The 127,822-nt window shown below is 43.9% G+C and overlaps 1 protein-coding gene across 3 annotated transcripts; it reads right to left on the bottom strand.

The window, feature by feature from the left end:
• Nucleotides 1-26,346: 26,346 nt before the first annotated feature.
• Nucleotides 26,347-90,324, bottom strand: MTAP (methylthioadenosine phosphorylase). 3 transcript variants are annotated; one of them, XM_050943235.1, is made up of 8 exons: nucleotides 90,212-90,324; nucleotides 80,843-80,929; nucleotides 62,456-62,514; nucleotides 57,444-57,611; nucleotides 42,108-42,210; nucleotides 36,920-37,159; nucleotides 32,439-32,561; nucleotides 26,347-27,746 (listed from the first exon to the last, which is right to left on the bottom strand). In XM_050943235.1, exons 1-8 carry the CDS (start codon nucleotides 90,242-90,244, stop codon nucleotides 27,708-27,710), a joined length of 852 nt encoding a protein of 283 aa, XP_050799192.1. In that variant the 5' UTR covers nucleotides 90,245-90,324; the 3' UTR covers nucleotides 26,347-27,707. The 3 variants fall into 3 exon arrangements, with proteins under 3 accessions (XP_050799192.1, XP_050799189.1, XP_050799190.1); XM_050943232.1 differs by lacking the exon at nucleotides 62,456-62,514 and having other exon boundaries at nucleotides 90,212-90,321; XM_050943233.1 differs by lacking the exons at nucleotides 62,456-62,514; nucleotides 90,212-90,324 and adding an exon at nucleotides 87,963-88,086.
• Between the last annotated feature and the right edge of the window lie 37,498 nt (nucleotides 90,325-127,822).

The raw sequence follows: 127,822 nt of genomic DNA, 5'->3' as shown, positions 1-127,822 counted from the left end.
ACTTTATTTCAGTTTTCCGACAACTCAAAAAGAAAAAAAACCACACACAACAAAATTAGAAAAATCCCCATTAGCAACTACAGATCTTATTCTGCAGTCGACATGTTACGGAACTCCACCAGACAGGGCATCACGCGTGCAGCTTCCTCAATTCTAACTCCGGCATGACTTTCATGGTCATCCTTTGCTCCAAGTTTTCACACCAAGAAAATCCTGGGAGCATTTTGGATACTCGAGCGCTACTTAACTCATTCAGGTCCTTCCTTTCCCGCTGTCCAGCGGCAGGTTAAACAGCGGAACCTTACGGAGAAAACCTCCAGTCCTGGGTTTGTTACTTAGGGGAGAGTGGGGGAAAAAAAAGAAAGAAAAGAAAAAGAGGCTCAGCTGGAAGGGGCTGATCTCGCACAGCGCTCGCCCGCTACCATTCCAGTTCCTCGGTATGGGAGATGAGAGCACTGTTCAGAATCAATCGTCCCCCCAATCTTGCAAGGTGATGAGCGCCCGCAACTCCTCTTAAAGTTAACGGTGTTGGAGGTGCTCAGCACCTTGTAGGACCGGACTCTGCTCTCGTTTCCTCGCATGCTGCAAAAAGAGCTATTAAGTGTGCAGGTGTAAGGGAGCATCAGGTGCAATCCTGAAACGCCGTTGCCCTGAAGTAACGTTGTCCCAACCCTCCCTCGGAGGATACCAAAGTCAGCACAAGCGTTTGTCTTGCTATGAATGTGCTGCAGTGTGAACTCCCCATCGATGCAAGAGTCACCAAAGGATGTAAAAGCCCTGTAGGGATGGGGTATTCATATGGATCTCACAGAGCTGTGGGTTGCGGTGCCTAGGGATGATTACACAGTTTTGGCAAAAGGAGAGGTCGCATGCGTGTATTATGCGTGCGTATTATGGGTGCCTTTATTACCTGGGGGGAGAGAAGGGGGAGACCTCAATACTTTTCCAGATTGAACGCACTAGATTCTATGAATGGCGCAGAATGTAGATCAAATGCGCCTCTACAAGCGGTTGCAGGTGTAATCCTGGCCTCATCGGAATCAAGGGGGAGGGACAGCTCAGTGGTTTGAGCAGTGGTTCCCTAAACCTAGGGTTGTAAATCCAGTCCTTGAGGAGGCCACTTAGGGATCTGAGGCAAAATCAGTACTTGTTCCTGCTTGTGAAGGCAGGGGGCTGGACTCGATGACCTTTCCAGGTCCCTTCCCGTTCTATGAGCTAGGTATCTCCCCTATTGACTTCAGTGGGGCCAGGACTTCGTCCGCCAGCTCCGTGGAAATTATACATGGGTTCTCCTGGGAGCACATCTGTCACACCACAGGTTTCATAAAATGTATATGGAAGTTAACTCTATGTAGATATACTTACACAGGACATTGGGGGGGGGGCATGATTTCCGAATTAAACAACTCGGGTAATCTTGGGGCTGGAGCTTGCCCCCACTGAAATGAATGGAATTTTTCCAATTGACTTCAGTGGGGCAGGAAGGATTATCCCTTTGAAAGTAACACGAAAGTAGCCAAATCTACTCTGGGGGAGGGGGGAGAGTACACAGGAGTGTGTCTAAGGGGAAATTTGCCTAGACCGTGTATTTGTAGACACTGATAGTGAAGATGGTCAAGGATACTGCTGAATCAGCTAGATTTAGTGTGTATATCCATATAGGTCAACTGGTTCCAGGTTATCGTGGAGGAGTTGGGAGGGGAGATACGCATATATGTGATTTTGCCCTGTGTCTAGATCACACTCTAGGCAAAATCACACCAGGCAAATCTGACTCCAGTTCCTATTTTCATAAGTCTGTGATGAGCAATAAAGACACGTTTGCTTGTCTTAGCAATTCTCTCCCTGGAGAATGGACTCAAACATTGCAGTATAACTCCCTGCTCGTGTTCCCAGTGAAAGCATGAATGATAAGCAGCATGTCTGCATGATGTTTTAGGATATCTTGCAAATATCTTTGTATACATCTGGCATGTCTGGGTGAAATCTTGGCTTTATTGAAGTCACTGGGAGTTTTGCCACTGGTTTCAAAAGGGCCAGGATTTCACCCCCATGCTCTTGTTGCCTCCACACAGAAACTGGAAAAGCAGGATCTGCATGGCCATTTGTCATCACCTTCAAGAAAGGTGTGTGTTACTTTAGTCTGAAAAGTTCCAGAAGAGAGTCAACGTGTATTTAAACATATTCCTCATTTAAAAACCAAAACCACTGATCACAGCTATTCTAAAGCAAATTCGTCTCCATTTTCCAGGCCCAGCTAGGCCCTGCTAACCCCTTTACATTCACAGCAGTGTGCACGCTAATACCGATTCAAGCCCCCCAAAGGCTCTTCTTTGGGTCTTTATTGCTCTCACGGTCTTAGGCTCCCATCTAGTTGACAGAGTGAATCAATGGCATTTAAGCTGATTCTTTCAAAGCCCTCCCACGTGGTTAGTTTGACGTTCAGTTTTAGATTTGGATGTAGAAATCAGCTACGGTCCCTTAGGGGGGAGGCGGAGAAAGACAGCCAGGGCCGCCCCGAAAGGGGGCGGAGAAGGCAGCCCGGTTGGCTGCCCCCTTATCACGGGACTGTCAGGACATCCAGGACCATCGGAGGGGCGGGGGGCAGCGGAGGAAGGAGTCGCTGTGCAGCCGAAGGGGGGTGGGGGAAGACGCAGTAAAGCGATTGTGCAATGGGCTATAGGGGAATAAAAGCGGAGTCGAGGCACTGTCGGGTCCCGGAGAAGAGGGGGAATCCCAGCCAGGAAGAGCGGGATGGGCCGAGCCTTCAGCCCTCCGTCGGGCAGAGCAGAGCTCTCGCTGGGGTCCAGGAGCGGTCGGTGCGACTTGGGACCGCGGAATCCAGCCCCGGATCCTCAGCTCTGCGCCCGCCCAGGGGCTGCCGGGTGGAGCCTGGCCCGCTGCTGCGCGCTGCCCGGTGCTTTACCGCCCCCTGCCCTAAGGAGTGAGCCAGCCCGCAGCGCTGCGTGGGTTAAACATCCGCCCGGCTCGGGGAAGGCCGGACAGCCGGTGTTGGGGCGGGGGCAGTGTAATATTAAATTAAATATTAAATTAAAGAATCGTAGTTGAACAGCAGCCCTGCCCTCCTGGCTACAGGAAAAGCCCCGAACACGTGATAACGCTGCCGTTATTTTAATTCCATTAAAAGAACATCCCCCCCTACACCGCAAGGGTCTTTCTACATCCATTTAGCGACCCCCGGCATCGCGTCTGTGGCTGAAATAGCGGCTGAGGTTTCTATATCATAAAAGCGATCCGCGTAACTTGTCCCCCCCCCCCGCCCCCTTGCCGCAGTTTTCCCTTGGTGCTTTTAGGCATTGCCTAGGTACAGCAAGTTCCACTGTCCGTCCCCTCTCCCCCGCGCCCCCCACGGGGCGCAACCGGAATTTTCCTAGGGTCGGGGCCGAGGGACGGGCCCCCTCTCCTGTAGGGCGCCTGTCCCGGCGCAGACGAGACGCAGGAGGCAGGGTGCTCCGGGGGCAGGGCTCGGCTTGGCTCTGCTGCCTGGCCTTGGGGGACTCGGGGAGCGCCCCCTCCTAGCGCTGGGACTCTGCAGGGGCTGCCCCTTTGGGCGGGCATGCGGAAGCCTCAGCCCAATAGCTCCTGTGCCGGATAGCGGGAGGGGGGAGGGTCGTCTCTAAGAGGCGCCTTGGTTCCCCTTGCTCGCTAGCCCGGGTCCCTTAGGTTGCAGGTGGGTTTTTCTACCCAGAGACAGAGATTAAAACATCTAACGCCCCATCGAGTACAGCCGCTCCCCGCACACATTGCAGGGGCTGACCAGGGGCTGACACTGCTGATCTCATCTGTAAACACGGGGAGTTCGCCTGGGCAGTGGAGTTCCTCGAGGCAGCGCTCAGGAGGTTTCAGATCATCTCTTCCCCGGGCACTCGCTTCCCACCGCCCGCAGAAGCCACCAAAATGTGCGCACTCGTTGGCATCAGCCCCACGTTCCGCGGCGAGGGCGGCGGATGACTCCCGAAGCAACCTGACCCCGGAGCAGCCTTTAAGGATAAGGATATACTCCACTGAAAGGGCGAATCCACGGCGCCGGTTCATTCAATGCAACTGAGTAGGGGGTCCCTGCGGACGTGAAGTCTCCAGTGTGCAGCATCCCGCAGTGAGTGATGACACAAGAAGGTAGGTCCAGTGTGTCGCAGGCTGGCTCAAGCCCAGGCCATAGAGCTCGCAGAATTAAAAGCTGTCCACTAGGAACCTAGGTCCAAATTTCTTACTCTTAGCAGCCCTAACCCTACAGTGGGAATCCCTACCCTTAGGAACACTAACCCTAGCTCCAAGTGCCCTACCACAGGAACCCTAACCTTGGCTGCAAGTGCCCTATGCTTAAAACCCTAATCCTTGTGCGAGAAGCCCTAACCATAGGAACCCTAACCCTAGCTCCAAGTGCCCTACCGATGGGAACCCTAACCCTAGCTCCAAGTGCCCTACCCACAGGAACCCTAAACCTAGGGCGGGAAGCCCCCTACCCATAGGAACCCTAAACCTAGCTTCAGTTGCCCTACCCATGGGAACCCTAACCCCAGTATGGCAAGCCGTACCCATAGGAAGCCTAACCTTAGCTCCAAGTGTCCTACCACAGGAACCCTAATCTTGGCTCCAGGTGCCCTACGCTTAAAACCCCAATACTTGTGCGAGAAACCCTAACCTTAGGAACCCTAACACTAGCTCAAACTGCCCTAACGATGGAAACCCTAACCCTAGCTCCAAGTGCCCCACTGATGGGAACCCAAACCCTAGGGTAGGAAGCCCCCTACCCATAGGAACCCTAAACCTAGCTCCAAGTGCCCTACTCTTAGGAACCCTAATCCTAACTCCAAGTGCCCTACCAAAGGAACCTTAACCCTGGCTCCAGGTGTTCTATGCTTAAAACCCTAATACTTATGCGAGACGCCGTACCCATATGAACCCTAACCCTCGCTCCAACTTCCCTACCCATAGGAACGCTAACCCTAGCTCCAAGTGACCTGCCCATCAGAACCCTAACCCTAACTCAAGTGCCCTGCTCATAGGAACCCTAACCCTAGGGTTAGATGCCCTACCATAGGTACCCTAACCCTGGCTCCAAGTACCCTACCAAAGGAACCCTAACCCTAGCTCCAAGTGCTCTACCCATTCGAAGCCTAACCTTAGCTCCAAATGCTCTACACACTGGAAGCCTAACCCTAGCTTCAAGTGCCCTACCCTTAGGAATCCTAACCCTAGGGCGGAAAGCTGTACCTATAGGAACCTTAACCCTCGGGCAGGAAGCCCTGCCCATAGGAATCCTAACACTAGCTCAAACTCCCCTATCCATAGGAACCCTAAGCCTAGCTCCAAGTGCCCTACCTATAAGAACCCTAACCCTAGGGCCGAGAGCCCTACCCATAGGAACCCTAACCCTAGCTCAAACACCCTATCCATAGGAACCCTAACCGTAGCTCCAAGCGCCCTACACGCAGGAACCCTAACCCTAGCTCCAAATGCCCTACCGATAAGAATCCTAACCCTAGGACGTGGGACCCTACCCATAGGAACCTTAATCCTAGCTTCAAGTGCCCTATCCTTTGGTACCCTAACACTAGCTCCAAGTGCCCTACCAAAGGAACCCTAACCCTGGCTCCAAGTCCTCTGCCCATAGAAACCCTCAGCCTATCTCCAAGTGCCCTGCTTGTAGGAACCCTAACCCTAGCTCCAAGTGTTCTACCTATACGAACCCTAACTGTAGTTCCAAGTGCCCTACCCATAGGAACCCGAACCCTGGCTACAAGTGGTCTACCCATAGGAACCCAAATACTTGAGCAGGGGATCCTACCCATAGGGACCCTAACCCTAGATCCAAGTGCCCTACTGTTAGGATCCCTAACCCTAGGATAGGAAGCCCTACCCATGAGAACCCTAACCCTAGCTCCAAGTGCCCCACCGATGGGAACCCTAACCCTAACTCCACGTGCCTTACCCATAGGAACTCTAGCCCTAGGGCAGGGTCCCTTCCCATAGGAGCCCTAACCCTAGCTCCAAGTGCTCTTCCCATAGGAACCCTAACCCTAGGGCGGAAATCCCTACCCATAGGAACCCTAAACTTAGCTCCAAGTGCCCTGCCCATAGGAACCCAAATGATAGCTCCAAGTACCCTACCCATAGGAACCCTAAACCTAGCTCCAAGTGCCCTGCCCATAGGAACCCTAACCCCTGCATGGCAAGCTGTACCCTTAGGGACCCTAACCCTAGCTCCAAGTACCCTACTCATAGGAACACTAACCCTAGTTCTAAGGTCCCTACCCGTAGGAACCCTAACTCTAAGGCGTGGGACCCTACCTATAGGAACCTTAATCCTAGCTTCAAGTGCCCTACCGTTTGGAACCCTAACCCTAGAGCGGGAAGCCGAACCTATAGGAACCTTAACCGTTGGGCAGGAAGCCCTACCCTTAAGAACCCTAACCCTAGCTCCAAGTGCCCTACCCATAGGAACCCTAACACTAGGGTGGGGGAACCTACCCATAGGAACCCTAACTCTAGCTCCAAGTACCCTGCCCATAGGAACCCTAACCCTACCTCCAACGGTCCTGCCCATAGGAACCCTAACCTCTGCATGGCAAGCCGTACCCATAGTAATCCTAACCCTAGCTCCAAGTGCCCTACCACAGGAACCCTAACCCTAGCTCCAAGTGCCCCACCAATGGGAACTCTAACTCTAGCCTCAAGTGCCCTACCCATAGGCACCTTAACCCTAGGGCGGAGGACCCTACCCATAAGAACCCTAACCCTGGCTCCAAATGCCTTACCCTTAGGAACCCTAACTATAGGGCGGGAATCCCTACCCATAGGAATCCTAACCCTTGCTTCAATTGCCCTACCCATGGGAACCCTAACCCTAGGATGGGAAGCTGGACCAATAGGAACCTTAACCCTAGCTCAAAGTGCCCTGCCCATAGGAACTCGAAACCTAGGGTAGGAAGCCCTACCCCTAAGAACTCTAACCCTAGCTGCCAGGTACCTACCCTTAGGAACCCGAACCGTAGGGCAGGAAGGCATACACATAGGAACCTTAACCCTAATTCCAAGTGCCCCACCCATAGGAACCCTAACCCTAGCTCCAAGTGCCGTACCCATAGGAATCCAAACTCTACCTCCAAGTGCCCTACATTTAGGAACTCTAACCCTAGGGTTAGAAGCCCTACCATAAGTATCCTAACCCTAGCTCCAAGTGCCTTACCAAAGGAACCCTAACCCTCGCTACAAGTGCCCCACCCATATAAACCCTATCTCTAGCTCCAAGTGCCCTACCCATAGGAAGCCTTACCCTAGCTCCAAGTGCCCCACCCATAGGAACCCTAACCCTAGGGCGGGAAGCCCTACCTATAGGAACTCAAACCCTGGGGCGGGATATCCTACACATAGGAACCCTAACCGTAGCTCTAAGGGTCCTACTTTTAGAAACTCTAATATTAGGGCCGGAAGACCTACCCATAGGAACCGTAACCCTAGCTCCAAGTGCCGTACACATAGGAACCCTAATCCTAGCTCCAAATGCCATACCCATAAGAACCCTAATCCTAGGGCTGGGAGCCCTACCCATAGAAACTCTAACCCTAGCTCCAAGTGCGCTACCCATAGGAACCCTAACTCTAGCTCCAAGTGTCCTACTAAAGGAACCCTAACCCTAGGGTGGGGGACCATACCTATTCAAACCCTAACCCTAGCTCCAATTGCCCTACCCATAGGAACCCTAACTTCAAATTCCCTATCCATAGGAACCCTAACCCCAGAGTGGGAAGCCATACCAATAGGAACCCTAACCCGAGCTCCAAGTACTCTACCCATAGGAACCTGAACCCGTAGGGTGGGAAACCGTTGCCATAGAAACCCTAACCCTAGCTCCAAGTGCCCTACCCATAGGAACCCTAGCCATGGCTACAAGTAGCCTACCCATAGGAACCCTAGCCATGGCTCCGAGTGCCCTACCATTAGAAACACCAACCCTAGCTCAAGGTGACCTACCCTTAGGAACCTTTACCCCAGGGCGGGAATTCTTACCCATAGGAACCCTAACTCTAGCACCAAGTGCCCTACCCTTAGGAACCTGAACTCTACGGTAGGAAGCCATACCCATAGGAACCCTAACCCTAGCTCCAACTGCCCTACCCATAGGAACCCTAACCATGGCTACAAGTACCCTACCCATAGGAACCCTAACCTTAGGATGGGGGACCCTACCCATAGGAACCCTAAGCCTAGCTCCAAGTGTCCTGTCCACAGGAACCCTAACCTTCGCTCCAAGTGCCCTGCCCATAGGAACCATAACCATGGCTACAAGTAGCCTACCCACAGGAACCCTACCCCTAGCCCCAAGTGCCTTACCCATTGGACCGCTAACCATAGCTCCAAGTACCCTGCCCATAGGGATTCCCGCACTAAGGTTAGGGATCCTACCTATAGGAACTCTACCTCTAGCTCCAATTGCCCTACCCATAGGAACCCGAACCCTAGGGCGGGAAGCCATACCCATAGGAACCCTAACTCCAGGTGCCCTACCTATAGGAACTCTAACCCTAGCTCCAAGTGCCATACCCACAATAACCCAAATCCTAGCGTGGGGAACCCTACGCATAGGAACCCTAACCTTAGCTCCAAGTGCCCTACCCATAGGCACCCACACGCTAGCTCCAAGTGCCCTACCCATAGGAAACCTATCCCTAGCTCCAACTACCCTACCCTTAGCAACCCTAACCCTAGCTCCCAGTGCCCTACCCATAGGAACCCACACCCTAGATCCAAGTGCCCTACCCATAATAACCCAAATCCTAGGGTGACGAACCCTACCCATAGGAACCCTAACTCCAAGTGCCCTACCCATAGGAACCCACACCCTAGATCCAAGTGCCCTACCCATAATAACCCAAATCCTAGGGTGGCGAACCCTACCCATAGGAACCCTAACTCCAAGTGCCCTACCCTTAGGAACCCTAACCCTAGGCTGGCATGCCCTACCTATAGCAACACTAACCTTGGGGCGGGAACCCCTACGCATAGAAACCCTGACCGTAGCCTCAACTACTCAAACCTTAGAAACTCTAACCTTAGTTCTAAGAGCTCAAGCCATAGGAACCCTAACCCTACCTCCAAGTACCCTACGCATAGAAACTCTAACCCTAGCTCAAACTGCCCTACCCGTAGGAACCCTAACCCTAGCTTCAAGTGCCCTACCCTTACTAACCCTAACCCTGGGATGGGAAGCCTTACCCATAGGAACCCTAACCCTAGCTCGAAGTGTCCTGCCTATAGGAAACCTAACCCTAGCTCCAAATCCCCTACCCTTAGGAACCCTAACATTAGGGTGGGAAGCTCTACCCATAGAAACCCTAACCCTAGCTCCAAGTACCCTGCCCATAGGAACCCTAACCCTAGCTCCAAATGCCCTACCCAGAGGAACCAAAACTGTAGGGTGGGGGACACCACCCATAGGAACCCTAGCCCTAGCTGCAAGTCACCTACCTTTAGGAACCCTAACCATAGGGCGAGAAGCTATACCCATAGGAACCCTAACCCTAGCTCCAAGTGCCCTGCCCATAGGAACCCTAACCCTTGCTCCAAGTTGTCTACCCATAGAATGCCTAATACTGCAGCGGGCCGCCCTACCCATAATAACCCTAACCTTAGCTCCAAGTTCCTTACCCTTAGGAACCTTAATCTTTCCTCCAAATGCTATAGCCAGAGGAACCTTAACCCTAGCTCCAAGTACCCTACCCTTAGGAAACCTAACCCTAGGGCGGGAAGCCCTACCTATTGGAACCCTAACCCTGGGGCAGGAAGCCCTACCCATAGGAACCCTAACCCTAAGGCAGGGGATCCTACCCATAGGAACCCTAACCTTAGCTCCAAGTGCCCTACCCTTAGGAACCCTAACCCTAAGGCGGGGGATCCTACCCATACAAACCGTAACCTTTCCTCCAAGTGCCCTACCCAGAGGAACCCTAACCCTAGCTTCAAGTGCCCTATCCTTTGAAAACCTAACCCTTTGGCTGGAAACGCTACTTATAGGAACCCTAACTCTGGGGCAGGAAGCCCTACCCATAGGAACCCTAACCCTAGCTCCAAATGCCCTACCCATGAGAACCCAAACCCTAGATCCAATTGTCCTACCCATAGGAACCCTAAACGTAGGGTGGGAATCCCTACCCCTAGGAACTCTAACCCTTAGGTCGGAAGCCCTACCTATAGGAACCCTAACCCTAGCTCCAAGTGCCCTACCCTTAGAAAGCCTAAACCTAGGGTGGGAAGCCCTACCCATAGGAACCCTAATGCTAGCTCCTACTGCCCTACCCATAGGAACCCTAACCCTAGCTCCAAGTGCCTTACCCGTAAGAACGCTAACCCTAGCTTCAAGCGACCTACGCTTAGGAAGCCTAACATTAGGGCGGGAAGCCCTACCCGTAGGAGCCCTAACCCTAGCTCCAAGTGCCCTGCCCATAGGAACCCTAACCCTGCCTCCAAGTGCCCTGCCCTTAGGAACCCTAACCCTGCCTCCAAGTGCCCTGCCCAGAGGAACTTTAACCCTAGCTCCACTTGCCTGCCCATAGGAACCCTAATCCTAGGCTGGCATGCCCTACCTATAGCAACCCTAACCCTGGGGCGGGAACCCCTACGCATAGAAACCCTAACCGTAGCCTCAACTACCCAAGCCTTAGAAGCCCTAACCTTAGTTCTAAGTGCTCTACCCATAGGACCCTAACCCTAGCTCCAACTGCCCTACCCATAGGAACCCTAACCCTAGCTTCAAGTGCCGTACCCATAGGAACCCGAAGCATTACCCATAGGAACCCTAACCCTAGCTCGAAGTGCCTTGCCTATAGGAAACCTAACCCTAGCTCCAAATCTCCTACCCTTAGGAACCCTAACATTAGGGCGGGAAGCCCTACCCATAGGAACCCTAACCCTAGCTCCAGGTGTCCTGCCCATAGGAACCCTAACCCTAGCTCCAAGTGCCCTACCTACAGGAACCCTAACCATAGATCCAATGCCTTTCCGTTAGGATCCCGACCCCTAGGCCGGGGGACCCTATCCATAGGAACCCTAACCCTGGCACCAAGTTCCCGACCTATAGGAACCCTAACCCTAGCTCCAAATGCCCTATCCAGAGGAACCAAAACCCTAGGGTGGAGGACACTACCCATAGGAACCCTAACCCTAGCTTCAAGTCACCTACCTACAGGAACTCTAACCCTGGATCCAATGCCCTACCATTAGGATCCCTACCCCTACAGTGGGGGACCCTGTCCATAGGAACCCTAATCCTAGCTCCAAGTGCCGTACCTTTAGGAACCCTAACCTTTGCTCCAAGTGCTCAACCCAGAGGAACCCTAACCCTGGGGCCGGAAGCCCTACCCATAGGAACCTTCACCCTAGCTCCAAGTGCGCTCCACATAGGAACCGTAACCCTAGCTCCAAGTGCCCTGCCCGTAATAACCCAAATCCTAGGGCAGGGGACCCTACCCATAGGAACCCTAACCCTAGCCCCAACTACCCTACCGATTGCAACCCTAACCCCAGGGTGGGAAGCCCTACCCATAGCACCAAGTGCCCTACCCATAGGAAGCCTAACCCTCCCTCCAAGTGTCCTACCGATAGGTGCTCTAGCCCTAGGGCGAGAAGCCCTACCCATAGGACCCCTAACCCCAGGATGGGAAGCTGTACCCATAGGAACCCTAACCCTAGCTCTAACTGCCCTACCCACAGAAACCCTAACCCTTGCTTCAAGTGCCCTACACATAGGAAGCCTAACACTACGGCGAACCACCCTACTCATACGAACCCTTACCTTAGCTGCAAGTGCCCTACCCTTAGAAAGCCTAACCTTTCCTCCAAGTGCTATACCCAGAGGAACCCTAACCCTAGCTTCAAGTGCCCTATCCTTTGAAAACCTAACCCTTCAGCTGGAAGCCCTAACTATAGGAACCCTAATCCTGGCTCAAACTCCCGTACCAATAGGAACCCTATCCCTAGCTCCAAGTGCCCTACACATAGGTACCCTAAACCTAGCTCCAAGTGCCCTACCCATAGGAAACCTAACCCTAGGGCGGGAAGCCCTACCTATAGGAACCCTAACCCTGGGGCAGGAAGCCCTACCAATAGGAACCCTAACCCTAGCTCCAAGTGTCCTACCCATAGGAACCCTAACTCCAAGTGCTTTACATATAGGAACCTAACCCTACCTGCAAGTGCCCTACCGTTAGGATCCCTACCCCTAGGGCAGGAAGACCTACCCATAGGAACCCTAACCCTAGCTGTCATGGTATAATCCCTCACTCTGAATCTTAGCATCCAAAAGATGGGGTACCAGCATGAATTCCTCTAAGCTTGATTACCAGCTTAGAACCTGTAGCGCTGCCACCAACCAGGAATTCCAGTGCCTTGTACACTCTGGTCCACCCAAGACCTTGCCCGGGGACCCCCAAGACCCAGACCCTCTGGATCTTACCACAAGGAAAGTAAACCCTTTCCCCCACCGTTGCCTCTCCTGGACTTCCCCTCCCTGAGTTACCCTGGAAGATCACTGTGATTCAAATGCCTTGAATCTTAAACAGAGAGGAAAATGCACCTTCCCCACTCCTTCTCTCTCCCCCTCCCAGACTCTCCCTGAGAGAGAAAGTAATCCTAACACAGAGAGAAATTAACCTCTCTCTCCCCCTTTCCTCATTTCTCCCCACCAATTCCCTGGTGGATCCAGACCCAGTCCCCTGGGGTCTCACCAGAATTAAAAAAAACAAACAATCAGATTCTTAAACAAGAAAAGCTTTTATTTAAAGAGGGAAAAACAGTAAAAATTATTTTTGTAAATTGAAGATGGAATATGTTACAGGGTCTTTCAGCTATAGACACTGGGAATACCCTCCCAGCCTAAGTACAAATTAAAATCCTTTTAGCAAAATACACATTTGAACTCCTCCCAGCCAAATACACATTTGCAAACAAAGAAAACAACCATAAGCCTAACTCGCCTTATCTACCTAATACTCACTATTCTGAACTTATAAGAGCCTGTATCGGAGAGATTGGAGAGAAACCTGGTTGCACGTCTAGTCCCTCTGAGCACCCAGAGTGAACAACCACCAAACACTAACAGCACACACAAAAGCTTCCCTCCCTCAAGATTTGAAAGTATCGTGTCCCGATTGGTCGTCTGGTCAGGTGACAACCAGGCTCACTGATCTTGTTAACCCTTTACAGGCAAAAGAGATATGAAGTACTTCTGTTCTATTAACTCTTACTTATCTGTTCATGACACTAGCTTCAAGTGCTCTACGCATAGGAACCCTAACCCTAGCTCCAAGTGCCCTACCCTTAGGAACCCTAAACGTAGGGCGGGAATCCCTACCCTTAGGATCCCTAACCCTAGCTCCAGGTGCCCTACCCATAGGAACCCAAACCCTAGCTCCAGGTGCCCTACCCATAGGATCCCTAACCATAGGGTGGGAAGCACTACCCATAGGAACCCTAACCCTAGATCCAAATGCCCTACCTATAGGAACCCTAACCCTGGCTGCAAGTGCCCTACCATTAGGAACCCTAACTGTAGGACGGGAAGCGCTAGCCATAGGAACCCTAACCCTAGCTCCAACTGCCCTACCCATTGGAACCCTAACCCCAGGGTGGGAAGCCGTACCCATAGGAATCCTATCCCTAGCTCCAAGTGCCCTACCCATAGGAACCCTAACCCTAGCTTCCAGTGACCTACCCTTAGGAACTCTAACCCCAGGGCAGAAAGTCCTTCATATAGGAACCCTAACCCTAGATCCATGTGCCCTACCCATTGGAACCCTGACCCTAGCTCCAAGTGCCCTATCCATCAGTACCGAAACCCTTCCTCCAAGTGCACTACCCATAGGAATCAAAACCCTAGGCCGGGAATCCCTACCCATAGATACCCTAACCCTAGCTCCAAGTGCCCCATTGATAGGAACCCTAACCCTAAGGTGGGGGACCCTACCCATAGGAACCGTAACTCTAGCTCCAAGTGCCCTACCCATAGGAACCCTAACATTAGGGCGGGAAGCCCTCTCCATAGGCAGGGTCCGCTTTATGCTAGTTCAACCAATTCCCCTGAATCCAGCCCCGCCTCCAAAAGGGTCGCGTGCCCAATCCCCCGTCTCTTCAAATTTCCCCCAGAGCCCCACTGCTGGAGCTCTGGGATAGGGCTGCGGGACTCTGGAGGCTGTTTAAGTAGTCCGGGGCTCCTGTTGTTTCTACTGCCCTGGCCCTTTAAATAGCCGCTGAAGCCCCCACCACTTCCCCAGGGCTCCTATGGCTATTTAAAAGGCCAGGGCCATAGAAGCAGGGGAGCCCTGAGACCTTTCCTTAGTCCCCAGAGCCCTGGGCTATCAGGGGGACTCCGGGGTCCATTTAAAGGGCCGGGGCTCCAGCTGCCTCTGCTGCCCCGGTCCTTTAAATAGCCGCCGGAGCCCTGCTGCTTCCCCAGGATTCCCTCAGCTATTTACAGGGCCGGGGCAGTGGAAGCAGGGGAGCCCTGAGCCCTTTTAATACCCCCAAGCCCCAGGCTGTTGCTGCTACCCCGGTGGGGGAGGGAGGCGGAGGGGGTAGTCATCATACAGGGCAGGCTGTACCCGCACCCCCTGCCCGCAGCCAGCCCCTGCTGCACCCCCTGCTTGTAGCCAGCCCCTGTCTGCAGCCAGCCCTGCACCCTCTGCCTGCAGCCAGTCTGTCTCCAGCCAGCCCCTGCCACACCCCCTGCCTTTTCCGCACCAGTCCGTCACCCCCTGTCCTGCCCTGTCTCCAGCCAACCCCTGCCGCATCCTCCTGCCTGAAGCCAGCCAGTCTTGCACTCCCCTGTCTCCAGCCCTGCCAACCCCTGCTGCACCCGCCCCGTGACCCTGCCTGAAGCCAGCCAGCCCACCCCACACACTCCTGTCTCCAGCCAGCCCCGCACCCCTTGCCCTGCCTGCAGCCAGATCATACCTCCAGTCAGCCCCTGCCCTGCCTCCAGCCAGCCCCATGTCCACTGGTGCCCTGCAGTTCCCAGGGCAGTAACCCTGCACATCTGCTACAATGAGGGGGGCAAAGGGCAGCTGGGACCCACACGTGCACACCCTAGGGTGACTTGACAGCAAGTGTGAAAAATCAGGACGAGGCTGGGAGGGGTAATAGGATCCTATATAAAAAACAAAGACCCAAAAATCAGGACTGTCCCTATAAAATCAGGACATCTGGTCACCCTAGCACACCCTCAGGGAGTGGCAGGGACCCACGCATGTGAAACGGAGCTCATTTCTAGTTCAGGCCCATCTTTTTTAAAAAAGAACTTTACATAGGGTTAACATACATCTGTATTTTCCTGGACATGTCAGGCTAAATTTGAAAAATTCCTCCTGGGAAAATACAGACGTATGGAAACGCTATTGGTACAAAAAATACATACTGTGGCACATCCCTTAAATCAGAACTTTTTTATAGGGAACTGGTTGCTAAGAAATGAAAGGCTTTTTTTTAACATTTTTTTTTTTAAGTCATCCCTGCCAGGGCCCCTCTGAAAATGTTCGAATTGGGCCCCGCACTTTCTAATGCCAGCCCTGCTGTCCGGTTTCTCCGCCAACATACTATAGGGTATGATGGAAATAAATGCTAACCAGTGTGCCATACGGCAGGATGGGTGTTAAAAAGTAGAATTACTATGATTGGCTCTGTTAATATTTTCATCCCTGTAGATTATTCCCCGTCTCACCTACCCTACACTGAAGGGTTTCAGTGGAAAGGGGGCAGGTGCGTTCAATCTCACTCTCTCTTGAACAGATCCCTTTCTAATAACCGATAGGCTGTGGTTTAAGAGATCCGCTGCTGTAGGTTTTGGAACGGCAGAGACCTGAACTATTTCCAGAAAGTTCATCCATGAACTGAAGGCTGAACAGAGTTTCTATGTTTTGCTATTAGATTGGGCAGGGGGGGAGGGGGCATGGAAGGGGAGAGATGCTAAGGTAATTTAGGAGCCGGCAGAAGTCTCAACACTAAGCCGCAATATTGATTGAGCCACAGTCTTTCCATTGCTAAATGTCATTTACAAGGATTAGGGATAATTGTTACAGGGAAAGGAATTGCAATATTTAGAAATGCCTGGGATAAATTCAGTTTGCTGTAATGCACTGACAGACGCATCTTTTAATGGGTCAATCTAGCTGTAGAGTTTATAAAAAGGTTTGCGTGAGCAGCCGCCCGCCATCGTGAAGATATAACAAAGCACTGAATTTACCATTTGTATAGTGATGTCTGCTGTCTGATCCGTCCCTGCCACACCCGAAATTATATATGGGAAAACTGAGTCCGGCGGAGTAACATGACTTGGTCCAAGTTGACTGACTGACTGACTGTGTCAAAGGCTGGAGAGGAATTCAGGGAGGTTCCTGGTTCCCAGGTCTGTACACTGAGTGCACAAGTCCGTGCAGAGTCCAGGTAGTGAGTAGCTAGAGTTCATACATGGGCAGCTGAAGGAAAGGAGTTCCCGCACGCCACGGCTGCTGTTTGCCATATACTAGGTTATAGTGTGTGTGCTTTCACCAGGAATGTCTCTTTAGAGGTGGCTTAGTTGTTGGAAAGAACCAGATAAGGGAAAGTGAAGCTCAGGGATGCATCAGTCCAGTTTGCAGAGCACAGGCCACACACCCACTGCAGTGTGCCAGGGTCTTTGAAGCCCGGTTGCAGCATTTGGAGCAGCAGTCTAGGATTAATACAGATGGGCTAGCGGGCAAACAAGAATCCAAAGCTTTCAGAGCTGGTTTTCCTTCTGCACTGGGCCCCTCCCCTTGGAGACCCAGGTTCAATTGCCCTAGTCCCACTTGGCTATTGGAAGGGGCTGTAGTTGTTCATGCCTTGGTTTTGACCAGAAATGCCATCCTCGATCTTTCCTAACATCTGTCAGAACAGATCGCTTATGCAAATAGGCTGGTGTCCACCACTGGGCATTTTCTGACTTGTTTCATCCAGATAAGTTCCCCAGCTGCTTTCTAGTGTATCCTAGCAGAGCTGCTGCACAGGTCCGTGTTTTCTGTGCTCTGCCCCTGAGCCAGCAGTCTCCGCTCTCCCTCAAACTGCCTGGATGAACCTTACCCACCAGAGTGGGCCTGGGGCCAGCAGTAGGAGGCTCACGTTGAGTTACTCTGCACTGTGCAGTGAAAAAATCAAGCCCCAGATGCCAGTAGTTGCTGCTAACCTGAAATGGATTCCACAGCACCCACCTGCAATTATTTCAGTGTGCAGAAGTTAGCTAGGGTGACCAGACAGCAAGTGTGAAAAACCAGGACAGAGGGTGGGGGTGCGGGTAATAGGAGCCTATGTAAGAAAGAGGCCCAAAGATCAGGACTGGCCCCATAAAAATCAGGACATCTGGTCACCATAAGGAAATCGCCCACTAAGCTTTTTTTCCTTTCTTTCTTTCCAATGCCACTGACCTGTGCTCTTGAAAAGAAGGTGCTGAGGGGGAATTCAGTGAGTTAAGCCACTTGGTTGAGCATTTAAATTAATAGGAGCCAGGAAACTCAGCTGCATCAGGTGTCAGCCTCAATTAATGCTTACTGGTGGGATCTGGCTGCTCCACGCCAAGTGGGTGAAATGCTGCTTTGACTTTGCTCCCTAAAGCGGTGCTGGCAAGCAGCCAAAGTGCCCGGCTAGCGTTACCTAGAATTACTAGCCCAGTAAGCAGCGTGAGGCTGCTTAAACAACCAACCACTCTGTCCAAACCTGCAGTAGCCGTGCTCCCCGTGGAAAGCCAGAGTGTAAGCAGCCGATGGAGATCAAGTGCCTGAACGAACCCTGTTCTACAGCCTGACTGCAGGTCTCCATTGGTCACACCCAAGGTAAGATGCTGAAAGGTTGAGGGGAAACCATTCAGATGTCCCTTCTTTCCTCATTCTCCCTGGTCAGTCTCTGCACTTGATTCTGGCCAGATCATGGCTGAGACAGCACTTCAGTCTAAAGAGGGGCCCGGTGTCCTGGCATTGGATTTAACTAGAACTGAACCATCTTGTCAAATAAAATTGTTCATGGGTTATTTCTATTTTGCATGGTTTGACTTGAGAGAAGGCCGGGCTTCGAACAAAGTTTACCAATGCTACTTCCTGTGATGCCTACACATTTGAATGCCTCAGGCATCGGGACACTGCAGGGCAGCAGTTCCAGACCTCTCCAAACAGATTATTTAGATATATACTGATGGGGGGGGGGGGGGGAAGAGGGACCCTGGTAGGGAGCAATCATTGAGGGGTGTCAGGCTGTCTCCTTTGGCACACCCTTAACAGCTGATTTTTGCTTTTCTAATATGCACATTCCTCAGAGGTAATGGACATTTTTTGTTGCCCCACGGAGATTAGTAGGACTCTCACAAATGCCGGCCTAAAAGAAGCATGAATTATAAACCCATTTTCTAGAAGGCAGCCACCATTAGGAGGATTGTATAGAGAAATCAAGTTACTAGGCAGTCACTCTTCCTAGCTTTAATAGGCTGAGCTCACTGCATATGCATTCCTCTTTTTCTCCCAACAAGCTCCTGGTTTACCACCCCTCCCATCCCCCTCCATTTCAGAGACTCTTCATCTCCCGGTAATCTCCCCCCAGCCGTGCATTCTGTCTGTCCTGCCATTTTCCCTGAATTGCTGCATTTTTTTTGCTCATTCCCACCTCCCCCATGCCCTCCATTCCCCCAGCCCAAGCAGCTCAGTGTGCCCCCTTTTCCCATTCTAGGGTCCCCAATCTTCCAACCAGAGGTTCTGTCTGCCTCTCATTCCCACCTTCCTCCATACAAGCCACCAGCAGAGGTATGCACACCCCCATTCCCCTATTATTTGCCTGGGAAATAAATCATTAGAGCATCAACATGTTAAATTATACTGGAGGATGAGCAGGGGTCTTTTTATGATGGAAAGCATTAATGGATATCATCAGCCAGTTACTTGATCATAGACATTTGCAGAGGTACTTGAGGCTTTGGCTATGCTAAACAAATGGTAGGCGCTCTTCCCTCCCCCCCCCCCCATTTGTTTTCCTTCAGATCAGTTGGGCCATTGATGCCTGGAACATTTCCTGAAATTTGGAATTGATTGGATGTACTGCCTAAGATATTGCATTGCATACAGAAGTGCTATCCAGTTAAGTATTAGGCCTTCAAAAGTTCAGCAAATCAGGGACAGGTCTACTTGAGAAAAATCCCCCCTTTCCCCTTCCCCAATAGCGATGAAGATCAACAGGGTTAGAAATGGCCTCCCTATCTCATGACAATCTGGAGAATACATCTAAGCACACACGAATGTGGAACTCTCTCCTCCTCACTTTGCATCTGCTCCTGCTCTCACTGAAGTCCATGGGATTCTTTCTATTGATTGCAATGGGAGCTGGATTGGATCCTAGAGGCATGGACACTGCTTCATCAAAGCACTCAACCAATGCAATTGGCTGTGTCAGAGGCATAGTGATGTACTGCACATACATCATTCTGCTAGTAGGTCTGTCTGACTGAGGTACAGAGTTGTAGACAGTGTGGTCGCTGAAAACGGAGCAAGATGAAGCTGGAACTTGAGTGATGTGGAAGCCTGTTTGTGGCTGTAGATATACCTGTTTTGTGGAATAAGCAGCTCATGACTGGTAGCATCCTTCAGGGCAGGACTTTTTGGATTTCTTTGCACAGAGGCTCTTGGGAATGGGCAGCAGTAAGTTAGATTCTTGATATAATAGTTACTGAACTATTCTGATGCAGAAATAAGGGATTAGCCAGAACCTGAGGGTACGTCTACACTACAGGATAAATTCGAATTAGCTAAAACCGATTTTATAAAACAGATATTATAAAGTCGATTGTGCGCGTCCACACTAGGCACATTAATTCAGTGGTGTGCGTCCGTGGTCCAAGGCTAGTGTCAATTTCTGGAGCGGTGCATTGTGGGTAGCTACTGTAAAAGAATGAGGCCAATAACGTCAATTTGCGTCCACACTAACCCTAAATCGATATAGTAATATCGATTTTAGCGTTACTCCTCTCGTTTTGTAGGAGTACAGAAATCGATTTAAAGAGCCCTTTAAATCGATATAAAGAGCAGTGTAGTGTGGACGGGTGCAGCATTAAAATCGGTTTAACAGCGTAGTGTGGACCAGGCCTAAGACAGGAAGTGCCAATGTGGTAGGGGTGAAGAGAAAAAACATACCCCATGCAAACAAAGAAGAGGGGAGGAACAAAGTAGAAAAGAGAGCATGGACCAGAACTGCAGGCAGCATGGGGGAGAAGAGGAAAAAAGGACCAGATATAGGATGTTGAGTAAAGTCAGTAATTCCATGAGATAACAAATTTACATTTAAAAAACTAGTTCTATTGGGGGTGATGGAATAGAGCCAATTCAGCCCTTCTCACAGACAAAGGAACAACCCCCCCCCCAAAACCTCTTGTTTTTCCTAATGAGACCAGCTAATTTTATTCTCAGGCAAGCAACAAAATATGTACTTTCACAAAAATTTTAAGTATTAGTCACAGTTCAGAAAGAAACAAACCAAAAGGTACATACATTATTGAAAGAACTCTCTCACTGCATGGACAGCTGATTTCACAGAACCTGACACTCTCTCTCCCCTGCTCTCCATCTCACCTTTTCTGGCTGCTTTCTATAAGGCTCTGCTAACAGAGTGCAACTTTTTACCTTTACCTCAGGGTTCAAACTTCCCAAAATTCCAGCAGACTTCATTTTGCTAGGGAAACTCTAGCAAGGGGAGACCAAAATCATGGGATCTTTATGTCCCAAAGCAGCTGTACCATCCAGCCCAGGTGCCATCCTCAATTATACCTGCCTGTGTAGGTGGGTCAAAGCTTGCTGTCTCTTTTCTATAGCAAGTTAAAGCCAGTACCTTAAAGGCTTTGTTAATTCATTGTTGCCCCATGTCCAGTGCTCTTTACATTACAAATCCCAAGATTTTCCCTATTAGAGTTTTAAAATTAGTTTCTCTTTAGAGCTGGAACATTCATAAAAACTGACCAGTCATATTTGTAAATGAAGTATTTAACCTGTATTTCCACCCCCTCCCTTTTGTATTCATTTTCTGTAAATAGTCTAGCAGTCACGTGCTGGCAGGAACAGATACTGATGCAACAAATGTGAACAGAAACTGACGTCATGTCATCTGGTCTGTGCATCCAGTCAGAACAGCTTGATTTAAAATATTCCTAATAAACTGTCAGAAGATATAGGAATTATTTTGCCAATTGGATGCAAATAAAGAATATTTTCAAGAAGACTGAAATCTATTCCCAAACAATTTGCAATCAGAGAAAGGTGAAAAAAAGTTTTGATTTTTTTCCCCTTCACATCACCCAGTTTTGCTCTACTAACTACAAAATGAAAAAAAAGTTCTAAGTGAGGCTAAATCTGGGGACCTTCGCTAGAAAAGTCTACATAAAGAATCATTTGAAAGTTTTATGGGTTAAGATTTTTATAATGTCATTTGACAGCTTTAGATTTTAAGGGGTTTATTTTGCACTGCCTCATCTCGTGCTTCTGTCATTTACATCTGTGCAAAATGAATGACAATGCTACTAAATTCAATTTTTTTTTTTTAGTGATTTACATTAATTTTGCACAGGGCCAAAGGTCTACATGAACTGCAAGGCAATGGAGATGAAGGACCAAGGATTCAGACTCTTTAGTTTTTGGTTTTTTTTTTTACCCTTGTGGGGTCTCAGCCTCTTTTTCTTCCCAGGCTGGTTTTCTCTTCCACGCTGACCCAGCCTTAGGGAGTCCAAAAAGGCCAAGTTCCTCAAAAGGTAGCTACACTCCTAATTGCCACTGAAATCAATTAAAGTTAGGAGTCTAAATACCTTTGAGGATCTGGTATCAAGTGTTTAGACATTTTAGGCTAACTAATTGTAAGTTAAGAATTAAGCCATTATCCACTGACCTTACTGTATATTAACAAACAAGGCTTAGCAGAGATTAAACGATCTAAGACATTTACTGATTTTGTTTGAGATACATTGCAAGCCAGGAAAAGGACTCTACCAGACATAAGTATGTTTTGATTCCCATATGTGATAGCCCTACCCCCATACCCTCTGTTGTCACCTCATACACACCGTGTTGGCCCAGAGGAGAGCAACAAAAGCATCCCTGCCTCAGTTTCCCCTAGTGGGCTTTCAGTTAGTTCAGTGATGCTGTTATGTAATGAACAGTGCCCCTTCAGGGGTCTAATTTATTTAACCAAAGACAAAACAAACAACTCTTCACTCCACATGTCCTAGTTAGGAGGGATCAAGTCAATATTAGTCTGTCCTACCTGAGTTCATCCATCTCCATCCAGGTCTATCACCATTAAGACCTTCTCAGACCAGGACCCTCTTCTTCCATCACCTGGATAAGGGGTCCATTGCAGGGTTCCTACGGAGGTCAAACTGCTGCAGCTCTTTTTTGGAACAGCATGTAGTACCTCAACAACCTTGACTTCTTGCAGCTGTCTAGTAAGTGCCATTCATGGGGACCAGGCTGTCACTACTGATAGCCCTCACAGAGCTTAGTCCCCTTTCTAATAAGCCCTCAAACCAGTTTCCCTGAGAATTTCCTCTTTTCACGTGTTAAGAGCTATCTGCCCAAGCCCTTAGAATCCTTTATGAGGCCCAGGTGTTCCCTAAGTAATTAACTGTCACCCAGCCATCTAGGTAATTAATTACTCACAGGCTCATTCTTCTTAGCAGAACCCATAGCAGGTAGATTGGCCCGATTCCCCTGAAAGGGCCAGCCTCTGTGATGAACTACTTTTGGGGTTATTACTAAGGGATCCTGGGTTATGGAAATACATTAGGGAGTCTTAGTTCAGATTCTAATGAACAAGTGTGTACGGAAGAACCTCAGAGTTAAGAACACCTCTGGAATGGAGGTTGGTTGTAACTCTGAAATGGTCGTAACTCTGAATAAAACATTCTAGTTCTTTCAAAAGTTTACAGCTGAACATTGACTTAATACAGGTTTGAAACTTTACTATGAAGAAGAAAAATGCGGCTTTCCCTTAATTTTTTTAGTAGTTTACATTTAACTTACTGTATTTGCTTTTGGGGGGAAGGGGACGGTGTGTATGTGTGTGTCTCTGCTGCTGCCAGATTGCCTACTTCCAGTTCCAAATGAGGTGTGTGGTTGACTGGTCAGTTCATAACTCTGAGGTTCTACTGTATTATAATTGAACCTCCTTGCTGGTAGCTTCAGGATGGAAAGGGTCTGGAGACTCCAAACCTGGCCCTTCTAGAAGGGAGTTGAGGGCTATTGATGTGATAAAGCCACTGTCAGCTTTTCTGCCCTGTCATGACTGTTAATGCAGCATTGCTGGTGAGTACAAACTCTTAAAATTCCTCTGAGAACAGCCCTCCTTAGTTTGCAGTTTGACTTTGAGAGCAGATGGTGAATTTCATGTTTGAATGAGTCAGGCTTCTTCAAGGCTGTAGCTAGAGAAAGTGCTGTCCAAAAAGCATGCAGAAATTAAAACCACATTTTCAAACTTGCCTAAATACAAAGACGGTTTACAACATAAGGCCAATTCCTTGTCCTGAGTAAATAATTACTTTTATAAGAATCAGAATAGGCTGTCACACACCCCTGGGTATTGCGAAATGTTAGGTTCCGTTCACTCATATTGTCCTGCTTCAGTCATTACCATAATGATGGTGAGAGGAAGCAACCGTTAGAACGGTTAGCCCACAGTTTCTGTCTTAAGGGCCTGATCCTGCCAAGTGCTGAGTGTCTCCTGAATGATGCGGATTGCTCCTAATGCTAATAAGCACCTATCTGCTTTGGGTAGGAAAAAAACCTTTCCCCAGCTAGGACCACCAGAACACCACAGTGTTATCAAAGCGGTTAAATTATCTTTAGTATTTATATCAATGCATGAGCTGTAATGTTTTCAGTATGCATCTGATATTTATGTCAAGTCTGGACCACCTTGCAGATGCTAAGAGGGACCTGGGTGTTATGGCAGACAGAAAATTGGATGTGAGTTAGTAATACATAGCTGCAAGCAAGACCAATCTTGGACTTCACAAGGGGACAGGGTAATAATCCCATCACAATGTGAGTGTGGTGCACCTGTATTTGCTTCTGGGCATCACATTCATTACCAGTCGGCTCCTGACAAAGGGGAGAGTGCCCAGGGAAGAGCAACAGAAATGATCAGGGCACTGGAGGGAACTGATGTATAGGGAAATATAAAATGAGCTAAATGTAGCTTGGCTAAGCAGTGGCTGGGAGACGGAGGGGGATAAGGTGGGACACATTACTAGTTTATAAATATCTGAAGGGTGTGAAGGAGAGGAATCATTTTGAGTGATGCAGAGGGGTATACGTAGGAGCACTGGGATGCAACTGAGACAACAGATGATCTAGGCTGAATGCTGATGAGTGAGATCCATTAGGCTTTGGAAATATATCCGAAGAGAAGTGGCAGAAGTCCCATCTCCTGAGACATTTAAATGTAGACTGAACAAAACAATAGAAACTGTACTGTAGGGGATGATCCCGCAGGAACTTCTGAGAGTGGGAGTATTTCTACCATTTTCACTTTATTATCTATTTACATTTTGATTTCTCTCTCCAGTGACTCTTCTGAACATAAGAACATTCATGGAGGATAGTCTCCCTAGTCTATGTGTGCCAGAGGCTGGGAAAGAATGGCAGGGGATGGATCACTTGATTACCTGTTCTGTTCATTCCTTTTGGTGCACCTGGCATTGGCCACTGTTGGAAGACAGGATACTGGGCTAGCTGGACCTTTGGTCTGACCCAGTATGGCCGTTTTTATGTTCTTCTTCTTCTTCCTGGTTTGTTTTCTTTAATACTGTGCTCTAAAGGTAATTGCTAATTTCCCTTAATTCACTCCTCAGGATATGTCTACGCAACAGCAACACAGCTACAGAGCTGCAAATCTGCCACTGCAGTGCCATAGTGTAGACCCTTCCTACATTGATGGAAGGGGTTTTTCCATTGCTGTAGTTAATCCAATTCTCTGAGCAGTGGTAGTTAGGTCAAAGGAAGAATTCTTCCATCAACCTAGTTGCATCTACACTGGGGGATTAGGTTTACCAAACTCTGTTGCATGGGGCCCAAAATTTTTTCCAGGCATGAGCAATGTAGCTAGGTCTATCTAATTTTTAAGTGTAGACCAGGCCTCAAAGCACATTGACAGTGAAACAAGTTGGGACAGGAGCAGGAAGCAAAGGAATTCCACATTCAATCTCACTCACACACCCCAAAAGGCTTCCGCCACCACAGTATGGCAGGCCACGTCTACACTGCCATCACTACAGTAGCACAGCTGCAGTGCTGCAGCTGTAACATTGTAGTGTGCAGATGTTTCTTGCGGCAGTGGCAGGGGGTTTTCCACTGACATAGTTAATCCACCTCTCAGAGAGGTGGTAGCTAGGTTAATGGAAGAATTCTTCCATCGACATAGCAGCATCTACACCAAGGATTATGTTAGCCCAACTATGGTGTTCAGGGTGCAAAATTTGTCATAGTCCAAAGCAACATGGCTAGATCGAGCTAATTTTTAAGTGTAGATCCACCTTTTACTACAATTATTTTCTACTGCTTCACCCATTTTAAATTCACGCCATATCTTTCCCACAACAATCAGGATTGTTTGTCTTAATATTTTATGGAGGACCTTTTAATGATGATTTAATTATTCACTTTTTCAAAGAACTCTGGTTGTAGTAATGATGACTGATGCAAAAAAGTTGAACTAAATTATCTTCTGACATCTAAATTTCGCTCTTAATCTTAGTGGTCTCGAGGGCCTTCAGTGAGACACACATGTAGCCAGACTGTAAGCCTCTTTAGGTAGCAGTGTCTTTTCACTCTGTGTTTATAAAGTGCCTAAAACAATGGAATCCTGGTCTATGCTTGGGATTCCTACATGCTACTTCAATACAATAACAACAACAATTAAAGTGTTTTTAAATACTTTATCTTTAGTTTTTCTTCACACAGGGCTTCATTTTTAGCTTAACAACTGGTGATAATTTGCCTTTTTCACTTCTAATCTTCTCACCTGGCATGGTTTGTGTTTTCATCTGTACTATTTTGGCAGGATTTCTACTTTCTGAAATATGTCTTTAAGATCTAAACTCATGTACTCTTCAGCTTAACCATGAAAAGTTTTGCTTAGGTGTACACAAAAGTAGTACAATGCTCTCAGATTTTCAACTCCAATTAACACTGTGTTGGTGAATTACTGTATAGACTAACTGCATGCTTATCCAGCATTTTTGCCATCCAAACAGCTAAACTCAGTTATCTGAATAATGTCCAGAAATAAAACAAAGCCATTCCCACACAATTTATAGAAGCAGGAGGTTACATTTGGTTCATTTATTAGACAAGCAGCAGTGAATTACTTTCCTGAAGGCAAATGGTATTCATTCTGCATATACAGTAGAAGATGCAGAGGTGTATGAATATATACATTGGATACAATCAACAGTAGATACATTCATCACTAACATAGTTGGAAATCAGAATAAAACTAAAGAAAAAGAATTCTATAGAAAAATGTAACAGACAATGCTACCCCTGGTGTACAGAACAGACAGTGGCATCAGGCCAAAATGGTGTGCTAAATTTGTCACTTCAGTTTTAGTTAATTAGGGCCAAAGCCAACTCCAATGAAGACAATGGAAGTCTTTCCAGTGACTACAGTGGGCTCTGGATCAGATCCGTGATGCACATTATTCCTTCCCAAACTCAAGCAGCTCAAGCTAAAATTGAGAAACATCATTTCACCTGGTTTCATGAGCCTCATTTTTTAAAGAGGTTCAAATCCAGACTCATTTTTGCAGGAATATTTATGTACCTGTAAATATCTGTGCCTGCAATCAATTGCACACACAGATCTAGGTGTTTGTCTCCTGACTTGTTCATGCAATCAAGTAAACATTTAAAATGGTGATACCTATACTCAAAATTACTGCTGCTGCAAAACAGTTGGCACAATTTCTTATGGTGAAACAGTGTGGCAGCAAAAGTGGACAAGCTTTTAAAATTTGGGCTTAAGATGTCCAAGTTACAAACCCCACAGCAAGCAATTTTTTCCATAAGAGAACAGTGAAAATCAATACAGGTAAAATATATATTAAAAAAAAATATAAAAATACTGCAGTGTATTTTCTTAAGTAACCTATAGTCCTTCAGTTATATTTTTGTGGTAAAAGATAGTTTGCCCTCAGAAGAAGGAGATAGCAAAGCAACTAATAGCTCTGTCATTTTAACTTTCTGAAGTCTCTATTTTTTTAAACAGATCAATAAGAGTACACAGTCTAACCCCTCCTCTTCTCTTGCCTTCATCCAGGCCAGGAATGATCAGCTATTACTGAGCAAAGGATGAACGAAGCACTGTTTCTCATCTGAAGTTTGTAAACAAGAAAAGAAGTACTAGGATCTTAACTATGATGATTTGTTATGGAATCCTTATCCCACTGCCCTACCAGTTCATACAATCAACACATTCCAAGGCTATTGGTTAGTTCTTCAACAGTCTTTAGCATGATACTTTACTAGCAGACAAGAAATAGACCAGTGCAACGTTTACTGTATTCTTTCATGCTAAACATCAAATTCCCAAAATATTGTAACTGTTCAGGTGTTCAAGACTGATCCTCTCCTTTCTTCTGAGCATCCAAACTTCAGAGTCCATCCATGCTTTTAATGTTTTGGTAACATGACTGAGCACTGCACAGTACACTGAAATACAAAATCAAAACAGTTGAATACACCCTATCCCAATATACACACACAAATAACTTTAAATTTTAAAGCATTCTCAACAGCAAACCATATTGATTGCATGCAGATTACAAATGGGTATGAATTCTCTTGATCCGTGCAGTAGCCCTGAAAAAAACTGAGGGTGAGACAGGGAGAACAGACCCTTTAACCTCCAGCAATTGTGAACCTAGTACCCGATAATTACAATTTTCCATACGTACTAACTGGTGATTGTTGTTACAAATCAGCTCCACAAAGTATTAGATTAAAATGAATACTTAGCTTTAAAAATTAAAGTTAAGTAAAGTCCCATATTTGGGTACGTGAACTGTTTTAAAAGTAGCATATTGGTCACACCCATTGGATTTACAGAAATCTATAAGTAAACTTAATCCTAAAATTCTGAAAATAACAAAAATGCTAAAAAAGAAAATGAGTTTTTGCATGTTCCTTTAACTTATGTAAAAAACCCCAAGCATCAGAAAACTGGAAGTAATGAGAAACGATTGTTTTCCTTAAGATAGAATGCAGTGAATACAATGCTCATGAAACTCAGGGATGGGACTGGCCTGGGCCAAGCTGAGCATCAGAGTCTGAGAGATGTTGAGCACTCAAAATTTCCACCGAGTTAAATGAGAGAAGCTTGGCCCTTTTGGACCCAACTCCCTGATCCTGTAGTAAACCCTGCTGGGAATCCCATTTCACACGAGTACTTTTAATTGCACAGACTTCATTGAGACTGCTCCCATGAATATAGTTACTCATGTACATAAACTTTTGTTGGATTGGGGCCTCACATGTGTAGTGAATACGCATGTCACTTAGGGTACAACTAAACACAGAAAAAAAAAACGTTAGCTAGGAAACACATTTTAAAGCCCTACTGTAGACAGGGGCAAGCTATATTTTAGCATGTGTTAACCGGTTAAGGAGAACCCTAAACTCTCACCTACTATCTACCATGATCTGCCAACATGTTAAAATACAATTTGCCCTATATATAATAGGCCTTTGAAATGAATTAGTTAAAACATCTAGGCAAGTGTGTGTGGGGGGTTTTGTTTTGTTTTTTTAAATGTACCCAAAACTCAGTGGGGCTCTGCATGGTGACTGGAGTCTATTTGTGTGGCACTCACTGCAGAATCAAGGCGTTTGTGTGAACAGACTTCCCTACATGTGCTCTAGAAGGCAGATCAGTCTTAACATGAAATTTCATTTCTATCCCAGTACTGAGCCTCTCTCAAGCCAAGACTGCTGGTTGTGTCACATTGTGTTAAACTGTATTGTGCTTTTGAGTTGAGTCCAAATGACACCACCATTGATTGTCACCTAACCCATGAGTTGAAACTCTGGTCAGCGAAGAGACTCTCTGTCCAATGTTTTCCCTAGACAAATGACTAACAAAAGATAGAAGATCATAGTAACAAACTCAGACTACCTCATGGATATGCTAAATAAGGAGCAAGTCTAAACATGTATCAAACAAAGGGCTATTCATGAAAATCAAAAGCTTCTCTCTCTCATCAAGTTGGTCCAATATTTCCACACCCACCTTGTCTCTCTGTAGATGAGCTGACAGTTAAAAAACAAAACAAAACACCCACATGAAACTGTTAAAAGCTCATTTTTATATCTTTGACCTCCAACCTAAGGTTCACTTTCTTTCTTACTGAGGAGAGGACAGGGAGGGTGCTCAGAGATATATCTGAGAGCAAAAGACAGGAGAACAGGCAAGAGATGACAGACAAGGTGAAAGATGCTATGCTGAAATCTTGTCACAGGAGTATGAGTATTTCACTCAACATCTCTGTTAAACACTGCAAAAACTTCTAACAGAGGAGGCTGGCCCATGCAAACTTCAGCTGCAAGATGCGGGGGCAGGGGAAGGAGAAAGAGGCAAATGCCTCCCTGAGTAAGTTTCCCCACCCACAGTAATGAGCAGAGTGAAGGAGAGTAGGTGAGGGGAGGTGTTCTTATCAGTAGGGGTTGAGGGCAAAGGCTCTGAACCCAATATCATGCTTCTGAGAATTACTGTTCATGGAAGCAGGCCTTTTACAGCAGTCCATAAGCACTCAGCTGCTGAAGCATGGAAGGGGTGGTTGTTCTTTCACCTGTGTAGCAGGGCCCCAGAATACCAGCTGGGAGCTGCCACTTTGTTTTTAGTTCAGGCAGGAAGAGAGGACAGGTGCAGAAAAACAAATCTAATCACAAAATAAACTGCTGACATTTAAAGGGGGCAAACAAGAATTTACATGGAAGAAAGCTTTGCCTCGCTCCAAGGTAGGGGAGGGGATTTTTTAAATGTATGGTTCAATTATAACACAGACCCAGCGTATCTCTGTCCCTACTCCATCCCATAATTGCTTCTCTCCCTATCTACAAACAATAAGGTCCAATCCCTAATGCTATTTACCACTAGTCAAGTGCCTCAAAAATCCTCATCCTCCTCAACCTGCAGACTTTCCGACCACTTTCCCAAAGTGCTCCTGGCCTGGCACAACTTCTAATCCTCCTAACTTCCTTCCAGGACTCCAACCCAGCAATTCCTCAATTATTCACATCAGGCAATTCCCTATTCCTGATCCCAGCCCCATTAGTAGCTTCCAAGCCCCTCACCCCAAATTCCAAAAGCTACTGCCAGTATCCTTTTCTCCACTCCTTAAACACTCAGACCTGACCACAATCAACAAGGGCAAGACTGGAGCTTCTTTGCTCAGGGCACAGGGAACCTCAGCATTCTCCAGCCAGCAGCATTGCCCCACCCTGATGTATGAACTGACAGGACAACCCCACATCTGACACTGAAGTACACACAGGGTACATCTACACTGCCATTAGACACCTGGGGCTGGTCCATATCCGCTGATTCGGGCTCACAGGATGCGGGATAAGGGGGTAGCCACCAATCAACCTTCTTCCCCCCATCCCAATCCACAAGAATCATCTTTAGGGGAATAGACTCCATGGCTCTGGGACCCTAGACATCTACACCACAATTAAACAGTCCCTTAGCCCAAGCCAGCTGACGTAGGCCAGCCATGGATGTTTAATTGCAATGCAGACATACCCACAGTGGCCAGGTGACGTGGCAAGACATGTGACTGTGAACTTGAAAATGTCTGTGGGTCAAACAGAGGTCACTGGATCATTTTTAATTAAAACAAAACAACCCAAAAAGCCTACAATTTAAAAAAAAAATGGAGTCAGTTTCCCTGAGGATGACTTCTCTGGATTGGGATGGAGGAAGACGGTTGACTTTGCTATTACCGCTTCCTCTACCTGCATCACAACATCCCAAAGACTGCAGGAGGGTGAAGCGATCCAGCTGGCCTCCTACAGAGGTGTTGGGAGGAGGGGACAGCATTACAGGAAACTAAACTCCCCTCCCAGATGACAGAAAAAGATAAAGCAATATTGGGGCTTATCAAGGCTGGAGCAGGGAAGAGGTGAGCCAGGGACCCATCCCATGGTGTTGGATTGTAGCCATGTGAACCTACCCTACGGTCAATTCAAAGCTTAAACTTGTTTAAGGGTTCATGCTTGAGTTTGCCTGAGACAGTGTGACTATGAATAGATCCAAAACATGAGGAAATGTGAGTCTTCATTAACTGGACCATATGAAAACACAGATTTTTAAAATAACATTTTTATTGGAACTTCACATTTCAAGTGCTAAGGGAGGAGCACAGGGGGACCCCTTAAAGTGCAGAGACATCAGCACTCAGAGACTGGTCTCATTTACTGTCCCCAAGCCTCCTTCCCTTACACAGCACCACTCTCCCTAACACAGCCTCCTTTCCCAATACACAGCCCTTCATTCCTTCAGATCACCACACACACCTGCTTCCCTCTGCTGCCTGCCCTTCACAGCCCCACGCAGCCCTCTGTCCCCCTCAGCTCCTCTGACACCAGAAAGTAAGGGAGTCAAGAGGAGTTGGGAAGTGCTTGTGCATAAGGAAGGCATGGGAAGAAGTAGGAAACAGATCAACATTTTAACATCTGAGACAAAGATTCTCTCCCCTAGGCAAAGGAATAAAGTGACTGGATGAAACTGAGATGCGGAATTTGCATAAGCCAACCCTGTATGTTTTTAAAGTGTTTGTCTGAAATTCTCTCTCCATAACACTTTGAAAAGATATTTCCTTTTCACCTTAGCAATCCTGCTTTTGTGCATCGACTGTCACAGTGCCAGGGTGAATAGAATTCTGAACAGCTACACTGTTATCCTCATGTTACCGAATGAACAACTTTCCTTTTGCAAACTCACAAGTGCAATTAGGTTTAATCCTTCCCATTTGGCTCAAAATTATTTTGAGCTCTCCACTGAATAGAGATGTAGGTCTGTAATGTGGAGACTCACACAGATTTGTACTTTTCCTTGCTATAGGAGTACCACAGCTTTAATACATGTACTGCAGATATCCCTCTACTTTTTGAAATACTTGCTGTAAAATTGAGGCAAGCTGTTTGCAATAAAGCTTGTCAAACTCTGTAAGGAACCTTTCTCCCCTGGTGACTTCATTGCATATTGCAACTTTGTTGAATCACAAAATTTTTAAAGGGTGTTTTGAATAGCAGTATCGCAGGCCATTCAATTACAAAGCACGTACTTCTTTCCTTCCCCTCTCCCCCATATTCCCCCCAAAACCTGTTCAATATTGTGCTTACTTTCATGTTATGCAGCGTTTCTGTCCAGTCCATGGAACCTATTTGAGGTATAGCAGTAAGAAGTATGCTTGTTGCCTTGTTCGCATTTTCTTTCAGAGTCTTTAAAACCTTATCCACTGAAACCTAGAAATACAATAAAAATGACTGATTTTCTCAAACTAGTGTGCAAAATAGATAATGTTCTGCAAAACTCAATTCCTAATTAAGCAACACCCTACATCCCCGGTACAACTGTTTTAGCTCAGAACAGAACACATGAATAAAAACAAAAAATCCTCTATGCATTTTAAATTGAGATGACAACATGCCACAGAGGAGATTTTTTAAAAGAATCAATAGTTTATTTTTTTGTTTTATTGTACAATGAGGGGAGGTGATTCTACAAAGTCCATACTCAAGGTACCTCAATGAAACTGTTCACCAGAGTAAGGATTGAAGGAATGGGCCATTGGTGTGGAAATGGTGACATATGTTGACTCTAGCCATCTTATGCTTCATAACTATAATACACCTGAGCTGACACATCTGAATAGAGTGAGACCTCTTGCCATAGAATGTTTGAAAATATAAAAAATGACTCTTTAGACAAAGACAACCTGAGAGAGCGGCTATTAAGTTTTAACTGCAGGAAAAATGTCAGTGCTATTCTCAGGATGGCATCAGCAGCTTTAAATAAATGCTGCAGTGTGGTGATTTTCACAGCATCAGTAAAAGCTTCAGTGTTCTCTGTGAGAGTATAACTTAGATTTTAATGGGCCATCACTGGCTGAAATCTTATTGTATAATAATGGACACTGTAGGCACATAAATATTTTCCATCTTCAAAAATGCAACTAAAGAATCTACAATATCCTGACAGTGTATCTCACAACATGCATTTTATGTGACTATCAAGGCAGAAAGCAAGTGAAGGTCTTAGGGATCCATATCCTCGCTAATGTTTGCCTGCATCTTTGTGACACATCTGTGCACAGACAGATCAATATTGCAGAAAACTGTTTCAATTTTGCACCAGATTTGTTCTTTCCAGATCAAAACTATGTTAAGAGAGAGATAAAGTTGAGAACGCATAAAAGTCATTTAGCATAAAATACACTACAGGGGTGTTGTAAATATCCCAAACACAAGCATTGCAAACCCAGAAAATTCAGAGTTAAGGTTAAACTTGAAAGAAATACAGATATATTAAAAGGTATGGAAATATACAGTTAAGGAACCAAAACAAACTTCTAATAATGGCATCCTCATGGAAAAAAGAACCCAAATCCATCTTTAAAAATCAGTTGCATTTAATCTGGGACCACCATTTTGCATTTATCATAATTGTATGGTTATCTCAGGGCATCACTACAGAACAGCAATAAGATATGTTGGCCATGTTGTAATTTTGTTAATGCTACACCGTACTCTTCATATATAGCAAAGATATTGAATTCCAACTTCAAATGCAATAAAACAAACACCATCCCTGCCCCCCGCAGAAACAAAAACTTCACTATTGAGCTTTAGCCAGCACCTCAATAAATGTAATAAGGACAAAATTTTGCTACTGATGCCCTCCCTGTGACTTAAGTGGCAGCTGCACACACACATCCAATAGAAGATCTGGTCCTAAATGTTGATTTTCTTTCATAGATTTAGAATCATCGGAGTAGAAGGGACTACAAGGATCATCTAGTCTAACCCCTGCCAAGATGCAGGATTTATTGTTTCTAAATCATCCAAGACAGATGTTTCAAGGCCAGATGGGACCACTGTGGTCATCTAGTCTGATTTCCTGTACAACACAGGCCACGGAAGTATTTTTGTATCAAGTCCAATAACTATTGGTTGAACAGGATGGTTCTTTTAAAAGATATTGAATCTCAAATTAAAGGCAAGTGATGGAGAATCTACCAATGTTTAATGACACATTTCCAGTTTGGAATTATCTAATTTTCTGTATAAATTATTTTTTAGATACACTTGCTTTCTGGTCAAAACTAAAATACCCCCCAAAAGCTAGGAAAGATTTAATATAAACATAAAAAATATAGAACCAGCAATTTAATGACTAAGGTTTAACTGGCAAGCACCGTAAGCATTTTTCTGGTTCTTGAATATATGACATGAGAAAAGAGGTATAAGAACTAAAAAGGATGTGTTTTTTTGTGGAGAGCTCAAGAGACTAAGGACAAGGTCAGTGTCCCTGCCTGCAGGTATATGGGATCTTGGGGAGCAATTACCACACAGGTGGGGTGCAAAATAAACTTTATTAAGAAAATGCAAAAACAGGGAAAATTTAATAGTGAGGGGTATGGGGTTTGTTAAGGTAGGCAATTGGGGAGGGAGTTCTTTTAGTATAGTATAGGGGGTTTCAATAGTGGGGTACAATACAGTGGGGTACAATACAGTTGGTAACCAACTAACACTGAAGTATAAATGTAACAGGTAGCTAACAATTTCTAGGTAAAGGGTGTGTCACAGCAGCATATAACCAACTAACAGTTATGGGTAAAATGTGTTAAATAACCAACAACTCTAGGTAAAAATGTGTCACAGTGGTGTAAATATAAAATGTGAGGTGTGTGAGAGAGAAAAAGGGTAACCAATGGGGTTTTATGCTAGACTTCAGTAATACAATCGAGGTTTGGCAGCAGTAGGAGCGGGGTGAACACGTGGGGGAAGGGATTAAAAGAGAGAGAGAGAGAGAGAGAGAGAAAGGCAGTGGTAGAGGAATGAGGTTAGGGGATGGGGGAAGAGGAGCACGTGGTGGAGCAGAAACCAAAGATAGAGGCACTACAGAGGGAGATTTAAACTCAGGGAGACACAGAGAGCAGACAGGCTGCAAGTTTAAACAGCAGAGAGACTGCAATGAGTGACTGGGGAGCTCGGGGGGGGGGGGGGTTGGGGCAGTGGGAAGACAAATTCAAATAGTAAAAACCTTATCTATCCCCTAACTTAATCAAACTTATATAAAATGACAAGCAGCTACAGAATACAACCAGGCAATGATTTTCTAAACTTATCTTAACCAACAATTAAGCAACACAACAAATATCACAGAAACTTACAAGCTCTACAATCTTAACAAACTATGACTTATTAAATTAAAAAAAAACAAGACCTATGGTGCACCTTATGCTATGGGGAGGTTACAGAGGGCAGAGTGGTATGTATCCAGGACCCAGCTCCCAAGGAAGCCAAGGGATGGTGGCTACAGCGGTGGATACAGCTGAAAGCAGAGAGCCCCAAGGCAAAGCCCACAGGAGCAGAGCTTAGCAGTGGCAAAGAGCCCTGTAGTTTAAGAGAGGTTTTAAGACACAGACCAAGGTTTAGCTTGAGTCTGTGTGCTGGGGAAACAGAGCCAGCAGCTAAAATAATAAAATAAAAGTATAGAAAGTTTTACAGAGGGATTCTTACCAGTCCCCAAGGCAGCAGCAAAGGCAGAAGCAGCAGCAACATCAGAAGAGGCAAGGAGGGTTCGGTACAGTCTCAATAATCAGGAGATCTCTCAGGTAGCAATTCGTTCTTCGTGGGGGGGGGGGGGGGGGTTTCAAAAACGGGGGTACGCTCAAAAATAAAACGAGAGCGGAGAAAGGACCCCCCAGAACCCCTGGCTGATCAGACCAGGCAGCAATGCAGGAACCTTTCTGAGGTGTGTTTCAAAAATGTCTGGTTTTAAAGGCAAACTTGGGCAGTTTCCCACCAGTAATCCTGATAGGCTCCCTCTGTCACAGGGGAGGGGGCACAGGGGAAAAACTGAAGGTAAGCCCAGAGACATGCCTGGACATAGTCCTGTGCAATAGGTGACTCAAGAGCACATGAGACTATGACTCATGCCCAGGATCTTAAAACCACAATAGGCCTTGCAGCTCTGGACATTGCCTACCCTACACCAAGCCCAGGTTCAACGAGGTGATAACAGGACTAACCCTTTGAAAAGGGCAGTGGTCCCACTTAGCATGCAGCACAAGTGGCCATCCCTTTGAGAAGGGCAATGGCTCTTGTTAAACAACTTAAGGGGCCCTCCCTTTGAGAAGGGCAGTGGCCCTGGTAAACAACTTAACAGCCAGGGAAGGGCGGCCACAGGAGAACAGAAAACAAAATGGAGTCTGGGGAAACAAAATGGAATAGGGGAATAGCTGTAACGGACAGTCAGTTACAGGAAAATGATGTCACAACTGGCTTTATACCCATACTCTGATTCACACAATAAGAGGTGAACTGTTTTATTCGTGATAAGAGAACTTTATGAAAGGAAAACGCAGGGATATTGGACTCAGTCCTGCTCTCACTAACACTTCAGTTATTTCAGAATAACTCCAATGACTTGGAGTGAATTAGGATATAAACTGGTGTAATTAAGAGCAGAATTTGTCTGGTATAAAAGGGCCTACTGTGATTTCTATCAAGAACTGTATAACTTTATGCACTTGCACTACATATAGTTTGCCATAATCTAAAACAAGAAGACCAAACAAAACAGAAGCTTCACTCACGGCTTCTTCATGCTCCTTCCAGCAGTCATAATCTGTTGCCATAGCAATACTTGCATAGCAGATTCCAGCTTCTCTTGCAAGAACCACCTCAGGAACTGTGGTCATGTTGACAACATCAGCCCCCCAGTTGCGAAACATTAAGCTTTCTGCCCGAGAACTGAAACGTGGCCCCTCAATGGTGATCATTGTCCCCTTTGAGTGGCACTTGATCCCATGCTTCTTGGCAATCTCCATAAGAACCTTCAAAAATATTATCACAGAAATAGCACATTATTAACCACTCATGTGAAGCCAGCTATTTCCTCATGCAAGAGAAGTAAGTAAAGAACAAATATCTCTGTCTAGCGTGACACTCTTGTCTCTCATCTGAATAACTTTCACGCAATAAGGCTGTCTTTAAACCAGTAGAGGCCAAACTTACGGACCCTTGGAGCTGCATACAATAATCTTTGGAAGTTCAAGAGCCACAAGACTCACAATCTGCCCCACGAGGTGGCACCTGCCAGGGCTCCGGGCTTTATCCTTTCAGCCCTGAGACCCCCTTCCCTAACACCACCACCCTGCTGCAGGGCAGAAGCCCTGAGCTCCCTCCCCCAGTTTAGTAGGGGGAGAATAGGTAGGGTGTGGGGGAAGGGAAAAGGAGGGGACACTCCGCTAACCGCACCGTGGCTGTAAAAGAGACGCATGTGGCTCGTGAGCCATGGTTTACTATGAATGTGAGCCTAATTTGACAACCAGTGTCAAACAAGGAAACCCACTCCCCCCTTCAGCTTCCTTTCCCAGGGCTGAAAACAAATAGTTCTGTTGATGAGGACAGGATCAACTGTGTTTTAACATCCATTGTTGGAAAAGGGGGCTAAATATCTGGATGCCTGCTCTGCATTGCTGCAGTGGGAGTTGAACTCAGATGATCCAGTTTACACCAGTGGGATTCTGTTTCTAGCATTGGGTGAGAAGGCCAGGAAGCAAGTGTGTTTGATATGCACTTGCTTCTAGTGAGACTTCTGGTCAGAACAAGTCTAAACAAGGTGATAGTGGAAATGCTGGTGACCAGTTTACACTACCATTACCACCATTGCTCCCAAAGGTGGAGCTGAACTGATGATAGCAAGGGTGGGAAATTTTAAGAAAAGTCTAGTGAAGACGAAGCTTAAGCACGTGGGGGAGGGAAGTCTGGTGGAAATTTGGAGAAAAATCTATTGATTTGGAGATATGAAGGTTATATCTCTGTCTTAATTCCCAAGCCAGTGGCTAAACTTTATGTTTTGACGTACATCAGATGTTGGTCATTAGTCTGTGCAATCCTCACCAGGAATGCTTTATCGGTTCACTTTTACTATTTGTAAATTGTTTCCAGTGAATTCCAATCTCTGAACTAGTATCAACAGTCAGAGAAAACGATCATTCCTTTCTCATTCTGTATTTCAGGGCAACGTCTCTTCATTTAATTTCTGGATTTCCAGTTCATAAAAATTTTGGAAAGTTTCTTTTTCTCTGATATTTTTGGTAAATTTAGCTGTTAAAGAATATCTATGAATTACATATCCCAGTTGTTCCATCCAGCCACCGCACATTTATAGTTCTGGATTTCTGTCTGGTTTTAATTATTACAATTGAGTTATGAGAATTATACTAATATAAACCTTTTGAGGGATTCTGATGACATGCTAAGCTCCAGGACATAGATCTAGCATATTATGATAAAATCAGAACTGGAAGAAAAATATCTGGATTGCAATAAAATTATCAATCTTTAACGTTATAATCTAGCGATTTAACTGCAAAGAGGCCTAGATTCATGATTTATCTATTTTTTTTGTTTTGTTTTGGAAACAATGATGTGGTTCCATCAGTGATGACTGTGTGTGTGTAGAACCTCCCTTTTGTTATTGCTGCTCTAAGTAGCAACTGTAGTCACTTAGAAATACTATTTTTGTTAATTATACAGAAACAATAACTATCTACAATGATGCAAAATGGTAAGAAGAGCTAACAGCTCAGTGTCATAAACAGATAGCTAAGGGTTAATGTCTCTTCCACCTGAAGCACCTGACCAGAGGACCAATCAGGAAACCGGATTTTTTCAACTCTGGGTGGAGGGAGTTTGTGTCTGAGTCTTTTGTCTGTCTTCCTGCTTTCTCTGAGCTTTGGAGAAGTAGTTTCTACTTTCTAGTCTTCTGTTTCTAAGTGTAAGGACAAAGAGATCAGATAGTAAGTTCTATGGTTTCTTTTCTTTGGTATTTGCATGAATATAAGTGCTGGAGTGCTTTGATTTGTATTCTTTTTAAATAAGGCTGTTTATTCAATATTCTTTTAAGCAATCGACCCTGTATTGTATCATCTTAATACAGAGAGAACAGTTGTATGTATTTTTCTTTCTTTTTATATAAAGCTTTCTTTTAAGACCTGTTGGAGTTTTTCTTTACTTCAGGGAAATTGAGTCTGTACTCACCAGGGAATTGGTGGGAGGAAGAAATCGGGGAGATCTGTGTGTTGGATTTGCTAGCCTGATTTTGCATTCCCTCTGGGGGAATAGGAAAGTTCTTTTTGTTCCAGGATTGGGAACGGAGAGGGGGAGTCACTCTGTGTAGTTTCACAGAGCTTGTGTCTGTGTATCTCTCCAGGAGCACCTGGAGGGGGGAAGGGAAAAAGGATTATTTCCCTTTGTTGTGAGACTCAAGGGATTTGGGTCTTGGGGTCCCCAGGGAAGGTTTTTCAGAGGGACCAGAGTGCCCCAAAACACTCTAATTTTTTGGGTGGTGGCAGCAGGTACCAGGTCCAAGCTGGTAACTAAGCTTGGAGGTTTTCATGCTAACCCCCATATTTTGGACGCTAAGGTCCAAATCTGGGACTAAGGTTATGATACTCAGCACTGATACTTGAATATATTAAATGCTCTGGACACACACCGAGTCACCAGCTCAGTACTTTATTGTTTCGTCTGCCTTGGAATGGTAACCGAGAGCGTGACGACTAAGGGGGTTGAAAGATTTTTAGAAGACTAATCTGACCATAACTTCCGTTAAGTGATTCTGTGCTCTCTGTGTATTTCAGTCCTCAGTGACTCTTAACATGTATCTCTTTCTTCATTTTCCCTCTGCTCAGATGGAAGAACATTCCGGCCCCACTGAAAAAAGACATTTTTAACCATAAACAAAGGTCTTCCCTAAAACAACAATACTGAAAAGAAAAGCAGCATTTTCTATTACTTGTTAAAATAGCACACCCTCCTCCAAACAGAAATCCCAACGTGCATACAATAAGAGCTGCAATATTTAAAAAAAATATAAGAATAGCCTAGTCTCCATCCTTAAAAGTATTCAATAAGTCTGTTGTAATAATTGAGTCTACAAATGTACCATGTCTGTGAGCTCAACTTTAAAAGTAAGTAAAAGTTCTTAAGACGTCACAATAATCTATAATGGCAAATGCTGATGGGAAAAGGTACAAAAGGGAGAAAGACTGAATCAGTCTAAACAAAGAGGCCTACTGATGTAACTCAAGGGCTGTGTTAAGATCATGCTTGGTGAAGAGGAGGAGCTGACGACCAAAAGTTTTGTTGTCCACCAGTTATATCTAGTATCCAACATACTAGGGGATGGGCAATTCCACCTATCACCCCCTTTTGGGATCCTTAAAGGAACGAACTTTGGGAGAGAAAAATTGACTCTTGGATCAATTTTTACCATCATGGCTGCCATGCTCACTGTCTCCTGGACCCCAGATCTTCTTCATCCTAATCCTGAGAAACGTCCTGAGCGAGGCAGATGACATTGCCACCTCCACCAGTTCCGACTGAATCCTGAACATCATCTCGAATGTGAGACCCTCCCCCGCCACAAAATGCATCCTTTTTCCTTCCCTGCCTTATTTCTCTGTCCTATCTCCTTCCTTTTTCCTTCTGTCTAATAAAAGTCTGGCTCAGCTAGCCAAGACGGCATATTTTACAACATTGCTATAAGCCTGTGACAGAAAGAGGCAGATAAAAGAAATGCTCTAAAGAGCATGATGCTGGTATGAATTTGCCAGGTCTCAGAGTGGCTAATACGACAATGTGCTGGGACTGTGTTTTTCCAGCAGGGAGGTACACGTGAAAGTCAACACCAGAGACAGAAGCTTCATTTCTATCTTGGCTGTTTTCTCTCTCTTTCCCCTGTGTGTTTGTCTTGGTTTGTCTTCTTAGGAACCCGGACTGGACTTAAACATCATGACCAATAACAACAGCTGCAGCCCATCTCAACTAGCTTCTCTTTTCTTCAAAAAGGACAATTATTGCCATCTTTAATATCATCTAAGAGACTGTCAAACACGGTGGCTTTTCCTTATACATACTCTCCAGTTAAAGGAAAAAGAAACAAGAAATGTTATAATGAAAGCCTTCTTCAACTACTTTACATTTCAAATGCTTTAACTGTTTTTCCTTCTTATCTTGAATAAAAGGTTATAAAGGATGTTTAATGGTGTGTTTGCCATGATACTAAGCAAGCTAAGGTTTCTGTATACCAAATGCTGAACCTTGTTTAAAACTGTTTAATGACTGGGTTATTAAACCTTTAATTCTTTGAGCCCATATATTCCATCAGATTAATACAACAAGCCTTCATCCTGCTATGCCACATGCTATACATGGGTAAAGCTGCTCAGACATTGTGTAAGGACACAAGTGCCACATTGGTACCTTCTGTGAATGTTATGTTGTTATTTTTAATTATTTGTATTGCAGTAGCACCTAGCAGCCCGAGTCATGGACCAGGACCCCACTGGGCTAGTGCAGAACATACACAGTACAAAGATGGTGCCTGCCTCAATTTTCTCAATTGCCCACAATGTCATTTCAATGGATTGGTACTCAATAACTTACATGCCTTTCACCACCATGAAAGTCCCTGGGGAAATCCAGGTTGCCAAACACTTTCTTAAACTAATGACTAAGCAATCGGCATTCTTTTTCCTGCAAGACAGAACCTAGCCTGACTTTTTCCATCATTAAACCACAACATTTTTCATTTTCATGCCTCGCAAATTCTAATTTTATTTTTAATTTGATCAAATGCCTGAGACGCAGGACTAGGGAGTCAGAGACTGCATCTGGATTACGGAACCACTTAGTCAGTCTATAGCATTATAAACCACAAGGGATGTCCAAACAACTTGCAAATATTTGATTTTTCTTATGAAATCCACTAACCTCTCTGGTTTTGGTGCAAAATGGCTCAGCCATTGGAATATGACATACTCCTGGAAGATTGGAATAGCACCCATCATAAAAAGTGTTATGTCTTTTGATAGTCCTGGAAAAAGAGAAGAGCATATTTAGAGATACAAGCAGCAGGAAATTCATGGATGCTGAACAATTAAGTTGTCAACTGATGGGGAAAGGGCATGAAAAATCATGTTAATAAAGATCTAACACTATTCTTTACCTGGTTTTCCCTGATATACATCTTTCGAAATTGTGGTGGAAGGGAATAGAGTAGTTCTAGCAGTATATTATCAGTTCATTATAGAACATTAAGTTCAGTCAAATGGAATCTCAGTATGAATTACTTCTATAAAGAGATGACAATCAATTTTCAGTTCCTAACAAATTACATTTTGAATTATTCATAAATGTATCAAAAAAAAAAAAAGCGCCAGTCACCTTACACTGAACGAATGGGGCACTTTGGGGAACAAAACATGCACAAATTCAACCACAGCAATAATGAAATTAAAAGTCATCCTCTCTTCTCAAAAGAATCATATCCATGTCCACAGCTTAGAACATAAGAACAGCCGTACCGGGTCAGACCAAAGGTCCATCTAGCCCAGTATCCTGTCTATTGACAGTGGCCAATGCCAGGTGCCCCAGAGGGAGTGGATCTAACAGGCAGTGATCAAGTGATCTCTCTCCTGCCATCCGTCTCCATCCTCTGACAAACAGAGGCTAGGGACACCATTCCTTACCCAGCTTGAAACTGAAAGAAGACTTTTCCCATTTGAAAAAGGTGATCCCTACCCCCTCACCCTCCAGATGGGAAACTGCTTCCCTGCACGAAAGCAGGGCCGGTGCAACCATTTAGGCGACTAGGCGGTTGCCTAGGGCGCCGAGATTTGGGGGCGCCAAAAAACGCCCCCAAATTTTTTTTTAAATGGTTGAGCAGCCGCTGCTGCTGGGACAGAGAGGGAGTCTGAGCTGCCAGCGGCAGCCGGCAGCCCAGGGTGTTCCTAGGGTCAGGGCGCCACCGCGGCAGCCCAGGGTGTTCCCTGGGTCAGGGCGCCGCTGCGGCAGCCCACAGCCCAGGGGGTCCCCCGGGTCAGGGCGCCACCGCAGCAGCCGTCAGCCCAGAGGGTCCCCTCGGTCAGGGCGCCGTCGCAGCAGCCAGCAGCCCAGGGAGTCCCCTGGGTCAGGGCGCCGTTGCCGGCAGCCCAGGGCTTCCTCTGGGTCAGCGTGCCAGCAGGGCCGCCCAGAGAGGGGGGCAAGAGGGGCAATTTGCCCCAGGCCCCACAGGGGCCCCCATGAGAGTTTCTCGAGGCCCCTGGAGCGGGGTCCTTCATTCGCTCCGGGAGCCCCGGAAAACTCTCGCGGGGCCCGGGCCCCTGGAGCTTCTTCTGCTCCCGGTCCTCGCTGGTGGGGGGTCCTTCCACTCCGGGGCGGAAGGACCCCCCGCCGGTGAATTACCGCCAAAGCGAGACCCGCTGCCGACATGCAGCCAGTCTTCGGCGGTAATTCGGCGGCGGGGGGCCCTTCTGCTCTGAGACCAGTTGCCGAAGTGCTCCGGAGACCCGCGGCAGGGGCCCTCCGCCACAGAATTACCGCTGAAGACCCAGCTGCACTTCTGCAGCTGGTCCCGCTTCGGTGGCAATTCGGCGGTGGGGGGGCCCCGCGGCGGGTCTCCGGGGAACTTCGACGGAGGGTCCCAGAGCAGAAGGGTCCCCCGCTGCCAAAGACCCCAGGCCCCCGGAATCCTCTGGACTGCCCTGGGGCGCCGCTGGCAACCCAGGGAGGTCCCCTGGGTCAGCACGCCGCTGCCAGCAGCCGCCAGCCCAGGGGTTCCACTGCGCAGTCCTGCTTGGAGAGGATGCAGAGCAGAGGTGAGCTGGGGTGGGGAGGTACCGCAGAGCTCCTCAGGCCAGAGGGTGGGAAGCTGCCATGGGGGCGGGCGGCACACTTCAGGGCGGGGGGGGGGAGGAGCTGCTGCAGGGCGGGGGGGGGCGCAAGGTGGAAGTTTCGCCTAGGGCGCGAAACTTCCTTGCACCGGCCCTGCACGAAAGTAACCAAACATGCAGCTCATCACAATGCAGAATTGTCCATCACTAACTACATATTCTTTCCATTTTGCCATCTGTCAGAATTGAGACTCGGACATCATTACACCCTCATTGTGCTGAGTCCCCACTGAACAGATACAGAAATGGAGGCACAGGTAGCTGAAGTGACTGCCCCATGTTCACACAGTGAATCAATGGAGAGCAAAGAATGGAACTCAGGTGCCTCAACTCTCTCTCACGTGTCATAAACACAAGACCATTTTTCTTTAACTTCTTCAATTCTCTCTGCCTTTTGAGTGGTTTAGCTGTACTCTTTCAAAACACATGGGGGAGGGAGAGAGAGGTAAAAGGAAGGGACAAGAGGATTTGTGTCCAAATCTCCTAGTAAGTTTTGAAAATCTGACTCACAGTTAAGGGTAAGATTTAGTCATGGAAGTCACAGATTCTGTGACTCTACTGGACTTCTGTGACTTCTTTGGCTTCAGCTGGGACTGTGCGCTCCTAACCCATGGCAGCAGCTGGAGCCCGGAATATATGTCCCTCTCTTCCCCTCCCGCCCCCGGGGCTGCAGCTGTTGCCATCCCCGCCCTGTGGCTTTGGCCGGGACTCTGCCCTCCCACCCCCTGGCAGTGGGGCTAGGGCTGCCAGTTCCTCTGCATGGGGCTCCAGCTGTCAGGCTTCCTCCACAGTTATTTTTAGTAACAGTCAGAGACAGGTCACAGGCTCCCGTTAATTTTTGTTTGTTGCCCACGACCTGTCCCTGACTTTTACTAAAAGTAAGTGAGAGAAAATCTTAACCTTACTCATAGTGCACAAATGGTGCAATAGATGCTTAACATACATGGAAAATAGGCAGGTCCCTGCCCAAAGAACTCAGATAGGACAAATTACAAATGAAGTCACATTACAGAGAAAATGTGTGTGTGGGGGGGGAAGGGATATAATACAAAAAGATAGTTTTTAATATTTAAATTTGACCCTCAGACCTAACATTTTACTATTTGTTGACTCTATGCTTGCCTAGTATATTTTTATATTACACATTTCCCCCCAGAAGACAGAACTCTTTTTATAATTAAACCACAATGTTTTTTACTTTTCATGCCTAATAAATTCTAAGTTTCTTTTTTAATTTGGTCAAATGCTGGTGACACAGGAGTAGAGAGGTGGAGATTGTATCTGTATTCTGGAAGCACTTAATCTATTATTGCATTATAAACAACCGGAGCTGGCCAAACAAGTTTGATTTCTGTTATGAAATCCTCCAGCCTACTCTTTTTTTAAATAATCATGGCCCTGATCCTGCAAACACCTAAGCGCATGCTGACATCTTTGCAGGATCAAGGCCAACACGATCACAAGTAGAAACTTTCCTGGAATTTCTGATGAATGGAGAGTTGGTATCTCTCCTTGCTGGACCTAGTTCAAATTTAATAAAATGTCTTATTTTGAAGGCAATGGGAGTATTCCACACTGAAAGTTATGCATGTGCACATTTACGTGATTGGGGTCTTTGTGGGTTGGGGAAAAAAGGGGGTATGTTTTGTTTTGCTTTGCTTTGTTTTTGTGACATTTCTCCACCTTCTGGAAGTAAAAAGAAAATGGGAAGAGAGCAAGAGAAAAAGGACAATATTTTTGATAATGCTATATTAATTAAAGTTTGTAAAGAAGGGGGCTTCCCTAACTGGGTTTTTAAATCAGATGTAGGAAATAATCCCTATTCAGGAAGGGTGCTTGCAACTTTAAACATGTGCTTAAATCCCACTGAAGTGATGGGATTTAAGCATATCTGGAGAGTTGAGTGTGTATGTTCCTAAATAGAGGACATATTTAGCCACATGTTGTGCTTTCCTGAGTTAGAGGAATAATTTTCGACCGTATTGTATTGACTCCCTACTGCTTCACCAATCCTATTTTAAAAATAATAAATAAATAATAATAATACACACACACACACACTTTTGAACGAAAGCACAACAAAAGACATATTTGTGAACAATATGGAAGATTTTCTGCATACACTTACAAAGCCTAAAGATTTAATTGAGAATGACAGATTCACACAAGATTTCTCCTCCCTCATAAATCCCTCGGTGCCTTGCCACCTCTTTTTAGTGGCACATCCAGTGGTACAAGTGTTTATTGTGTATATTGTCTGTTTTGCATAGTTTGATGGCTAGGCTTTTTGGTTTAAAGGGAAGAATTGCTGCTAACTGTGGGAAATCACTCATAAACACTCCCCCTGTGTAGCAGATAGAGGGCCACAGTCTGAAGTCCTTCCTCAATTGTTATTTGAGCAAAACTTCTTTTGCACAAGTAAGGTTTTAAAAAAATTAAATAAGGGCTTCAAGACTTGGCTCATATTGCTTGCTCAGCCATAATACAACTGATTCTTATCAGTTTTTCATTTATATTTTAGCACCAGGATTTTACTAAGTGGTGATGTCACTTAAGTTCTGGTTTATGTTAAGAGGGGAAATCAATATTTGAACAGCCAGTTTCCAGTTTTTCTACTTGTCTTTAAACACTTTCATGAACAATGATGTGTGCAGAAAACTTTGTATTATTAACATTGTTTAAAAAAGTCTCTCCTCCAAGTTACCAGTAAACACTTTTCTAAAAATATTTTAAGTATTAAATTCCAGTGGCATGGTTTATACTAAAGTAGGCTTGAAGAAAACATTTTAAAGTTTAAAAAGAAGTACTATTCTCTTCAATATGAAGCTATTCAACAGCAAGACAGGTTAGCAATTTAAATTGATAAGCAAAACTGTATACACTACATGAAATGTGTCAAAACAGTAACATAATTTTCTCTTTATGGAATAAAGGAGGGGGGCAACCAGCTAATTTAAGATCACATACTCATCTGTGATTTCCCTGTGTCAAGTGTCTGCTAATGAATTATTTAGAATGGGAGGAAATGGAAAACTAAGTAATCCTCTTCCTGTTTGATACTAGTTTAGACAGTATTAGCCAGTCACTTTCACTTGAAATGTTCCTGAGCAAATCCCAGACTGCAGTTTCTTGCTTAGCATATATGAACTCTATTTCTGCCCCTAGTTGTGGCTCATATGCCAAAGGTTATACAGAAACCTTACCACAGAGTTTCAATATAGATTCAAACATGTAGGAGCTGTTACCCCGGGGATAGATCATGACTGTATCTACTCTAAGCATGTTTTCGCACTGCGTGTCACAATCTCCCTCCCAGTTTCCCCATTGTTTCAAGGAAGGAATACATTGTGCTGAGTTTAATGTCTGATGTGCCAGTCACATGGGTGTGTGTGCGGAGGGTGAGCTGGGGAAGAAGAGCCAAGGTGCTACCCAGCTCCTCTCACCTACTTGTGCAGAGGGCAGGAGGAGGAAGGGGTGGGGGTGGGGAAAGAAAAGAAGTATCTCTACAGAGCCTCCTTCCGCACCTACTCTGCTACCTATGATGATGTGGGTAGCTGGTGAATGGGAATGCCTTATGGCCTCTTACTTACTCCCTTCTGCAGTCCCGATACCCAAGCCACAATTTGGCCTTTTTAGCATTATGGCTCTCATACACTTCGATCAGTGGTCCCTTACCTGTATTACAGCATTTAATTGTGTTCTCTTTAGGTGTCTGTCTCTTTGTGAAATATATATTATTGTTTCTTTTTTTCTGGCTGACTATTAACATATTTTTTAAGATTGAATCCTAAAGGAATAATTTTCCTTGTTATGTGGATGCAGTTAGTTAGCAGAAGCCGTTCGTTGAATTAAACGAATTATCCGAATAATTGCTAGTCAGCATTACTACCAAAGCACTTGTGACTGTTTCATAACTATGCTAATTTGATTTTTGGCATGCTCCTTTCTCCACCTTGAGTGATTACTACAAGGTGCACAGACAGATTTATAGGCACAACAGGATTTCAAGTTATGACTAGTTGTAACGGCTGCAGATATTGCCAGTCTGAAATTACCTGTAACCAAACAACAAACAGTTACGGCAAAAAAAGTTGCTATGCAACAGTGGCATCACATTACCTAAGAGAACTATGCCCTGTTTCTCTTTCCTCCAGAATTGTATCTACCAATTAGCTTTCTAATTTTTTGTTCTGGTTTTCCTGCAGAGCCAATGCAGCTATGGTAAGAGTGAGCTGGACTATATGCTGGTTTCTACCCCATCATAAGACAAATAGTCAATAACTATGTTCCTGTTGTGGAATCTTTGAACTTATGACGATGTAAGAACCAAGAAAGAACAAGGTTTGACTTTCAGGTCTAGGTCAAGTCCGCATTAAAAGGTTGAAATTAAACGAGTGAAATTCACTTCATGTGTATATAAGGCCCAAGTAACTGAGGTTTATGGGGGCGAAATCCATTCTCTCAAACTGTCTCCAGGGAAGGGAACAGCAATGTAAACCCCTCACCACCACTACTCCAGCCCTCCATTTCACTTGCACAGAGTAGGAAGGCTGAAGAATTCAGGTAATCATGGATCCATGGCCTCCTTTCCTGGCTTGCCCTCCAGGGTGTTAGGTGGGGCTGGTGCAGAGGCCCCGCCCATCTATGGACTAAGAGGGGGTGCAAACTTGCCCTGCTGGGCCACTCTGCCTGTGTCTCCCTTTACACAGCCCTATCATTTGATTTAAGCAGAGCAGCAGGCTGACCACAGGGTTAATGTACTCTGAGCGAATCTGATATGGAGTCACTGAGGCACAAGAAACATGGAGACTGACAATATTATTTTTACAGTCACTCTTCAAAGTGAAACTGTAAATCTGCAGACTGGCTGAAAGAAGTCGCCTTTGCTAAATGTTTTCATTTTGTATGGAAACTTACATTTTTCCATGTAGTGTTATATTACATCAGTAGGCCCAGGCCAGTAGTCAAAATCTGAGTAATCTAAAACCACTTCACTGTGCACCCAGTTCCATAAAGTCCACCTCACTTTCCCCTTTCTTCCTCTACAGAGCATGACCAGTAACAAAGTGGCAAAACTAAAATTCATTATGAAAGCTAATCCTGCTGCTCATTTTTTTTCTTTTTCGTGGCATCTTGGTTCTGGTTTTGGAGGCATTAAGGAAACCCCACCCCCACCCCGGTCAAGAAGCTCCTGCCTTGTCACAGTCTCAGTAGTTAATTTCAGTGGTACATGTAATACAGAGAGTTCGAGGAACAAAACTGACGAATGTAGAAGCCGCCTTTTAATGTGGTAACACCCCCTCTCACAAGCCTGCTTTGCATACCTTCCCCACGGAGCTTTCCAGTGCAAACAGACTGCAAGCTGCAGTCTCATCGCATTTTTACTAACAGCTTTCAGCAACAGGTGGGACAGAAACCTGCACAGCGCAGTGACTGAGGCTGTCACAAACGACAGCTTGTATCCTCAAAAGAACTCTGCCAGACTTCTGCCAAAGCCAATGTCTATGAAAAGGGGGAGGGTGGCGGTCACTGCCTACAAGGTGGTTTATGGCTTAGGTGGGATTTTTGGACAGAAGCAGGGAGAATATCAGGGAGTTATTTCATTACGTTTATAAACCAAAAATCTTTATTTTCTACAACTGCACACACAGAGAAATAATCAAAAGCAATAAAAACATTTTTAAAAGAACCGGCACTTTATTTATAAAATTACATACAAAAAGGCACTTTAAAAGAATGTTACTTAGGTTGCAAAGTCAAGCACTCAAAAGTTAAGAAAATACTAAATTTACAGTTGCCCATGCAACCTTAACTCTGCCCCCCTCTTGCACATGCAGCCTGGGCACTTCATAAAATGGGTCCTGTAGGAAATATAGTGTGTGATCATGTAGTTAAATAAGGGGTTTGAATTAAGGTTGTGCAGACAACAGCAAATTTAGCATTTCCTAGCTTTCGGTTGTTTGACTTTCTTTACAAACAGTCTTTTTGTATGTAATTTTTCTTTTCTGGAAATGAACAAAGATAAAAACAAAATTTGAATATGTCCAATTTAACAGCCACCTCCTTGAGTTACAGGATGAACTATATTAACTGCCAGCAGCAGAAGGCTGTTATCCAGGGGTGGGGGGAGGTGGGCTGCTGGCAACATGTGCTAGGTCCAGAGGATGCTTAGGTAGATGTCAGTCTGGTGTTCTCTCTTTCCTACTTTGGGGAGGGCGCTCCTGCCTCACGTGGTGCCCCCCACAAGATGGGGCAGGGAGGTGGTAGGGACTGCTGTTGCTGGGGCCAAGTCAGACATGCTTTCTGCTCTTTTGAGACCCAGATCATGATTGTACATGAGTCTCTGCAATCGTGTGTCTGAGCAAAAGGTCTTTACCCATGTAGTCATAGTGGGACCCTGTAAAGAGAAGCAAAGCAAGAAGCCTAGGAGGAAATGAGAAAATCCCTGTGCTGTTATTTGTCCCAGTAACTGAAAGCTAATTTATTATTTACACAGTGCCTAAAGTCTGGTAGGCACTTTACAAAGCAAGATAGACACAGCTCCTACCCTGAGGAGTTAATACTGTCTCACTTTTAGGCACCACAGAATAAGTAAGAACAATGAATAATAGGGGGGAGGAAAGGAGAAATAGCACTCGAGTTACAATTGTAAGATCACACGGTTACTTGGACTCATTAGGTGAATGTTTTGATGGTATTCACTTTTTTTTTTTTTAGGCAGGCATTCAAGAGGGAGGAAGAGCTGGGACTAAAATTAAAAAGACTAGAGAATGAGGGATAGTTAGGGATGTGGGGTTTGCCCGATGAGTTAGGACTAATACCGATGTCCCAGGTAGCTAACAGGAGGAAAATGGAGAGGTAACCGTGAAATGAAGATGTGTAAGAGTGGGAGAAAACGGACAAGAAAGAAAGAAGGTGGGAGGACAGGAAAAGGTTGAATACACAAGACCAGGAAGGGAGTGGCAGAAAGGGTAAATGATAAAGGGGATAGACAAAATGTGCAGGTGAAGACTGAAGAAATAGGTCTCCAAGGGAGCTGGGAACAGGGAGGGCTCGGGGCAGGGTGGGGAGTGGAGTGGGTAGAAGTTTTCTGCTGGGGCCAGGGAACAGCGAGGGGTGAGACAGCAGGAGAGAGAAGTGTGCACCCAGGGAAGCAGGTACTTGCAGAGGCCAGGGGAATGGGAGCTGTTGCAAGTGAGAGCGAGTGACTGCAGCAACCTGCTCCCAAATCCCCTGAAGGCAGGAGCAGGTGATAAAAAAATCACATGACTTGTGATAAATTTGTAAGAGTTGGCAACACTGCATTCTAAGCAAAATGTACATAAATGAGCTACAGCATGACCTGCAAATACAGGAAACAGTTGTTCAAAAAGGGCTCCTATCGGGTTCAGTCACTCAGACGCGCTATATTTAAAATCACACTGGTTTCAGTTTTCCAAGAAACAGCACATTGTACAAACAAAGGCACTTGGTAAGAGGTTCCAATTTAAAATGAATGGCACTGCAGAAAACAAGCCTAGACATGCAAGCATTCAGGCTTAACAGGCAATGTAAAACTGCCAGAAGCTAGGCTAAAAGAACAACCACCTTTCCCACAGATGACTCTTAAGTTGCTAGAGGATGAAAAGCACAAACAAAAAGTTACACATGCAGTATGTTTACAAAATGTTGGCATTAAATACACTGTTTTTTAACCCCTCCATATGCCAAAACAGTCTCAGTTTTTTGTTTTTGTTAGAAGCTGGAATGGCTAATCAAAGAAGCAGTCTGCAATGAAGGGGACTCTTTGGGAAGCAAAGCATTGTACACACTACATCTTCATTAGGATTCCTGTGAAACCAGAAATGTTATTAGCAACCCTTCTTTTTTTTTTAAAACACTCCCTGGATTTGTTCCACTCTCTTTCTTTGACCTTTGTCTCCACTTCCCTGCCTGTGCTCCTATCACTTGACTGTACTGCTCTCCACTTGGTCCCTCTGCTGCACAGTCTCACCACCGTTCTGCTTCTGCAAGAGAGTCTTTTCCTACACAGCTCCTATCTACCGCAGTTTTCCTGCATCTACCCATCTTAACTCAAATCTCTGCTGATTTTTTTCTTTTGCAGATGCTCGAGTTTTGTGTGTGTGGCGGAATACACTCCTGTATTCACACCCTACTGTAAATAATATTTATACAAAATATGCCTTGTAAGATATCATTTGAAAACTCATAATTCAATGGTCAATAATATCATGGTAAAATGTAAGCAACTACATTATATTCAAAATTATGAACAGAAGCCGAAATCATAACTGAAATGTGTTTGCCGATACGCTGCTGGAGTCAGACGTGCTGGACCAGGATTGTGGCTATACACAGACTCTCAGGGTGTGACCTGCATGCTGTTAGACTATTTGTGAGTGGCCCAGGTGCGAACTACAGTAGCAAAGCATTATAAGGCACCCAATGTTGCAGGGACAGGGTGACACAGTCCCTCACTGGTGTGGATTGCACCCCAAAATGTCATAAACTACTCATTTGCTGTTGAAAAAAATACACAATAATTTCACAGCCATTATCCACTAATATCAGAGTAAAATCAGCATCCTGCAGCAAACCGAATTTTAGTGGCTCCTAAACACACCATAGAAATGTTTTCGGTCAGCATCAAGAATAAAAATCCATCCATTCATCAGCACACCTCTATTGGTGTCTAATTAACTGAACAGAGACAAAAACAGATACATGGTGAAAATACACTGCCTTTGACCCCTGAATCACTATAAACAATGGCTTGAGTAGCCAACATTTCTTCAAGCAAATGCGCTCCTTGTCAGAAAATAATATGCATATAGATATAACTAAAAATAATAATGCCCAATAAGAATCAAATGTCAAAAACAGAAATGTCAAAGTGTGTGTGTGTGTGTCTCTCTCTCTCTCTCTCTCTCGCGTCTCTGCTTGAGGAAAAAGCCAATAAAGAAACCTCAGTGAACCTTGCACAGGTGGGTCATAGTAAATAAGGCACCCGGCTTAACAGACAGAGGGATACAAAATATCCCTCAAAGATTCAAAACTCTAACTCTATAAAACAGTCTTCAAATACCTTTCCTGTAGCATAAGTCATATACAGAATATATGACAGTTTGAGATGACCAAAATGAATCATTTCTGACCTCACCACTTGTAGGAATTACACAACCCAAAAGTCATCACACAGAATCCTAAAGCTGCATACCCCTGAAGGAGGAACTTGCTGTACAACATAAAAAACAACTGCTTTGTGTGTATGGGCTTTTTTTTTTTCGGGGGGGGGGGTTGGGGGAAAGGGGAGAATTGGGGGGAAATGTGTTAAATTGAGACAATCATATTTTCTTTTGTGTCAGCCAACCAAAATTTACAGATCCAGATTGCCCTTGAAGAAGATAACATTAAAAAATCCCTGGCTTTGTCTCAACAGACCCTTGTTCAATCACAAGTAAAGCAGAATTTTGAGGCCTTATTCTTGAGTACAACCAAAGCAGCTGGACAAAACTGGCAGTCTATCTCCAGCAATGCCTAGCACTAAAAAAAAACTTGCCAAAATTCTTTCCACCTTTAAAGCGTTTAGAATTTTATAGACAATTCAAATAGGCCTAGTTTCTGTCCCAATTCATAATTTAACAAAGCTAAGACATTTGTCAAGTTAAAAACAGTTTATAAAGATGAAATCATTATTGCTTTTGCTTTAATTATTTTAGAGATAAGCCAAGTCTGCTACCCCCAAAAATAATTCTAAAGATTTTCTTAAAGAATTTGCTAGAGCTACTAGCACAGCAAGTTCACATTCATATGCACAATTACTATGGATTCTTCTGTGTAGGCTTGTGAACGACACCCACAGAAGTCAGTAAGAGCCATAGATGCAAAGTGCCTCTGAAAATCAGGCCTCTTTTATTTAGGTGCCTAAATATGATATGGGTGCCTAAATGTAGGCACCTGAATTTGAAAACGATGGCCCTGGTTGCTTACTTTTCTGCCTCAATAAGATCTGCTAACTTGGTTATCAGTGTATGCATGTTTAACAAACATGCACTTAGGACAGATGTAGATATCCAAAGTAAAACCCTGGATCCATTTACCTGCACGTTTTGGGTTCAGAACATTGTGATTTGGGAGCATCTCTAATACAGATAATGCTCTCCAAGATCAGGGCTGGTGTTATAGAGACAGGGACTGGTATCAGAAATGGGTTAACGTCATCTGTTACAGCCTGTGACATTGCTCCTTTTACACATGATGGAGCATCCAGAATGAGAAAAAAAACCCTACAAATGAGGCCTAGGAAAGAAAAGAAGTGATAAAGAACGGCTGTATGGAAATGCTCTCAAATTATGATGTCAAGTATCAGAGGGTTAACTGTGTTAGTCTGGATCTGTAAAAGCAGCAAAGAGTCCTGTGGCACCTTATAAACTAAAGACGTATTGGAGCATGAGCTTTCGTGGGTGAATACCCACTTCGTTAGATGACATGCATATAAGGTGCTACAGGACTCTTTGCTCAAATTATGTTTGCTTCAACATTCAACATTCAGCACCTTGTAGCAAAGTTGGCTAGTTTTACGGGTGAGGGAGAAAACTCACTCTTTATTTTAGATTTTAAAAAAGTCACTATTCCAAACGCTTGATTTCCTTGCAGCTTAGCTCTATAGCCTGTGCTTTGTACTCTTTGTAGTAGATACTGTCAAGGCTTTTTCCCCCACTTTGAACTTTAGGGTACAAATGTGGGGGAGCTGCATGGACCCTTCTAAGCTTAATTACTAGCTTAGATCTGGTAACGCTGGCACCAGCCAGAAATTCAGTGTCTGGCACACTCCCTGTCCCCCGCCCCAGACTTTCCCCTCCCTGGGTTGCCTTGAGAGGCTTCACACGGATCCAAACTCCTTGGATCTTAAAACAAGGAGGAATTAACCATCCCCCCTCCTTTTCCCCCCACCAATCCCTGGTGAGTTCCGATCCAATCCCCCTGGATCTTAAAACAAGGAAAAATCAATCAGGTTCTTAAAAAGAAAGCTTTTAATTAAAGAAAGAAAAGGTAAAAATTATCTCTGTAAAATCAGGATGGAAAATGCTTTACAGGGTACTTAGATTAATATAGCCCAGAGGAAACCCCCTCTAGCCTCAGGTTCAAAGTTACAGGAAACAGAGGTAAAAATCCTTCCAGCAAAAAGAAACATTTACAAGTTGAGAAAACAAAAATAAGACTAATCCGCCTTGCCTGGCTATTACTTACAATTTTGAAACATGAAAGACTGATTCAGAAAGATTTGGAGAGCCTGGATGGATATCTGGTCCCTCTTAGTCCCAAGAGCGAACAACCCCCAAAACAAAAAGCACAAACAAAGACTTCCCTCCACCAAGATCTGAACGTATCTTGTCCCCCTATTGGTCCTCTGGTCGGAGTCAGCCAGGTTTACTGAGCTTCTTAACCTTTTACAGGTAAAAGAGACATTAACCCTTAACTATCTGTTTATGACAGATACATTCAGCATTGGGTAGGCTGGCACTTGAAATGCCAACTGTGTAATTCTCCCATACATTTATAAAAACACTTGGCATAAAACTTGACTACATTCACCCACAATGATCAAAACCACACCCTCACCACTGTCTTGAAGATCCTCTATTATTCACACAGGGTGTGACTGTAGCTCATGTAGATATGCCTGAGCTAGCTTTCATCTAGCTACTATGGCTACAAATAGCAGTGAGGACACAGCAGCACTGGCTGCAGCACAAGGAATTACCCAGGGTTCTGGGCAGGCCTGTACAGCCCGCTCCGGAGTCTGTGATGTCGCAGCTTCATCAACAGCGGTACTCAAGCTAGCTAGATCAAAGCTTTCTTGGGTATGCGTACACAAGCTACAATCACACCCTGTGACAGATCTTCAGTCAGGCACTAGACTTTAGTTTTACACGGTGCAATGGAGCACAAAGTTGGAGGCTTTAAATGAAAATAAAGGTTTCATAACAGTGCCTTTTAAGTAAGCCATAACTTGTAATAGAGCACAAGTCACCCTTGCAGCCCACAGTCCTAGTGCAGCCTCACTGTTTATTACTGTAAATGTCGTATTTCCTCCCCTTAAATAAGTTTGTGTTGTCCCTGATTTTTGGGCACATACTTTGAAAGGCAGTGTCACATAGCTGGGCACAGAGAGGCCGAGAGCTGAAGGGTAAACATTTAAAGTTTCCTTTCATACAAACTGACACCTCTCATCTGATAATTCATGAGAAACTCGTAAAATAAACTAATGAAATTTAAGTCACAGGCTGCTTATATGTTCATTTCTACAAGCTGAGTAGTTAAAAACTAAGAAAAGTCAGAAAAGGGAAAAAAAAGTCTACTGCCAAGCACAATCTACTCATTATTACATTACGTTTGGGTTCATGCTTCTAAAAGTCCAGGAGAGGAAGAATAGAGTTGTGGTTTTATCTGGTAGCAACAAGGGCCAGATTCTCATGTCATGTGTGTGCTTCCCATTCCTATACAGCTACTGCTTTTGTGTGCATGAACACAGTAGCTCGTGTTTTTGAATGCATGTTGCTGCAACCCACACATCTGATACAGGAACTGAGCCTTGGCAATGAATTCTAGTTATTTAGATCTTCACTGCTGATCAGTGCAGATTAAGCAAACCTATTTTTTCTTATTCTCAAAGGGGCCTTGTCCATACCTACATTTACACAGCCAAGAAAGCATTGCTTCAGGATTTCTTCTAGTGCACACAGTATACTACCTAAGACAAAACTTCAACAGCATTTGGAAAAAAATACAGGTTGTTTAATGCCTTTAATAAAACTCTTCTTTTGCAAGGGCTGCTATTTGAATGCAATAATCCTGGTGAAGTGCCTAATCCCCACTCAGTCAATTCACTTTGTATTTTTGTGCCTCAGTTCCCCATCTGTAAAATGGGCATAATAATCCTCACTTTCTTCAACCTTTTCTCTCTCGTCTGTTAGACTGTAAGATATTTGAGGCATGAGCTACCTCTGACTAGGTGCTTATACAGCACCAACCACTGTGGTTTTGTTGAGGCCTCTCGATGCTACTATAATACAAATAATAAAGTCATCAAGATGACTTCCTCCAGGAAATGAAGTCAAAAGCCTTTCCCCATCTCATAAGAATTTCCCTGTTTGGTTCTGATACTGAAGACTACAACGTCACGCCAGTGAGCCTTAAATGTTTATTGACTGTTATAGCATCCAGGACCTCCAGTCACGGACCAGGACCCCACTGTGCCAGGTGCAGTACAAACAGAGAACAGACAGACATTTCCTGCCCTAATGAATTTACAATCGGAGTTAAAAGCAAATGTGATTGGATGTCTCTGCTTTACAAAACACATCATGTTTACCTGTCAATGAACTGGTCGATCATAACAACATCTCCAGGCTGTATTTCTTCTCTTAATGAACCACAGGCAGTAGTTACTAAGATATGAGTACAACCCTCTTCTTTCAATGCCCAGATGTTGGCACGGAAGTTGACATTTGTTGGCATAATAGTATGATGTCTCCCATGCCTGCAAGGACAGAAGTGGGATGTGAGATGAATAAAATAAAATTAAATAAACAAACAAAACAAACCACAAGCAGCCAACCAGGAGTTTAGGAAATTTAATTTGCCTAACAAAGTTACAAATGGAACTGTATCATAACTTACACTGTTGTCAACTCTGAGGACTTTATCATGAGTCTTGGGATATTTGGTGTTTTTCTTAAAGTACTAGGTCTTGGAGTCATGTGAATGTAAGAAGTTCAGCTTTCACTTTTTAAAAAAAAAGAGTAAGTCTCTGGCTTTTATGGTTGTAGAGAAAAGCTTGAAAATATGACCTGAGTGCACCCTAATGGTAAGAAACCCCAGAAGGTACATAAAAAGTACCCAACATTTATTATTTTTTAAAAATCTTATGATTTCTAAATACTTGAGGTTGACAATACTGAACTTCCCATGTACTGTAATCCATTTATAGGATTTACTTGCACAAGGTCCCACACAAAAAATTCTGTCTGTAGGTTCCATTCACTTGGCCCCCATTGTTACTTTTAGTATGATGTGCCAGTGCTGTTATCAGAAGAGTGGCTCTGTGATACTGTGGTATTCTCGCTCTCATTCTTCTCCAGCACCAGATGTGCTTAATTTTATAAATATAAAGGTTATTTTTCTGTCAACATTATGACCACCATCTGGGATCTGAAAGTCAAGCTGGGTTCTCTCACCTCTTACATCTTCACTATTATAAATAGAAGTAAGTAGTAAAGATAAGATTCTGCACTCAGAATAAAACCAGCCATGTCTGATGATAAAATGGGCAGAAGAGTATCCAGCTCACCCTTCCATCCACAGCTCTCACAGAGTCTGTAGTAGTAAGATAAAAAAGTTTAAGGGGGGAGAGGAAGTTTTAATACCCCACTCCTCTCGAAAAACAGCACAAACATGGTATTTCCTCCACTCCCCATCTTTTCAAATCATGGTGGGGAAGATGTATGACATTCAATCTTTCCTTTTTTCTTTGGAAGAGGATACAACACTGCCCCTGGGGCTAGGTCTACACTAAAATCTTACATCTGGGCTTGATAAACTAGTGTCTAAAATGGCTTTCCCAGCCTCTCCAGAATGGTGGTAAATTCCATTTTTAGACCATCACATGGTAGTCAAATACACTATGTTAAAAAGGATATTGAATGCTGCTGTCCACATCAGTCCAGACAATCAAGTTCTACACTGACTGAGGTATACGGAGCAGTCGTGTTTGATGCTCATTGTCTAATGAGGCAGAAGAAAAACAATATGGCGTACACTCAGGATACAGCTACTAAGATTTTGTTGTTATTGCTTGGTCCTTGGGAATTCTAGTGTATAGTTTTAAAGACATACAGAGAAGCATGATTAGACACACTATAAGTTCCAATTTGCATGTCTGTATCTCAGACAACAATTTTCTTGTTGAGTGGGGGACAGGGAAAGGAGTACAACATAGTAAAGCATAGCTTGGAGAGGAAAAAAGAATAGTTATATAAACATGAGTGCAAGGAAAGGACCCAGGTCTCCCCAAACTAGTCATACAAACAGTCTGACAGTATTATATTTCAAAGTAACATCTGGAAGGTAGCCACATGATGCCCACTAATATTAATAGGAGTTGCATGGCAAAATCCTGAGACATAATGCAAGACTTACCACAGGATGGCATATAACTTATTTTAACCAAAATAACGAAGGATAACAGTAATTAAATGAAGGGCCATGATGAGTAATATGGTTAACCTCAAAGTCTTCAGCTCTGAAAGAACTACAGTGACTGCCCCATCCAATTAACTGTTTGGGGGGTTTTTTGTTAATTCAAGTGTCTCTCAATTTTCTGTGTTTATGTAATAGGACCTTTTTTCTTTTTACTGGAAAATATTCCATGACCTCATCTTTAATAAACTAGATATTTAAGGCCATGAAAAGAATCCAAAGGGAAAAAAGCCAATGGAAAAATAGCAGAAGACAAAAAGCACCCAAAGAAACAAATATTGGAGATATCCAACCAGATGTGATAGCCACACTCAGCAATTGCATCCAGCCACAACAGAGCTTGGAGAGAAGAAGATAAAGAGGAAAATAAAATCACGAAGTCAGGCAAATTTACAGAATTTACCCACCATACTCAAATAGTGACATATCAGCAGGTGTGCTATATCCACCCTCAAAAATTATAAACTCAATTCTCTATATAGAATGGAAGGGAAAAAAAACAAAGAAGATTTTACTTAGCAGAGAGCTAGATACTGTACTATGAAGATGGCAACCACTCCAAAATCCTACATTTTATTATGTAAGCCTCAGGAGAGGCATCAAGACCATAGTGAGCCAAGCAGGACCCAAACCCTACCTACCTCTAAGAGAAACTGTAAAATATATCAATAGAGTGCATAAAAGGGGCATATTACTGCTCTCATGACAGTGAACTAACCAGAGAAAAAGACCACAACAGAAAAGAAGACAGCAGCACAAGAAAATATGAGAGATTTCTGTCTCCCCTCCTTTTTTAAATAAAAAAAAATTACGGCTGTCGATTAATGGCAACTCGCAATTAACTCAAAAAAATTAATCACATTAAAAAAAATTAATAGTGTGATTAGTCGCACTGTTAAACAACAGAATACCAATAGAAATTTATTAAAAATTTTGGATGTTTTTCTACATTTTCAGATATATCAATTTCAATTACAACACAGAATACGAAGTGTACACTGCTCATTTTATATTTTTTTATTACAAATATTTGCACTGTAAAAATGATACACAAAAGAAATAGTATTTTTCAATTCAACTCACACAAATACTGTAGTGCAATCTCTTTATCCATGAAACTCACAAATGTAGTTTTTTTTGTTCTATAACTGTACTCAAAAACAAAATAATGTAAAACTTTAGAGCCTATAAGCCTACTCAGTCCTACTTTTTGTTCAGCCAATTGTTAAGACAAACAAGTTTGTTTACATTTACAGGAGATAATGCTGTCCTCTTCTTAATTACAATGTCACCAAAAAGTGAGAACAGGCATTTGCATGGCATTGTTGTAGCTGACGTTGCAAGATATTTACATGTCAGATGCGCTAAAGAGTCATATGCCTCTTCATGCTTTGGCCATCATTCCAGAGGACATGCTTCCATGCTGATGATGCCAGTTAAAAATATAATGCATTAATTAAATTTGTGCTGAACGCCTTGGGGGAGAATTGTGTGTCTCCGGCTCTATTTTACCTGCATTCTGCACATATTTCATGTTATAGCTATCTTGGATATGACCCAGCACATGTTGTTCGTTTTAAGAACACTTTCACTGCAAGTATGACAAAATGCAAAGAAGATATCAATATGAAATTTCCATTACATGCATCTGAGGAAGTGGGTATTCACCCACGAAAGCTCATGCTCCAAAACGTCTGTTAGTCTATAAGGTGCCACAGGATTCTTTGCTGCTTTAAAAGATAGCTACAGCACTTGACCCAAGGTTTAAGAATCTGAAGTGCCTTCCAAAATCTGACAGGGATGAGGTATGGAGCATGCTTTCAGAAGTCTTAAAAGGCAACACTCTGTTGCGGAAACTACAGAACCCAAACCACCAAAAATGAAAATCAACCTTCTGCTGGTGGCATCTAATTCAGCTGATGAAAGTGAACACGTGTCAGTCCGCACTGCTCTGGATCATTATCAAGCAAAACCCGTCATCAGCACGGATGCATGTCCTCTGGAATGATGGTTGAAGCATCAAGGGACATATGACTCTTTAGTGCATGGCGTATAAATATCCTGTGACGTTGGCTACAACAAAGCCATGTGAATGCCTGTTTCTCACTTTTTGGTGACATTGTAAACAAGCAGCAGGCAGCATTATCTTCTACAAATGTAAACAGATATGTTTGTCTGAGCGATTGGCTGAACAAGAAGCAGGACTGATTGGACTTGCAGGCTCTGAAGTTTTACACTGTGTTATTTTTTAATGCAGTTATTTTCTGTACACAATTCTACATTTGTAAGTTCAACTTTCATGAGAAAGAGATTGCATTACAGTACTTGTATTAGGTGAACTGAAAAATACTATTTCATTTGTTTTTTACAATGCAATATTTGTAATAAAAATAAACATAAAGTGAGCACTGTATTGTGCTCACTTTATATCACACATATGCCTGTATTGTGTGTTAGATTTGAAATTAATATATTTGAAAATGTAAAAAACACCCAAAGTATTTAAATAAATGGTAGTCTATTATTAACAACACAATTTTTTAAAGTGTGTAATTAATCATGATTAATTTTGTTTAATCGCTTGACAGCCCCACAAAAAATTAAACCTTGGCAGTATCCAGAATGCAAAATCCAATTTTCTCTAGATTTGCTGGAGAATCTCTTGGAGGTCTCAAAGACGTATATTCTCTCTCTATCACTAAAGTTTCAGCACATGCATACACATCCCAGCTCTCCCTAACTCTTATGCCTAGATGGACTAGTTGAATCAGAACAGCTGTACCGCCTACATAAAGTTCTTGTATATAATAGCACTATGACAAAGTTCTGTTGAACCAGTGGAGGCGGAAATTGAGCTAGGGTTTGTGAATGGATAGTGTTTTACAAGAGTTCCAGATGCCTGAACTGCTCTACAAAGGACAAAATTATATCACATAGAGACCAACTTTATGATCCCCATTCTTCTCCCAGCTGAAGTCAATGGCAGTTTTGTCATTTGCAGGATCAGATCTAAATCTGTTAGTCATAAGAAGCAGTTAGTCCACCTGACAGACAGAAAAAGGAAAAGTCTAAGACAAACCACTTTAAGACATGAGTAACACAAACATCCTTTGAAGAGCTCTTTACCTTGCTAGAAGCACACAGTCAACATTTTTTATCTTTCCCAATATCAAAGCATCTGATGGCTGCAAAAACAAACAAACAAGAAACAGTCACAACATGCCAGCGAGATCAGAAACATTTATTGATATTTATGCATGATCAGTATCACTATGAAAAGAAATAAAAGTTTACTGCTGGAGCTTCTCATTTTCTTCAGCTCAAACAACTGCAATTTAATGTGACAGATTACTAAAACAGATTACTAAAAACTAGAACTGGAAGGACATGTTTTGCAATCACATGGTTTCAGTGTATTAATACCATCACCAACATTTGAAGTTCAACCACATATTTCACACCGCTGTTCAAACATGTTACATAAGAACAGGTTAGACAAACATCTATCAGGGATGGTCTAGGTATACTTAACCCTGCGACAGCACAGGCAGTTGGACTATATGAATCTGTAAGGTCTCTTTCAGCCCTCAATTTCAGAAGATATACAGGTAAAATTATACATAATATTTTCTTTTCTTACTGCACTATTAGAGAGAGTTTTGCAAAAACTGACCATTCATGCAGTGCTGAAATACTGTAGATCAGTGGCTTCAAAATTTTACTGGTTCATAAGCAACCTTCTTAGAAGAAAAGATGTTTGAAGTATCATATTTAGGTCTTAATAGTCTTAAGTTAAGTATTTACAGATTCACTGTAAAACAGGTTTTGAATTTGGCTGGTGGAGATCTGCCTGGGAAAAATAAGAAGAGAAGGGACTTACGTGAAAGGGCTACAGGACATGAGGTTTAAAGCTGGCCAGGAATTTTTCATTAAAATATTTTGTTGGAAAATGCAGATTCATTGAAACCAAAATTCTGTGGGAATCTGTTGGCTCTCTCAGGCCCATAATGGCACTTCTAGTCAAAAGCAGAGAGAGACCCATCTCACGATACCATGGTGGTCAAGGCACTTATCTAGGATATGAGTGACCGAGGTTCAAGTCTCTGGCCTGCCTGATTTAGGCAAGTACTCTGACCACCAGGCTATGGTGTACTCTGAAGCTAGGGATCTCTCTCCGTTGTGTTATTTTGGGGGTTTTGTTTTTTGTTAAAAACTGCAAGAGATCTCAGTTTTGTCCTGATGCAGAACAGGAAAAAAAATTTTTAAATCATGAAAATATCATGAGACTGGAAAACAGTTTCCTACCCAGGTCTAAGGAGGTTAGACTAAGGGTATGGATTCTGGCTGGAGTGGATGGGGGTGCTCTGGTGGAGTGGAGAGAGAAAATAATAGGCACGGAGGGGTGTGACAGGGTGTGGCATGTGTGTAAATAACGGGATGCTAACAGGAGTGACTGACTTGCGAGGGAGTTCTCCAGGTGAAGGAGAAGAGATTATATGACCCTTGGGGTAAGTTTGTTGTTTGTAGTATGTGTGTTTGTGGTGTGCCTGCTGCTTGACTGTGTGGTCTGTTTGTTTGGGGAACCATGAGCTGAGGCTGAAAGCTTCTTAATGAGGCTTTGATCTTGTGAGGGAACATAACCCCCCCATCTCGTTGGATAGAGCTTTGCAACCATTTATATGGGATTTTGTCTTGCCACCAAAGCCTTTTGGAGGTTGCTATCACTGGTGGTCTTCTGTGCCAGGGCCTTGATTGAAAATAGTAATCTGTCAGTCCCTGCTGCAGAGCTCTGCCATTGTCTATAAGCATCTGTGATTTTAACATATAATATTGTAACAATTACATGCTTTATTAGTTTATAGGCCATGCAAGCTAAATAAATGCAAAATAAAGGCCATGGTTTTACTTCTCAAAGAAACTTGTATTACTGTGGCACTGGTTGTGGAAAAACTAGATATGAGGAAAGCGGGGTATGGAACACTGACAAAAGAGGAACTGGGAGGAGGACAAGGGGTCACTCAAGTGCCAGTTCAGTTTTAAGCAAAATATAGCATAATAAATATTGCCTGCTTACGGTAACTGCAAGGTGGAGTTACAGAAGGACCAGCTCACCCACTGCCAAAACGCATGATAAGTGTGGAAATAGCTTGCTCAATTATAGAATGACCAGCTCAATCACTGCCAAAATGCATGATATATGTTAAAATAGCTTGCTGATTTACAATATTAATTTACCAGAAAAGGACAAATAACTTGTGTAATCAATATGACGTTTTGCGGTTTTAACCTTTATAAGCTTAGTGAAAACTATAAAGGGCACAGCAGCCTACCTCTTGCGTGAGGTTACGCTGTTTCTCCCTGTATGCATACTTGTAATCTTGTTTTATCAATAAAGGTGCCTCCGGCTGTCTGATCCAAATCAACTGGGTGGTGGTCTTTTCCACAACAATCCCTAAGCCCTTTAGCACTCATCAACTCTTAACCAGGGGGCAGGGCTACTCAGGAAGACCAGGGCTTTAAAAAGCCCACTCCTAAGCGACCAAAGGAGCTAGAGAACATGAGCAGCTAACAGGGGAGTTTTGCGAGGGAGTTTAGAGGTGGAGTGTGAGAGGGGACTAGCTACACTTAACATTCTTTAAACTTAAAGCCAAAAACACCCCTGACAAAAACAAAACTATGACAAAGGAATGAGCTTTAGGAGTAAAAAGATAATGCAGGCACAAGTCCAGCAACAGAGTGGGGGCTATCCAGTTTATTGCACCCAATGCGGCATGTATGATTATCTGCCCTATGGGCAGGTGGTGTAGTGTGCATTCGGTACAAGAAGCTCCTGGCCCTTACAGACCATGTACAGGCTTTTAGAGATCAGAGTGGCTGAACTGGAGGAACTAAGGTAGACAGAGAGGTACCTAGATGACACTTTCCAGGACACAGTAGAATGGTCTCACCACCGGTCTGACAGACTCTGTGCTGTTGAGGAGGATGAAAGTCTCAGGGAAGGATAACATCCAAATGGAGCAGAGGGAAACAATCCCATAGTTGGAACCCTCCTTCCAGATGACGTTGTGGTATCATTTCACACTGAGGATAGCTCTCCAGAGGAGGGAACTCCAGTCATTAGGAAGAGACAGGCATTAGTAATGGGCAGTTTGATCATTAGAAACATAGATAGCTGGATTTACGATGACCGGGAGAACCGCTTGGTGACTTGCCTGCCTGGTGCAAAGATTGGGGATCTCTCGAGACATCTAGATAGACTTATGTGTAGTGCTGGGGAGGAGCTGGCGGCCATGGTACATGTAAGTACCAGTGACATAGGGAAGGGAAGGAGAGAGTTCATGGGGGTCAGATTTAGGCTGCTAGGTAAGAGATTGAAGTCCAGGACCTCCACGGTAGCATTCTCCTAAATGCTTCCAGTTCCACGCACAGGGTCGGTTAGACAGGCAGAACTGAAGGGGCTCAATGCGTGGATGAGACGATGGTGTAGGCAGGAGGGGGTTTATATTTCCACCTCGACCCCAATATAACGCTGTCCACGGGAGCCAAAAAATCTTACCACGTTATAGGTGAAACCGCGTTATACTGAATTTACTTTGATCTGCCGGAGTGCGCAGCTCCCGCCCCCCCAGAGCACTGCTTTACCGTGTTATATCCAAATTCGTGTTATATTTGGTCACGTTATATCGGGGTAGAGGTGTATTAGGAACTGGGGAAACTTTTGGGAAAGGAGGAGCCTATACAGGAAGGATGGGCTCCACCTAAACCAAAATGGAACTAGATTGCTGGCTCTTAGTTTAAAAACTGCTCTATGAGTTTTTTAATTTTAAGGGCTGGGGGAAAGCCAACAGGTGCAGAGGAGCACGTGGTTTGGGCAGCGACATTCTTTAGGGGAGGATCTACTAATGGAGATTCTCTATGTCCTGGAAAGGAAGAGCAGATGGAAGATGATAAAATACAGGTAGGATATGATGAGAAACAGTCAAATGACAAAAAGTCCCATTCAATTACATCATGTAATGGCAGACAGTTAAAAAGTGACAAGTTTTTAAAGTGCTTATATACAAATGCTAAAAAACAAGATGGGTGAACTAGAGTGCCTTGTATTAAATGAGGATATTGATATAATAGGCATCACAGAAATTTAATGGAATGAGGATAATCAATGGGACACAGTAATACCAGGTACAAAATACAGAGGTAGGACAGAACAGGTGGTGCTGGCGGGGGAGAGGCATATGTGAAAAACAGCATAGAATCAAATAAAGTAAAAATCTTAAATGAACCAAACTTAAATGAATCTCTATGGATAGTAATTCCATGATCTAATAATAAGAATATAACAGTAGCAGGGGTGGGCAAACTTTTTGGCACTAGGGACACATTTGGGTATAGAAATTGTATGGTGGGCCAGGAATGTTCAAGAAATTGGAGTTGGGGTGTGGGAGGGGGTGAAGCACTCTGGCTGGGGGTGTGGGGTCCAGGGTGGGGCCAGAAATGAGTTCACAGTGTGGGGGGGGTGGCAGAGTTTGGGGCAGTGAGGTGGAGGTGAAGGCTCTAGGGTGAGGCTGGGGATGAGGGGTTTGGGGAACAGAAGGGTGCTCTGGGCTGGGACCAAGCGGTTCAGAAAGCGGAAGGGGGACTAGGGCTGGGGGAGGGGGTTGGGGCGCAGCAGGGTGACTCAGGGCTTCAAGCTCCGGCTGGCGCATACCTCAAGCAGCTCCCAGAAGCAGTGGCATGTCTCCCCTCCGGCTGACCAGGCGGCGCTGCTGTGCATTTCCCCATCTGCAGGCACCACTCCTGCAGCTCCCATTGGCCAATGGGTTCCCAGCTAATGCGAGCTGCATGGGCAGCGCTTGGGGCAGGGGCAGTGTGGAGACCCCTGGCTGCCCTTATGCACAGGAGCCAAAGTGGGACATGCCTCTGCTTCCAGTAGCCATGTGGAGTGTCCCCCGATCCAGCTCCCCAGCATCAGCTCAAGGCCGGCCGTGGTAGTATTTATGGTGTCTTTAAAAAGTTTCCAGGCAGCTTACAGGGATTTCACTTTTTTGCACTGTACCTTTTAATTTCTGTTTAACTAACTTCCTCATTCTTGTGTAGTCTCCCTGAAATTAAATGCTACAGTGTTGGGCTGCCGTGCTGTTTCCCTCACCACAGGGATGTTAAATTTAACTATATTATGGTCACTATTACCAAGTGGTCCAGCTATATTCACCTCTTGAATCAGATCCCGTGCTCCACTTTGGACTAAATCAAGAATTGCCTCTCCTCTGGTGGGTTCCAGGACTAGCTACTCCAAGAAGCAGTCAGTTAAGGCGCCAAGAAGCTCTCTCTCTACATCCTGTTCTAAGGTGACATGTACCCAGACAATATGGGGATAGTTGAAATCTCCTATTATTACTGAGTTTTTTATTTTAATAGCCTCTCTAATCTCCCTAAGCATACCACAGTCACTATCACCATCCTGGTCAGGTGGTCGTCCCATCTCAAAAAAGATATACTGGAATTGGAAAAGGTTCAGAAAAGGGCAACAAAAATAATTAAGGGCATGGAACAGCTTCCATATGAGGAGAGATTAATAAGACTGGGATTTTTCAGCTTGGAAAAGAGGTGACTAAGGGGGGATATGATAGAGGTCTATAAAATCATGACTGTAGTGGAGAAGACAAATAAGGAAGTGGGATTTACTTCTTCTCAAAACACAAGAACTAGGGGTCACCAAATGAAATTCATAGGCAATAGGTTTAAAACAAACAAAAGGAAATATTTTTTCACATAACGCACAGTCAACCTGTGGAACTCTTTGTCAAAGGATGTCGTGAAGGCCAAGACTATAACAAGGTTCAAAAAAGAACTAGATAAATTCATGGAGGATAGGTTCATCAATGGCTATAACCCAGGATGGGCAGGGATGGTGTCCCTAGCCTCTGTTTGCCAGAAGCTAGGAATGAACGACAGAGAATGGATCACTTGATGATTACCTGTTCTGTTCATTCCCTCTGGGAATTGGTCAGCGTCAGAAGAGAGGGTACTGGGATAGATGGACCTTTGGTCTGACCTAGTATGGCCACTCTTATGAAGGAGTGCTTTGGAGAGGGTGGGAGTATGAAATAAAGGGCAGGTAGGGTTGTTGTAACAATTAGGCCTACAAAATTTGCCCTAATTGTAAGATCAACTGGAAAAAGTATATGAAAGTGTGTAAGATGTTACAATAGCCTATAACAGTGATTTTCAATCTTTTTCATTTGCAGACACCCCAAAAATTTCAAATGCTGGTGCAAAGATCTTTGGAAGTCATAGACACAGTCTGCGGCCCCCCAGGTGTCCGTGGACCACAGGTTGAAAACCACTGACCTATAACAACAAATGTTGATGAAAGCAGGTAAAGTTGTTTTTAATAATAAATGTTATAAACAAGTGCAAGAGAACCAGAGGGACTAAATTTAGTCAAAACAAACAAAATGCCATATTAATATAATTCGAGGGCTATGTTAAAATCATGCTTGATACAAACAGAAGGTATAAAACCAAAAATTAATGAACCAAAATTAGTACATATGATATTAGGCCTGACTGGAGAACAAAATAATGAAGGGAGGGGCTACTTCACTCATCACTTCCTTTTTGGGTCCTTAAACAAAGATTGTAGGGACACTACTGAAGCAAACTTCACCATTATGGCTGCCACACCCACCATTCTCTGCGACCCCGGGCCTTCGTTAACCAGATCCTGAAAGGTGTCCTAACAAGACCAAGCTAAAGAGAGAGGGACCCAGATAACCTTGCTACCTCTCCGGCTCCAGCTGAATTCCAATTACCACTTGGGGTGAAATGGAATCAGACTTTAACAGCAGCAGTAACAGCACCAGCCCATCTTAATTAATTTAATTTAGCCTGGAAAAGAGAAGACTGAGCAGTGACATGATAACAGTTTTCAAGCACATAAAAGATTGTTACAAAGAGGGGGGAGAAAAATTGTTATTTTTAACCTCTGAGGATAAAGCAATCGGCTTAAATTGCAGCAAGGGAGGATTAGGTTGGACATTAGGAAAAACGTCCTATCTGTTAGGTTGGTTAAACACTGGAATAAATTGCCTAGGGAGCTTGTGGAATCTCCATCATAGGAGATTTTTAAGAGCAGGTTAGACAAACAGCTGTCAGGGATGGTCTAGCTCAGGGGTCCCCAACGCAGTGCCCATGCGCCCGCGGGGGTGTCTAAGTATGCCTGCGTACTGGCTGGCAGACGAGCATCCGCCGAAATGCCGCCAAAATTCGGTGACATTTCGGCAGCGACGCCTCTGAATGAAGCCAAAATTCAGCGGCTACACCTCTGGATAACGCTGCTTGCCACTGACAAGCAGTGTCATCCAGAGGTGTCACCACTGAATTTCAGCGGCATTTTAGCGGATGCTCATCTGCCACCACGGTCCTTCGTCTGGCGGGTGCCAAATGAAAAAGGTTGGAGACCACTGGTCTAGCTGATACTTAGTCCTTCCATGAGTGCAGGGGACTGGACTAGATGACCTCTTGAGGTCCCTTCCAGTTCTATGATTTTCCTTCCCAAAAAGGACAAATATTACCCTCTTTGATACCATCTAATATTTGTCAAATAAGCTGATTTTCCTTCTAAAATTATCTCCCATTAAAGGAAAAGAGAACAAAAAATGTTAAAATAAAAGCATTATTTAATACTTTAAATTTCCAATGCTTTAACTGTTTTCCTTCTTTTCTATATATTTAATAAAAAGTTAAAATAAAATGTAAGTCTGTTTTCCCTGGTGTTAAGCAGACTGAAGTGTCTGTATACGAATCCTCAAAACTTGTTTAATGTTAGATAGTGACTGCGTTATGTTAACACCTTTAGCTCGTTTATTTCATCTGCAGTAATACAACAGGGCACTGGGTGGGGGGAAAAAAGAGAGCAGAGGAAGCTTAGAGGGGTGGGCTAGAAAGGTGGGGGAGTCTTGGCTGGAAATATAGGACTTTACCTGGGCATCAGGCAGCTTCTGTACCAATTCATCATTGTTCTAAGGCTTCACATTACTGGTTTCCCTCCAGTTGCCTCTGAGCCAGGGAGCTCTGCAAGTGCCACTCTGGAGAGTCTTTCCCATAGATCTCCTCTTGCCCTGGTCCTTGGACTCACAACTCCTTTCTCTTGGTTAAGGGATTCCACAGCCCTCCTTCATGGGGTTTTGCCATGATTCAATCAGGCTTCCGCAGCCCCACCAGTATCTGGGTTCCAGCCCCATTCCACAGAGCCTGCCACGATCCTTGGACTCACACATTCCGTCCTCTTGATTCTGGGGCCCCACAACTACCCTTCTTGGCGCTGTTGTATGATTCAGGCAGCCTTCCTCAACCCACCAGAGCACGTCTTTCCTAACTCAGTGCTCCCCTGTAATTCAGCTGTCTCCACTCTCCTTCTTAAATCTTCTTAAAAGTCACCTAAGAGCTGGGTTTTATGTTAAGGAGGTAGCTACCTGACCAACATCTGGCATCCATTACTCAGCAAGTCTGCTGCTCGCTTGAATACCTGTTTGCTTAAAGGAGCGCATGCACTGGGACAGGGGTTGGCGGGCCCCAGGTTCCAGTACCCCTTAAAGAGGACAGACCACCCTGTTACAGTGTACCACTGCCAACAAACTCACCAATCATGGTTGTGGAACCTCTGCTGTTGATAAGTCACCTGCAGTTTCCTTCTCCTCTTCCATTCACTCTGACCATGAAATTGATTACCCTACACTACTGTACTACAAAACATAATTTTCATATTTCCTTATGCTATGGTGGACTGCTTTTCACAATGGCAGTCATGAGGTTAAACAGTGAAAAATTAGAATGGCAGCTCCTCAGAGATTCTGAAAACCAGGCCCTAAATTGGTGCATAGCTTCATTTCCACTAAAGTTTAAGCCACCTTCTTCATTGCCAGTCATTCCATTCTCACCCTGGGTCTTAGAACCAAAATACACATTTACAAAATCTTTTAACTTTACTTCTTTCTTGATCATAACTACTAATTAATTAACTATCTTCCAAGTGTTTAAAAATGTCCATCTATGCAATTTTAGGAATGCTATGATGTCTAATACTTGCCATAGAAACACTATTTGTAGTTTAATGCTAAGTACAATACCTCAGTTGTCATTTGATTTTATATCTGGTGTTTTATTCTCATTACGTGGTCTCTTCAAGTGCTATTTTATTGGACTATGTATCATGCTTGAAATTCTGCCAGATATGGAATCACAATGCTTTTAGAACAAGGGAATTGCCCAGAGGATTTATTTTTAGAACAGTATCATATCCTGATTTTTTAAAAAGTCCCTATTTAATTTTAACCTACTGACATTTGAAACATCTCATTAGTCTTGCTATTTCCCTTATCAAATGCTTACTTGCTGTTCTCAGCCAAATGTGGCTTTGGGAGACCAAAGTTTCCTTAGGGATTAGCACAAAGAAAACCCTTATTGTCTAGTTACCAAGGGATTTTGTTCTTACAACATTCCAAAGCACAACTCACTACACAGCTAATGTTTTTCAATTTATGAAGTATCACAGCAAATTTGCTGTGTAACCTAAAATCATCCATAACATAGCTCAGAGCTAACACTGCAGGATAATAAAATAATGTGCGTGTTTAAAGCCACAGTTAATAAGAGCTACTGAAACTGAATACCTCAGACCTGAAGAAAAATTAGAGAAGAACAGTAGATTGATGCATTAGTTCTTTCACATTGCAAAGTACAGATTCAAGTGTTTTTGGAATTATAAATAAAATGATTTTGGTGGTCTCAACCTAGATGCTATTAGACATTTTTCCACACCACCATATTTTGGTATACTTTGCAGTCTGAAGCTTGATGGGGGAAATGCAGGGATCCCTATAATGGCATAGCAGTAGTGCAGCAGGTCAGATTTCAAAGTTGCAAGGCCAATCCATTCAATTCTCAATTTCCTTCACTATGGTACAATTTCCTTCTATATGCTTATGAGAAAACATCAAAATGCACATTTAATAATAATGACTGCTTTCACAGTGCTGGATTCTACAGAACACATTTAGGTTTCGCCAGGAGAACGTCTGTTTCTCATAACATAAAACTGAGAGGGGACATGATAAGTTTTCAAGTGAATAAAAGGTTGTTATAGGGGGAGGGGAGGCAGAAAAATTGTTCTCATTAACGTCTGAGGATAGGACAAGAAGCTATGGGCTTAAATTGCAGCAAGGGAGGTTTAGGTTGGACGTTAGGAAAAACTTCCTGTCAGGGTAGTTAAGCACTGGAATAAATTGCCTAGGGAGGTTGTGGAATCTCCATCATTGGGCATTTTTAAGAGCAGATTAGACAAATACCTGTCAGGAATGGTCTAGATAATTAGTCCTGCCATGAGTGCAGGGAACTGGACTAGATGACCTCTCAGGGTCCCTTCCAGTCCTACAATTCTATAATAGGAACAGCAGTCCTGGGGAACACGAGGAAAAAGAAAACTAAAGAGAAAACCAGAACTATGAACATTTTGGCCTTGGGTACACTGGCGCTTTACAGCGCTGCAACTTTCTAGCTCAGGGGTGTGAAAAAAAACACACCCCTGAGCGCAGCAAGTTACAGCGCTGCAAAGCGCCAGTGTAAACAGTGCCCCAGCGCTGGAAGCATGGCTCCCAGCACTGCAAGCTAATCCCCACGAGGAGGTGGAGTACCTGCAGCGCTGGGAGAGCTCTCTCCCAGCGCTGGCGCTGCGACCACACTCGCACTTCAAAGTGCTGCCGCGGGAGCGCTCCCACAGCAGCGCTTTGGAGTTTTGAGTGTAGCCAAGCCCTTTGTTGCTAATGACAAGCATTCTTACACCATCATATGACAGCTTAATATTAACAAGTTGCAGGATGAACTATTGTGGGTGAGAAAGGGGTGATGGGAGTGTTTGTAAAGCACAAGGGGCTGGCTTCCTGGAGACAGAATTTCAACCTCTTTCAGAAGATTGGAGCATTGCTAGTATATTGCTCACTAAGGAATTGTCTACATGTACAGCGCTGCAGCCGCGCAGCTGTAGTACTTAGAGAAGATATGCCGATGAGAGAGCTGCTTCCATTGGCATAGGTACTCCACGTCCCTGAGAGGCAGTAGCTATGTCGACGAGAGAAGCCTGTCCACACCCGAGTGTTGTAGTTACACCAACGTAAGTTGGATGTGTAGATCCAGCCTAAGTGTAGACAAGGGCTCGGTAACACTGCTATTTCAGTGTGCAATTACCCCAGTGGCAATAGGATATAGTTTTAGTTGTAGAGTTAATACTAAACTTTCTAAAAAACCATCTGTAGTAAAGATCTAATAAAATACTCTTTCAATGAAAGACCTAATGAAAGCTTCTCAAGCATTAGTGTATGTAATGACAGAAAAACATTACCTACAGATTCACATTACGGTTAGATGTTAGGTTGCGTGTGTGTGTTCTCCCCATGTGCTGTCCCAGCTCTGTGCAGACAGCCAGCATAGCAGACCTCAAGCAAAGCGCCCAAAGACCACAAGACCCATATGGTACGAAGGCGCCAGGTTTATTGTTGACAAAGTACAGTACTAGCACCTGGCAGACTCTACAAGGATGCTAAGACAGGTATGCCCGTGACAATCAACACACAGCTCAGTGAATGGCCTGACCTTCCTTCCCCTCTCAGCTGGACAAAGGTAATCCCTCTGAGATACATCTTTATACCCTGATATAAACAAGTTAGTACTGCCCCTCTGACATAGTTAATCACTGCCCCCTGACGTGGCTAGTTACCACCTTGTACACGTTAGTTTGAATAAAACATCCCTATTACGTACTGTCATCCTAGCCTTATCTTTTAGGCAGGGTCAGTGTGTTCCTGTTACCCTTGGGGAATGTTTTTGTACCATCCTTGATATCGGGATGTGTTTGTGTGAGTACTCTGTGCTTAGCACTTCTTAGGAATGTGTCTTTCTGCAATATTAGCCCCGTTCTTGCCAGATTCTGTGAGCAGATCCTGCCTCATATCAGGCCTCTGATACAAGGGCTTATGTCTCAGGCTCTCTTCCTACTACACACATTACCTAATGTTCTAAAGCAGAGAAGGAAACAAGGAATAAAACAGCATATTAGGTAATGTGAATTTGTTACTAATGGTTTTCTGTCATTATGCGTATTTTTAAAATTATATTTAAATACAGTACAGTATATTCCTGTTTGTCCAAATCCTATTATCTGAACCTCTCCGCATTATCCAACCTCATGTATCTCATGATGGGGGACAAGAAAGGGAATCCGATAATAGAGCGGAGACCATGGCCAGGACTATGAGGAAGAGGACATGTTCCTGGTTGCAGGGGAAGCCATCCTACTGCGGAACGGCTCCTGTGACAGTACAGGGAACCGTCCACACCACCACTGTCATGAGAGTGAGTGAGCAGGGCCGTGACAGCAGAGCTGTAGAGGGCTACCTATCTAGGCAGGCACAAAGCGAAGAGAAGGCTGCAGCCCTGGTGGGGCAGAGCACAGACAGCCAGGACTGCGAGGAGGATGAGAATGAGTCCCCAGATGCAGCGAAGGCCACCCTGCTTCTGAATGGCTCCTGCCCTCTTATTAGTCAAACTCTATGTTATCCAAATAAGATCTATGCCCCCACCTACTAATCAGATAATTGAGAGTATGCTATATATGGTAATGGTTGAGAAGCTCCTTAATCCTGCGAGTATTCTCACTGAAGTCAAAGGGAGCACGCATAAGATTTCATTTTTTTCTTCAACAATTATGTGAGGACTCCCTTTGACTTCAATGAAAATTCTCACATGATTAAGGACTACTTCTATACAGGTTTGCAGGATCAGGCTTTCACAATGGAACATCTCCAGTGTAAATCCACAGAGAAAGCAGCATGGAGAAGAGAAAGATCAAGAACATGATGTTCACACGCACAGAGTGAAAAAACAAGCAGGTAAACACATTAAAAGGACAATGTATGTATATTTTCAACAAATGCCCCAAAATCCTAACTCCACGCTATCAGTAAGATGAAGCACTGTGTATAGAAAATATAAAAATAAGAGCAGAATCCTCTAAAATAGAGCTCTTTGAAAGAACTGGACAATGATACCTTCATTTAAATATTCTCCAAGTTCATTAATCAAACGATGCACCAGCTTCAGTGGAGGTGGAAAGGGAGGTTAATTCTATCTCATATGACCTAATTTTGCTTTAATAAAAACAAAAAGCTTATCTACAGAACAAAAGATGCCTTGATTGTGAACCTATGCCAGCATACTCACAACTGACAAGAATAACTGGAGAGCATTAAAATTTGCTTGCTGTTGAAGATTTTACATTTCCTTTGCAAAAACAGTTTTAGAATTGAGTCATGTTCTTCAGGAAATGTCCTCTGAACAGAGGTTTTAATGTAATAGTAGTTTTGGAGTCCAGTGATAAGGAGAAATACTGGCTGCAGCTAACCAAGGGTCAATGCTCTGAATCCACAGTGCTCCCAACTCCTTCTAACTTCAGTGGGTGTGCCCAACATCTTTGAGGAGTAGGTGCTAATGGGGATAAAGCAGTGCCAATCACTCACAGAATATTTTCCACCCCCAGAGGGGAAACAGATCTGGGGTATTGATGGCAAATTCCTGTCTTTAAAACCAAGCACAATTTGTAGATATTTCAAGTCATTTGTGGGATCATGCCAGTACAATCAGAGAACTGAAAAACGCTCATGATGTTTTGTATAGTCACATTTTCCAGGTTCCTTCTGAAGCTCACATTACCCTTAGGTATGAAGAAGGGTTTATTAAATGAAGAAAGCAATCTATCCAGTAGGGCAGCGGGGGAGGTAGGGAAGGGGACGAAGGTGGCTCAGGTAACTCCTTTTAACACACACCCTACTAAGCTGCTCCTTGTCATGCTCCCTACACTAAATGAACAGCAGTAAAAATATACTTGTTCTGTTGCAGCCAAAAGGCAGGGCTTGCAAGAAACATCGAAAGTTTCAGAGAGGTCTTCTGTTCTGGCAGTACGTTAAGATGAGTTGCCAAGGAAGCTTTAAAACATGGGACTGTGCTCTTTTTGCTTCTTTAGGATGTGAAAAGCTGGAACAAATTTTTTTTTTAAAGTTGTTTCTTTGCTTGTTTTTTACGTTAAAAGTACCGGGACTACTGACTCTGATCTTCCATGGTTTTGCTAGAAGGTCTGTTGGAGGACTCAGGAGTATACTGGAAGCACTCTTACACATTAACTGAATCATTATGGTGTTAAGTCTTTAACAAATGTATCCTTTCATCCATGTGCTTATTAGGAGAGAGAACTAAACGAAAGTGTTAACAAACCCACAAAGTTCTGAACAGTTCAATTAGAAATCCCTTTACCTCTCAATTGCTCAGACTGATATTCTACTATTTCACTACAGTAACTCCACACTTAACGTCCCCACCGTTAATGCTGTTTCGTTATTAGGTCGCTGACCTATTAGAGAACATGCTCCTTTAAAGTCCTGCAATGTTCCCTTATAACATTATTTTGCTCCCTCTGCTCCACCGGCCCAGGGCTCCTGCCGGGGAGCGGGCAAGCCCCCGCACCCTGATCCTGCTCTCCAGCTGGAATGCAGGGCAGGTGGAGCGGGGCAAGCCCCCGTGTCCCCACCCCGCCCCAGAGCAGGAGTGCCAGGTAGGCGGAATGGGGCAAGCCCCCAAGCTCCCTCACTGCTCCCTGGCTGGAACGCCTGGCAGGCCGAGCAGGGCAAGCACCCATGCCCCGCTACGCCCCTGCCTCAACCAAGCTTCACAATCATCAGTGAGTACAATATTAAATTGTTTAAAATTATTTTTAAAACTTCTACTGAATATGTATATAACATCTTTTGTCAGGCGAAAAGGATTTCCCTGGAACCTACAGCCCCTTTCCCTCCCCCCATTTACATTAATTCTTATGGGGAAATTGGATTTGCTTAACATCATTTTGCTTGAAGTTGCATTTTCCAAGAACATAACTAGGACGTTAAGTTAGGAGTTACTGTATTTCTTCACAGCATTCCAGAGTAGACAGGCCCTGACTTGCCAATATAAAAAATAAACATAAAAACCAAACAAACAAACCCTCCTCATCTTTTACACAAAATTGTCAAATAAACTCAAAACTTCCAGGCCTCCTTTAAACATCCTCATGAACAAACAAATAAATCTAACAAGTCAAAACAAGGGGGAAAAAAAGATTTATTCACCCACTAATGAAAACTAAGTAATGTAGGGCCTGCTTCTACTTTGCTTGAGTGAATGGACTTCACCCAATGATTTCATTTTTCACTCTTCTATTTCATGGTCCCAATCCTACAACTGACTGCACGCGACAGGACTAAGTCTCAAATCTTACGCTAAGGCACCAATCCTGCAAACTGTTCCATTTTGGTAGTTATGGCACTGGCATGGATCCCAACTGATGTCAATGGGGATCTCTGCAGGTGCAAAGGTCCACCTGCATGGAACATCTTGCAGGATCAGGGCCTATATTAATATGCCACACTAACACAACTACAGTTATCTCTAACTCACTTTTAGATTTGCACTACCCCATGCTAAATTTAAAAAAATATGTAAAAAACAAAGGGCAAAATGAACTTTTATAAATTGTCTAATTTTAAGTTTAAAATCCACAAGTTTCTTAGTTATATCAGATTCAACGCTCAGGATTTTTCTCTCGAGTTTAATTTTGGTTCTAATGTGTTTCCTCCTAGATTTGTTGCCCTATGTAATAAAAATGAAATGTCAAAGCTTTTGTTTTCTCCTTTTAAAACATGACTTTACCGTGTTACAATGCATATACAGTACATTTTGCTGTTATGACTAAAGAGTTCAGAAAAGAAAATGGCTGAATTCTGCCTTATCGTTTCCTAATGCTTAAATAAAAAAGTCGATTCATTGCTTGTAGAAGACGCAAGACTAAGAGTTTTAAAGTCCACCTCATTTACTCACAAAGGCCTGATCCTGCCAAGTGACACACCTGCACAGAAGGCCAATGATTTCAGTGAGATTGAGCACAGGTTTTAGGGATCCTGCAGGATCTGAGCCATATAAATACAGCAACAGTATAAGCTTCCCTACACTGTCCTGCCAATGTACTTCAAACTGTGATCTGAAGACCTTTCCAAGGGCAAGAGGACAGTTAAATCTTCCATGTGAATAAAGCCCCAGAATTATATGCTGAGACTGCCAATAAAAAGGTGTCAATTGCAATGGTAATTATCCAATACGCACAATTTTCACTAAGAACGTTACTAAAACCAGCAGCTAATCATATAGAGGAAATGTCAGATGGCAACTATTTTTTTGTTTTGTTGCTATTCTAGCCTGGATTCAAGACAGTGTCTTACAGGTGAAAGGATCTCTGTTTTATATGAGATTCTTGTTTTAGTTTTTTGGAGAAGGGTGGGGAAGATGGAGGGGTGCAAGTGAATAAGTCCCCTTCATCCTCTCCCCAGTACTCCTGCAGATTTTACAGGGTGGTTGGAAATTCAAATATCTACCTCTAATTCAGCTCTTCCCTTACCTTATTACTTCCCCACCATGGCCAATCGCCACTGTCCACATATACTCCATTCTCCCCGTGTCCCCTACACTCACAAAGTCTTCCCCAACACCATTTTGGTTGGAGGTGGGGTTCTCCTTCCATATCTTGGACCCTACAGGGTAGTGCTGAACCCCATGAAAAAGATATACAGGATTCAGGTTTCCACAGAAGTTCCTCTCCATAAAATAACTGTTATTGCCACTTATCATATGTCTTATGAACTGTACTGGTATAAGATGGTAAACATACAGGAAAATATCACATGGTTGGTTGTTCTGAATAGTGCTCAGTTTCCTCTTCTGCAGATATTATGGAAAATTTAAGTTTACTTTCCAGTTTTGTTATACACTACTTACATGAGGTCACTTACTCTCTCTGCCTCAGTTCCCCATCTGTAAAAAGGGAATAACAACACTCCTTTTCTTCCATCCTGGTCTATTTAAATTGCAAGCTCTTTGGGGCAGGGATTGTCTCTTACTATGTGTTGGCACTACAGGTATACACAGTTGGCTAAACAAACAGACCTAGGGTGAGATCCTCACCCCAGCTCCAGCCACTTTTGCTTGGTAAAAGGGCTGGAGTAACATAAAGCCTCTGAAAGCCCAGAAGCTGGCTGGTAGTGAATTCCTCCCTGCACAGGACCAGCAAAAGACAGCCATAAAGCTGTCTCCCAAAGATCCCTTATAAATTTTGGTGTAGGGGGAGTACCTGGGTGGGGTAATGATAGCAGCATGTAATACTGCAGAGACTTTAAGTAGTGCTGGGGCCCATAGCCTGCCAAGTAAGGCTGCCAGGGCTGTCTAAATTATGCAAGAGTCTGTGGCGCAGCCAGAATTGGAAAGGTGCAAAGGTATCTTAAAACCACCATATCCCTGCAGCATGGGGCATGGGTCACTTGCTGGAGGATTCTCTGCAGCTTGAGGTCTTCAAACCACAATTTGAGGACTTCAATAACTCAGACATAGGTTAGGGGTTTGTTATAGAAGTGGATGGGCGAGATTCTGTGGCCTGCATTGTGCAGGAGGTCAGACTAGATGATCATAATGGTCCCTTCTGACCTTAAAGTCTATGAGTCTATATCCCACCTCGGGGCTGTGGATTCTTCATTGTGCTTATCTCGTCATATTTAAAGAACAGTGGATGTGGGGGAGGATGGCTTGTATTCTCTTCCACACTTGGTTGTCATTATAACACCTTGCCTCTCGCAGTCATTATAAGTTGACTGTGATACAGTGTACAAACCCCGTACTGGGCCCGACGGGGTTAAAGGACAATACTGGGCCCAGGTATCTCCACCTCTCCCGACCTGCAGAGCATCCTCCAACTGCAGAGGAGGCTTAAAAGGGAGCAACTTAGCTCAGAAGGGGGAATTGGGTAGGGAGACAAACTTGCCTCGAAGGCTCCTGGACAAGGGTGCTGACAAAACCTCCCTATGGGGAAGAGGGCTGCACGCTGTGCCCAGTTGGGGCTGAAGGTTTAGCTGTCTTTTCTACCGATATCTCAGGTTGTTCTTGGAGCTGTAAGGAGAGATGGAGGGACCCAGGAAGGGTAACTCCAAAGAGACTCCAAGATGCCAGACACTACCTGACTCTTATAGGCCCTAGGTCGGAGCCTGATGGAGTGGGAAGGCCCAGGCTGCCCTACCAACTCCTTCTGCTGCAGATGAGGCATAAGCCTCATGGTAAGGAGAGGGCAAGATGATGCTAAGCCCACACATGGTTGAGGAACTGGACTGAAAAGCTGTCCGAGGTGAGGCGAGGCTGGATGCTGGGTGCACTACCACCTGACCCTCAGAGGACTCTATTATACCGACCAATACTCGGCACTCTATTGTGCGCAGTGTCTCCTCCGTACCTCCATTTACACAAAGGCTGAAAAACTTACCATAAAGCACACAAGTAACACTCTCTTTAAAAAAAAAAAATCTTAGCAAGTCATAAGAAAAATATTATACAGACCTTGCCGTAAGGAGTATCCACATATTTTTCTGTTCTTCCTTCCAAGATGTCAGGATCGTCCAGACCAGTTCCACCAATAATTCCAATCTTACAAACAAACAAAAGTAAGTATTAGAGATCTAGAGATTACACTGCATTTTAAATCTGACAGTGACACTAACCCTGGATTTCTAGCCAGCTACACAATTTATTTTCTGATTCATCTTTGCTTGAGATGGGCCCAGAACCATGGATCCAAAAAGCACCATTATAGCTACAGCTCAAGTTTCTCATGAAGACTTGCAAACGTAGTTGTACCAACTCACGTTAGACCATATTTCATTTAATTTTCCCAAGTACAAAGGCTTGACTAGCACTCTCCAGTTCAGAGAGACACCAAATTTAGAAGTTATCAAACAGCACAAAGAAAGAGTTGCTGATTAACCATTTATCCCCACTGTGAAAGTAAATATTGGTGTTAACTGGCAAACTTGATAACTGATGCCAAAGAGATCAGCACAACCTATGCTGTAATCAAGGCTGTACCACAGATAGTATTCAGATGAAACTGTGGTACACCTTTTCTGCAATGGGAAGAACAAGGACAAAGACTCAGTACCTCTGGTCACCAAGGACATAATGATCCCCAGAAATGCAACACCTGAACAGTCTTATTGATATCATTAACCCTGACTGCCATTAAGATATGGCTCATAAGCTTCTTCCTCTCCCAAGAGCAGTTGCTTCTAGATGCATGGGGAAGAGACAAAAAGGAAAGTGTGTTGGCACCTAGTTAGATTTGCCTGACATGAAGCTACTAGCTGAGAAGCTACTAATTTTCAGGCCATGTAGCATCCTTGAAAAAACATATTACTTAGCTGACTAAAGCCCCGGTTCAGCAAAGCACTCAGTTATCCAAACCTGCACAGTGCCCCACACCATTTTATCTGAGGTTAAATTGTGTAAGACATTCACGCTGAGCACACAGACTTTTATCCAGGATGGAGGCTGTCAACCAAAGAAGCCTTCCTTGCTTGCCTTCAATATGCATAGGAAAGATAGGCAGGATGGCAAGAGACCACCCTGGCTTAACCAGTAGAACTTCAATGATTTAAAAAATCAAAAAACAGTCCGACAAAAAGTGAAAACTAGGTCAAATTACAAAGGACGAATATAAACAAATAACACAAGTATGTAGGGACAAAATTAGAAAGGCCAAGGCACAAAATGAGATCAAACTAGCTAGAGACATAAAGGGTAACAAGAAAACATTCTACAAATACATTAGAAGCAAGAGGAAGATCAACGACAGGCCCGTTACTCAATGAGAGGGGAAAAATAATAACAGAAAATGTGGAAATGGCAGAGGTGCTTAATGACATCTATGCCTCTGCACTAATTTGTGCTACTTTAAAGGTGATCCTCAGACACAGGACTATTTCACCAACTCACACATAAAAAAGGAGACAGATCGAGACCATTAAATCCAGAGCTGGTCAAAAAATGTCCGAAGAAATGTTATTTCATTGGAAAATGTCAACTGATCAAAATGCTCTACTGAGTGTTGATTTGGATAAAAATGTAATTTAGAAAAATCTGAAACCAATTTATTTAAATTTTTTATTCTTGTAAAATGGCTTAACAAAATAATTATATTACAAATGACCTGTCAGAATACCAGAAATGAGCAAATCAAATACTAATTTCAAATGACCAATCACTATTTCATATACATTTTACATTCTTTAAATCCTAATCAGAATATTAAAGTATAAAATATTAAAATATATAAAAGCCATAACTGAAACAAACATGACCTAAAACAAAATTTTAATTCCAATTCAGAATGAATTTTCTTCTGAAATGCTGGAATTTCCCACAGAATAGAAATTCTAGTTTTGATCAGCTCAGCTGCCCAAATGAATTATGCATCCTTCTAGATTTAAGGAGCTATAGTCCAACTAACCCACTGGACCTACATAGACACCCTATTTTACAAGTTACTCAACCTTGCTTACCCAGAAGAATGCTGGAAAGGTACCTGAGAACACTTCCACTACACACAGAACCCCCTCTGGGACTTTATAGTTGCGGCACTGGACCTACTTTTGGGTTCAGAGTATTCTTTTTAAACCTTGTAACCTTCAAAGAGTGGTGCTTAATCATACCCGAAACGTAACAATGTGGTTTAGCATAACTCTGTATTTGTGTTATAAAAAGCTAATTCCTATATGTGGAGTTTGCTTTCCAACCAAGGCCCACAACAGCAATTATCCTTACAGTAGTACCAGCTCCCCCTGCTGCTAGCAAGCCAACTTAACACACGTACAAAGAAACACCATTTCTCTTCTTGGCTCTACCACCAGCCTGAGAAGCCCCAGGCCTCTACACAGAGTGTCTGATAGGGGAACAGTATTCACAGCCAGCTTAGCAGAATCTTCTGTTAGTGAAAGTATAAAGAACGTGAATTCATATTCTGCTGGGGATACAGGGTTTTTTTTTGGTTTTTTTAAAAAAAGCTTTGTTTTCTAGTGCAGTCTGCACAGAGTTAACAAGTTGCAGCACAGTACTAGCAACAAAGAGAGAATCTCCATTTAGTTTTAGCAAACGCTGACTTCTTCAATAAAGCAACATCCATAGAAATAAAGATTTTGTGCATATCCTCTTGTGTCAGTCAGAAAAGCAAAATGGTTAAACTGTCGGTGACACACATTCACAATGAATACTGAGGACAAACTGATTGATTATTGCATACTTCAATCCAACTGAGTTAGTGGTTTGAGCACCGGCCTGCTAAACCCAGGGTTGTGAGTTCAATCCTTGAGAGGGCCATTTGGGGAACTGGGGTAAAAATCTGGGGGATTTGTCCTGCTTTGAGCAGGGGGTTGGACTAGATGACCTCCTGAGGTCCCTTCCAACTCTATGATTCTAAGTTGTGCAGCCTTCACAACAAAATTAATAATACAATGAAAAAGAAATATACACTTCCAAGTTACACCTTCCTTTGGCTTCCCCGTGGAACCAGTCGTCTTTGTATCTTTTAGAGTCTGATCCAACTCCCACTTAAGTCAATGGGAGGTTTTCCACTGACTTCAATGGGAATTAGATTACGCTCTCCAGAGCAGTGGCTGTTTTTAATTGTGTGGTCCCCAAGCACACTGCTGGCACTTAAAGAAATAATTTCACCCTCTGTTACACACAGCAAAAACATTGCTTTTTTCAATTGGCAGTTACTGTTGCAATGTTTGTCTCAGTTTTAAGTGGAAGAACTCAAATCGTGCTGAGCTTTTAAAAACAAACAAAAAAACCCACATACACAACTCCCCCCATTTTTGTCCCCCCAATACCTTGTCAGTAATAAATGCATGTTATCTAAACTCTCAGAATGTTTTCTAGCTGTACAGCTAAGGATTTGTTGTATCTCTTAACAAGATAATAATAATAGAAAAGTACCAAGTGGAAATCCCAGTGACTTAAATCTAAACCAACAATCTGTCTCTTGCTCTCAATTTCTACAGCCCTATGTTTATAAAAACCCTACAGATGCCATGTCATTATATTGCAATTAGCTCATCAGGCATCTCTTTTCAATAAGCAAAGACTGTGGTCCTTGTTATGTGCCAAATACTTTTCCATGTGAAAGCCTGGTTCATGTCATCCCCTCTGCGGTAGTATTTAAACAGATTTTTCTTCTTTTGGCGCCACCTTGTGCTATATGTGTGTTATTGCAGGCAAACAACTAAATCCTTAATATAACCCAAAGAGGCAGACTAGGGAAGAAAAATAAATCACAATAATATTTGCTTATAATTTTTATAATAAGAATGGAGATTTTTGCTTTAGTGTTATTCACAGATCATGAGTACTTGGACAAATGCTGGTTTGTTCATGAAAAGAGTCCTGAATGCTATGATTATTTGCCTGAAAACTGTACCTGAAGTATTATGGGATATTTATTACTCAAGATTCTCCTGTTCCAAAGTTTCAGTCATCCTCATATTGGTCCCTTCTGACCTATGAGTCTATGAGTAGAAACAACATCAACAAGGCAATCAAAGGTGGGATTTGCAGGTCACGTAGACATACCAACACTAGCATTAATCTAACTAGTACACTAAAAATAGCAGAGATGACACTGGCATGGACTTCTGCAGGGGTGCAGGAACAATTTGTATTGTGGGGGTGCTGAGAGACATTGAACCCCACTGTAAATCCTGTATATAATGGAAACTACTTCAAGAAGGGTGGATAAAAATCAATGATATTTTTTATTTAAATTGGATTTTTTTGATAAAATGCTTTTTGAGGAAAAAAACCTATCTAAAGATAGTTTTAACTAAGATACTTTACAGCTCAAAGGTATCGCATCATGAAACAGGGATTATAAATTCTAATTCTATTGTATGAGACAATATATTCATGTAATGTTTAAGAAAAGTGTTGTAAATGAGTTCCAATAGTTAATGGATTGGGGATCCAATCTTATGGGGTTCCATAGGCTTCTGTACAGATTACTTAGGTTAATCTTTCTATCTCCTCTATGAGACTCAGTGCTCAGTTTAGAAGATACCATCAAAGATGCTGTGTTTTGCAGTTCTCAAACTGTGCATTTGTGTCTTCAGAGGTAACATGCTTGTTAACAGCAAAAATGTTTTTAAATAAATAAATACTATATAGAGGTGAGAAATAACAGATCTCAACTCTACTGTCCCTCTGCAAATTTGTGAACAATCCCTTACCTCTCTCTAAAAGTGCAAAGTTTCAAAAAGTTAAATGAATAGAAGATCGTTGGGGCGTACTGGATCTGGACAAGAAGAAGTCTGGAGATAAATGTGAGAAGTGAGGGATATACGCTTTTTTTGTTAAAATATTATATGTTTTCTGTTGAAGAAAAAAATCCAGAATACTTAACGTTGTTGTTTTAGTTAAATAAAACAATTTAAATGTCTGTCTGGTGATGTTCTCCTCCTAATATAGCCTGGCAAGAAAATCCTCCAAATATTAATGATTAACCTCTTGAATTGGAGATAGTTCACCTCCCAGTGATATCATAAATATCTGCTTCAATTACCTTTGGTAAATGAAATAACTGAACAATCATTCATTTTCTGATATAGCTGTAAAACTAATCTAAAAAGTTTTCAAAATAAATCACTGTTTAAAAATGTATAGTGTACATCTTCTAAAAATGAAGCCTACATCTATCTCTTGAGTTGTGAAGAATATTAAGGTTAAAACAACAAACAAGAATGCACTTTTATGTAGAAAACCATGATTAAATCGAGTCTTTCTGACTAGTGATTTAAATCAATTTCATTTAAATCAAATCCACCCTGACTTCAAATCAGGAGGTGCTGCACCACATCCCCCTTCATCTCTAGTTTCAGCACCTATGGACTTCTGCACAGACGTGCAACGTGAAAACATACTCATGTCCCTGCATGGGTTTATAGAGCCTGCACTGAAGCCAGCACTGCTGCATCTTCAGTGCTATTTTTAGCTGTACTAGCTGTTATGCCTGGGGGAATTCTGCACCGCTGCAAAATGCAGAATTTGATGTCCCCCCTGCAGAACTGGGGCTGTAGAGCTGCTGGTGGCCATTAGGGGCATTGCAGCTCGCAGAGCACTAGCCCGGTGGGGATGGAGGCTCTGCATGCTCTGCAGCCTTGCTTGATCCTCATCCACCCAGGGACGGCAGAAGGTCTAGGTGTTCCGGCTCTGGCAAAGGGTGAGGAAGGGCATCGTGTCCCCCCAGGGGATAGTAAAGAAGCTCATGGGAGTACAGGTCCTGGGAGAGGGGGGTGCAAGTGTCTGGGCTGAGGGTGCCTCGTAGCTGGGCTCTGGGGGGAGTAGAATGCAGTTGTCACTGGCTGGGCTCTGGGGAGAGGGAGGTTCAGGTGCCTCAGCTTTTGCGGTGCCCTGCAGCTGGGCTGTGGGGGGGAAGAGGTGTTGGCATCTGGGCTCTGGGGGTGCCCTGCAGCTGGGCTCTGGGTGGAGAGGGATCTGGAGCTGGAAGGTGCTCCATGGCTGGATTCTGGGGGGGAGGAGGTTCAGGTGTCTGGGCTCTGGAGGGGGGCCCACACAGCCCCCTCCAGTATGCCCCCAATTGTGTTTCTTTAACTCTCTACTCCTGGGGGAATCTTTTTTCATTGTTGTCTATATTGTTGACATACTTGCTGACAGGTATTTTGAAATAAGTTACCAAAATAATTGAAATTGGAGTGATTACACTGTGCTATTATTGACAAATAAAATATGCAGAATTTGGCAGAATTTCAAAATATTGTGGGCAGAATTTTTTAATTTCTTGGCATAGAATTTGCCCAGGAAGTATGTCTCGTGGTAGTATGTCTACACATGCTGCTATTGGACCTTTGACTGCAGCATAGACATATCCTTATGGGACCAATCACAAACCACGATCCTAACATAAGTTGGAAATTGTTCACATACTCTTCAGTGTTCGCTGAATTTTGTAACTCATACAAATCAGGACAGAAATTGTGAAATGTTTTTATTATTCATTGAAATTCTAAAAAAAATGAATAAAGAGGGTTAATAATCAAGTTGTTTTTAACTGGGAACCACATATCTGCCAACATAACTGCAGCCCAGAATATAAGATTGAGGATAATTTCCGCAGAGTGTGCTTTTCAACCTGAATTGTTCTATCCAGTAAAATGATAAACTTTGTAATTAAAGAGAACAATGCAAACTGGAGATATGGGGTTCTTCACCATATTATCAGCTGGCTGGTGAAACTGGACGATGTCTGTAGAACTTGGGCTTCCTCCTCAGTTTTCAATACTAATTTTTTGTCTAGCCAGAATATCTCTCTGTAACCCCTCTCATTTAGCAATATGAGCTGGGCAGGGTGACTGAGACTCCCTGGTTGAGAATCCACAATACAGACAAACTGTTCTTTTCCCTAACTGATCTTACTCTTACGCCTTGCCTCCTCCCAAAACAGAATCAATGTGACACCACTTTTTATTTTCTGCTTTAAAAATCACAGCAAAACTTAGTTCCACTAATAGAAAATAGATTCTATTTCTAAATTTCTAGTAACAAAAAAAATCACAGATGCAATGGGATTTGAACACACTCTCTTTGTAATATAAAGCTGACAATTTAAACTCACAGGTAGATGTCAGAGGGGTGGCTTTGCTATGATGCTGTTTGAGGAGCTGGAGCTACCATCACAGCCCACAGAGAACTTTCATCTCTGGGAATGCCACCAATCCAGGGAAGGTCTTGTGTCAGGCTGTAGGAATGAGGAGCAGGCTGTCATCATTACAGTAGTGGCCATTACTGGGGGAAAGGTATGCCCCCCAACCTATCCATGGTGTTGGGGGAATATGAGAGTGCGTAGGGATTTGGGGGATGGTTGCAGATGGAACAATGGAGATTGGCGAATAGGAGGATAACCTAGTGCACTATGGGAGGGAATGAATCTTAGAGGCATGGGCCAGCACCCTTACCTATCCTTTGGCAACAACTGGAAGCCACTGCAGAGAGCTAAGGAAGAGTGCTTCACAGTGGGGAGGGGCAATGAAGAGTCAGAGTAAGTTTGCTGCAAAGAGAAGATACACTAACTAGGAGCTGGGGGAATCACCATCCCTCTCTCCTTGTGCCACAGCTGTGCTAACCATGCTTGGGGACAGGTTTCAGCCTCCCAGGCAGGTAGTTCTCTCTAAAAGAGCCAGCAAAGGCTCATTAAAGCAGCTGCACCTCTGAGATGAGGAACTGACAGTTAAAAGCCAGTTGTTTACCTGCAACCACTATTTTTGACAGGTGGGTGCAGATATATATTCCACTCAGGTGTGCATGCACCCAAGGGGAATACACAGCTGTGACCACTTGAAGAAGAGACACCACATCAGCTCCAGCACTGGACTTCATGCTTCCCTTCCACAAGCCAGTCCGGCTGTTCTTCTTTCTCTTCCTGTTTCCCAGCTCCTGGGGCTGGTCAGATGAGGCTGGAGTTAGGCAAAACAGCAGTTGGGCCTAGTGGCAGCATGGAACCATAGAGTTTACTGATGCAGCAAGTCCTGCTTTCCTAGACCTTTCTGTGGGTTGTCATGGACACAGCTGCTCAGATAGTACCTCAATGGACAGATATTCCTGTGAGGGAGACTAGGCCTACCCCGACCACGGAAAAGACAAATGGGGCAAGGCAAACTGGGATACCCCAAATTAGCTTCCCTTCTCTCTCAAGTCAGGGAAAATTTCTTGTCTACACATTGACCTCAAGAACCGGAGGGAGCTTCTTCCAGTCCTTGTTTCCCAGGTCCAAAAAGTTTGTCCTACAGAGGGGTGCAAAGGGCTACGTGTAACAGCTTTAACTATGGTGCCTCCGTCATTGGTGCGTATTAGAGTGACCCCATCGTACAGGCTATAGTACAAACATAAAACAGAAGGGAGCCCCTGCCCCCAAAGAGTTTACAATCTTAACGCCTAAATTAATGCTAAATCAGTATTAACAGAGTCAATTATCACAGGAGCTGGAGGAAAGTGGACCCTTGCAGTGGAGCTCCCAGGGAGGGGGCACAGAGCAAGATCCATATGCAGGATCATTTACAATTTTCAGAAAGTGGGGCAAGTGAAGACAGGATTAGAACACAATTCTGCAGGGCCCACAGCCTTCACTATAGCATTCGGTACTATACATGGAGTGGGTGAGGAACAAATCCCCAAAGCAGCAGGCAGTTAACAAATCAATACCTGCCAAACCTGCAGTAAACAAGACACTGATCTAGTTAATAATTATGCTTTTACCCACTGTTTGACCAGAGCCCAGAAATAGCTTTAGGTAGAGCACAGGATTCTTAGTGCGAGGACAGTGTCTAACTTTTCCCTTTAAAGGTTGGATTCTGACACCCAGAGTTGTTGCGCTGCCATGCTCCGCTGCTGCTGGTTATCTGGCTGAAGCTGCAGCACCCTGTGAATCTTTATGGCAACTGTAAATGAACGCAGCGCCCTGCCTCCCCGCCACACTGGAAAAGAAAACCCTAGAAAGAGACTTTTATTAGACAAGAACACACGTTGGAGGCCTCCACATGTCCGCACTGAGCCCACTGGGGGGTGCCCTGTAACACGAGCAGCAGAGCCCTGCCAGGCGGGCGGGGGCAGAAGGGTGGGCAGAGAAGGGCGCTGCTCCCCCCGAGCCCATGTGCCCCGCACCCCGGCGGGGCGGCGCAGGCAGGAGCCTGCCACATGCACCCAGCAGCAGAGGCACCTCCCTCGGAGCCCACGTGCGCCAGCCTGACGAGTCCGCACCCCGCGGCGGCCGCCAGGGGGGCAGGAGCTCCCGGGGGGCAGAAGCTGAGCGGGGGGAGGGGGGATCTCCCCTCCGCCGGGGCCCTGGCGGGAGCCCGCAGCGCCTCTTACCTTCACGGTCGGGGCGGCCGCAGCTGCAGCCATGTTCGCTGGAGGAAGGACGAGGAGGCGGGCCCGGCTCGGCCCGGCCCTGCCCTCCCAGGCTAGCGCGGCCGGGGCTGCAATCGGCGGAACGAGCCCCGCCCCCTGCTGCGAGGAGGCAGCCGCAGCCTCTGGGCAGCACCGCCCCTCAGTCTGCGCTAGCACGGAGCTAGCCGCTGTCTGGCGCAGGGTGCGGGGCTGGCCCGATGGGGTGGCTGCAGCCTGGTAGGCGTGGACGCAAGGCCGCCACCCAGGCTACCAGCGCGCAGCCCTCAGGGCTTCCCACCCTGGCCACGTGCTTCCCCCTGGGGCCAGGGGAGCCCGCCGGCTGCTCCCCAGTGGAGCGCTGTGAAAACCTGCCCCTGGCAATCTAGCTGCTTCCCCAGAGCGAGCAGACGCAGGCTGGCCTCGGGCAGGGGCAGGAGTACAAAGCCCTAGCGTACAAAAGAGAGTCAGGCCTTCCCCCCCCCCCCCCCCCGTCAGGTTAGGTTAGGTTACACATTGAATTGTAAGGGAGTTTTTAAAAATCGCCTTCCGGTGTTGGGGTGATAAGCGTTCCTGTTTTCAAGCTTTTCTTCACAAGCATGAAGGCTACAAACTTACTGTTAAAAATTTTTTAAAAGAAAGCAACAAGCTGAAATTCTCACATAACAACCCAATTCCTGTACTTTCACAAAAGCACTAAATATCACAAGACTTTGAGCGTTGGCAACACTTGATATTTTCCAGGGGAGAAACAACACTGTCCTGAACAAATGCATCAGTCATCTTGATCTTATTCAAAGGGAAAAAGCATGAAACAGTTTTGTTATTATTCAGGACTGGACTGTTCCTCCCCTGGAAAATGTGTAAGGGAAGGGGGCCCTGTTCCATTTGGAGACAGATTCCAGAGAATAGATGTGTCACAGAATTACTATAAACATTGCAGTGTGCAGAACAAGCCAAGAAGATGCTGTGACATCACTGACATGAACTGGGACCATATAAATCATTGTTGCAACTAAGGTCCTGTAGTGGCACCAAATCTTGTATAAAGGGGGTCAAATAAGGTGTCTAAGACAAGGTTATGGCTATGGTTTGCTGGTTATAATTATGCTATCTGTGTGCATGTATCATTTTTGTATTTAAAATTTATCAGTGATGGCTCTATACTGTCTGTATTCCAAACTTATGCTATGCTTCTGGGTGACACCCCAAACAAATTGATGTCCGCTCTGTTTAGCCTGCTTGATGGCCCATTAAGGATCATCAGCTATACGACTGGCCCATTGAGAAGAGAGACACACCTTGTGACTCAGCAAGGCATGCAGGGACCTGCCTGTGGACAGGACTCTAAGGGTATGGCTATACTGCAGCGCTTTGAAGTTTCGAATGTGGTAGCAGTGCCAGCGCTGGGAGAGAGCTATCCCAGCACTGCACGTACTCCACATCCTCTACAGGTGTAGCTTGCAGCGCTGGGAGCCGCGCTCCCAGCACTGCAGCACTGATTACACTGAGGCTTTACAGCACTGTATCTTGCAGCACTCAGGGGGGTGTTTTTTTCACATCCCTGAGCGCAAAAGTTGCAGCGCTGTAAAGCGCCAATGTAGCCATGGCCCAAGGTTTTTCTATGCCATGTGCTGGATAGAGTGTCCTTGGGACAAAGAAAGCAGAGATCACATGGAAAGTGATTATAAAAGGCAGATGCCTCATCTCCATCTGGTCTTCAGTCCTGCTTCCTACCTCTGGAGGGACTTTGCTACAAACGGAAGCTCTACACAAAGGACTGATGACCCATCCCAGCTGTGGATGTACTGCAGAGACTTGATTTGAACCTGCAGCTTATTCCATCACTGCTACAAGCCTGAACCAAGAACTTTGCCATTACTGTATGGAATTGATTCCATGTAACCAATTCTAGCTCTCATCTATATCTTTTTTCCTTGTATGAATAAACCTTTAGATTTTAGATTCTAAAGGATAGGCCACAGCGTGATTTGTGGGTAAGATCTGATTTGTATATTGACCTGGATCTGGGGCTTGGTCCTTTGGGATCAAGAGAACCACTTTTCTTTCACGGGGGTGTTGGTTTTCATAACCGTTTGTCCCCATAATAATAAGTGGCACTGGTGGTGATACTGAGAAACTGGAGTGTGTAAGGGAATTGCTTGTGTGACTTGTAGTTAGCCAGTGGGGTAAAAGTCTTCTCTGTCTGGCTGGTTTGGTTTGCCTTAGAGGTGGAAAATCCCCAGCCTTGGGCTGTAACTGCCCTGCTTTAAGCAATTTGTCCTGAATTGGCACTTTCAGTTGGGTCCCACCAGAACCAGCATCGTTACAGATGCACAATGTGTTCACAAGAGAAAGTGGAGCAGATAAATATTTTGATCAAAATGTTTGAGGATTATTGGCCTGGTACATGATGTGAAACAAAATAGCAGAGTTGTGTACTTATCAAGCTTCCAGGCCTGGAATGCTACATTTCATAAGTGTGCAAATCAGACTGTTTTAGGTAGAATCCACAACAATATCATTTCAAACTCACACATAAGAATGGCCATACTGGGTCAGACCAACAATGCACCTAGCCCAGTATCCTGTCTTCTGACAGCGGCAAATGCCAGATGCTGCAGTGTGAATTAACAGAACAGGTAATCATCAAGCAATCCATTCCATCGCCCATTCCAGCTTCTGGCAAACAAGGGACTAGGGACACCATCTCTGCCCATCCTGGCTAATAGCCATTAATGGACCTATCCTCCATGGACTTATCTAGTTCTTTTTTGAACCCTGTTATAGTGTTGGCCTTCACAACATCCTCTGGTAAAGAGTTCACACAACACACAGTCAACCTGTGGAACTCCTGTCTAATGCAGTATGGCTGTTTGTATATTCTTATGCGTGGGTTTGAAATTACATTGTTGCAGATTCTATCTAAAACAGTCTGATTTGCACATAGCTCTCCTTTTCACTCATGCACAGTAAGAGATTTACTTCTTAACCGATCAGACCAGGGGCGGCTCTAGACATTTTGCCGCCCCAAGCAGGGCGGCATGCCGCAGGGGGCACTCTGCCAGTCGCCAGTAGGGCGGCAGGCGTCCCAGGTGGACCTCCCGCAGGCGTGCCTGCGGAGGGTCTGTTGGTCCCACGGGACCCTCCGCAGTCACGCCTGCGGGAGGTCCACCGGAGCCACCTGCTGCCCTACCAGCGACCAGCAGAGCACCCCCCGGGCATGCCGCCACAAGCACGCACTTGGCGTGCTGAGGCCTGGAGCCGCCCCTGTATCAGACCACAGACACCATTACCCAAGACAATCATATTTTAAAAGTTTGAGGAGTTGGAACCAAGATAACTAGCCTTGAGAGACACCCGGGAGATCAAAGAAGTTAGCCAGGTGAAACCTGAACTCAGCTGAACTGTCCACAAGGGGACTGAAGATCTCCAATTTGCATCTAGTGGCAGTGCTTACTTGATGTGAGCCAGAAGAGAAATACATGTGCTACACATTATCAATAAATCAGCTGGCAGCCTACCCAGAATGGAAGTAACTGGTGATGCTCTGCCCATCTCCTCTTCTTCCCTCTCACTCCCACTATTTGCTTCCCCAAGAACATGTCATTAGTAGGTGGTATGCTCATGGCATCAGACTAGAGCCTCAGCTACAGATGAGGACCCTTCTCCACAGCAGAGAAGAATGCATGCAAACATGCCCGTTTCATTCCCCCAATCCTGGGGCCATTTTGTGCCAGGCTTGTTCCCTTTTTCAGTAAAAGCAGCCTGCACCATCTGCCAAGGAGTCATTATGACATACAAGGTAATTCAACCAGTGCCAACTCTGGGACATTCATCTGGTTACAGTGGGTGGCATATACTACAATGGTTCTTCCCTCCTCTTTTACAGTGGGATCAGGACATCAAATGTAAATACATCAATCATCTCTCCCCTCCCCCCTTCTTCTTAACCCTCTTCCACCTTAAATTAGCTGTATGTCCTAAAACTTAAGCAGATAATAATGTTTTAAAATTCTGATTTTCATTTATTAAAAAGAAATATTGTTGACACTGGATGCATAGCTACAGAAAATGTGATCTGAATGAACTTAAAAGTGAGCTGATGCATATATACATTTCTGTAGTCAAAACAGAGTTTTCTGTAGCTATGTATCCAGTGTCATCTAAAATTAAGAAGGAAGAACAGGGAAACTGATAAATGATTAAGTATTATTTACAGGATCCAAACAGCAGAAACAGCACACTAAACACAAGGTTTATTAGCTAGCAAGATCTGTTCATAGAAGTTCATATCAAATATAAAAAAGTAAATGAGCACCATCTAAAAGTGCAGGTATTAAACTGCAACAAAAGCAGGACTGTCCTGTAAGCAAAAATAAAATCAATTACGTTTCTCTCATCCTCAACTCTAAGGATGAAATTCTGACTTCATTGAAGTCAGTGGGAAAACTCCCATTTCACCTTTAGAATGTAGTGGAGAAAAACATTTTCACACGGAAACATCTCCATTTTAAGATAACACGTGTTTATGATAAATAGGGAGAACAATATTTTCAAAGTTAGCTATTGCCAAACTGCAAATAGATACTAATCACTGTCCTGCAGGTGGCAGTATATTTGCATGCTACTGATATTAAAACACTGTATGAGTGACTGAGAGAAAGAGACAAAGTACAGTTTCTTATTTCAGTAGTTGGAAAGAGCTAACCATAGAATTATACTTCAGTAATCAGTATAAAAATCAGTAGCTTCACATGAACTGTAGACAGTTCCTTGCAGCAGTAACTGTACCTTTCTCTGTGGTTGTACAGCACCATGCACTACTATGGGACACAGAAAATGAGGGTGCACAGACACAATGTGGTTTAAAGGAGATGAATGGCTGCAGAAAAAGAAATCCAATTTTTGACTCCCAAGTGCTATTTTCTTTTCTGAAGAGAATGATCCCAGACATCATGGGACAAATTTTGTCCTCAGATATGCTCATGGATGACATCCACCCCTAGTGCTGTAGCCAGGGCAAATCCTTCTGCACTACTTAAGCCCCCGGTAGGAGCAGCACAGTAGATAAGGGTACTAGTACCTATATAACCCTATGTACTGCAGAAAGGCTCTCCATGCTGGGCCTCCATAGGCCAGGATAGAATTCCATAAAGCAGTTTGACCCAAACAAATGGTACTCACAGAATCCCATGTGTAGGCCCAGTGGCCACAGCACCCACCGAGGAGCTGTTTGCTATTCTTGTCAATAAGTTGGAATAGTAGATGTACAATAGGCCCAGCCTCACCTCCCTAACACTTCTGTGCACCATCAGTCTAGATCTTGATCTTTTGGGATTTATAAAGGTAGAACAGATTTCATCCATGCAGTGGAGAAACTCCTACTGAAATCAATAGGAAGAAAACATGAGTATCTAAATGTAAAATTTGGTCCCAGGAGTGCAAGTTTTTGTCTTAGTTGTATCTGTAAAATACAGTACCAGATAGAGAACATGCCCTAACCATTTGGGCCTCACCCAGACCACATCTAACGTGACATACTTGCAATGTTTTCTCCAGAAATTGAAATCAGGGTGGGTGTTGACTGATGAGGGGTGAGACTGTTAGGGCGCAGGTGGGGTGTATGCTCCATAGTAAACACTGAAAAGTGTTTCACAACCATTTTATTAGATTTAACTCATGTTTTTAAATCATCACACAAATTAAAGTTGGTTACACAAGCCTCCTATGAAGCACTAAATCTATATCCTTCTTTGTTTCTTCTTGTCATATTGTACAATTCTTTTAAGGAACTTCTCAAATGCACAGCATTAATTTTTGGTGGCTTCTCATGTGTCTGGTACTTCCAGTCCTTCATGATATGCTCATGATCTTGTAGAAGGTAATTTATTTCAGAACACAAAATTCTATTCAATGAGGAAAAGAACGCTCAACTGTAGCTGTTGTGACTGGGACTAGAAAGAGATAAATTCCTACTTCTTTCATCCCAGGAAACATAGCACAAAAATTGAGTCAGACCACTAGTGATGATAAAGAAGTTGAAGTTAAATCTAAATTTTTTCATCGTAGGATATTCCACTCTGTATTCAAATTCTCTACTCCATTCTGATCACATGGCAGCCCCACTGCAGGTAGAGCCTCTCTTCACTCAACTGTCAGTGTTTTATAAAACAGGCATCTGTAAAAGCTACATAGAGGTTGATAGAATCCAGAAGTAGTTGTTGTAGAGATGTAAGAATCAAGTCAGTGTACTTTACTTTTTCAGCTGGCTTAACAAACATTTCTTGTCCTCTTCATTTAAGGAGTCACTATAAGTGTCTTAATTAGTCAACTTCTGAACTGAAATCTTTGCTTCTTCCAGTATGTTTTCAATGGATCTCTCTCTGATTGATCCAAGTGTAGCTTCCATTGCTGGACAGAGTTCTACTACCGTTGTAGCAGATTCCTGGATGGCATTGTTTAATGACCCAAGTGGTTTAAACAGTAGACTTACAAGAGATAATGGTGATTGTCTTCTCTAAATTTAGTAGCAAAAGTAGTTCACCAGCCTCACTACTTAGATCTGTCCCATTTTGGTAGATACTTTCCAAAGCCAATAATAATGATTGCAGTAATTTTAAGACAACAGCTATGGATCACTCAGGAGAAAGCCAGTGGGTTTTCCTAGGTTGGACTAATCTGAATTTCAGTCCCGGTGCATCTTCTGTATTTTACAAGACGTTCAGTCCTTTTGAACTCTTGCTGAAAAAAAGAGTTTACAGATTTTTAAATGCCTTTTGAAAATTCTGCAGCTTGCACTAGTGCTAGTTGGAGTAAATGGCCTCTTCAGTGTGTATAGGAGAGATCTGAGTTACACTTTTCGCTGAGAAAAGCTTATACTACTCTATGTCTTCCAGAGAAGTTTGCAGCTCCATCAAATGCACAAGCAGCCATCTATCTCTTTGGGATTCAATTTACAAGCATTTAACTCTTCTAAGATGTGGGTTGTCAGAGTTGCAACCGATGTGTCTTCTGTAACTTGAACGTCTAGAAATTCATCTACTGGCCTACCACTGATATCAAGATAATATACATAGTGACTTAGTACTTGACACCTATTTGCATCGGTTCATTCATCAGCCATGTATGCACATTTTCTGAATGTGGTGAGAGAGTTCTTCACTTTTTCAACTGCTTAGTCTTTCACTCTTGCACTGCATGCTTCTAACCAGTCAGCTGAATTTCTTGCAGAAAGATAGTGAGCATTTGCTGGTCTTGGTCGGAACCAGTGTCCAATTTCAGGATTAACAAATGACAATTCACTTAACGTTGGCCTCCAGGTTGTAGTGTGTGGTATCTGTTGCTTAAAGAGAAAGTATGATGTGACTGCCATGTTTGTTCGCATAAACTGTGTGTGTCTCCAGCATTCTTAACAGCCTCATTAAGTTCTTCTAAAATCGGCTTTGACAAAGACTGGCTTTATAAGGCTTTCTGCATGTTGATGCAGTCCAGAGGACTGGTGTTTTGCAGCCTTTTCACATAGTTTGTCAACATTGGCTTTGCTGATCAGTCTGGCAAACCAAGCTCCTCCACTTTTATTATATAAATCCATGGTATGGTCACACCTTGAATACCACGTGCAGTTCTGGTCACCTCATCTCTAAAAAGATATATTGGAGTTGGAAAAGGTAGAGAAGGGCAACTAAAATGATTAGGGATATGGAATAGTTTCCATATGAGGAGAGATTAAAAAGACTGGGAATTTATAGCTTCGAAAAGAGAGGACTAAAAGTGGATATGATAGAGATCTATAAAATCTTGACTGGTGTGGAGAAAGTGAATAAGCTCCTTCACATAACACAAGAACTAGGAGTTACCCAATGACATTAATAGGCAGCAGAGTTTAAAACAAACAAAAGGAAGTACTTCTTCATACAATGTATGGTCAACCTGCTGAACTTTTTGCCAGGGGATGTTGTGCAGGCCAAAATTATATCAGGGTTCAAAAAAGAACTAGATAAGTTCATGAAGGATATGTCCATCAATGCTATTAGCCAGGGATGCAACACCATGCTCTGAAAGCCTCTGCTTGACAGAGGCTGGGAGCGGATGACAGGGGATGGATCACTTGATAATTGCCGTGTTCTGTTAATTCCCTTTGAAGCACCTGGCATTGGACTCTGTCAGAAGACAAGTATGGGCTAGATGAACCATTGGTCTGATGCCATGTGACCGTTATGTTGTTATGTAAAAAATAATTATAATATAATAAAAATGTTTAGTACAGAAACTCCCCAAGATGATAACCTTGCGAGATAGCAACAATGTGAGATAATGACCTTGGCCCAACAATGCGTTTTAAAAATCTTGGCTACTGGGAAATATATATTTATATAAGTTTCTCAGTCACAAATCTGGCATTCTGGAGCAGTGTCACTAAAACACAGTCCAACAAACAAATGTTCCTTTAACGTGCCCCTCCCTTCTCACTCTACCACAGCCCACTCATAGTTGTTGTCCTTGGTCAGTGAATACCCAGAGTTCAGAGGTGCTTTCGTGTGAGTTAATCTCCCACCCTGGGGTGGTGCGGGAGAGAAGGCACCTCGCTCGTTCCTACAGCGGCTCGCTACTCACTCCGGGCACTCACTCTGGCCACTCCTGTTTGTTGTGCCAATGAGGTTCCATCCAGCTCAGTGATTTCAGCTCTCAGTGGGGGAACCTCACAGCGAGTGCAGACTGGGCTGTGTTTTCCACAGAAAAGGTTCCTGCAGCAGGTCTAAGCACTTAGACCTGATTATTAGTGATTTCAGCTCTAGTGGTCACTTAACAAAACAAAAGACTCTCTATGGAACCTAATAAGCTCTCTCTTTAAATAGCAGAGAGGAGCAAGTTAAACAGAGCCTGTGACTCTTAGGCAAGCAAAACCCCTGTTAGTCCCCCACCTCTCCTCCCATCACTGGGATCTGCCATCCAAACCCCTTACTTAGCGAGAGCAGTTCAGCTGAGGGTGACCAGCGCTTAATTTGTAATGAAAGAGGCACCAGGGCTCAAGCAAGTTTTTTACTTTCATAACTGATGCGGGAATCCCAGGGGTCCTGGGGCTATGAACTGCCAAGCCTAGAGGCGCCGGGGCTCAGCCCAGGCAAAAATTAAGCTCTGAGGGTGACCCCCTCAGTCAGGACAGGCTAAGTACAATTCTGCAGCCCTTTACTCATACAATAAGGATAACATTTCATGACCCCCACAATCAATACGAAAGTGATTTGTAACCCAACACCAGCCAAAATTGATCACTCGGGCAACACAGGTCTGTCTATACCTAGGCAAAATAGGTGACTTCATGAAAATACAGTCTGGTCCTAAAGCCTTCCCCACCCCCGGGGCTCATCACTAGCTGGCAGGGGAGAGCTCATTCAGACCTTGCTTACAAATCATCATTTGAAATTATAATGTGCCAACATTGTCAGAAAAAACAAAAGCTGTGTGAAGAAGCTAGATCTGCCACTGAGAATTGGACCCAGGGCTTTACAGTCCATTATGTAAGAACCCTTCCAAAAAAAGGCAAAAAGGAATTTCCTTCTGACCAAGACAGTAGATTTGCCTCAGCTGCAAGCTGATCTTCATCTACCTTCCAGCACTGTACTTACTTGTGTCTTCAATCTGTGTTAGAGGTCTGTATATGGAGCTAGTAAGTGCAAAATAGATATGGCTAAACCTTTCATTTTAGTAAAAACTGGATTGTATTTATGTCATCTGAATTTTAGGTCACCTGAAATGAGTTAAAATGAAAAGTAGCTGAGTCTAGTAAAGCTTAACTCTAGTTCTTATTTCAATGCAAAAGTCATAATACTGCATTTGGTAAATGAAAGCAATGGGATTTTTCTCATTCTTCAATGACAGCTGAATTCAAAGTGTGAGTTATCAAGGATAGTATTCAGATTTACCTTTATCCTTCATTGAATGGAATCTAGTTATGAATCATCTGGCAAAAATGCTTGGGGTAGAATTACTAGTGTTTAATTATTCACAGAAAAAAATACCACAGTTGTATTGCAGTATTCATGTTTTAGGATATGCGCGCACACAATCTTTTTTCTATAGATGTGAAGACTTATCTCAAATAGATTACAGTAAAAGGTATTTCCAACACACCTGTCACTGTGATGTCTAAGCACTAAATATACAAATTAAAGATCTCATCCTGTTCCCATTTCAAGTCAGTGGCAAAATTCCCACTGAGTTTATCTGAACAGGATTAGTTCCTATAGTAACATTAATATTGTCCAAAGAGATATCAGCTTTCCTTCAGAGTACAACTCTGCATGCGTCTTGCCTAAATCTGAGCATGTCATGATGATTAGAAAACTCTACTCACAATGTTTATGTAGTAAGTGACATTGTCTGCACTCGAGAAGGATTATAGGTAAAAAATACACAAGTGGAGAAGCTGAGTTGGGCACACTTAAAACATCTAATTCAGTGGTTCTCAACCAGGAGCCCAGGGCCCCCTACGGGGCTTCAAACAGGTTTCAGGGGGTCTGCCAAGCACTGGGGCCCAAGGCAGAAAGCTGAAGCCCCACTGCTGAAGCCTGGGGCCCCAAGCCTCATCACTGGGGGCTGAAGCCAAAGCCAGAGCATCTTAGCTTCGTGGGGGTCCCTGTGGCATGGGGCCCCGGGCAGTTATCCTGCTTTCTCCCCCCTAATGCTGGCCCTGGCTTTCACAAGCAGAAAACCAGTTGTTGTGGCACAGGTGGGCCGTGGGGTTTTTATAGCATGTTTTGGGGAGGCCTCATAAAGAAAAAGGTTGAGAACCCCTGATCTAATTAATGCATCCATATGACAAAGTATCCCATCATTGCTGAGCTACTGTTTTGACACATTCCAGAGAGTGGATGGATACTCACAGTCAGAACTACAAAAAACAGTTGAAATATTGATCTTCATGAAAACTAATACCAAGTACCTTTAAATTTAAAACTGTTACTATATGTTGTTAGCAGTTTTATTTAATAAAAGTAAAATAAACTGTAATACCACCAAAATTTACATTTCTTTTTTGGTTCATATTTCAGATCAACGAATCTCTAATACAATTACAGTACTTTTATAAGACTGAGTTTGAATTACTGCTTTTGTTTCTTGCTCAGTTGCACAGCTGCTGATGCGGTGTTAAATCATGAAAATAATCCCATGAGTGTGTCAGGAAACTTCATGAATTTCAATTTGTGGTGTTTCCTTCATAGCAGCTGGTTGAGGCAGGGCATGCCTCTTCTCATTTTTGGATGACCCAAAATTTGTGGGGAAACTGCCTGAGTTTCTTTCACATGGAAGTACATTCCCTAGACCTATGTCAGATTCTGTGTTCAATAGTGCAGTCTACACACAGACGTAGGATCAACCTTAACGTGTGATTTGCTTGATTGAGTATGGGACAAAACATATACATTGACACTTACATGATATATGTATGATGCATTGGGAGAAATATGTATATTTCATTTGCTTTGACTGAGACACATGTATATTTTGCAAAATGAATGAAAAATAGGTACTCCACCTGTTCCACCAAGCTGATTTCAGTTATATCAGTATAAATTCAACAACGGAGCTAATCTGGACTGACACCAAATGATTTCAGTGGAATTACTGCAGATTTATACCAATATAACTGAGACCAGGATCTGGCTCATATATTAAAAATCTCTCAGAAAGTGATGGAGTTGAGATCTTCTTGTTTTGTATGGACCTTTCATTCATCTTTCCCCCCTACTAATTTAACTCTATTAATACATATATTCAGATTCTCAGCTAACATAAATCAACATCAATTTACACCAGTTAAGAATCTGGCTCATAATACACAAATTGCTGAGATTTCAGAGGGATCTTTTATTTACTCATTCATGGGTAACAATATTGGTTCGTTAATTAAATATTTTAAAATGTGCCTCTACTGCATCTGTTCCTGGTAGGAAAACGTTTTTGGTAACTCTGGTTTAAACAGGTAAAAATTAAGAAGTCGTCAGGAGTGGAATCTCATTCGATGACAGTTCATCAGTAGGTTGTAATCCTGAAGTTCTAAACCTAACATTTATCATTGGGGGCTGTTTCACTTGTCACACAGCTGTGTTTTGAAGAAGTAATCAGCTCTCTGCAGCAGCCCCGTTCAATTAGGAGCGGCCACTTCAAAAAATATGAAAGCAACATGTTTCAGGATGACCATATATTATCAAAAAAAAGCACCATTTATGGGATTACTAAAGAGGTTATAATTTCTGTTCAATCTTTATTTATGACATCACAGAACCCCTTGAAACAAAATTATAGCCTTGCATTTTCCCCAGAGGGAGCTCTTTGTTCTTCATATTGTAAACGATGGAATGTAAATCAATTTATCTGAATAATAATAAGCAAGATTTCAATGAAATCTTATGTCAGTTTTACAAAGTGGAAGAAATACACAATGCTTTTTTTCTCTATTTCTCCCCAATATGTAAGGGTTGGGGGGTGGGTAGGAATGGTTGGCAAATGACTAACATTTTCATTATTTAAATTATAATTTTACGATGCATAAAAGCTTGATTTTCACTTACACTAGGCTACTTTACACCTCTCTGGCAGTGCAAAAGGGCATTAAAGTAGGAGTAAACTATATTTACACCAATTTTAAAGCCCTTTACGCTGTTAAATGTAAAGTGTAAGGAGGCCTAGTGTAAATGAGACTCCAGAGCTGAGATAGTTTTACAGTGAATGTATCTACAGTAGACACCCAAATATGTTGCTTGGAACTCTGAAAATGAGATCTTGTAAGGCAGGGGTGAGGAATCTTCTTTGTATCAGGGGCCAGTGAACCACTGAAAAAATCAATGGTGGGCCAGGCACATTCAACTCACCTGCCTAGGGAGGCGCAGGGGCTTCCATCCCGCAGTGGGGCAAGCCAACACTTGTGGCTCCAGCCCCATGGGGGGAAGTCCCAAGACTTGGAGCCGCAAACGCTGGCTCGCCCCGCTGCGGGGAGAAGCCTCGAGTTTCCATGCGCCCCCCTCTGCAGGTGAGTAGAACATGTGTGGCTCGTGGGCTGAATGAAAATGAGCAAGGGCTGTAGGTTCCCCATCCTTGTTGTAAGGGATCTGAAATTGGCGGTCTCCGATACTGAGCCCTCCAAAATCACTAATCACTTTTGAAATCTTGGCCATGCACTTCTGTGCGGGTGTGTAGCACTGTACAGCTATACTGTATATGTAAATGTCTGTGGGAACAAAGATTAATTTCTGTTCTCAAAGAGGCTAATCCACTACACTGCAAAACTCGTTTAGAGGTGCGGTCTCATGGTCTGAGTGCAGCCCTAGGAGGCAGGAACTCCTGAGTTCTAATCTCATTTTGACTGACTTCCTTTGTGGCCTTGGGCCACAAATTCTCTCCCTCAGTTTCTCCATGTGTCAAATGATGATGAGGATAATAACATTTACCTGTTTCAGGGGGTGGGCAAATTAGTTAGCAAACGTTTGTAAAATGCTTTGAAGATGAAAAGCACTAAGTATTATTATTATATCTTTACCAGAAGATGCTGCAAAGATGTAATTGTCCCGATTACACACATCAGGACTTTGCATTGCTTATGCTAAAGCTAGTTTAAAGCAAGAAGATTCATATTACAAAAATATTTATGAAAAAAACACAGTCATGTCAAACTGCCAACTAACATTGACTCATGACAATCTTGACATTAGCAGACTCCTACCTTGGACTGTTTTAAAACTTTTGATGTTTGTTCTCCTCTTCATGCAGAATTTATGTTGAGACTGATGGGACTTAGGGACACATGCCAAAGGGAGAACCGACTCCACATTCTTGTAGCACTGAGAACAGGGGAGAAAAAAAAGAAAATACACTTGATTGATCGTGTATTCTACTTTGAACAAACCTGTGCGCGTAAAGTACTTATTAACTCCTTGTCTTCAGCTGTGTGCTAGAAACAATGGCTATTGCTCAATCCTGAAAGAGGGTGAGCATTCTCAACTTCCACTGACTTCAAACTCTCAGAACGTGGAGCTGAAGTCCTAATGTTTTCTTGGACTATTTAACTCAAATGGGAAGTCAGGGCACTCAGCATTGCACAGAATCAGGCACTTGGGTCAGGCTTAAATTCAGATTTGAAATATCTTTTCAGATACAACTTTAGATAATGTTTTCACCTCTTAGCTCATAGAGCATGGCAAATTCTCAAGAGGCTGAGATAAAAAGCACACTCAAGAGTTTCATGTGTCAAGATATAAAGTTAAGGAAAACTCACCCTCCCACTTAAGACAGAGCTACTAATGTTGAAGATCACTAAACATTACAAATAGTTTAATAGCACTGTAGCCTGGAAGCCAGAAAGGAAATATACTGGAAATGATCCTGTACTCCAGCAGTTCCCTGCGGGTAGAGGGTAAACCTAAACACAACTAGAGAATTATGTTTTCTTGTGTTGGCCACAGTAGTAACTATGTTTGATTAAGGACAAGTAATAATATAGCACCTTTCACACTGAAGCGCTGTGACATTGCCCCAGGTACAATCTGGACTGTAAAACAGCTGAGTGCCCTCAGTTCTCCAGCCTGGGGTGCCTTTTACACTGCTTCGCTCTGAGAGCAACTACTCCTGGTATGCCCCCACACAGCCTCCAGCATGGAAATTACTCCCAGCTATGCTGTCTGAGTGCTATGGCCAGCCACTGTAGAGCAACACCAGAAAACTCCTGGTGCTAGACTTTCCCTTAGAAATGTGCATCTTGTACTGCCCAGCCCTCTCGTGAACAACACAAGCTCATATAAAGTCTGTCATTTTATTAATAGAAAATGATATTCATAAACCATGTTATCTCAAATGGAGTTTCTCAAACACTGCAATCCAAGCACATTGATTTAGATAAAACAATAAAACAAGTTTATTAACTACAGAAAGAAAGATTTTAAGTGATTATAAGTAATGAGTCATAAAGTCAGAATTGGTTATAAGAAAACAAAAGTAAAAACAACTAATGCCTAATTTAACAAGCTAAGTCTCTCTCACCACATGCTTCAGCAGTCTGAGAGTGTCTACACTGCCCATGTTACAGTGCAGCCGCGGCACCGCTGTGAGGTGGACAATGTAGACATGCTTCATCGCTGGGGGAGAGCTATCCCAGCACTAAAAAGCCCCCACCACAAACGAGGGATGGTAGCTTTCCTGGCAATAAAGCACTGTCTATACTGGTGCTTTTCAGCACTAAAACTTTTGTCGCTCGGGGGGGGTGTGTGTGTGTGTTTTGTGACACCTCTGAACGACTAAAGTTTTAGCACTGAAAGTGGAAGTGTAGGCACAATCTTATCGGCTGAATTCCTTTCAGATAGGATCCCTCCCTCAGTCCAAAGCTGTTTCTTTGTTCATCAGGTGTTGTGGCTGCTGTGGGTACAGAAAAGGGGCAGAATGACTTGGGATGTCTGTTCCTCATTTTTATACTTTTTCCTTTTCTTTGAGAATCATCTCCAGCTGGGGTTAAGAAGACAGAAAGTTTGTGGGGATGGGAACCTCCAGCTGTTTCTTTGCCGACATGTAAATTTCTCACTCACACCCTTTTTCCTTCTGAAGAATGGCCACTTAATTAGGTGACAGTCCATTTGATTTCACTGACACCTGGCTGAGGCATCAGTTTGCCTTTTGTCTCTGAGGAACTGGTTTGTGACTGCTTCCCCAGATTTAGATGTCTTAATAACATCATGCAGTACAATCTTATAACTTTACATACCACATCGCCACACATATTTTACCAGGACAATAATGATCAGCAAATCATGAGCTTTCAAATGATACCTTACAAGGCATAGTTTGTACAAAATTTATCATAGTCTTGAAAAAGTATCATAGGGATACAGACTGTCACAAGAATCCCAAAGCACTTTAAAAACCACAACATCAATTTTGCATCAGAATGTGCTGGGACAGACCCTTTGCCCAAGTGGAGATCCACTGACTTCAGTGGAATGCTGCACATATGCAGAGGACTGCATTAGCAGATTCCAGTGCAAGACTGGGGAAGGTCTGTCCAGAGGTGGTACAAGGCATAAACAGAGAAAGCAATTGCTTAAGACCCCAAGCAGTTGAAGGGTATTACCTCCAAAATACCATTTAGGTATTACCTCCAAAATACCATTCATCTTCTTTAATGTAAACTTTTAATGAGTATTAGTGCATGTTGTATTGGTATAGATTTTGGTTTATGGAAATAATGCAATTAATATTTTTAGTGGGTGAATGAGAGGTAAAACAGGGCATTCATGGGGGAGGACTTTGGGGCACCCACTGATGCTGGGGGGGGCCTCCAGGGCACCCATTGGTGCTCGGGGAGGAGCAGCACGGGACTGCCACTGCTGGCGGAGGGTGGCGCTACTGGCCCAGGACCACCGTGCTGCTGCTGGCAGAGGGCAGCCCAGGACCGCTGCTGTTGGGTGGGAGTGGTGCAGCTGGCCCCAGGGCCACCTGAACTGTTCAGGTGGTCCTGGGGTCAGTTGCGCCTGTCAGCTGCAGAAGTCACAGAGGTCCTTGAAAGTCACTGAATCCGTGACTTTCATGATCTCAGTGACAAACTCGCAGCCTTAGTTGTAAGTGATACCCCATATGAGCACATTTACACTGGTAGGGTTTGCCAGTATAGCTATAGAGGTAGAACTATAGCTGAACACCTTTTCTAGTGGCCTGTGCTTTTTATCTCATTGCCTAACAATGTGCAGAGGCAGGAATACATTTCACATTGTAATTCAGATCAACATCTAAGCCTAAGTCAGTCAAACTCCCATGGGTCAATGTGCACAGAAAAAAAATGTATTTTTGGTAACCATTAAATAGTTCAAGTATCTGTCCCCCTACACTGGGGCGGGCAAATGTTTTGGCCTGAGGTCCGCTTCAGGTTTCGTAAATTTTATGGAGGGCCTGTTAGGAAAGGGGGCCGTGGACCAGCCCCCACCTCCTATCTGCCCCCCGCAGACTCCTGCCCCATCCAACTCCCCCCCCAATTCCCTGATGGCCCCTCTGGGACCTCTGCCCCATCCACACACTCCCACTCCCTGTCCCCTGACCGCCCCTGGACCCCCACCACCTCATCCAACACCTCCTCTCATTCCTGATGGCCCCCCTGGGACCCCTGACCCATCCAACCACCCCTTCCTCCCTTTCCCCTGATTTTCCCCAGAACTCCCACCCCGACTGCCCCCCTACCCCATCCAACTCCACCTCCTTCATGACTGCTCCCTGGGACCCCTGCCCCCATTCAATCCCGTTTCCCCCCCAACCCCTATCTACACCCTCACCCCCTGACCACCACCCCAAACTCCCCTCCCTCTATCCAACCTCCCCTGCCTCCTTACTGCGCTGCCTAGAGCACCGGTGGCTGGTGGCACTACAGCCGCGCCGCCCAGCTGGAGCCGGGCCATGCCACTGCAGCCGCCACACAGCACAGAGCACCGGGTCAGGCCGAGATCTGCAGCTGCGCTGGCCCAGGAGCTCACAGCCCCGCCGCTCAGAGCACTGCGCCGGTGGCGGAGCGAGCGGGCTGAGGCTGTGGGGGATGGGGGACAGCAGAGGAGGGGTTGGGAGCTAGCCTCCTGGGGCAGGAGCTCAGGGGCTGGGCAGGATGGTCCTGCGGGCTGCATGTGGCCCACAGGCCATAGTTTGCCCACCGCTGCCCTATATAGATCATTGGGGAGGGGAAGGACCTTTAGTGAACCCAAATAGTCTCATTCCCCAAAACTTTCCTAAATCATCCACACTATTTCGAACTTCTTATGTATTAATTATCATAATTTCCTGCACTACTTATTTCTCAGGCAGATTTAAGCAACAACTTAGTAAGCATCAAATCTCAGTTGTGGGTCAGATCCTCAGGACTGGCCTTATTAGGCTTGAGTAGCTCAGGGAGAGAGGACTCCTTGATCCTAGGGTTGCTGGTCCTGAGGCATAACTTAGAGTTATTCTCAGTCACAACTGCCTCTAAGGTGCTGTTTGGGTTGCTGAGGTGTACAAACAATCCAATCACCCCTTCCCCTTCGTCCAAGATATACAGGGGAAATCCTCAGAAAGCCAGTCAAACTGGTGTTATGGCTGTTTTGCACCATCTGAGAACCTGGAGCCCACATCCAGGGGTGATTCTGTCCACCAGCTTCTTAGCTGAAAAGATGAGTTTTGCAGTTGTTTCAATTTTCTACTTTAGTTGTTAAAGCTTTTCTCACTATTTAGAAGAATGAATGCATCATGTAAAAGCAGCAAAGAGTCCTGTGGCATCTTATAGACCAACAGACGTATTGGAGTATGAGCTTTCATGGGTTAATACGCACTTCGTCAGATGCATCATGGTTATTTGAGACTAGGCACAGCACATAAGAGTATAGTGTTTGCTATACTGGATCAGACCAGCAGGTCCAGAATCCTGTCCCTCAAAGATGCCAATACATGATGCTTCAGACAAAAAATCCGCAATGTTACTAGCTAATTGTACAACCTTCAATATTCCTTTCCCTGTATAGTGTACTGGCTCAGTGTGATCAAGTCTCCCTCTCTCTCCAGTGGCTTCTCAAGAGACGGGACTTTTTTCTAGTAGCATCAGCAGAGAGATATCAGCTCAAGTAGTAGAGTTCTGTGTTTGTAGATGTAGACATACCCTTAGCCAGAGTTCCTGGGGTCTATCCCTGATGCTGCATGTGTATGGGTTAGCTACAACTAATGAATCCACGTGCTGCGTGCACACAGATTCATCACACCACCTGTTCATGAAAGTTCTTATAATATGTACTAGAGCTAGATATAGTGTGGGCACCCTCCCTACACAGCTCTGCCGGTGCTTGCTCAGTCCTGATTTGCAACATGCCTGTGCTTCCAATGGCTCGTTGTAACTTGTGTGGCAGATTTAGTTTTACACGCATTACGCAAAAATGAAAAGCGGAAAAGCTAGAGCAGTTCACGTTGCTTTGCCATTGATTTGGTTTTAGTTATTCTTGTGATGGGGTTAATTGGACTCTGACAGAAGTTACTACGGCATTACAAACTGACCGATCAACCACACACCTCATTTGGAACCACAAGTACACAATCAGGCAACTGCAGAGATTTAAAAAAAAAAGGCAAATAGAGTACAGACTGTGTTAAATGTAAACTACCAAAACAAATAAAGAAAAAGTTAAAAAAAAGATTTGACAAGTAAGGAAACTTTTTCTGTGCTTGTTTCATTTAAATTAAGATTGTTAAAAGCAGTATTTTTCTTCTGTAAAGATTCAAAGATGTATCAAGTCAATGTTCAGCTGTAAACTTTTGAAAGAATAACTATAAGGTTTTGTTTAGAGTTAGAACATTTCAGAGTTACAAACAACCTCCATTTCCGAGGTGTTTGTAACTTTGAGACTTTACTATAGATTAGTAACATGTAGCAGTAATTTTACTATATTCAGAATCCATTAGTCTTCTCCGTCCCTACTCAGGCAGAACTCCCATATGAGTTCAATGATTTAGGGCTAGATTGGGACTTCAGGTATAGCCCTGAGAAAGAGGTGATACATAAGCTGACCCACCCCAGGAGTAGCCCTGCGCAGAACAGTGACTCAGAGACACCTCTGAGTCACCTTGCCTCTTCTGCTTCCTTCTTGCTCCAGGGGGTAGTAATAGACTGCTGGCCTATAGCAGCCAGCAATGACTACACCCCCATGCCACCCTACCTCCTCCCCCTGTTGCATGCTGATGCAACTCTGCTGGCCAGCAAGTAGCAAGACTGGGGCCAACACTCCACCTATTCCCTGTCCCTGCCTGCTTCCTCCCAGCCTGCTTGCTCCAGAGCGGGCACACAGCCCTACTTTCTCCGTTGTGCCTAGAACCCTCTCGAGACTCTAACTCCCTTCTGTGGGGATGTAGTGCAAGTCACAGTTTACCCCTTAATAAGGATTTCAGAACAGGGTCCATATACTTTATCTGAAAGCTGTTGCCTTCTTTTCACTGGCCTCTTCCAATAGAGAAATCAGTCGTCTAGGACAGGAAGGTGAAAGAAAGATAAGCAGCTTAATGACGATTTAGTTGTTATTGCAATATATTTTAAATGAGCTAAAGAGGCATTTAAAGGCATTTAGAACTTTAGCTACTGTCTTAGCTCCTTTACAGTATTGACACATGCTGGTTAACTAGTGGAGAGCAAATTTGTTTCTACCTTCATGGAAACAAAAAATGAACACTAATTCCCCAGCTTAGTAACGATCTATGAGAAGGTTTGGGGGAAAATGCTTGTAACAAATAAGTTCCTGCTAGTATAATAAATCTATCTACCCAAGATACTTACCATAGCATCTGAGAGCCACACAGTATTTTTAATTTATTTTTCCTCAAAACACCCTTGTGTTGTCGGGAAGTGCTAATATCCTCATTTAATAAACAAGTAACTGAGGCACAGAAAGACTGAGTGACATAAGCAATCTGTGGCAGAACAGGGTACTTAATTCAGGTCTCCTAAATCCCAGGTTGGTCCCAACCACTGGACTATTTTTCCTCTATACAAAAAAAGAGTAAAAAATATATCTGCAAAGCTAAAAAGACTTATAAAATAAGGAGGGCTTGATTCCAGTGGTATGTAGAGGACTTAAAGGAGGCTTTTGAGGGAATGTTAGATAGGGATGTACAGACGAATTTATTTTACTATGTAACTATTTGTGATAGTTGTGAAAGAAGATTCCTGTTGTTTTGCTACCTTGCTAATTTTGACTTTGGTGTCTGTTGTCAGACTATTGGCTATTTCCACTTCATTGACTAGTCTGTATTTAGTCTGTGACAGGCAATTCTGCATATTATTTAGCATGTACTGAAAGTAATAAAATCTAAATAAAAAATAAAAAAGCAGTCTCAAGTCTCTCGTACTTCTGACTTTTCTGCAAAGACAGGTTGCACAGGTGAGCATATTTTCCAGATCCTCAACGGGTTGTTTTAGACTAGATTAAAAATAGCAGCAACTCATACTTTTTGTTCTAAATAATGTGGAAAAGTGTGCTCCTAGGGCCAAAATTAGAAATGTTCTAAATAACACAGAGGAATTCTGACAGTTGCAATCAGGAGCATTTGTTAAAATACCTTGTGCATTGTCTCTGGTACAGATTGCCTCTTTCCACAAAAAGAAACAAGTGGATTTTGGTAGCAGCTGGTCAAAGATTCTGTCATGTCTGCAAAGACAAGGAAGAAAAATTTACATATCCTTTCCCAAGAGTTTCTTTGGGCATAGTCTACACTGTATCCAGGGATGGAAAAGAGTGAGATGGGTCCCAATGCTCTCTGCCACACAGGCACCAGAAACTAATCATGATCACCAAATCCTAGAAAAGAATCCTTATTCAATGCTCAAGCAAAAGACCAACCTTCAACCTCATGAAAGTCACTAGCACTATTATTCCTGGAGGAAATTCCTCCCTAATCCCTAATCTGGAGATGAATGTTATCATTTCTATTTGAGAAGGAAACACAATAATTACAGAGACACTTTCAATTTAATAATCAAACTTGTCTCTAGAAATATCTGAGGCCAATTTATAGAAAGAATGATGGTTTGGCCCTTCATCTGTTATTATTACAAATCCCTAGTGTAGACAGGCAAAGCTACTATTTTTATTTATATTATGATAGTGGCTACAGGCTCAAAACTAGATTAGGGCCCCCTTGCACTAGGTGTCGTATACACAGTTAAGGCCCCAAAGAGTTTATAATCTAAATAAACAAAGCATGGGAGGGGACACTGAGGCACAGAGCAAAGCAATTTGCCTAAAGTCACTCAGCAGCTTAGTGAAAGATATGGGAATAGAACCCACATCTCCTGACTTCTAGCCCAATGCACAATCTACTGGACCACACTGCAATTTATACCTATGTACTTTACTCTGGTTTCAAGCAGAGATAAATTGTACAGGCGCAAATTACAATTCACAGTGCTTTTACATGGGCTTATCCTGATGCAACTAAACTAACAGCTGAAACCCCCAGTGTAGAGCTCTGTTAATTAACTTTGTTATAAAGTTTGTTAACTTTGACCCAGGAAAGCAGTAAGCTCATGCATGACATTATTCAGTACACAATCTGGACTGCTGAACAGCAGTGTCCCCTCAGCTCTGCAACATGGGGTGCCTTTTACACTGCTTCACGGTTACACTGCTCATACACTGCTGCTAGCATGTAAATCACTTCCAGCTGAGTTATAAAAGCGCTCTCAGCCAGCCATTCCTGAATTATAGTACAGAGTGACACCAGCAAATTCCCAGTGTCAGAAATGTGCACCTGGTACTGCCCACTACCCTCCTGGACAATACAAGCATAGAATGTCCCTAATTTCATTAACAGAATATGATATTCACAAATTCTGTTATCTCAAATGAAGCTTCCCAAACACTTCATCCTAACACATACTTGTTAAGATAAAACAATAAAACAAGTTTATTAACTACAGATAGATTTTAAGTGCTTAAAAATAATGAGGCATAAAAGTCAGAATTGGTTACAAAGAAATAAAAGGTAAAACACAAACTTATACCTACCTTAACAAGCTAAGTGAATTTAAAGCAAAAAAGTTTCTCTCACCATATGATTATAGCAGTCTGGTTGGATTCCTCTGAGCCAGACACCTTCACGAGCTCAATTAATGCTTCCTTTGTCTTTCAAGTGTTGAGGCCATGAGTAGAGATGCAGGGAGAAAGGTGATTTGTGTTCTCTGCTCTTCATTTTTATACCTTTTCCTCCTCTTTAAGAATAATTTCCAGTTGAGATTCAGGAGACAGCAGGTCTGGGAAATAGGAACTTCCAGTTATTTCTTTGCCAACGTGTAAATTTCTCGCTCAGACCCTTTTTACTGCCAAAGAATGATCACTTAACCAGGTGACAGTCCATTTTGATTATGTTGACATCTGGCTGAGGCACTGACTAGCCTCTTGTCTCTGGGGAACTAGTTTGAAGCTGTTTCCCTAGACTTGGAACAAGTCTGATACAGCAGAATTGTATAATGTTACATACAATGATGCCACACATTTTACCAGGACAAAAATATTCAGCAGATTGTGATCTTTCAAATGGTACCTCACAAGGCATACTTTGTATAAAATTTATTAGTCTTGTAAAATGGGTGAACATAAGGGTACGTCTACACTACAGGATTATTCTGATTTTACATAAACCAGTTTTGTAAAACAGATTGTATAAAGTCGAGTGCACGCGGCCACACTACGCACATTAATTCGGCGGTGTGCGTCCATGGTCCGAGGCTAGCGTCGATTTCTGGAGCGTTGCACTGTGGGTAGCTATCCTGTAGCTATCCCATAGTTCCCGCAGTCTCCTCTGCCCCTTGGAATTCTGGGTTGAGAGCCCAGTGCCTGATGGGGCAAAACAGTGTCGCGGGTGGTTCTGGGTACAGTCTCACCCCTCCCTCCGTGAAAGCAGCAGACAACCATTTCGCGCCTTTTTTTCCTGGGTGAACTCTGCAAACGCCATAGCACAGCAAGCATGGACCCTGCTCAGATCAGTACCGCAATCGTAGACGTTGCAAACAGCTCGCGCATTCTCGTGCAGTCTATGCTGAACCGGGACCTGCAAAGCCAGGCGAGGAGGAGGCGGCGGCTACGGCAGCGCGGCAACGAGAGTGATGAGGACATGGACACAGAATTATCTCAAACCGCAGGCCCTTGCACTTTGGAGATCCTGCTGGTAATGGGGCAGGTTCTAGCCACTGAATGCCGATTTTGGGTCTGGGAAACAAGAACAGACTGGTGGGACCACATAGTTTTGCAGGTGTGGGACAATTCACAGTGGCTTCGAAACTTTCGCATGCGTAAGGGCACTTTCATGGAACTTTGTGACTTGCTTTCCCTTGCCCTGAAATGCCATAATACCAAGATGCGAGCAGCCCTCACAGTGGAGAAGTGAGTGGCAATAGCCCTCTGGAAGCTTGCAACGCCAGACAGCTACCGGTCAGTCGGGAATCAATTTGGAGTGGGCAAATCTACTGTGGGGGCTGCTGTGATGCAAGTAGCCAAAGCAATCATTAAGCTGCTGCTACGAAAGGTTGTGATTCTGGGAAACGTGCAGGTCATAGTGGATGGCTTTGCTGCAATGGGATTCCCTAACTGTGAGGGGGCCATAGATGGAACCCATATCCCTATCTTGGCACCGGAGCACCAGGGCACCCAGTACATAAACCGCAAGGGGTACTTTTCAATGGTGCTGCAAGCAATGGTGGATCACAAGGGACATTTCACCAACATCCACGTAGGATGGCCAGGAAGGGTTCATGACGCTCGCGTCTTCAGAAGCACTGCTCTGTTTAAACTGCTGCAGCAAGGGAATTACTTCCCAGACCAGAAAATAACAGTTGGGGATGTTGAAATGCCTGTAGTTATCCTGGGTGACCCACCCTCCCCGTTGATGCCATGGCTCATGAAGCCATACACAGGCAGCCTGGACAGTGGTCAGGAGCTATTCAACTACAGGCTGAGCAAATGCAGGATTGTGGTAGAATGTGCATTTGGCCGTTTAAAGGCGCTCTGGTGCATATTACTGACTCGCTCAGACCTCAGCCAAACCAATGTCCCCTTTGTTATTGCTGCTTGCTGTGTGCTCCACAATCTCTGTGAGAGTAAGGGAGAGACCTTTATAGCGGGGTGGGAGGCTGAGGCAAATCACCTGGCCGCTGATTACGCGCAGCCAGACATCAGGGCGATTAGAAGAGCACACCAGGAAGCGGTGCGCATCAGAGAAGCTTTGAAAACGAGTTTCATCACAGGCCAGGGTATGGTGTGACTGCTGTGTTTGTTTCCCCTTCATGAACCGCCCCCCCCTTTATTGACTCATTCCCTGTAAGCAACTCACTCTCCCCCTTCGATTACAGCTTGCTTAAGGAAATAAAGTCACTATTGTTTAAAAATCATGTATTCTTTATTAAAAAGTAATTATAAAAAGAGACAGAGAACTGACAAGGTATCCGGGTGTGGTTTGGGAGGAGGACAGGAGGGAAGGAAAAGGCCATTAAACACATTTCAATGTAATGACAGCCTTTTGGTTGGACTGTCCATGAGGGTGGCGTGGGCGGGTTCACGAAGCCTTCCCCCACGCGTTCTTACATGTCTGGGTGAAGAAAATATGGAACATGGTGAGTGGTGAGGGTGGTTACACAGCGCCTGCAGCGGCACTCTGTGACCCCGCTGCTCTTCCTGAAGATCCACCAGACGTCGGAGGATGTCAGTTTGATCACACAGCAGCTCCAGCGTTGCATCCCGCCACCGCTGATCTTCCCGCCTACACCTCTGATCTTCCTGCCACCACCTCTCATCTCAAGCGTCCCTCCTGTCCTCACGTTCACTGGCATCTTTACTGTAATTTGATACCACATCCTTCCACTCATTCAGATGAGCTCTTTCATTGCGGGTTACTTCCATGATTTCCGAGAACATTTAGTCTCGCGTCTTCTTTTTCCTCTGCCTTATCTGAGATAGCCTTTGGGATGGAGTAGGGAGGCTTGAAAAATGTGCAGCTGCATGAGGGAGGGAAAAAAGGGAGAGAAGTATTTAAAAAGACATTTTACAGAACAATGGTTATACTCTTTCACAGTGAACAACACTATTCACCTTACATAGCACATGTTATTTCACTACAAGGTTGCATTTTGCATCTTAATATTGCCTGCGGCTCTGGTGTTATCGATCTCACAGACACAGGTCCGGGCATCAGAATTCAGCTTGCATGCGGCCATGGTAAGCTATTGTCTTTCGGCTTCTCCAGCCTTCATATACACAGTGCCCTCTGATGCTTCTTTCCTGTTAACATGCAGCAGCAGAAGCCAACCCCCGCATCCAATTCTCTAGGATGATTGCTTTACCCCTCCCCCCACTGCATGGCTGGTATCATGGAAGATCACTGCTAATCACTCCCCTTTCCCCCAGCACCGCGTGACCAGTAGCTGGGAAGATTCCTGCTAGCCAAACGCAAAAAAGCTCAGCGCTATCCTTCCTCCCCTCCCCACACTTGGCTACGTGCAAGGAAGGTTTTCTTTTAAGCAACAGCCCAGGAGGAAAATGGCCAGCTCTGTCCCCTTAATTAAATTTCTGAATTTCAACTAGGTTACCATGAACGATATCACTCTGCTGAGGATAACAGAGCGAGATAAAGAACAGATGTTTCTTGAATGCCAGCAATCACCGGGACCGTACACAGCTAGGCTTTGTCATGCAAAGATACCCGATTACTTGCTACATGCATGGCGTGGTAAAGTGTCCTACCATGGTGGACGGAACAAGGCTGCCTTGCCCAGAAACCTTCTGCAAAGGCTTTTGGAGTACCTCCAGGAGAGCTTCATGGAGATGTCCCTGGAAGATTTCCGCTCCATCCTCAGACATGTTAACAAACTTATCCAGTAACTTTACTGGCCGCGAATGCATCCCAAGCCCTCATGGCAAATAAATCATTAAAAAATGCTTGCTTTTAAACCATGTTTTATATTTACAAAGGTACACTCACCAGAGGTCGCTTCCATGGCTTCACTGTCTGGGCTAGCAGCTTGGGAGGGCTGGGAGTGTAATTCCGTCGGGGTCACAAAAAGCTCCTGGCTGTTGGGGCTAACGAAGTGCTGTGTGCTCTCTGCAAGCTCATCCTCCTCCTCATCTTCCCCGTCCGCAGAATCCTCAGCCATGGTTGAGATTACAACCCTCACCTCGGAATCCACGGCCAGGGGTGGGGTAGTGGTGGCGCAGCCCCCTAAAATTGCATGCAGCTCAGCGTAGAAATGGCATGTTTTCGGACCTGACCCAGACTTTCTGTTTGCTGCTTTGGTTTTCTGGTAGGCTTGTCTGAGCTCCTTAACTTTCACTCTGCACTGCACTGAGTCCCTGGTTTGGCCTTTTTCCATCATAGCCTTGGAAATTTTTTCAAATATTTTTTCATTTCGTCTTTTGGAACGGAGTTCTGTTAGCACTGAATCCTCTCCCCATACAGCAATAAGATCCAGTACCTCCCATGCAGTCCATGCTGGAGCTCTTTTTCGATTCTCAGGAGACTGCATTGCTACCTGTGATGATGAGCTCTGCGTGGTCACCTGTGCTGATCAGAGCTCCACGCTGGCCAAACAGGAAATGAAATTCAGAAGTTCGCGGGGCTTTTCCTGTATACCTGGCCACTGCATCTGAGTTCAGATTGCTGTCCAGAGCGGTCACAGTGGTACACTGTGGGATACCGCCTGGAGGCCAATACCGTTGATTTGCGGCCACACTAACCCTAATCCGATATGGTAATACCGATTTTAGCGCTACTCCTCTCGTCGGGAAGGAGTACAGAAACCGATTTAAAGAGCCCTTTATATCGATATAAAGGGCCTGGTAGTGTGGACGGGTACAGCGTTAAATCGGTTTAACGCTGCTAAAATCGGTTTAAACGCATAGTGTAGACCAGGCCTAAGAGTACAAACTGTCACAATATGTTTAAGTCTTATAGATTTAAGAGAATTTTCAGACAATAGCTGGAACTAGAGAGAAAGTAACATATACCCCTGAACTTCAGGTTTAATCTGTGGCTCTGTGACTGGAATGGGGCTAATGTGTAAAAACACATTTAAAGTGAAGTGTTTAGCAGGTTCTACAGGTTAACACTGAGCAACAGCCATTTCTCTTAAAAATTATCACTTTCTATTCTCTAAAGGGACTAAATTTGTTCAGGAACATTCTTGATTGCAGTATGATCTGTTTATTTTTTTTCTCTATAGACTACTTTGCAGGGCAGGGAATTCTGTACAACTGGTTTGTCTTGTTACTAACATGCATAATCAAAATCATTTGGGTTTAACAAGCTGTAGCTTTCTGACAAAAGCTATTATATGTGTAAAAAGCCCGCAGCCAGAAAGGAGCTTTATCTATTTTGTAGTCCCTGTCATAAAGAAAACCACAGAACTAAAGAAAACAGTGTATTGTGCATGTATGTTCTGAATACACTCGGGGTCTCTGCGCCAGGTCTGTGGTTTGATTTTGTGGCACAGAAAGAGAAGTACAGTCTATGACATTATGGCATTTTTTGGCATGGCTAGAACAGGATACACCATAATTCATGGATTTAGCCAAGAACTGAAAGGCAAAATCACTGGGTGAAGAGATTATGACATTCTTAAGGGGGAAAAAAGATCTATTCACTGAAAGGAAAAAGACCTAGGTTTTTATTTGCATGAGCTCTCGCCACCTCATTTAGAAAGTACTTACAAATCTTCCCTTTAGTGGGTTTTCTACATAGGTGAGGTGCTCACACTGGGATAGACTGCATGCCCAATGACTCATCAGGATTTTTGGAAGGAAATTTGAGTGGGTGGGTGAAAAAAAAAAAAGGTGGCCAACTAACATAAGAATTAAAAGTTGATGTGTGGGCAGATCAGTAGGGCAAAATCTTGCCCTGTGGTGCACAAGCTAATGACCTGGCTTTGTCTACTTTTGTTACAAAGTGGGTGGCAATAGGGGATGGGTGGATGGGATGATGACACACAAAATTCTAGAGAGAAATTTCAAAAGCACTCAGCAAACACCTATTGAATTCAATGGGAGCAGAGCAAGGCCAGCCCGAAGCATTTCTGCAAATCTGACCACAATTTAATGTTGTCATTTCCTCACCTTTAATGTTATTTTAATGTTTTTATACATATATATGAAACATAGCAAGATGATAACTACTGAAAAAAGACTAGAATGTCCAGCTACCACATACAGATTTATGCCTCTTGTGTGTCTTTAGTTGCTATTCTTCTACTGGAGAAATTGTATTTCCTTGCTGAAATTCAATAACAGGAAAATAAAAATGCAAACACCATCACAAAATGCTTTTCTGCTGTAGTATTTCCAGTAATCCATAGCATATCTGCTCTCCTGCTGTGGGATAAATAAGAAAATTAGGAGACAAAACAAAAATCGAGATGCCTTGTGACCTGTATGGTCATGTACATATGATCACCCAGTATTTTATTATCCTTAAAAAAATTCCCTAGAAAGTACCTAAGAAGAAGTGGGATGTGTGTGTATAAATAACATCATTTATACTTAATGCTTCTACAGGGTCTTGTAACTGGAGGATTGTAAAGATGGACTTGCTTATTTTCTACTGCCTTGCACTTTAATTACTCAGGCTCTGATCAGCAAAGCACTTAAGGATGTGTTTAACTTTAACTATGTGAGTAGTTCCCCGGCAGTCAAAGGAACTATTCATGTGCTTGAAGTTCAACCTGCGCTTAAGTGTTTTGCTGGATCAGATCCTCTTGCATCAAGTCAATGTAAAACACTCCCAGTCAGAATCCTCCACTCATTTCCCCCAGTGGAAGCATTTGACATCTGCTTTGCGCAGGCGCAAATGGCTAAACAAGGTTCAAGGCACCAGTCACAGCTAGAGTTTCAACCTTAATTCTCATTTCTTACTTTTAGCTGCTTTAAACCACTGTCCAAAGATGCATCTCTAACCTTTTGTACAGGAAAAAAATGTGACTTGAAAAAGCACATGTATCTCTGGGCTTCAGAAGAGCAGCCTCTCTCATTATTCTCTCTCTACACATCTTATGCCCTTTCTTCCTCATTCCTTTGCTCTTTTTTCTCCTATGTTCCTCTTCTCACCTTCTCTTCTATTGTTTCTGTATTGTTCTACAGCTTGTGAGTGTCTTCCCCTCCCCTCAATCCCTGCCTAAGTTTCTTTTCCTAACCCAACAGACTGACCTTTCATAAGGCTTTTATTTGGGTTTCTGAAATGAACATAGAAAAGCCAGGAAATTCAGATTCAAAGCTGACTTTCATCTTGTATGTAATTTATGTCACTGTGCCTTTTCATGCTCACAACATGGTGAGTTATGGGCATACAGCCTAATACAAGACATCAGGGGACCTACATCAGTTGGGCTTGGAGCGTTAAGTTGAACTACATATTTCCTGTCTTTTGTCACATTGTGTCACAAGCTTCACATTATTTAATTGGGAGTTTGGGTAAATTACTTTTCTCTATAAAACCGTGCAGACCAATGTGATGAATGATCCAGGTGTACTCTGTCTTTTACAAAAGGAGGTATCTCTCTGGCAGTGTTTCAGCAAAGGAGCTTACCCAACAAGATTTGACCAGCCCCTCCGCACCTGGAGAGCTGCTTTTTGTTATACACACAGTGAGCTGTCGTTTCTCTGACTGGGCTTAAGAAATCAGTCTGATACCCCATTTAAAAATACTGTCCTGGTAGCCACTTAAAAGCAACATTATACCAAACTGAACAAGTGGCTCTATTTAGATTGCTGGGTGGATGGTCAATATCCACTGATAAAAGTTTGTACAATTAACCATGTGAGAAAAAAAGCATAAAATAATCTATTAAAAAAAGTACAAGAAAATTACAATTTTTTGCTTGTTTCTAATTGCCAAGAGCATGGGAAAGAAAAATTCCAGTATTTCCTTAAAAGAACAGTTGGATCAATTTGGCTCATAATTTACTTTTTGTATTAACAGACTTTTATTTAAGCCAAGACCAATAGAAATGCTTCCTTGATATTTAAAAAAATAATTCCAGTGGAAACAGATCCTTGTTCAATATTTAAGAAAGAGCAACCTGTTTGGGTACTCTCTCTAGTCAGATGCTCACATCCATCTAAGGAGCATGAAGATATAGCAAAGCACCAAAAGTGTTCAACTCTCTGGCTGATTATTACATGATCAGTAAAGACAAACAGGTTAGTACTGCTATTTTAGATCAATTGTTCAATGAAAAAGATTATCTCAGACATGAAACTTTTTTTGCCAGTCAAGTTTTAAGATGATTGTGTGGACAAAACATCTGGTTGTCGACTAACATGAACCTAATCATCCTCGGTATCTATTTATAGTGCAGGATCTGAAAGCCTAACAACTTTTTAATGGCAGGTGCAGTTTTAGGAAATGAAAAAATTATTTTGCACTAAATTTTCTACATCCTGTGTCATGTGTATTTTTTTTATGAATGTGAAAAAATTACTTTATTTTCTAGGGATAGTGATAGTCACACAATGGACTTTTTCCACATTGGATTATAAACCTGTGCATGTATACATGTGTATTCCCGTAGATAACTCATTGACCTACTACAAGCTCTTTGTTTAAGTTGTGATTTTCAAAGGCTTTGTATGTGCATTCTGGGATATGGAACACATATTCTGTAACTGGAAGTTATGAACTTGTGTAAACACTTCCTTTCTGAGATGTCTAAGGCCTGGTCTACACAACAGACTTTTTTCCACAGGACCTTATTCAGTGCATAGAATGGACGTGCTCTGGGGACAAATCAGATTTTTGCAATGAAGGAGACTGACTGTAGCCTCATCTGTTGGAAGGGATGTAGTGAGTGAGGATGGTCTTCATGGTCTGAATGCTTCCCTGGTAAACTGCATTCTAATCCTGCCTATGCCACAGAGTTCCTATGCAATGTGGGGTGAGTCACTTAAACCAAAAACTTTTCACAGATGGTTACTAAGGGTGAGATCCACTAAGGGACATACATGTTGCAACACAGAGTATCATGGTACCTAACATTAGGTTTCCAGAAAATCACAGAAGCAACTCTGTGATCCATAATTCAGCTTTGTGGATTGCAGTGTTGTTCCTCGGAAGACTCTGGGTTCAGATTCCCTGCTCCAGTCACTCTTTATTTTATCCACAGTGGAACAGCTTAAATAGAAGAAGTAGAGAGAGCTCCTGTCATAGTATTCTTTTCCCAATCTGAACCTTAGAGTCCAAAAGTTGGGGTACCAGCATGAATTCCTCTAAGCTTAATTACCTGCTTAGATCTGACAAGCTGCCACCAATCAGGAATTCCAGTGCCTGATACACTCTGGTCCCCCCCATAACCTTCCCTGGGGACCTCCAAGACCCAGACCCCCTGGATCTTAACACAAGGAAAGTAAACCCCTTTCCTCACCATTGCCTCTCCTAGGATTTCCCTCCCTGGGTTACCCTGGAAGATAACCGTGATTCAAACTTCTTGAATCTTAAAACAAGGAGGAATGTCCCTTTCCCCCCGCTTTCTCCCTCACCCAGAGGCAATACAGATTCAAGCTCCATGAATCTAAAACAAAGGGATTTCTTCTCCCCTCCCTTCCCCTTCCCTGTTAAGTACAGACTCAATTACCTTGAGCCTCAACAAGGGGAAAAAATCAAACAGGTCTTAAAAACAAAACTTTTAATAAAAAAAGAAAGAAGAAAGAAAGAAAAAGGTAAAAGTTACAGGGTCTATCAGCTTATAGAAACTGGAGAAAAAGCCTCCTCCAGCAGAAATACAATTTAAAATACTTCCAGCCAAATACACATTTGCAAATACAGAAAACAATCAAAAGACTATAACCACCTTTCTTACTAAATACTCACTATTCTGAATATATAAGAGACTGTAGCAGGGAGATTGGCAAGAAACCTGGTTGCACGTCTAGTCCCTTCCAGGACCCAGAGAGAACAAAGCCAAACCCAAAAAATACAAACAAAGGCTTCCCTCCACCAAGATTTGAAAGTATCTTGTCTCCTGATTGGTTCCCTGGTCAGGTGTTTGGTTTCCTGTTTTTTAACCCTTTACAGGTAAAAGAGAAATTAACCCTTAACTATCTGTTTATGACAGCTCCCACAACAGAATGTCTCATAGCTCAGTGGTTCAAGCATTCTGAGAGGTGGGAGACCTGTGCTCAAATCTGGCAAAGAGGGGGAATTGTATCCAGGTCTCCCATATCTCAGGCAAGTGCTATAACCATGGCACTAAAAGCTATAAGGGAAGCACCTCTTTTTTTGTCTGCTAGATCTGGAATGGAACCCAGTCCAGAAGGCAGCTTCTGAGCATGCCTACTGGATCAGGTCCCACATGCAATTTAGGCAGCCACAAACCTATATTTCCCAGTTCGTAAATTGCTGTGGGACTTAGGTAGGAGATAGGTGGTCAGCTGCCTAGAGGGAGGCAGCAGTGCACATGCTTAGAGGTTGAAAGTTAGGTGCCAAGGGAACTTTTACCTGCCAAGCGAGCGTATGTGCCTACTGGGCTTGGTGAGAGTTTTGCAGATTGCAAAACTGGGATTTAAGCACCTAAGTGAGACATAAGTGCCTAAGAAGGGGGACATTGATCAGTGTTCATGTTACGATCTGCATCAGCCCAGGCCAGGGAAACTAATGATCAACCAGCAGACCAAATTTGGTGACGGATCCTGGTCATGTGCCACATGAGGCACGTTTCACATACGCTAAGTGCCTATGGCTGGAGTTTAGGTACCTAAGTACCTATGAAGATGTAGGCCTCACTTCCTCATCTTCTGGGTGCCTGACTGGAGACCCTGGGGTCTGATTTGCTGAGCACTCACAACTGCAACTGAAGCCTGGAGGAACTCTGCTATCTAATGCTAAATACTCTAAAAAATCAGGGTGACTGACTGAAGACCTCTGATGTCTAAACTTGGGCACTCAAAATTAGTGGATACTTTTGACCTCAGTCTCTCTATGCGGGAGCTCCCCCCCTCTATAAAATGGGGAGTAATACCCCCTCATTTCACTGGGGTATTGTGAAAATGAATTAATGTTTGTGAAACACTCAGATACTATAGTGATAAGTGTTGTAGAAAAGCTCATGAGTAAATTAATAATTTCATCTTCAGAGTAGAGTTGAATAGTGTGCAGTAAATAAAGCCTAGGGCAATACATAGACCAATGAGGAAAAAAGAAAATACTGAATAGCAGCTCATTACATGGGCACTACCCACCCCATGGCATGTAATGTAATACTATCAATGCACACACACACACAAAGGGGCTGAATTAAGCTGGCACAGGTGACCTTAATTCTGGCACTTCCTAACTTCTGAGTGCCTGATTTTAGAACCTAAACCGTGTTATTTTTAACATAGTTTTGTTTTGTTGTAATTTCATAGGTTTAAAAAAAAAGCAAACACCCAAATTCCATCAGGTGGGATCATAGTGACAACCACATGGTTCATCAGTGTAATCTTTAGATCCATTGCAAAGACCTCTGCCACCTGAACTAACAAAGTAACTGATAGCAGTAGTAGGTTGTCATCCTCTATGTGGTCCAGTACAAGAAGTGGACGAGACACATTTTGCCAGTGGATTTCCCAGATATTTGCTGACAGCTGAGGAATGGTTAGACTCAGGAATCACGGTTTCCATTCCAGGCTGTGGAGAGGAATGTTCTCTAATAGTCATGGACCCTTCTGTCAGTTCCCCCAAGACTTTACCTTTTTCTCAATCCCCTTCAACCTGTCCCTGCCCCAGATCTGTCTATCTCCTGGCTCCTCATCCTAGTCCCAGTCCCCTTGCCCAGCCAGATCTCCCCACATATCCTGGCTCATCAGCTCAATCTCCCCTCCCCCAACTCCAGTGGTTCCCCCATCTCCCCTTGGCTTCTCATTCTATCTCCTTCTCCACTCCCATCCCTTTCTCCTGCTCATTTCCAGCTTTAGTCTCTTCCTATCTAGCTCCCAGGCCCCGCTGCCACTCCCACACATCTCTCAGTCCCAGTTCCCCTCCCCCACACCAACCTCCAGTCCCAGTCTCCTCCTTACCTCCCAGGTTCTTTGTCCCAATTTACTTCCTTCTCCCCTTCCCCACAGTCCAACTATTGTCCCCTCTGCATTTGATTCAGGCAGCTGCCTCCTCCAAGCTGCCTGAGTGTTAGCAGGGAAAGCAATAGGAGCTGAGGACAGTCTCCCTGTTTGCAGTTCCTTTGCCGGGTCAGCAGCCAGCCTGCAGCTGCAGTTGTAGGGAAAGTCCTGGTCATCTCCCTGCAGCCCTGACCTGGAACATGCTCAGTTCTCACAGACTCTTTGGGGAATTTAGCTGCTAAGCTCTAGCAAGTCTCTACTGAACATGTACGAACTGCTTTTTTTTAAAATGCTTATAATTTGGTCAAATTTGATTGGATTTTCACAGGGATGGCGACAGATATCTCCCTGCCACAAAAGGCCACCTGCTAAATTTAAAGTCCCTGCTCCAAAGCATGGGAGCACTATGGGGGTCAGAAATACTGGGATATGTGCTCTGCTGAAATGCCCTTAGTGGTAATATACTACGGAGTGATGCATTATGTACCGGTCTGATTCACGAAGCGAGCCCATCACAGCCTTTAGGTAGATGTACCCAATTAAAAGAATGCAGTAATGCAGTAAACTGTTAAATCTTCTAGCTGACATTGGGGGTTGAGGAAGACTCGGTCAAATGACCACCTCAAGGCAAAGCCCTTGTAGTTATACAGGCCCCGCAGCATATCCTGCAGGGCAGTAGACTCACACCAACGTGGGGAGCAAATTCCAGAGTCAGGGGCCCCTCAGTGAGAAGGTTCTGCCACCAGCCCCAAGATATTTAGAATTCAAGGGCTTCTACCTCAAAACCCCAGATTCCAACTGTTGAGACCGAACACGAGTGGAGGGCTAAGTCAAAGTAGCCAAGACCAGAACAATGTTTGAATTTCACCAGAAACATACTGGGAACCAGTACATGCTAGAATGCACAGGCATAATGTGCTCCATACAAGACAGACCACTCAGTGCGCAGGCACACATCACCTGTAGCCCTTGGGAAGAGCACTGCAGTAGTTAATTCAGTATGGAGGTGACAAAACATGGCAAACAGTGGTGATGGCCGCATCCGATAGGAAAAGATGCAATTTCCTGACAAATGTAGATGAAAAAACCTATTTGACAACTTCTTCATTTGGGATTCACCGCATGTTAAAGGCTTTTATGGCCCTTGTAAACAATAGAGAAATTAAGATGAAAATTTCATTCTACATTTTCAGTTATTGTATATGCCAGATGCCATGATGGTAGATATTCTCGCATGAAGAATTTTTACCCAGAGTTAAGGACAGATTAAAATGAGTACAAAGAAATCTGGGAAGTATAAAACAAAGCAGCATACTGACTGTGAAAAATCAAGTTCTAAGTCATCTGGAGCTGGCAATTATGTCTATCCTTGGCTACTGCCTAGTCTCCATCTAGCCCCCATTCACTGGGGCAGACTGCAGTACCAGCCACTTATCACAGGCAAAGGGGGTTGATTATGACTCTCTCAAACTTTTACCTTTCTGGATGATGTTTTCCAGATGGGATCTTTGGCCAAGGGTGAAGGTTTTAGGAAAGTTTGATCAAAAGTAGTTCAGCAATTACTGAGAACAACAAAAAAATCTTGCAAATCTTTTTGGATAACTCCCGGGCCCCCATGTCTGGGAAAGAAAGATGAAAATTGGCAGAGATAAGCTCTCCACTGTAACCCTGTGAAAATCCAGTTTTGATTGTATATGGCACATGGATGGTAATTTTTTAAAATACATTTTGGTTATAATTACTGCTTCATTTTGAAGATATGAGACAACTCCTTACTCACACTTTCATTAGTCTAACATCCTTTATAAAGACCCCTCAGCTGCTGAGAAAAGTCCTTGTCCTGAACTGTGTCCAAGCTGTGCTTGATACAGCTCAGGAACGGAGAATAAAAGGTTGGTATTAAGCCATTTTTACACCCCCAGTTTGAGGGCTGTCCAGCAATGGAGCCAGTGCCAAATGGAAAGCCGAGCAATCTCACGAGTGCTTTACTTTATGTTGGCTGCCCAGGGTTCCCAAGGGGCTGTTCCAATAGCCAGGCATTGTCAGAACATAGTGCTATCATGGTCATACTCCGTTTCCTCCAAGGAATCCCTAACTTGCCAGATTCACCAGGTTTCTGAGTGTTTAGCACTGCCGGAGCAGCACAACGTGGCTGAAGAGTACCCTTTCTGAGCATCTGGTCCAAGGTACTGAAAACAACAAACACGACTTTATTGATTTGTATAAAAGACATTTAGCATAAAACAACTGATGTCTTGCAAATAAGCTGTGACAAGTTTCCAAAATTGAAATAATTAAGTCTCTCCAAAATGCTGCAGTATTGTTAAAAGCTCATGCTATAATCTCTCATTTGGCCACTGTCGGTAGACAGATACTGGACTAGATGGACCTTTGGTCTGACCCAGTACGGCCATTCTTATGTTCTTATTTTAGCAGTGGCATGTTGTCTGTACATGCAAGGTGTGCATTGTATGTCCTGCATGCCTGACTAGCTGTGTGTTATGCAACTAACCTACCATGGGACAATTCTGTTCAGACTTCTTGGGAGACACCATTTTGTGCACAGCATGACCTCACATGTACTGTATATGTGAGGTCACACAGCATGAAGGATGTCACTTTGGACCTAAGGCATGCAAGTGAGTTGTTGCATACCTTACTAGAATTGTCACAGCACGCCCCGGGCCTTAGTTAAATTCAAATATATGTATTGCCACTTTGCCAATATTTGCAAGCATCTTACTTATTGAAGCTGCAGTTTTATATATAATAAAAAAAGCATCAGTAATTGCATTTATCAATCAAATTAAATTTAATAACCTGGAACTACCTAAATCCTGTTCCATGTTTATAGTAGATTTACATGTCTATTGCTATAGAGATACATATATACATATCACTCAAAGTCCAGCACATGTAACAGCTGGAACACATAGTAACAATTATAGCGAAGGTACCTAAGCATTTCCATTCTAAAACCCCCATCTTTCAA

The sequence above is a fragment of the Gopherus flavomarginatus genome, chromosome 3, assembly GCF_025201925.1.
Source record: "Gopherus flavomarginatus isolate rGopFla2 chromosome 3, rGopFla2.mat.asm, whole genome shotgun sequence".
Lineage (NCBI taxonomy): Eukaryota > Metazoa > Chordata > Testudines > Testudinidae > Gopherus > Gopherus flavomarginatus.
Note: the sequence above shows the minus strand (reverse complement) of the source record. Positions and strands in the feature narration are given on the sequence as shown.

Excerpts from the sequence above, each read along its gene's own strand:
- MTAP (XM_050943235.1), bottom strand. The coding sequence starts at position 90,244 with ATGGCTGCAGCTGCGGCCGCCCCGACCGTGAAG. Across the intron at positions 42,211-57,443 it reads ATCGACCAGTTCATTGACAG|GACTATCAAAAGACATAACA; the intron begins GTAAACATGATG and ends CTCTTTTTCCAG. Across the intron at positions 32,562-36,919 it reads GGAAGGAGCATGAAGAAGCC|GTTTCAGTGGATAAGGTTTT; the intron begins GTGAGTGAAGCT and ends TTGTATTTCTAG.